Here is a 106,631-nt window from a genome sequence, read left to right on the forward strand (position 1 = left end):
TTTCTTTCTTTCTTTCTTTCTTTCTTTCTTTCTTTCTTTCTTTCTTTTCTTCCTTCCTTCCTTCCTTTTTTTTGCACAGTGTCTTTCCTTTTTATTGTATAACATAGTTTACTTATTTATTTCAGGTAATCTTTGTCCCCCTTGGGAGAAGGTAAGATCCACACAGCCAGAGGTGGGTGTCATTCTATAAACTGAAGAATTCTGAACACTTAGAATAGCATCTTTCACAGGCCCTGGCACAGACCCCCATCCTTAAATAAATGCCTTAGCCAAAGGTCACTGCTGTGCAGAAGAACAAGGGCTCTCAGATTATTCTATTGAACTCAGTGGTTCTCTACAGGACTACCCTCTCTGTCTCATCCTCGTAAGCCTGTGTTTTCTGACCTAAAAAATATGGTTTCCCAGAGTCCACACAAGCACCGAGGTGCCTAGCAGGGGTCGGCTGCAGGGAGAGGGGCCTTTATTTAGCAAATAAATGTCACAGGGTGAGAGTAGGACAGGCAGAGGACCAGCAGGCTTGATTTAGGTGTGAAGCCCACAGAGGAAGGATTTTCCTCTCTCCTCGTGGGAAACTGTTCTGGTTTGAAACCCAGGAGGTTAGAAGTTATTGTGCTCAGCTCTGATCACTCGCACTTGCTGGCAATGGGGCTTCGGTCTTCCCCTCTGTGAAATGGGACGAGAAGGTTTTCTCCATTGGCTTCTGGACTGATTGGAGGGTGGAAATGCTCTGACAACACTTTACGAGTAGTGTGGGGCTCTCTCTGGCGGTAGGGGGCTCCAGCTGACAGCAGGCTCACAAAGCTGCCTTCCTGTTTTGGACAATGTGCTGGCTGCTTGGGCTTAGTCTGCATTCCCTGGAATTCATATGTTGAAGTCCCAACCCATCCCCTACCCCCACCCCAAGACACTCCAGGTGTTTGTAGACAGGGTCATCAAAGAGGCATTAAAGTTACAAATAGGTCGTTAGAAGGCAGGGACGGTAGCACACACTTGTAATCCCAGCCCCCTGGGAGGCAAGGACAGAGGAATCTCTGTGAGTTGGAGGCTGGCCTGGTCTACAAAGTGAGTCCAAGACAGCCAAGGCTACACAGAGAAACCCTGTTTCGAAAAACAAAACAGAACAAGAACAAATAGGTCATTGGGGGAGGATATAATCCAATCCTAATGCCCTCGTTCTAGGAAGGGGAGTTTTGAGATGAAGCTAATATCAAGACAGGGAAGTGAGCATTAATAACCAAAAAGCAAGAGAGACCCCCACTCCCACTCCAAAGAAACCTGCCCTGCCAATGACGCCGTTGCCTTCCAGCCTCAGAATCAGGAAGTGACACATTCCTGAGGCAGAAGCTGTCCAGTATCAACAGCTCCAGGAAAACAATGCAGAGGCTGCTCTCTCTCCTCCCACGCAGACCCCTTTCTACACATAGCTCCAAACATCCTATCTCTACCTGGATTCCAGAGTTGGGGACTTGCGTGCCTGTTCCCGAGAAACCTATTAACTCGAGACTGTCCCTAGGACACTGTGTGTACTTTTCCTTAGCTAGACCCTAGGAACATGGCTTTTGAGGAAGCACTTTTAGAAGGATTTTCATCAATTTTCAAGAGATGGAATGCGGTCTTGGCTCACCTTTTCTCCCACGTCATTCAAGTGAGTCGGATGAGTAAAGTCTAGTCTCTGTAACAAACAGTCACCCAAATCCCAAAGGTCCTGTGTGGACACACAGGGCTGTTAGGATTGGGGGCCATGTCTACATGCAGGACTATATCCTGAGCCAGGGACTCTTGGCTCACCCACGGGACGGGGCAGGGTGCCAGGCAGTTGCCAGGCCTGTCCTGGCTTTTCTACTCAGTAGCCATCCCTGCTGGGACAGCTCATCTGGACACCTTCTGTTCTGATCTGGGCTTTGACTCGGTCACAAAATGTCACAGCGTCCTGTTACCAGGATCACCCCATCCCCCCTTCTGGCCATGAGACCTCGTTCCACTGCTATAGTCAACAATATAGGCCAAAGGCCACAGAAATGAGCTCAGTATATCACTGTTCTGAACATTAATGAAATCCTTTTGGAAGAGTGTCCGAGTCAAAGGGTGGGGCAGAAATAGTATGCAACCTGGTAGAAAGGATCTTATTTTCTCTTCAGAGTAAGGGGGGAAAATAGAAAGAAAATAAGGCCACCCACGTACAGTCTCCTCCAAAATCTAGGCCTGGCAGGAGTGACTCTGAATTTTGGTCCATTGTCGTGTGACTGTCACTCTGTAGCCCATGGTCTGCAGCCGTCTCCTTATTTGACTCACTCTTGATTTAAGAAAGAGGAGCTGCCAGCACCCAAGCTGTCAGCCCCACAGGCTCCACCCTTTAACCCCAGCTCTTCTGGCTTTCCTTGTATAATCTATGACAAGCCCAGGGGTCTGTGGGGAGAGAGAATAAAGTTCTAACCCTACTCACTACCTTGATCCCACATACTTCCGGAGTCTGAGAACCCTAAGGTCAGCCTGAGTGTGGCCAGTGGGCAAGGGAGGCTGTTAGAGGGAATCTTTGGGGAGAGAGGGCAAGCCCCACAGAGCTGGGTGTTGTCCAAATAGCTGCTGCCATTGGATAGTGTGGAGAGCCGCTGGGAGCTCTGTGTGTTGGAGGAACAGGGTTCAGTATCCCCACTTCAGCTCTGAGATGGGTATCCAGTTCACTCAAGTGTTTCTGTGACGTTTTGAAGACTTTCAGTCTGCCTGTGTTATGTCCTGTTTGCCCTGAGGGTGGAAGTTTTCTCGTAGGAGTCAAAGTCTGTGGCCTCTAATCTTTTAGCACAAAAGGTCAGACTGAAATGGGCTTTTCCTGGCAGTTCCAAGAGCAGAGTAGCAGCCTGTGTTTGTTGGTCCCATGGCTGGAGTGACCTGAGTAGTCCATCTTTCATCCTTCTGTCCATGTGGACAGCTCCCAGAAAGAGAGATGATGGAGGTGCTGGCCTCCATCCCCAAGTGACTGAGAACTCCTTGGAGGTCCCTCATGCACATGGCTGTCTCAGCAGTCCAGACTAGAAATGTCAAGGAGAAGCAGCTCAAAATGACTGGACTTGCCCGTGTTTTCTGTGGACGCCATGGCACCCAAGTTCATTGGAATCCATTGCCAGGGACTTTTTCTCCTTGAGTTGCCTCCAGAGACAAAGGAAGGCAGGGAACCAAGCAGGAATGCATGTGTCAAAGATGTCTAGGGAGTTTCCTGGCTGTCACCACACACTAACTCTTTATTTCCTACTTTCACAGCTTGGTCTACTTGGCGTTCAGAATCCCATCCTGAAAATCCTAAAATTCTGGCTAATTTTGTAAGAGGTTCGATTGTGCTGATTAGATGAATCTTACAGAGTCAGGAAGATGCACTGAATAAAGAGCTTCAGTAATGGTCCGGAGGATCAGATAATGGGGCCTGGACACAGCTAAGGTCTCACTTGAGGCAGCTGCTGGCTGATGAGACAGAGGGACTCATCTGGGGAAGGTGTTCTGCTTTTTTTTTTTTTTTTTTTTCTTCAGTGTGGTTCCATGCTGGTTGGATTCTGACTGATCCAAATGGTCCTCCCTCTGGAAGTTTCCAGCCAGGGACTAGCTTAGTTACTTTTCTATTGCTTTGAAAATATATCATAACCAAGGCAACTTATAAGAGAGTGCATTTGGATCGGGCTTATGGTTTCAGAGGGTTGGAGTTTATGGTGGCTGAGCAAAGGCAAGGTGCTAGGAACAGCTGCAAGCTCACACCGAGATCTGAGAGCAAGAACCGGAGAGAACACATTGGGAATGGCAGGAGACTTTCAAAGCCCACCCCCAGTGACACAGCCCTTCCAACAAGGCCACACCTCCTCCTTCCCAAACAGTTCTCCCGAGTGAGAACCAGATACTCAAATATATGAGCCTATGGGGCGGGCCATTCTCCTTCAAACCACCACGGGGACACACAGAATAGAAAACAAAGGGGGTGAGGGGTGTAGATGGAGGGCTGAAAGAGATGTAGAGGAACAAGGAAGTTGTGTCCTAGAGTGCCAGATCACAGATTCCAGCTTAGGGGATGGGGACTCACCTTGGCAGAATCGTTTTCCTGGGCTCTGATAGGTTAGGATTGAATTTCAGCCCTAAACACACTAGCCACAAGACTTGGGGGAAGTCACAAAGTTCTCTAAATCTAGACAAGCTCCTGATAGGGTTGACGGGTGTAGCTTGCTTCCTCAGCTGTGACAGAATGAAAGATGATTCCCATAGAGTCCTTCCTGAAACCCAGGCAAAGGCAGTGTTTGACAAGCCAAAGCTATCATCATTGTTAACCTGGCCTTAGGAGAAACCTCTGACCCCCAAGTCCTGGCTACTGGGCACTGCTGATATCCTGTCCAACTGTCTATGTATGCATCCATTTGTCCAGACACCCATCCATCTGTCTAGTCACCCTTCCCTCTTTTACAATAAACAGCTTTCTTGTGAAGTGACTTGCATGCCTGGGTTTCTTGCATCTTGGAAGAGCCCATTCAGAATGGAAAGACAGGAAGCTTACTGGAGCACTGAGGCCAGGTTACTACATCATTTAACCCACGTGGTCCGTGAAGGAGCTGGGCTTCACAAGGTCTCCAACCCAGCACAAACAGGATAGAATATAATTTTGAGAGCAATGCCCTGGTGGCCATAGTAAGGGACATTTTGAGAAAAGCTTGAGGGGACACATCTAGAGTCTTCAGGCTTTCTGGAGGGAAGGGGGGTTAGGTAGTTTTATACCCGGGGAGGGTATGTGTGCAGTTAGGGAGCTGTGGGTGAGGGCACCTCCTGTGTTGACACACACCTGAGGCTGGGCACAAGCTCACAGGTGCGTGACCCCAACCATAGAGCGTGTTCCCAGCATGTGTGCTATTTCTGTGTATGGCTGGTGGGTGGGAGCTCGATTTTGCCTTCAAGATCTTAGCCTGCCGTAAATCAGGATTGCATGGACTGGGCCACCTGACCTCTGGCTGCGGAGGTCAGATTTTACAGGGCTTATCACACCCCAGGAACCAGACCCATTCAGAAACGTGTGTCAAAGTCCAGAAAAGGGGGCGGGGATGCCAAAGACTCTTCTGGGTTTTCATCTCAAGGGATACAAAATGACCTCTGACTCTTCCAACTAGCCAAGTTCCTGGTCCCTTCCCCCAGGCAGGGAAGAGAGGCCAGGTTCCTAGTCCCTCCCCGCAGCAAGGGACGAGAGAAGGTTTCACTTTTCTTCTTGTCATTTTCGATTTCGGACTCCCTTGCTGAGCCGCACCACCTTTGTGAAGGCCAGGCCTGTGAGCAAGGCTGGGTGGAGATGTCCGCGCCTCAGAGCTGGCCTTGTGATCTGGTAAAGACAGGCTCTGACACCAACTAGCACACCTCGGTAGCTCTCTGTGCTGATAAGAAAGCAGCTTCCGAGAAGAAGTGGATCCATCCATCCATCTGGGGTAACAGTACGGGGGTTATGGTCCAGCGCCCGGCAGTTGTGAGACCGAGTGCTGAGAAAGGACACTGGCTGCTGGCCAGGTGTCAGGCATGTCCTGGCCACTCCCACAGAGCATCTACTCTCTGGTAAATCCCCCTTGTGACACAGGCTATGAAAAACAGAGCCAGCTTTCCCCTCTGCCCACAGATAGCCTCCCTGGAGTCCCAGGCTGCCTGTCCCTCCGGGAGCTGCATCAGATCACAACACCAACACATACACAGGCACAGACACACAACACCCATAGGCATTTCCTATCCTCCAATGCCTCCACTCCCAAACTGCCACCCACTTCTCACAGTCCACCTAAGCTGTTCCTCTCTCTACCCTCCGCCTGAAGTTGGCTCTCCTGTCCTCCGCCCTTTGTTGACAGCCTGTGCCAACAAAACATGTGCTGGTGGACTCTTGCCATTCCTCCGGCTGCGTCCCAGAGAAAATAAGAATGGGCTTAGCTCAGGAGGAATTGAGTGCCTAGCAACATCCACACCTCCTTCTATCAGGCACTTGACATTGCAACTTCAAAGGCAGAAATAATCCAGATTTTGTGTATAGCATCCAGACACAGTCTGTCAACTTTAATCTTCCCACCTGACTTATTGTTAACTCGTCTCCTACAGAAATACTTCATGTGCCTGAGACAAAAATATCAGAACCCTGACATCCCGCCCGTGGAATGAATGAAATATATCTGTTCCCTCAGAGGTCACTTGAGAACAGCTTTACTGTCTTCCGACTATCCAAGATGCTTGGCCACACTGGATGGGTAGCTAGCATCTTGGAGGTGGCTCAGAACAGCCTTTAGTCACTTATAAAAGATTGTCAGGTTTGGTTCTTTTGTTTCCAGGACATTTTGATTTTTGGATCAGTGGATGAGTTTTTAGTATACTCTTGCCTCCAGTATGGAATAACTTTAATGGTCTGCTGTACATATTCACAAAACATGGTTTGTTTGAAATTCAAATTGACCTGGCATCCAGTATCTTATCCAGTGACCCTATAGGATCACTGGCCACTGCAGGCTCCCACATCCACTGTCTGTCCTATCAGATATCAGAGGCTCAGCAAGGGAACCCATTGCCATAGCAACCAATAAGCTTGTCAATAATTTTCACTGAGGACAGGGCCAGGTTCTTCCCAGCAATCACATCCTCTCCAGGGTTCTAGAAAGTAAGCTTGGCCAATACACTGGATGCTTGGCCTTGAGGTCACTCTGGTGTCTTGTTTAGCAATTTCAAGCTGGGTAGTGCTTTGAGGCCATACTTTCATGGGTCCTTCTGTTTTTCTTTCTCTTCTCCCCACAAACAGAAGGAAGAAGGCAAGATCCATTAAGAGAGTGACATCCTGAGTGAGGTACCCCAGAAGCAGAAAGACACACGAGGTATATACTCACTTATAAGTGGATATTAGACATAGAATATAGGATAAACATACTAAAATCTGTTCACCTAAAGAAGCTAATCAAGAAGGAGGACCCTGGGTAAGATGATCAATCCTCACTCAGAAAGGTAAATGGGATAGACATCAGAAGAGGGAGAAAACAGGAAACAGGACAGGAGCCTAGAACAGAAGGCATCTGAAGGAATCTACCCATCAGGGTATCAAAGCAGATGCTGAGGCTCATAACCAAACTTTGGGCAGAGTGCAGGGAAGCTTATGAAAGAAGAGGGAGATGAAAGACCTGGAGGGGACAAGAGGTCCACAAGGAGAGCAACAGAACCAAGAAATCTGGGCACAGGGGTCTTTTCTGAGACTGATACCCCATCCAAGGACCATGCATGGAGATAACCTAGAACCCCTGCACAGATGTAGCCCATGGCTGCTCAGTCTCCAAGTGGGTTCCCTAGTAAGGGGAACAAGGACTGTCTCTGACATGAATTCAGTGGCTGGCTCTTTGATCACCTCTCCCTGAGTGGGGAGCAGCCTCACCAGACCACAGAGGAAGACAATGTATCTCCTCAAGACAAAGTCCTGAGGAGACCTGATAGGCTAGGGTCAGATGGTCAGATAGGGAGGAGGACTTCCCCTATCAGTGGACTTGGAGAGGGGCACGGGAGAAGATAAGAGACAGAGGGTGAGATTGGGAGGGAATGAGGGAGGGGGCTACAGCTGGGATACAAAGTGAATAAACTGTAATTAATATAAAAATAAAAATTAAAATAAAAAAACAAAAAAAGAAAACAAGCAAAAAAAAGAGAGTGATGAAACCAACCGCCCTGGTGACATTGTGTCTCAGCAAGGGCGACCCTTGTGAATACATGGGGCATAGCTTCCACACACAGCACCATTCAGGCTGATGTTCATCTTGGGTTAAATTATAGAGACATATTGTCTTCAACTTCAGCAATGCTTCTAATCCTATCAGTGACACCAACGAAGAGATGTAGCCAGATCAACACTCAAGGAAAGTGTGCAGTATCTGAGCACTTAGTTTGATGCTATTTATCTATCCTGTAAAACACGACACTTCAGGCTGATTTGTTCACTCACGTAATTGTGAAATGCTTTGGCACATGTGTTGCTTCCAAATTCTGCAACTGTGGCAGGTTCCGCTTTGCTTCCCTACACACACAGTGTTTTGGAGACATGCTGACAGCTGGGGTGGACCCGTGAGGGGCTCAGGGCCTGATTGGCACAGAGCATCGCTGAGAGCTCTCCTTTCCACAGCTTTGTGAACCTCGGCAGCCAGATCTCCTTCAACAAGCAAGGCTGTGTGGAGAACACAGGCAGGTTAATGCAGAAACCTGCTGGGAGCTTTCTGTTTCTCCTCATTGTTGTTTTCCTTGACCTAAGTCCACTCTTGAGAGATCTTGTCGGAGGTAGAATGGTTTTAGTATCATTTTCTTAGGCTGGCAAAGGGTCCAGGTGGAAAAGCAATGGACAGCCCCTACTTTGGGGGATTTGGAGCATGCACATCATGCTCACTGTCCTCGCCGTCACTGAAGCACTTTGGAATCTTATCACAGAGAGGCAACCTGGGCTGTAACTTTAGATCACACAGTCCAACTTCAACTCCCATCCCCGCCAGCTAGACTTGAGGGACAATAGTCATTTGGATACAGCTTTATATGGGAAGTCTTCCATGGCCAGATATTGTGGCAATATCTCTCCAAGAAATCCAGTATCACTTAATGTGAGTTTAGGTCTATAAACATTGGTATTTCTCTAGAGGATGGGTTAAGAAAAACTAGAAAAGTGTGGCCCCACTCCAGCATACTGATTTCTTACACCATGGCATGCTGCAGAGCAAATTGTGGGCCATGCTGCTCTGTCCTGTCTCTTAACTGTTTTAAGGAAGATGACTTTATCTCCCAGTCTGTGGAATGTGAGGGCAGTCTGGCTGCCATATCTGTCATGCCGTTGGTTGACAGGGTAGACTTGACTTATCTGGCTGGCTAGGTGGGTGTTGCTTTCCTCTCTCACTGTTCCAGTGTCCATCCTGAAGCCATGTACTTAGCTGAAAAATCACCTTCTCCAAACAGAGGAAGACTGGTCTCCGGTCAAGGGTATAGGAGTATCATTCCCCTGCTAGAACCTCCAAACCTCATGTTGGATTTCTGTGGTGCTCCTTTGGTTGAGCACAGAAAGCCTAAAGAACAAGGTCAACCAAGCATGAAAAGAGACATAGATCCAAGTGACTCTTCCTGACCCTAGGCAAGGCAGCTTGATTAGTACATGTTGATGGCCTAATCGCCCCTTTAAAAACACGCCTCTCTTTTTATTGACCCCTGTAGTCTCTCATGTCTCTGAAGCCCCGGGGAATAATGGGCACCCTTTTTTTTGACTGAGGAATTACAATGGAAAGTGGGAATTCCTTCACAGTAGATAGAGCACAGTCACACCCTTGCAGCTTCCTGTAAAGAGAAGGATGAGAGACCTTGAATGTCTGCAGCCCACTGGGGCCTAGCAGAGGCATCAGTGGAGAAGACTGGCTCCATTCCAGATGGTCCCGAGGCCCACAATGAAGGACTTTTAAATTCATGTATTGCTGATTGACACTGTCTACTGACTCCAAGTGACCCATCCTTTGTTCCTTGGCAGCCGGGCTACAGGATAAAAGAGAATTTGTTTTATGTCCAGTATGGTCCCTTATGAAAGGGAAGGATGAAAAGAGAGAGGAAAAAAAAAAAAACAAAAAAAAACCTCACTGAGTCCAGAGTAGCCAGGATCACCTTGGACCTACTGAAATGGACAGACTGCCAGGATGCGTATGCTCATTTGTCTGCCCTGCAAGTATTCATTGAGCACCTTCAGTCAGCCAGGCGATGATGACCCAGGCCTTGCTGCCCGAGCATTAAAGTATGGCTGTTTTGAATGATTAAATCAGAGCTGGATCTTTGGAAGGAAGCAAGGACCATTTTATTATAGCATTTACCAAAGAAAATAGCAAATACTTTTAGACTTTCTCCAGGGAAACCTGATCCCTGCCCCCGCACTTCACAAAATGTGAGACCCCGTGCCTTCCTTCGGCTCTCTGAGAATCAGCCGCCTTCTTCCTGTGCAGATAGGATCAGCCCCGGGCTGAGGAAAACAGGGCAGGCATTTGGCAAAGCTCTCCGGGCAGAGCCATGCACAGACGAGGGTAAAAAGAAAGGCTCTTGGAGGCTCTAAGGCTATGCCCCTGGGCAGCTCCACTTCCAGTTCTGAGGCTGGCTGTAGGTCACTGGCTGCATCAGCGAACACCTTTATCCGTTTCCTCTCTGGGGCTGGCATCTTTCTGTGTCTTTCTAGGCCTTTCAGCACAGAATCTGGGGGCTGGGCAGAGGGGACTCAGAGGTGCTAAAGAAAAGTGAGAACCTAAGCTGAGGGCAATTCATAACCTGGTGAGCCTCTGTGGAAGTGTGGTTTTGTGTCCTTTTAAAACAGACAAGAATGAGGCCTAGAAAAAAAAAAATGCAACATGAGGAACCAGTGAGATGGCTCAGCGTGTAAGGGCATCTGCTGCCAAGTCTAACAACTTGAGTTCAATCCCTGGGATGCACTTGGTGGAAAGGGAGGACAGACAAATTGTCCCTAAAATACACACACACACACACACACACACACACACACACAGTTGTGAGGACTATAACTCTGGGAGCGTGGACAGGCAGGACGCCCTTCCAATGGCTGTCATCACCACTCATCTATGCCTTGCACATGAGCCACACCCATTCCCTGCTCTTGAGTCACAGCAAGAGTGACCAAGAATGACCAACTGGGAAATGAGGGATGAGTGAATCCAGTCACTGAAGCAAGTCAGTGACGAAGGACTTGCTTCTGTCAGCTGAGTGAGCTGTCCTTCAGGCCTAGGCGGGTAATAGTCCTCGTGTGAGGGTCCCTGCAGTACTCATCCACGGTATTCAAAACAGTGTGCTTTCCTCTAAGATAAGGGTTCTATGACGTGCTCTTTGAGCCCACAGCAGCATCTGCTAACTTGTTGGAGATGCAATTTTGGACCCCCACCTCAGACCTTCTGAGTCAGAGGCTCCAGGCAGGGTGCAGAGATCTAGATTTGAATCATCTCTGGGAGCCCCTGGCACGCTCTGGGAGCTCCTGGTGCACACTCAAGTGCGGAAGCCACTGCCCTCTGTATAACCACCTCCCTCCATGGGTTCTGTAGCCACCTGTGCCAGGCCACACAGCAATGCTGCATCAGCAGATCCCAGGTGCGGCCATTGGCTGAAGGTGGGATGTCCTCTCCACTTCCTTGGCAGAGCGCCCAGCTGCTGCTCTCTACACTTTTCTTTCTCCTTTTCGTTGCGGTGCCACAGTGTGTGGAAGGCAGAGGGGCAGAGATGTCCAGCACCTGGATGAGCTAGAGACCCGACAGGCCATCTTCCCTTGGATTTGTGACTCTTTTTCTATAGAAAAGGAAAGGAGCGCCAAGACTTACGGAGAAGCCCATGAACTTTCACCTGGAACAGCTAAGCGTGGGGTGGGACTTCCATGGACTGAATTCGAAAAAGGCACCAAAGGGATGCAACTAGAGGAATCCAAAGGTTGGGGGTCAGAATGAGCCACCTCCTCTGAGTCCTAATACTCTAGAGGAACGTCACAGTCTGGACATGTCACTTGTACTCGTGACACCTGTCTGTTCTAGCATCATCACTGACACAGTAGCCCCCTTACCTGCAGAGGTTACCTATAAAGTTTGATTTCTAAATTAGGCAAAGGCGACTAACAGTGATGACAATAAAAATGGAACAATTATAACAATTCTAATAAAAGTCACGTGATTATTCCAGGGCAAGAGAGCCCTGGTCAGTTCATTCCTGCTCCTATTTCTGTGATAAAATGCCTGAAGAAAGCAACTTACAGTTCTGTGAATGTTCTCTTTCTCCCTTCCCTCCTGTGCGTTTGTACGATGGTACATCTTCATGAAGAGATGGAGTAAAGAGAGAGATACAGACACTGTGCTAGAGTCTGAGGTGCTGTTAACCTGTTGACCACACATCAGAAGGGGAACCGTTGGGCCAGGATGATGCTGATCGAAGGCAACTTGTGGGAGAAAGGGTTTTGGTTTTTGCTCTGCTCATATTTCAAGTTTACGGTGAATCATGATAGGGAAATTGCAGTAGGAGGAGCTTAAGGAAGCTGCAGTCAGGAAACAGCAGTGAAGGCTGGTGCTCCGCTTGCTTTCTCTTTTCCTGCAGTCAGTCCAGGACCCCAGCCCGGAGACAGCTAACTTCTTGTGTGTTGGATTTTCCCATCTCAATTAACCCAATCACTATAATTCCTCACAAAGGCACGCCCAGAGGCTAACATAGTCCAGATAATTTCCTCCCAGGTGTTCCTGGAGCTTCAACTCCTAGGCAGTTCTAGGTCCTGTCTAGACAGCAATCGACAGTAACCATCGTAAGGTGTAAGGCATGACAGTTGTCTGGGAGTCACTTAGCAGCAGGTGGCAGCTGAGCTCATGGGATATGGAAGGATGAAGGTTCTGAGATTTCTCAGACACGTTTCATTAGAGTTAATGCGATGATATGTTGTGTGTTATAACGTTTATGAGAAGTAGAGGTGGGCCATTATGACCCTGAAAGGGGCTGTGAATGGAAATTGTGGTATACTTTGCATACCGTCTTTGAGATGGTCCTGTGTGCCCAGCCGGGTACGTGCGTTTCCCTTTGTCTGTTCTGAGCTTCTAGGATGGACTTGTGTTCTAGAGTTCCTCCTTGTCTCCTGCATAAACAAGAACCATGTTATGTGCATAGCTGGTGCTCAGCAAATATTTGTGAAGGGAACAAATAAACATGTCGCCCAGGAATGTTCTAGAAGAGAGGTAATGTCACAGTGTGACCAATGATTGGACTTTGGAACAGGCCAGATTGCAGCTTGAGTTCCAACCCTGCCTCCCACTGGCCCCGTGAGGCAGATCAGATCTCGTAGTTAGCCTCTTCCGGCCTCAGGGTTCTCCTGCGTAAAGGACACGAGGCCCATGGCTTCCAATCAGCTTGTTTGAAGGCAGTAAACAACAGAGTAGCTGTGTAGGCAGGATTAGAGAGCATGACCCACACTCCCTGGGAGCTGACAGGAGCAGCAGAGCCCCTGGCTATTTAGTGTATGCTCTAAGAGGGTGGGCTCCTCTGGGATGGCGGAGGACAAACGTTTGAGTTTTGGTAGTCACAGTGGCTGAACTGTTATTAGCTTGGAGGCCAACTATGTGACTTCCCATTGTGTACAGAAGTAACAGAGAGGAGCTGTGAGCCCTCCAAAACCACAGAGGGGCAGTCACCCAGGACAGAACCCAGTGTCCTCCTTGCCCCCACCTGCATATGGGGCTGCTGGTGATGGATTCCCATCCCAAAACTGTGTGGACATAAAACTGCTGCATGTTGGGTGGTTTCTCTTCCTTCTCCTCCTCCTCCTCCTCCTCCATTTCCACTCCTGCTCTATCTCCTCCTCCTCCAAATCCTCCCCATCTTCTTCCGGTTCTTTTTTTCTTTTTAAACAAAGCCTATTACGTTTGCTTCATTATAAAGCAATACTTCTAAAATTCAAAAGATAAAGAAGAATGAAATCATACAAGGACACATGTCCACTAAGTACAATGGTGATCTTTATTAATATTTCAGTGTATGTTCTTTTAATCTTACACTGTATGTAATAGCATATGTGCAGTACGAATACATATGTGTTCATGCGTATGTGGATACGTGAAGGCCAGAGGTCAGTGTTGGGTGTCTCCTTTAATCACTGCATTTTTTTGAGGCAGCCTAGGCTGGCTGGCCAGTGAGCCCCAGGGATCTGCCTGTCTCTTCCTCACTAATGCTGGGATTATGGACACACACACTGCTGCATAGACCTGTGATAGCACTTTACAATCACACACAACTATTATATATGGAATCTATAATTAAAAAAATTTAAATCGCATTTGTTTATTCATTGTGTGCGTGTGTGTGCGTGTGTGTGCGTGTCTGTGTGTCTGTGAGGACAACTTGGAGAAGTTGTTTCTCTCCTTCTGTTGTGGGTTCCCAGGGATCGCACCCAGATCCTCCAGCTTGGTGGCAAACATCTCTACCCAGTGAGCCATCTTGCCCACCCATATTAGCCTTTTTATCTGATGTCATGATATCAATGTTTTCTTTAGTATTATAACTTTTTATGATGACTCTTAGTGCTGCAGATAGCCCATGGAGCTGTGTCTCTGCACACTTTGGAGCCTTCTTCCCCTCTTGCCTCTGCCCTGGAAACCACTTAGGGCTTGAGCCTAGCAGGGCCTAGTGGCTCTGCCATGTGTGAGACTAAGAGGGACAATGTCTGCCCTCAGAAGACCTGAGAGCCAGGTCACACTTACCTCTCATGACACCAGCCCTTGGCCTCTTCTTTGAAATGGGATCAACAACATGTCTCAAAGGGTAGCTGGCAGGAAGGTGAGCTAGCTCAGTCCAAATCTTGGTTTATTGGCGTCACCAGAACCTTCAGAAGCCAGAAGCAGGAAATCCAGCCCAACCAACGAAACTTAAACCATAAAGACGATTTATTAGCTCACAGAATGACAAAGTCCAGATCCAGTGACCTGAGAGGGACACAGAGCCTGAAGGATACGGCCACAGGCCTCGGTGATTGTTGTCATGCCTGCCTACCGTTCTGGTCATGCCTTCCTCGGGAACATTCTTTGCAGAACTTCCAAGACCTTCACAGGAGGGCAGCATACCCTGCTGCTGGCAGGCCCAAGAGAAAGCATGGTGCCCTGACTGCACCAGCAGAGGCCCAAATGGCTAGGCCTGGCCCACATCCTCCTGGTCAGTGAATGCCCACCCACCTATACCTCCTGGCCTGTGAGGGATTGAGGGGGGTGGTCCCAAGAAGGGTCAGGCCTTTCCTCAAAAGAGAGGCGGACTTGGAGGGCAAATAGCAGCCATGTGCTTCATAGAGAACCAATCTCACTGGGGCCAGAGGAAAGTTCTCAGAGCAGGAAGCCCAGCAGTCCCTGTGGGTTTGATGTTCATAATCCTCTGTGATGTGGTCAGAATCTTCTTTGGTCACTTGCTTTTCCTGCCAACCGTGCACTAACACAGTAAGTATTTTTCTTTCAAATGCCCATGCAAAGAGCCACACCCTTGGGCATTCAGTCCTCATGACCATGAACTGGGAGGAGCATGACCTTTGGTGACCTCATCAGGTGACTCACCTCCCCTTCACAGACATGGTCCAAGGGGTATTACAGTCCCAGTTGAAGTGCCCCATGGGAAGAGAAGAGTGGGTGGAAGAGCATGCGGTGGGTGGGGGCAGGACCTGGGTCAGGAAGAGGTTGGGACTGCAGAGCCCACGACAGCTCTAGGTGGGGCTGGAAACCCCTGTCTGGCTGGTCTCAACACCCAGGGCCCTGTCTGTCTTCTGCAGGGAACAAAGATGTGCAGTAAGTATGTTTCCCATCAGCCCTGGCGTCGAGAGGAGAAGAGCCCATTGGATCCACCCAGCTGTGTGCCCTGCCAATGGCATCCTGCTTTCTGCACTTGTGTTTGCAATTGGTCCCTGGCCTGAAAGCTCACAGGCCACCTGGTGGGAGGTCAATCCAAGCAAGGCAGTGAGGATGCGCTAATGGCAAGGCAGGGCTCTGCTTTCTTTCAGAGGTGAGAAAATCAGGACTCAGTACTGTGGGGCTCAAGGGTGCTGCGGGGCGGGGGGGGGGGAAGAGGGTAGACAAGGAGCCTGAGGCTCTTTTGGGAATGGAGGACACCACAGATCTAGACAAACAAGGAGGAAAGACACTGTGGGAGCTAAGGAAAGACTGACGAGCAAAGGTCTGAGGAGAGAGGGGCTCAGACAGAGATCCAGACCAGGGTACAGGGTACATGGCACAGACAGGACACCTGCTTCAGAGAAGTCAGGTGTTGAGTTAGGTGTTTGTGGGAAATCCAGGAAGTGGCAAGTATCCTCAGGCCTTCTCATGAGGACTTCCATGAGTTGACTGGGCTGTGGATGAAGCGCAAAGACATAAGGACAGGTAGGGAAGGCAGGAGTACTGACAGAACTGTGAGGAAGCCTTTTGTGAAGCAGCATGTTTGTGTGTGTGTGTGTGTGTGTGTGTGTGTGTGTGTGTGTGTACTGCAGGCAAGATAGCCCCTAGGCTCCCTAGAAGAGGAATAGAATTTGAGGTTGGTGCAGAGACCCCCAACCTCACCACCTGAATTCGGAGGGAGATTATGCCAGCTGTGGAGAGGACCTGGCCCTCAGTCCTAAGACAGAGTGTCCGAGTAAAAAAAAAAAAAAAAAAAAAAAAAGTACTTTTTATACAATAAGCACCTGGAAGATATTCCTATCATTCAACCCCAGTAGCTGGTTGAATAACTCCTGTTTGCTGGCAAAGCCATTTATGAGATCAGGAAGAAAAGCCCCTATCACGTATAACAATGCATATGGTTAAAAACTTGGGTGCACAAGAGCCCCCAGGTGCTTAGACTCTGTACCTGGCTGCTGTGTTTCTATCTGGGCTCTGTCACCTACCAGTTCTGTGACTGACCAAGCTATCGGACCTCTCTGTGCCTTACTTCTTTTACAAAAATTATTGTTCATTATCTGTATGCGTGTGTGTATTCGCATGTGAGTGCAGTTGTTCATGGAGGCCAGAAGAGGGTGCCAAATCTCCCAGAACTGTAGTTACAGGCAGCTGTGAGCCTGGGAACTGAACTCCAGTCCTCCGCAAAAGCTGCGCTCACACGTAATCACTCAACCATCTCTCCAGTCCTCTTGCCCCAGTTCCTTCAAATGTAAACCAGAACTGATAAAAGCATTATCTTTCATTGGACCACTTAGAGGATTAAATGAATAGTCATTGTTGAACACTGACTGTTGGAAATATGTGTTAAATACAGATATAAAATAGTGTGGGACATCTCCTCATGAGTTGTTTCCCAGGGATGACCCAAGAACCCTCAAAACAATTCAGGTTATTGCCATAGCTTTTGATTGCCTACTAGAACTAGATGATAAGACTATATTGCTGAAGATACCATATACCTTAGGTGCAGGACATAAAGAAATCAACCTGAAACTGGACTGGGAGTGTCTTCCATGTCAGCTAGTCCTCATAGCACTAGAAGGTACTAAGTGCTGTACAGGCAGCCGGAAGAGGAAAACCACTAATGGTCTTATCTAGCTGTCAACCCTGACAGTTACATCACCAATCAGTAGTGGCATGCCTATTGTGGCGGTAACCAACCATTTTCCTGTTGGCTTGTAGGCCTGCTCCAAAGGAAGAATTTGAACCAGGTACTGTAAATCTAGTGAAAAAGCCCATGGCAAATGGGGTCATAGATTCCATAGGAGAACCCGCTACTGTTGTTTTGCTAGATGGAAATGGTGTCAAACTGCCTTCTAAATATTTATATTTTTTACCGTAAACCAGTGCTATTCTCAGCCTCAGTCAGAGAAGCATCTGTTTGCAGTGAATGGTGAGTAATGGAGAGAGTCAAATGGCCACAGTGCTGAAAATAAGTGGCTGTTGATTGCTAAGCACTGAATAGGATGTCTATGTCACTCTGTCCAAGGTTCTAAGAACATTCCAGAAGAGGGGGAGGAAAGGATTTAAGAGTCCGAGGGTGAGAAAGAGTACCTCAAAATGCTGCCTCTGGACAGGACACGGCTTTTGCACCATGAACTCAAAGCAGTAGTGGCTACCTGCGCAAGAATGGGTCCATCAACATTCCATTAATAGACAAGGGCGGAGCTCACAAGACCCCACCCCTCCCTGAGGAACCCTAGGCAATTAATGGTTGCTGAGGCAGAGAGAGTCATATTTCTCAGTGGTCTAGCCACTGGTAGGTTGTTCTTGCTCGAGTAAATAACTCCCCACCCATGCTCACTCAGGGAACCCTAATTAAATGCAGTAGGTCACAGAAAACCAAAACAAAAAAGCAACACCAGAAAGAAAGATGTGAGTGTAGGAGGGGACTTGCTGGGAACAAGAAGGGTTTAGTGAGAGGAGAAAGGAAATAACAGAGGATAATGGGAGGGAGAAATGAGCACAGTGCGTGCGTGCGTGCGTGCGTGCTTGCGTGCGTGTACGCGTCTATGCAGAAGCCAGAGGTCAACCCCAAGTTTTCCCTCAATTGCACCCTACCTTATATTTTGAGGCAAGGTCTTTGATAGAACCTGGAGCTTCTTACCAATTTGGCTAGACTGTCTAGCCAGCAAGCCCCAGTCATTCTGTCTTCACCTTCCAGGGTTGGGATTACACATACATGCTGCTGGGGGAAGCCTTTTAAAAACAGGTTTCAATCAGTGCTTTAAGAATTTCATAGCTGCAGACTATATATGTGTTCAGCTTTCTTACGTGGGTGCTGGGGATCGAATTCAGGCTCTTATGCTTGTATGACAAGCACTTTTTCAAGTAATTAGGTGTTCTGGCCAAGTGGGAGGTACAAAGAGAATTGATACAAAACCTTTGCTCTCAAGGAGCCTGCAGCTGAGCTGGAGGAAGAGCCAGCACCACCAGGCACCACAGCAATGGCCTCAATTGTCTGCCATCTCACGTACTTTATAACAGCCCCGTGGGGCTCGTTAAAGGTTAAGAAAGAGATTGAGGCAACAGAGTTGGTGTGAAGTCAGAGTCTTTGTCCGACGGAAAGAAGTGTACCTTTAGTCATCAGACAGATTGTCTCAGCTGTGACCGGTGATTTAAAAAAATAGAGTCAGGGAGACTGTGTATTTAAACTTTCTCCTTTCCGGGTCTCCTGGACCCATAGAATCTGGCTTTTGACTATAATATCCACTGAAAACAGTCCTGCTTGGGTCCTCAGTGCAGGACCTGGCCAGGTCAATACCTTCCCCCCAGGTCATACCTTGTCCACAGCGTGAACAGGTTCCAGCCTTCCTCTTTGAACATGGTCTCTGGTCTCTACCCACTCTTCTCTTCCTTGCCTTACTGCCCTCCTCTCTGGTTTCATCCTTTGGTCTATTACAGATGTTTCTGTCATCTTTTCTGGACACCCTTCTCCACACACTGTCACTGGGAGACATCATCCTATCCTGGACATTGAGTCTGCATAGCCACCTACCAAAAACATTTATTTTAATTAAACAAAATAAAATAAAATAATATTATTTTCCTTCTTCCCTTTATTCCCATTCAACTCATCCCACATCCTTCTCTGCTTCCTCTAAAATTCATGGCCTCTTTTTGTTTTCACATACACACACATCCCCAAATATGTAAATTCAACCTTCTCAGTCATTTGACGTTACTTGTGAGTATATGATTTCAGGGCTGACCATTTGGTATTGCTGACCAGGTATGAGGCTCATCCTTGGAAAAGACTGTTTCTCCTATCCTCCTAATTCTTTAGGTGCCTAAAGAATGCTTCATCTGTGGGTGGGGCCTGTGAGATTTCCTCTATCTGTGTTAGTATATCTGCTGCTGTCATCCTTGTTTGGGTGTTGGTTAGGCAGCCACATTATTGGGTATCAAGGGTGAAGCTTCCCTTTCATTTCTAGGAGACAGCCTGACAGCAGATTTCCTGGTCCTCTGGCTCTTAGAATCAGCCTCTCCACCACATCTTCCGAAATGTTCCCTGAGCCTTCAGTGCAAGAGTCATGCTGCAGAGGTATCAACTGGGGTTTAACACCCCACGATCACTTGTGTCCTGTACTTTGACCAGTTGTGGGTTTTTTTGTAATGGCATCCATCTGTTGCAAAGGTAAGTTCATTTGATGAGAAATGAGAGCTACAAGGATAAATACAAGGCATAGGGATAAATATTTAGAATCCAGATGCCCATCTTTGCTTATATGTAGTTCAAAGCTGGGTAAACTCATAGAAAACCCATAGGATACCACTGGCTTGTCCCAGTGGCTGCTGGTCCCCTCTGCCGGGGACAAGCGTGGCAAATGCTGTGTGCACAAGCTGAATCGTGGGACTCACCACTAAGTGTCTACCACTGGAGCATGACTGCTGTGTCCTTGCAGCAGTTCCCGAGTTTTTTCTGCCCACCTCTTGTGCAGTCCAAGCTTCTATCCCTGCTCCTGGAACGTTTTTCCATACCTAGTCCCTTTCCTTTCTTATCTGGCTGCCGTCGAGGCTCATGGGAAATGCAATCAGCTCAGAACCCCTGATTCTCAGAAGTCTTCGATGGCTGTCCCTGAGCTCTGGAGATAAGGCCTCCATTCTTGGCATGCCTCTCAAATTTCCAGTCTCAACCTCCCTTTCTTTTCCCTCCTCAACCTCACTTATTCCTGCTGTCCCTGGTTTTGTACCCCAACCAGAATGACACAAGGGAGCAGATGTACCCTCCTTCTTTCTATCCTTTCTCATCCTCCTTATTCTTAGGGTTTTTTTTACAGTCACATCTTCAACAGGCCCTCCTGCTGTCCTGTGTGAATTGGAGCCCCCCTCCTGCATGTTCACGGCTGCTATACACAGTTGCTCTCTGACACACCCAAGTCTTCTCTCTACAATCCCCACCGAGATGAAATGGTTGAGCGGCCTGGCCTTGCTGCTATGCACTGGAGCTGGACTCTTGTGTTTTTTAGCACTAGAAAACATTTCCTGAAATCAAGGGATGGGAAGTCCAGCAGACAGATCTGCCCATGCTCTTTTAAGAATGTGGATAACTCTAAGTGGAGATACTGAATGTTGATGATACGACATCCCTTCTCTTCTTTTTCCTACAGAATTTCAATTCTACGTCCCCCAGGGGGAGCCAGCATCTGTGTGAAGCTTAAGTTTTAGCATCCTTTGCAGAGGGTTACTCCATGGTCCAGCCAGGAAGATTTAAGGCAAAGTGAATGAGAAGTTTGCTTCTCTGCGGTTAGACTGGCCCCTTCCTGTTTTTCCTGCTTCCACTGCTTTCCTGAAATAAAGATAAGGAGGCTGGAGGAGAAGCAGCCATCTTGTGACCATGAGCTAGCCCTAGTCACGGGAGCCACACTAATGTCATGACTCCCTGACTACCAACCAGCAAACCTCTTACGAAAGACTGTCTGGTTTAAAGTGAGTCCACCTCCCCAGATCCTGGTGCTTAGACAAAAGCCAGCTGCTCATTCCACTTATAAACCTGGTGTTTGAGCCATGCTCCCTCTTTTCTGTCCTTCCTTCTCACTCCCTTTGTCTTGCTCTCCTGGTCCCCACCCGGCCTCTCCCTCTCTCTAGGTTTCGCCATCTCCCTGCTCTGCTCCTGCTTCTCTCGTGCATGGGTCCGGTGTGCTGGCCATGTTCCGTCTACTACTTTCTCCCTCTGCTCCAGACTCTTCCAGATGCCTCCGGCTGTTCTCTCCCTCGCACCTGCAATGAAAACCTTCCCCTCAACCGTACCACGGAGTGGTCATGCCATCAGTTCATACACAGACAAGTGAGTCTCACCGGAAGTCACTGTGGTTTGACTCCACTGCATTTAGCCGAACTCTACTGATAGCATTTCTGAATAAACATTTCCTTTGGAGGTGACACACTGGCCCTGATGCTGGGCAGAGGGCAAAGTTAAAGGAGCAGGACAACAGACACAGGAGAGGTGGACTCTCCCTGAGAGTCTACTAGAAGAGCATAGGGAAGTCACATGTTGAGGAAGAAATTCTGATCACCGATGCCCCGGTGTGAAATGAGCTTGCTGTACTAGATAACTTTAACAGCGCTCGAGGCCTGAGAGATAGAGATCAGTAAAGTGCCTACCTTGCAAGCAGGAGGGCCTGAATTCAACCTAAGAAAACAAGTCAGGGCAGCATGCACTTTTATAATCCCAGGCCTGGGAAAGCAGAGACAGGCAGATCCCTCGGTGACCTCCAGGCCAGTGAGGTCCCGTTTCAAAAACAAGATGGATGACCTCTGAGAAACACCTGGGAGCATCCTCTGGCTGCCACCCCCCCTCCACTCCACACACAAGAGCCCTCCATGGCTGGGCTTCCGCGTCTGGCAAAACTGAGTTCACCATCTAGTTCTATCACTTCCTGCGTCGTCCTGGTCGCATTCTAACTGACCCCGTTAGCATCCTCACCTATAGAGTCCAGATCATCAGAGCACCTATCCCTTAGATCTAAACGCTGGTGGGTCGTGAAATCTGCAGAGCATGGGGCCCACCCACCGTGGCTGTGGCCTTCTGTGCCCAGTGTCCACTGAGTGTCAGCTCCAACTCTGGACAGCCATGCCTGTGTTCTTCCTTCCCAGGGACAGGACAGAAATCAAGCTGCCGTAGTTCTGAGAAGTCTGGCTGTATGCACCTCTCCCTGCGGGTGAAGGAAGCAACCAGAAGTTATTCACTGTCCAACAGCCTCTTCATGTTGCTGTGTCCAGGGTCCTTGGCCTGCGGGTGCACAGAAAGACGTCTCCAGACCCCTGGGTCAGACAGGAATTGAAAAGGTATCTACCTGGCCTTGGATAGAAATAAGGCAATGTGCTCCATCTTTCACCCACGCTGGATCTCTGTGGCGTTCCCCAGGGGAAAGGCTCACCTTCTTTCTCTCTCTAAGATCCCAGTCCAGGAGAGGAAAGAATCTTGCTCACCCTAACCTTGCAGAGGTCAGCGCGGGGGCAATCCCGTCCGACCAGCGCTTCCCATTGTCCCAACCCCCCAGCACTCCAGGCCAGACCCGCTGACACTCGACAGCGCCTGCAGTTTACCTTGGCTCGGTTCCAGTGAGTTGGAGCCCAGCCCTGGGGCGGCCCCCACCTCTCCACCTCGTTACGCCTTTCCACCCTCCTCTGCAGCAGCGCAAAGAGCAGTTTAAATATAAATCAGTCCTCAGCACAAACAGAATTTGGTCAGCGAGTCTCAGAGCCATCACCGGAACCGAGGGCCCAGGTTTGCGGACGAGTGCAGACTCGCAGAGCCGGGACCCCAAGAGCCAGTGAGACTCTTCCATTCCCTTCCACCGCCCTGAGACCGGCGCCCCTCTAGTCCCCTCCAGCTCCCCACCCCTTCCTTAGTGCCACGCCCACACTCTGCCCCACTAAGTTCCAGGTCTCTGCACTGGCCTGCAGCCTCCTGTCTCCTCCATCCGCAGCCGCCCCTTGCCACGGGAGCGCGCTGTCTCCCCGGCACGCCACCGCCTAGGCAGCCAGGGTTCACCCGGGTCGAGTCCCAGAGCCTCTGGGCTTCCGCAGCCGAGACGCCACGGCCCAAGACACCTGCCCGAGGAGGCGGCAGCGGCTGGGCGGGGGCTTGCAGCACCTCTGACACCCGAGGAAGAGAGGGAGGAGGGAGAGCGCATTTCATCATCGGCCGCCACTTATAAAAACTTCTGGGCGCTCACTCCCTGGCTCAATCTCCGCGCCACGCTCCTCATCGCCGGGCTATCCACGCCTGCAGCCCCGAAGAGCCAGAGTCCTGCTTATCGCCGCCACGGCCCGGCCAGGGGACAACGCCACTGTCACCATGGGACTCCTGCCCAATCCCGGAGCGCGCCAGGGCAGCGGCACCTCCTCGGTCCCAGCCACAGGCTGCTCTCGCTCGATCTTCAGCAACATTAAGGTGAGTAGAGTTCCCGGGAGTGGCAAGGCTGCAATGCAACCCAAAAGTCGATGAGGACAGTCCGGGAGCTCGGGTGCATACACCAGGCTCCTTTCTCTGTCTGGTGCCACATACTTGGGGCCTAGCTGGGGTGTAAGAGTCAGTCTCTTTCTCTCTCTCAATGTGTGTGTGTGTGTGTGTGTGTGTGTGTGTGTGTGTGTGTACACTCTCGTGGGTACAATAACCGGAATAGATGTACCTTCTCACAGAGGGAGCTGTCCTGTTCTTCCACGGAGAACGAAGACCTCCAGTGAAGTCTTTTGGGTCTCTGCTGTGGGTATGCTCTGTCTTGATGAGTGGATGCAGACGAGCTTGGCTGGCACCCTGTGGGCAACAGGCTGTAGGCTCCCTGAGATGCTGCAAGTCAGAATGCACGCGCGCACGCGCGCAAGCATGCACGCAGGTGGTCCCGGGTGGATGGCAAGAAGCCTGCATTCTGTGGCTGGATTTTCATCTTGACGGTAGTATTGCTATCTGGCCGCAAGGCTCCCACCAGTTTTGAGAATTTCCCCTATTCTCTGGTCTGGAAATGGCCTCAAGGAAACAGCGGTCGCTTGAGGTTTATTAAGAAAGGTCACAGGAGGTACCTGTGCCTTGAGAGTTATGGGTAATTAGGGAAGAAAAAAAAGGGGGTATTGAAAACTGTTAGGATGAGAATGCCTTCTTTGATAAGAGTCAGAAGTGGGGTCCACTTTTCCATGGGTATAGGGGAACCTGGGATGGTTGAATGCTAGCTCACGGCATTTAGGGGAGAGGTTCCTGAAGACGGTACCTCCTGGGAGGGGCTAGATGATTCTGTGGAAAGTAGGAAGCTACAGAGCCTTGAGGTCAGGCAAGAGAATGATGCTGAGAGATTATTTCCCACATTCCTACCTTAGAAGCAACGAGTGCTACAAGTACGGGGTGCCCAGACCTGGCATGAAAGCATTGGGGCAGTGTGGGCAGGTTATCTGCGTCTAACAGAAAGAGAGTCAGAGGTCTGAGAGGATGCCACCTACATGGTTTACTTCAGGTTGTTACTGGTGGAACTGCAGTTCCTTCTGGGGATTCCTGCTTCTCGCATCCCCACCCCCACCCCATCACAGTTTTAAAAGGTTGCGTCTTTCTTCTATTGGAATATTACCAGCACAGAAAATTGGAGATAACTGAAAACAGCCCTCAGATCTCTCCCGCTTTAGCCAGACCTGAATGGAACACCATGGATCACTTTGGTTCTACCAGTTTAGAGGGATCTGGAGAATTGTGGAGATTCCTTTTTAACCTAGGAATTAGAAGGAAAGGGTGTGTGCAAGGGATGGGTGATCTCAAAGGAATGGGTTATGGCAGGATGGGAGGGAGGGCTTTCTTAGGCAGGAGAGGTAGCTGTCCCAGGATTCTTGACAGTAAGGGTGATAAGAATGAAGCGGTACCACATAGAGCTACCTTCAATCTCTAGAAAGAAGTGGATGGCAGCCATTTCTCTAAAAACATATTAAAGTAAGATAAAAACCATGTTCATATGCCCAAGATTCATGCCTGAGACTTGGACCCAGGCCAGCTGGCCTCTGAACGGAGTTTAAGAGCTCTTTTCAGGCAGGAGTTCTTCTTGATTCTTTTAAAGCAGCATCTCGGTTGGTGGATGACAAGTATCAGATGGCGGGCAGTTTGGAGAGACTCCACCTTGGCTCCACTATAAATCAAAGTCAGGTTCCTCCAGGAGACCCCGAGTGGACCTAGAGGGGAGAGTCCTAGCTCCTTCCTGGTGACGAGATGGCCTGGGGCTGTGCTGTTTGAAGGAGATTTCCTCCTCTTGCTAACAGGTTGACTGCCTTACATTTTCCCAGTAGGGGAAAGGTGGCGCAAGTGACATGGGGGAAGGTGACCAGAGCTATCCAGCCCAAGGACTTGTCATTTTGCTAGAATCTTTGTCACCAGGATGGACTATCAAGAGCGGATGTTGCCGTAAACGCATGTTGCTCGTGGTTCAGGGAAGGAGCAAAGTCAGAGGATTCAGGTCCACGGCCCGTCCCAGCTGCTCACTTCCTGGATCATGCAGGAACCCTCCATAAACAGGACTGTGCATTCCTGTGTCACTTAGGAGCTCTTGTTTCAATGCCAGCCCGGCTTACAGAAGGCCCTGGTTCCCTCTGCAGCCCCATAGCTTGCAGGCCAGATGGGGTCCCAGCACGGAGAGGGGGGGGAGTGGGCCAGACTGGCCCCAGACTCAGAGATCTGCCTGTGCCTCTGCCTCTGGAGTTCACCACCACCAACCAGCAAGAGAATATTTTTTATATAGTACGTGTCCTATGTGCGTGTGTGCATGTGTGTGTGTATGTTGCACGTATGTGTGTGTGCTTGCCCGGGGGCACACGTATACACAAGCGGACCCACATACACAGATATGTGGGGACCAGAGGAAAAGCTACAATGTCAGCCTCAGGAACACCTTCCGTCTCCCTTGAGAAAGGGTCTGAACAGACTTGAAGCTCACTGATTAGGCTCGGCTGGCTGGCCAGCAAGCCTCAGGGCCTCCTCCTGTCTACCTAGTGCTAGAATCAAAAGCACTCCGGCCTTAGACAATGCTGTTATTACACAGGTGCCAAGGGTGGACCTGGGATCTTATAAGTTGGGCTATCACCTCATCCCTTGGGAAGGGTTTTGTTTCTGTTTGTTTTGTGGTGCTGAAAGCTGAATCCAGAGCCATGTACAAGAAAGCCTTCTACCACTGAGCTACCGCCCAAAGCTCTTTGGGGTAAATTTTCATACCTCCTGCAGGAGACATCTGGCAAGAAGATTTTTAGGAATCCCAGAACTTGCTCAAACAATCGCTGTCAACTGGCATAGTCCAGCCTCAGGACTCCAAATTAAAAACAGGTTCCCTTGTAGATCCCGGGGTGGGAAGATGTTGGCAGGAGGCTTCTGGTGGCCTCAGATAGATCTGAAGCTCCCTATACTGAAGCACCCTTTTGGGGCTAGATTGAGGTTATTTTATAGTGGGAGGGGTCTGTTGGCGAGCGCTGCCAAACTTGAGGAAAAGCCACATTCAGTGGGGGTGAAGGTGCACCCCAACCCCAGCGAAAGAACTGTGAGAAGAGGGGAAATGAAGGGTCAACCTCATGGTTTGGTTTGAGTGGCCTGGGATCACCAATGGAGGGAAAGTACCTTGCTCTTATCTGAGTCTGTTACTTCAGAGGCCTTTGACCCTAAACCCTGGGGAGGCATCTTGTGTACACATGCACACACATGATTCTGGGTTTCCAGAATCTAAGGCAGCAAGTCCGCAATCTAATCTACCCCCAGGAAAACAGCAAACGAAGGTGCGTCCAGTTCCCTCCAGGGGGCGCATTTCTCTAGCATTCAGAGCAGTGTTCTGTTCTCAGACAGCCATCTTGCCAAGTTTATCAGGTGGAGGAATGGAAAAGGAAAGACCGGGATTGGTGGCTGCTCCGGTAATAGAACGCTGGGATCTTCTCTGGGATGATGAGCTAAGCCCTCCGTAGCTTTTTTCCTCCCAACACAGAACAAATGAGAACAAGTTGCATTTCTGAAGGTGGAGGAGTCCCTTTCATTTTTCCAGATTGTGACATGACTGTTTCTGTTTCCATGCTAGGAGACCCAAGGCTGTGATGTTGGGATGGGTGGGCAGGCTTCTCCTCACCTTCTGAAGGTCAGAAGCCTCTGACTCCACTCTCCTCCTTCTCCCTCTTCCCACCCTTGCATGGCTTTGTCCTGTGCCGTGGTTTTAACCACCTCCTGACAGCCTCTCTGTCTGGCTTCACAGTGCATCTGTTATGTGCACAGTCCCAGGGGTAGGGCTGTGGGAGGGACATCAAGAGGGCAAACCTGGGGAGAATCAGAGGCTAGGGGCATTCCTGGGTTCCCCGGAGAACCCTGTGTCAGGGTAGAGGGTTGCTCTCTATTATTCTTAGACTATCTTTGTACCCTGTTTTCTCAAGGAATACTGTAATGAAATTGTGGGGAGGGCGAGTTTGCCCTTTTTCACACCCACAGGACTTACACAGGTAGCTGTCACTATGAGACTGGGGGGTCCCTCACTGTGGCCTCATGAGAAAGTCTGATGTTGCTAGTACCAGACACAACTTGATTGGTTTAGAATCTTTTTTTTTAATTTATTTAATTTTATGTGCATTAGTGTGAAGGTGTCAGATCCAGCAGAATTGAGCATTACAGACAGTTGTGAGCTGCCATGTGGGTGCTGGGAATTGAACCCAGGTCCTTTGGAAGAGCAGACAGTACTCTTGACCGCTGAGCCATCTCTCCAGCCCCCTGGTTTAGAATCTTTTAGAAAATGGTTTTCGGTTCAAAACGATGGCAGATTCATGGCAAAGCTGGTCTTAGAGATCCTGTGTATCCTTCACCCACTTTCTCTCAGGGTTCCATGTTACATAACGACGGGAATTACAAAGGATATCAAAAGCAGGAAATTGACATTGCTATCTGTGCACATACAGTACAGTCCTGTACTGTTTTTATCACATGTAGATTTGTGGGGACACCGCCCACCTAAGGATATAGAAGTGTTTGCCACCCCACGAAGAATCCCCTTGTGCCAACTTGCTGAGGGTCTCATCCTCTGACCATTGCCCCTAACCCCCAGCGTTGATCTCTTCTCCGTCTCTCTGATTGTATTGCTTCAAGGATGTTCTATGAATGAAGTCATGTAACAGGTGACCTTTTGAAAATCAGCTGTTTTCACTCAGAATAATGCATTTGAGTTCCATTCCATCTAAACTGTTAGATGGGGAGAGAGTTGGTTCCTCTTTACTGCTGAGTACTATGCCAGGATGTTGGTGTAATGTACATCACTTACACATGTTCATTTACTGAAGGGCGTTTGGCTTATTTCCCACTTGGGCCTAGTTCAGATAAACCTGCAAGAGTGATTGTGTGTACAGGCTCTTGTGTGGACATAGCTTTTGCCGGGTGGTGTGGTCGTTGGACGATGATACTTTGAAAAAGGAACTCCCCAACTATTTCCTGAAACGATCCTCTCTCTCTATGCTTAGTCCAGCTGCTCGGCAGGTTGTTGGGCATTTGGTATTGTCGCTCCTTTTTGTAAAACTAACAGCTGTGCAGTGGCGTCTCTCCTGGTCTTGATTTGTGTTTTTCTCGCGGCCGGCGAGATCAAGCTTGAACCTCTTTGCACGTGATTGTTGGCCAAGCTTGTCGTCGGTTGCTTTAGTGTTGTGTGCTTTTGAGAGTTCTGTGTAGGCCAGCTACAAGCCCTTTGTTGGGCATTTGTTCTGCAAATTTTGTCTTTGAATCTGTAGGCTGGCTTTTTAAAAAGCCATTTAAAAGCCAGGGGCAGAGGTACATGCCTGTAATCCCAGCACTCAGGGAGGCAGAGATAAGCGGATTGCTGTGAGGCCAGCCTGGTCTACAAAGCGAATCCAGGACAGCCAGGGACACACAGAGAAGCCCTGTCTTGAAAAACCAAAAACAACAACAAAATCATTTTAAGCGATTTATAGAGAAAATTCTTAATTTTGGTGAATTCCAATGATCAGTCTCCCTATGTGAGTTTCTGTGCATAAATGTGCTCTTGTGTGAACACACAGTAATCAAAGGACCTCAGGTATTGCCTCTCAACTTTTACATTGTTTGAGACGGTTTTTTTTTTTTTTTTTGGTTGTTGTTTGTTCGTTTGTTTATTCCTGTGCACGACCCCAGCCTTGTTGATGAATATTAATAATCAATATTCATTCATATTATTAATAAAGCTTAGTTACTCCTTAAGCAGCAATTTCCCTAAATAACCATACATGGAGACTATGATTTATTCAAAAGCTAAACACAGAGCTGAGCATGAAATTTAACCTACTCCCCTACTATCAACTTATCTTCCAACCGTCCAAAGTCACCAATACTTGCAGTTAGTATCTTCTCTGGAATCCGTCCTTCCTCCTTCCCTCCTGCATCTCTCTCCTCTCTAATCACGTCAAACCTCACACCTTGGTTCCACCTCCCTCTCCCTGCTCAGCCCAGTGTCAGCAATTTTGTTATTTAACCAGGGATAATTTGGGAGGCAGGAGTTTCAAATGTCATTTTGGGTACTTAGGTGTCTGCTTGTAAATGACAGCAAAACAATTAACATTAGAATACATAGCACCAGACCAACCCCCAACATTGCCTTTGTTTGTTTTTGTTAATCTCATGTAAGCCAGGTTGCCCTCTGCTCACTATATAGCTGAGCCTGGCCTGGAACTCCCAACCCTCTTGATTCTGTCTCTGAATCGCTGAAGCAGCAAGTTTGTGCTGCCGTGACCGGCTTACATTAATCGGGCTTTCCGTGTTTTGGATCCTTCTTTTGGTGCTACATCTAAGAACCCTTCATTGAATCATCATTCCTGAGTGTTTTTCCCTCCTATATCTTCTTGCAAAAGTCTTTCAGTTTTGCGATTAAATCTATTCCATTTTGAGAAGTGGCAGTGTCATAATGGATAAGGCCTTTGGCTTCTTAAATCTATTCCGTTTTGTGTAGATGGGAGGCTTGGGTCGAGGTCTTGTTTTCCTCATCTCTCGATGCTCTTACACCACATCTTTCTCTCCTAAATTGTCTCTGCACTCCTGTCAAAAGCGAGTTGGCCATTCTCACGTAGGTCTGTTGGTTCTTCATTCAGTTTCACTGCTATTTCACTGCAGCTCTCCCGCTACCACAGCTTGAGAGTCGTAGCTGTGGAGTGAGGCTTGAAGTGGGTGGGGCTTTGCTGTCACCCTGTAATGGTGTACTCGTCAAGCTTGCTAACTCACAGTGTTTCCCTTGCCCTTTTGCTTTTAGGATGGTTTCAGGGCAGATTTTCAAGTTCCCTTTTGATCACGGGGCTGAGATCTCGTGCACCTGTGTCTTCCAGCTTGCCTTCTGGTCTCAGCTGATTGGCAGGCCTTTCTCCCCTTGGAATTCTAGATCTGTGCTTCTAAACTCTTTTCTGTGGGAGATGTAAGTCTGTAAGGTATTAGCCATGCAAGCACGAGGACCTGAGTTCAGATCCCCAGAACCCATGTAAAAATCTGGGAGCAGTGGCACAGGCTGCCAGGGCTGAGAAGGCAGAGAAAGCACAATTCCTGAGGCTCACTGGCCAGCCAGCCCAGATGAATCTTTAAGTTCCGGATTCAGTGAGAGACCCTGTTTCAAAACTAAGATGGAGACAGAGGCTGCACATGTATAAGCATGTGCCCTTGCACACAGATGTCTGCACACAGACATATACACACATGATTAGTAAGAATTCCTTTCTGATTCTAATGGCATCCCCAAAGAGAGGCGTCAACACAACACCTCCATCTCACAGGCGAGGAAAAAGTGAACCGTGCACGGCCACATGCTGAGTAACTGGCACAGCAGGATTCCCACTCAGCCTCTCCCTTCCCAGGCCTGCTTCTTCCCGTCACCACACAGGGACCCTGACTTCTAGATTCTCTCATCCATGACTGCCAGGCTTGGGCTCAGGGATCTCAGTCTCAAATTCTCATCTCATACTGGCAGTTACTGACTGAGATGAGACTAGGAGCAGGGCCAGTTGGAGCCGCACTGAGCTTGGAGAATGGTTATGGAACCAGTGGAAGCAGTGAGATCCCTTCGTCTCCCCTGCTGCCTTGGCTCAGGGTGCTTTGGTAGCCTGGGTCTGCCTTACTGTTGGAAGTTGATTAAATCTGTTCAGGTGTGGAGGGCGAAACCAAGGCAGACGTCTTGGGCTTCACTGTGGGGGCGATGGGATGGGCTGATGTTGTGGGGGTTGGCAGCCCCCTTGCATTCTGGGTAGTGAAGCTCAGCAGTATTTCCAAGAGGCTCAGGCACAGTCTAAGGGTGAAGCGAGGGAGTCTAAGGGAACCCGAGGGCTTGGGAGGGACCCTTGGGACACTCGATCTGTTCAGTATTTGGTGCTAACTGCCAGCACTGCCCTCCACAACCAGAGATGTGGCAAACTTTCCCCTCTCATCTCAGGGTTTCTGTGGCGGTAATGACCAAAAAGCAAGTTGGGGAGAAAAGTGTTTACTTGGCTTATACTTCCATATTTCTGTACATCATCAAAGGAGGTCAGGACAGGAACTCAAACAGGGCACGAACCTGGAGGCAGGAGCTGATGAGTAGGCTATGGAGGAGTGCCGCTTACTGCCTTGCTCCCCATGGCTTGCTCAGCCTGCTTTCTTATAGAACCCAGGACCACCAGCCCAGGGATGGCACCACCCACACTGGTCTGGGCCCTCCTCCATCAATCACTAAGTAAAGAAATGCCTCTTTTGGAGGCATTGTTTTTTTTCAATTGAGGTTCCCTCCTTTCAGATAACTCTACTGTGTCAGGTTGACATGAGTCTAGCCAGGATACCTCCTTAGAGATTTAATGAGTATCTGGGTCCTGGAGGAACCTGGAAGTCTTCTCGCCAAGCTGCTTGTTTTCAGAGGACTGTTACACCCGATTTCCCTGGGATATGGGCTGGCGGAGAACACCAGGAGGCTTGGTATAGAGGTCTTCAGAAGGGTCCTGAGAGTTAATGTTTGTCAAATGCTCTATCTCAAGGCCCTGGCTTCTAAATGGAGTAAATAGGCTTCCACATCTGGGAAGGACAAAAGGACCAACGTATCTGGGGATTCGGGCCAGAAAAATCAAGTGATCTTTATATTATGTTTTACAGACATCTATTTCTATAAGTTTGTTCTTATTCCCCAAATCTTAGGGTAATCGCTACATCCAGGGACCTGTTTTGTGTCTCTCAAATTCAGGATCCCAGATGAAGCCCACCAAGTTTGGGAAACACCACCCAGATAGACCTCAGGTGAGGGCTACTTTATTTGGTTAGCTCACTCAGCCAGCTTGTGGGCTCAGAGGGAAGGATTCTGGACAGTTTAACTGGGATGGGAATTATGGGAAAATTCCTAAACTGAATCTGGTGGGGCACTCTGGAAAAGAAGCAAGTTACCGAATTTGGTGAGACCCCTGGGTTTGGGGGAAGGGACTTATTGGTAGATCGTTTCTCATACCTATCAGTAGAAATAACAACAGTATTTTCCTGATATCTTTTGGCTGCCAAACAGACCCCTAGAATGATCTCAATCAACCACTTTCTCGGTCAAAAAAAGCTGTTCCCCACTTGTACCTTGACATCCTCCCCAACCTCTTTTTCTTAAACTTTCTGTTTTTCTTTGGCTCACATGGAGATGGAGACAACAGCTGGGATGTGAGCCAGGAGTCTGTAGTTGATTGATTGATTGTGGGTGAGACCTTTTTCTAGCTAGGTACTGCTGTTCTGTCCGGTTCTCCAAGAGGCTCCAAAGTTTCTGAAAACAAATTGCCTGTAAGTTCCCCTGGCTCCCAGGCTCAACAACTGCCCCCATTTGCTCTGGGACACAGGACTTTCCGTTTTAAAACTGGAAATGTTCTAGGGAGATTGAAGTAAGCTAGTGAACTTACAGCCTCCCGTACAAGGATAATTTACAAAAACAAGCTTCTATCCTCTATGGGGTGCCAGAGGCAGCGAGGAGGGTCAGAGATGATGTTCCTGGCTAGAAATGAACCTCCGAAGCTCATGGAAGCTTCCAGAGAGGAGCTGGTGATGGACCAGATCCTGGGTTTTCAGAGTGGCAGTCTCTCCCATATACAGGTAAAAGCCCTTCCCCCCCCCCAGCTTCCCGCATCTGTTGCAGATCATGACGAGTCCATTGTGTAGAGTCTGTACAAATAAGGATGGAATGAGCTATGGAAAGATGATGCTTCCTGGTCTGGGGAATTACTGAATTTCAGTAATTGACTGTGATGTATAAACTGATGGAGAAATCTCAGCCAAGGCTACATAGGAAAATAATGTCTCAACAAACAAACAAAAAGCAGAAATCTGCTGTTGTCCCTGTCTTTGTCCATGTGGTTTCAAGGATGAGGACCTACCTCACTGTATCACCAGCAAGCCCTGCAGATGGTAGCAGGGCTTTTTTGATCCATGTTGAGCTAAACTCTGCATATGCACACACGTGCGCGTGCGCACACACACACACAGCCTTCCATTTCTCTGCCCTGCAGAAGCCCCTCCATTCTTGGCCACTCACCTCTTAGAAAATCAGGACCTCATTTAACCCAGTCTAGCTTGCTTTTCTGATTTAAAAAACAAAACGAAACAAACAAACAAAAAAACCACGCTGACCGGAAGCAACCTGGGGAGGAAAGAGTTTATTTCATCATATGATTTCAGGTCATAACCCATCGGTAAGGGAAGTCAAGGCAGCAACTAAAGGCAGCAGTCACGGAGGGACACTGCTTGCTGGTTTGCTCTCTGGCTCACTCACAGGCTAGCTTTCTTCTACAGCCCAGGCCCACCTGCCTTGGGGTGACAGCACTCACAGTACGTGAGGCCCTCCATATCAATCTTCAGCTAAGACCGTCTCTCGGAGGCCCATCCACAGGCCACTCTGATCTGGGTACTCCTTCAACGGAGATTTTTTCAAATGACACTAGGGTCTATCAGGTTGATAGAGGAAGCTAACTAGGATATACCCTATGTGTATATTTAACGCATAAGAATGTAAAATTTAGAGGGAGTGGGCTGGCATTATTCATACCTGTTTGTCTTATTCGTACTATATTTTAGCCTAATTTAATTTCATTTTTGCTTTTTTTTGGGGGGGAGGGTGGCAGAATCTTGCTCTGTGGTCCAGACTTACCTAGAATTCACTAAATTAACCAGGTGTACCTTGAATTTGCAATAATCCTCCTGCCTCTGCCTTCTAAGTGTGGTGAGGCACTGTGCTTAGTCTTGGTTATTTTTAAATCACAAACATTCTGAATACTGCCCTCAGTTCCAACATGTCCTTAGTAGCAACTACAAACTTCCTTCACGTAATCACACACAAAAATGTATTCATGTAATTAGGACCATGTGCATGGTGAACCATAAAAACTGGACAGATATTCAGCTGTGACTGTAATTATCAATGTATTTGAGCTTCCTGCCTGGGAGCATACACACTGTGTACAAGTTTAGAGAGATAATGTGGACAAAAATAGGTCCTTCCAAAACAATAACTGACGTAGCTCTTTCCCTATGAAGGGCAGACCATTAATTCACATTTTGTCATGGAGGAAATTGGGAGGTAGTCTATAGGGACTGTCACTTACCCAGGTTTGGGGCTGAAACTAGGGCTCTCTGGAGGATACTGTCTTGAGATATTTTTCCCCCTTACAGCTGCACTGCACTTCATAAATCTCTAGTAGTTTAGCCAGAGTTGTACTACAGCCTGGCTTCCTCCGGAGGAGCAGTGAGCCACTGACGACTGTCTAATGCTGTTTTCTAAGTCTGAATTGTCAGCTGTGGTCCTGGAACTCCAGCTTCCTCCTGTCCTTCTCTGGATGTACATCCCCTCTTCTCTAGCCTTGAGCCAAGAGCCACACTCCAGTGCAGTACATCTAGAGCCGGTGTGGACATGGAGCCAGCTCATGGCTTAAAAAAAAAAAACAAAACCCTCACTTGCTTTCTAAATGAAAGAATTAACAGAAACTTAGTTGTGCAGTGTAAACCATCTGCTTAGAAACTCAGGTTGAGGGAAGGGCTAATTAATCTATGCTGTTGGCGAGTCAATAAACAAATGGCAAGCTGCCTGTGGAATATTTACAAGCCTTCTGTGTGGTATTTGCAGTTGAACTACAAATCAGTTTTAAAGTTTTAGGAGTAAATTAAACATTGGGGAGGAGCTTATTCTCTGATGTTAAGTAAAAGGAGGCCGGATGGAAAGAGGGGATGCATATTTTTGAAAGTACACACAGATCAAGGCAGCTCTGAAGACACCCAAACAGCAGTGATTCTCCCCTACCAACAGTTTCACTTTGTTCTTCATGGATTTCTATTGTTCTCTATTGTTCTCCAGCAAATATGCCCTGGTATTTATGGGTAGACGAAACTGTCATCTCCACACCCTGAAGTCTGTGGTGACATCCACTCTCCATTGCCAGGTGCACCCAGACGATACACCAGTGGTATATGAGAAAAAGCAATGGAGGGCAATGCTTTTCCAGGACAGACGGTGTTTTCCAGGGCTCTGAGAATGGACCAAGGATGCACTGCGATTGCTGTGAGAGACATGGGGTTGTCTTGTAGTGTGGTTGCTGTTCCCGTTGCATTTCTACAATGCAATGACCACTGCATTACCATACTCGAGGCTTAGTGATTCCCAGAAATGGAAGTAAAGTCAGATAACAGTGCTTGAAGCCTTGAAGAGTGGCAAGAATGCAAAACATTCTCCTTTCTGGGAAGAGGAGGGGGGGATGGGAACAGGTCTATCCAGGAAGCCCTCTCTACTCTTGGTGCGCACTCCCAGAGCCTGGCTCAAAACTTAGGAATCCAGCCCCGAGGGTTGGCTGGCTGAACTACTTAGAGAGATGGCTATATCTTATCAGCACTCTGTACCGTAGGAAGAGCAGCCCAGGGGTGAGGCAGCAAGGACAGAAGCTGCCATTGGGCTGGGAAGCACTGCCTGGAGGCCTAGTCCTGTGCCTGGGGTTCTAGGCCCGGGAGGATGCGGAAACCATCCCTGAGCAGGCTTTCCCACAGACATTTTGGTGAGCCTGGGTTGCCCCCATATTGTCTGCAAGGCTGCACCCTGCTGCTCTAAGCATCAGCTCTTACCCTCTTAGGGTAAGGGTGATAAGGTTCATTTATTCATGTGTGTGAGGCTCATTTATTTGTGTGTGTGATATGCATGTGTATGTATGTTAGCATGTGTGTTTGCACAAGAATATGTGCACATGTTGGGGGGGGGTCAGAGGACAACTGGGTTTTTGTTGTTTTGTTTTGTTTTTTAAGGCAGGATCTCTCACTGGCCTGGAACTCACCAACTAAACTACCTGGATGATCCGAAAGCCACAGTCACTTCGGTGGAGGATGGGTGGGAAAGGAACACAGGGGCAACTAAGCCAGGAAAGAAAGCCTGAGACTGTCTAAAAAGGATTTGGTGCTGCATTGATGTGCCAGCTAAGTTACAGTAACCACACAATAGACCAGACTTTACACTATGTAAAAATTAACCCAAATGGATCAGAGACTTAATATTTAAGACTAAAAACTATAAAACTCAGGAGACATGGAGGTCACACTTGGCGACACAGGACTGAACAAGGTTTTCTTAGATGTGGTGTCAAAAGTATAGGCAATGTATGTTAAAAAAAATCACATTATTATATGACACTGAAGTTTTTAAAGTCTGTGTGCCAGATGACACAGTCAACAGCATCTTAGAAAAGGCAACCTGCCAGAGAGTCTCAAGTTGGATTTAAAAATAGAGTCAAATTGCTTTTGAAAAGAGTCATCCAAAACAGTGGGATGTGAGGGTCATCTACATCCCTTCTTCCATTTTCTAAATTGCTGGTTTAGCATCTAGAAATCTCTCAGTTCACCCCTTCCCCTCCTTTCTCTTGAAGACTGTTGTGATCAAACCATGCCACCAGGGATCTTGAATAAAATCCCAATTTATCATCCTAATCACACCTTCAAATTTTCTTTTTGCCACCATAAACTAATATATTCAAAGGTCACACTCATAATCCCAGTATTTGGGAGGTGGAAGTAGGAGTATCAGGAGTTCAAGGCCAGCGCTGGCTACACAGCAAGTTGGAGGCAAGCCTGTGCTGCATCTAACCCTGACTCAGAAACCAAACAAACAAATAAAACCAAATTCCATAAAGATAAACGTTAAAACAATGTGAGGCAGAAAGGTCGACAATCTAGGGACAGAAGAAGATTACCAGGAGACCAAGACTTAAGGATGATTCATCACTTTTAACAAGTGCACGTGCCTAAAGTAAAAAGAGTATCAGACTACGGTATATTTGCAATGTCTAAAAATAGGCGGGACTCATATACACAGAACAGATCACAAGAAATCCAGCAAGGAAATACGTGGTAGACCTGAGCAGGTAGACTAGAGTCTCTCTGAATGTCACCATATTTTGTCCTCATAAAGCTCTGTCTTCTGGGTAGACAGTGTCACAGCCAGCAACAGAGCATGCCCACTGCCTTTAATTTGAAAAATCCCAGAGCAGACTCTAATTGGCTCAGCTGGGTCATGTGGCCTTTCCCAGGCAGGACTCCATACTCCAACTGGCAATGTCTCCTTGAATCATTTGGTCCAACAGGAGCCCTTCTAGAACTGTTCTCACAAAGTGGGTGGACAGACAGGGCAATCGAGACTTCCTGTATTAGGAAAGAGAACAAATGAACACACACACACATACACACACACACACACACACACACACACACACAAAAAGTGTGCTCCCTGGTCCGGTGAAACATTCCTTAGGCAGCATGCTAAGCACATTGTTTGAGCAAATGAAAATGGTTCATCCACATGGCAGCTTCGAAGGAGCTACCAACATAACCATGACCTTAGCGGAAAACGGAAGTGAGGCTTAGAAAACTTCTCAGTTGGCCACAGCTCAGTGGCTGGCTACAGCTTAGTTAATTGGTCCAGTGTTGCACTTTTCCTCCCCTCCAAATGTTATTTAACATCTTGCTGCAGAGAAAAGGTCCCTCCAGAATGAGGGTAGTTGAGGCACAGGTGAGGGAGCTTTATGAATTGGATTCATACCTGTTTTTTTTTTTTTTTTTTTTTTTTTTTTTTCGAGACAGGATTTCTCTGTGTAGCCTTGGCTGTCCTGGACTCGCTTTGCAGACCAGGCTGGCCTGGAACCCGCAGAGATCCAACTGCCTCTGCCTTCCTGAGTGCTGGGATTAAAGGCATGTGCCACCGCGCCCGGTTTACACCTGTTTCTTATTACTGTTGTAGCACATGATTCCAGCTGTGGTGCTTAAACAGCATGGACTTACTGTCTCACTATGGATGCCAGGAAAGCTGTATCCTTGGAGGATGTAGTGGCAAGCAGTTTCCTTGCCTTCTCCAGCCTCTAGTGTCACCTACCTTCCTTCATGTCCCGCCCCTTCCTCCATCTTCAAAGGATGCAGCTTAGTGTCTTGAAATCTGTTATAGAGAGATTTCAAACCTCCCCCTTCTCTCTCATAGAGAATCTTGTAATGACATTGTCCACCCTTCTCCATGAATCTTGGATAAGCTCTCAATTTAAAATTGTATTCATACCTTCAAGTTTCCTTTTTGCAGGTAAGCTAATATATTCAAAATTTCTGAGGACTACAGTTCTGCACAGAAGAAGCCATTCTTTTATTCAACTCAAGGTTTACTCAGACTCAAGTCAGTAGAAGGTACTCACACACACATGTTAAGACATAGTGCAAGGAATTGGCAGCCACCCTATTGGGGACAAGCAGATTGAGCTCTTAGAACTCACTGGCCTGAGCCAAAGCTGCTGTCCATGGTGTGTGTGTTGGTGTGTGTGTTTTCACAGCACACGCTTGTTCCACTCATCTTCCTTGCCTAAAGTCAAGTGATTCTGCCTTTTAATTACAGCTGCAGACTTTAATAGCAACACCTGGACTGTGCTAGGTTGAACAGGCGGAGGCAAGCATACGGACACATCCAACACACTGTTACAATTAGGGCCTGTGCAGCGCGGACTGTGGTGGCTCCAGGAGTTGGAGATACGGTGGGAGCATAAGGAATCCCCTGAAAGGTGGGGCCTTCCTGAATCTGTTGGGGTGAGGAATGCATGCTTAGGTGAGCTCCTGTAAGAAGCCTAGGAGGGGGTGCAGCCTGCTCCTTCTCACAGTTTGAGAAAGCTATGACAGGCATCAACTTCCTTCTCCACCAGCTTTTGCCAGGCCACACGATGAGCTTATCACCAGTGTCTACGGATGCCCCTTCCTTGCGTTGCCTTTTCATTGCTAAGTCACAGGGCCCTGGGGCGTAGACGTGAATGGGCGGGCCGTGGAAGGTAGGTGAGCTCACGTCTGCTGCTCCTGGACCGGCAGCTGTAGGCGTCAAGTATTTGCTTAGCTTATCTTTTTCCATCTGAAGATGCTCATTGATGATTTCATCCAGGAGTCTTGAGGTCAGAAGGAGAAAGCCCAGCCAAAACCAGGCACAGACAGAGGACACATGTTCCTCCATACTCCCGAACTTGCCTTCCAGAGGTCTAAGTGAATCACCATGGGGAGGGAGACCCCCACACCCACTGTGCAGCCAGACCCTCGTGAGGACTCCCCATGCCCAGACAGCCAAGAGGGGGGAGAGAAATGCCCTAAGTCTCATCCATTCTCACTCCACAGGAAGAGCTTACGTTTTAGCAGTCCTGTTCGCAGAATATGTTTGTCCAGAGGTTGAGCTTTGTTGCTGGGAATAAAAAGATATCAGGAAGGAAGGACTTAGGCTCGGGAGAATCTCCTTTGACTCAACAGCAGTGGCCAGTGGTGCTCACCCCACGTGGGAGCTTATTGTAAAGGCGCCATCCTAGACTACTGAATGACAAGCTCTCCGGCGGCACTAGATCCACAGTGTTCCACTAAGACCGCTGGGTGCTTCTGATGTGCTCCTATGTTCAAGAGCGTCCTCTGTGAGGCAAGCCCACAGTGAGCCCCTGCCGTGCATGCAGATCGTGCTGTGGCTGTTGTTACGAATGTGACCAAGACGCTCACGGAAGTGACTGGTGGGAAGTGATTGACATTTAACCCCCGTGTTTGCCAGGTAACGAGAACTTCTGATGTGGGATCTTGGCTTCTGGCCTTTCTTCCATTTAGAATGACCAGTGGAGGCCTCCCAGAATTTTCTGGTATGGTTCAGATAAAAGCCAAGGACTGTGATCCACTGGCCCTGAGACCTCTCTGAGCCAGAAGACCAGAGTGGAAAGGTACCAACCAGAGCCTTCTTAGGCAGGAGGGGCAGCCATCCTGGAAACTGCAGGCTCTCTAGGGGCACCCAAGTCATGCAGGCTGGGTTCCATAGCAACCTCACTCAAGCCATTTGGGAAGGACCAATTGTCTGGGAGGCTGAGGTCAGGAGTTCAAGTTAAATACTCAAAGTAAGCTGTGAGTCTGAGAAACAAACTTTCTCTTTGCATCTACCCTTGGCCTTAATCCCAATGACTGGGCATTTTATGGTGCTGAGAATAGTAGTAAGAACACCTGGTGCCCTGGATGACCCATTCCAGAAATTGTGGAGATCCCTGGTTGCCCTTTGGGGCCATGGCATGAATTTGGGTTGGGAAAGCACACCAAAGGGTTGTGGGAACCAGGGCGCCATACTCTGGTGATTATTACTTAAACTCAGGCAGAGGCACACCTTTCCTGCCCTCCTTCCTTGGCTTCTGCATTTGCCCATTTATTTTCTTCTGTCACAACAGCCTAGGACCCGATGAAGCTTTTCTGGGAAAGGACTTGGCATTTCTGTGGTCTGACTGAAGACACACCTCCCCACCCCATTCAGGCAAAAAGCAACCCAACGTGAAGAAAGGGTTCTGTTTGGATGGTGGTTTGTGTATTCAGTCTGGCATGGTAGGGAAGGCATGATGGGACACTCTCCTTTTTGTGTGGTCCGGGACCCCAGGAAACGGGACTGTACCACCTACACCCATGGTGGGCCTTCTCTCTTCAGTTAAACCTCTCAGGAAAGGCAGAAATTCGTCTCCGAGGTGCTTCTAAATCCAGTGGAGTTGCTAGTCGAGATTAAGTACAGCAGGAGGAAGAAGGAGAGCCAGACAGAGCGGAGAGGAAAGAAGATGTTGTGAGACACGCAGGAGAAAGCTCGAGAGTTGAGGTCACAGAACTTGCCTCTGTTGGGCAAAGGCTGGAAAGAAACGACAGAGAGCCCAGTGTCTTCCTATCGTGACGAGTGCAAAGCCAGAACCCAACAAGCAAAAGAGCAGAGAAAGGGTTGATGCTCGTAGCAGGCAAGGAAAGCGTAGAGTTGTTTCTGAGTCTTGTCACTCTTGGAATAGAGTGTAGCAGAGTCTGGGGACTGTATGCATTCTCATATAGGAAAGCACCTTCACTGTGGGGACACCCCTGAGCCTGCTCATTTCAGGAGTACATTCCTGGCTATTCTGTGTGGAAGGTCCACAGAAGGAGAGATGGTAGGCCCATTTTTAGGCATGCTTAGCTCAGTGACTTGTTCAAGGGCTTAAAAGGGCAGGCAAAAAACAAAACAAAACAAAAAAAAACAAAAAACAAAAAACAAACAAACAAAAAAAAAAACCAAAAAAACCTCTTCCCTGACATTCTGGGCCTGCATTATTAAGAGGGCAACAACGCCTCTGGGCATGTTCAACCTGCATCACATACAGAACTAGGACAATGATGCCTCTGGGCATGCTCAGTGGGGCATTAAAGATGGGGGAGAAGAAGTTTATGTCACATAGATGGTGGTCACAAACACCTCTGGGCATGTCTGATCTGTGTCATAAGGATAGTGAACAGGAATGCCTTTGAGTATGTTCAACTTGTTTGTAAAGATGGTGGGCAGGAATGCCCTGGGCATGCTCGCCTTTCTCCAAATGATGTTGGCTAAAATTATTACACACACACACACACACACACACACACACACGTGAAAGGACACATTGAAGGTATTTAATATAAAAGTTTTCCCCTAAAGCTACCTGCCTTGCTTCGCTGCTTTGGGGTGAGAAAGCAGGAGTCTCAGCCCATGTACTGAGTGAGAATGACCTCAGAACAACAGGAGGATAGCTTGCCTCTCTGCCCTCTTGATACAGCCATCAGTGAGAAAGCTTCTACTTCTGGGTAAGACCACATGGGCAGACTTCCACCCATCCAAAGTCTAGATCGGAGACTCAGTTTGGACTAGATCACAGATACTGTTAGAGATCAAGGGGCCCTTGTCTGGCTGCAGATTTGTGACCTCAGAAGTCAGAGTTTGGCTGTGTCAGGGAATCTGCCACACATCTGGGGCTTTGTCCTGGTTTCGTGCATCTTTAGCACTGCGCTGTCAGAAGGTTTCCACAGACTCTGTCAAGTAAGCCTTCTACCTTACTAATAGGGAAAATGGAGTCTGGTAATGAGACCCCTGCCAAAGGCAAACAGGAGTGAAAGGTAGTAGAGATGATGAGATCAGTCTTGGGAGAGAAGACAGCTCAGCCTAGCACTCATAGGCCCCATGGTTTGATCTCAGCATTATCAGAAAACCAATGAAGAAGGAAGAAAGGAGTGAAAAAGAGAATGGAAAAAAAATGTTCTCCAACTAGAATATTGCACAAGGGGCTTTTTTCAAGAACCCAAATGCAGCCCCTTGGCCCCTATTTTCCATTGGACTTGGTGTTTGCAAAGGCTCTCGGGTGAATTGTTCAGACAGTAGAGAAATGACACAAGTAATGTTGCCATACTGTGACCAGTACCTCGGGAGGGCGGAGAACAGGCTCCTGGAGGAATGAGTCGGAACTAGGTGTTTGAGGGTGATATTTTAGGAAGTGGAGAGGGGAAGAGGGGGCATCTCCAGGCCCAGGAGACAAGGAAAGTGGGTTGATTATATCAGGGGAAAGGCCTGCTTACCTGGGGAAAGGTCTGGGTGCATGGCAAGAAGAAAGGAAATTGTAAATGAGAACCGGCCCCCTAGATGGGCCATGGGAGTTCACCTCCACTGGCCATCACTGAAGACTTCTAAGCAGGGAGCTCACAACGGTTGACCTGAATCAGGGATGAAAGCAGACAGGCCTTGTCCTAGCAGCCTTCCTTTCTCTAGCCTATGTGCCTTCATCTTCTGAGCTCCTTACTTCCCTCACATCACTCTGTCCTCTCGTGGCTCTCAGGTGCTCCTGGCTTTCCCTGGGACACCTCAATTCTCAGGACTGTCCTCAATAGAACTCCTCACTTTCAGCTGTTTCCTCGCCGAAGCCATTGTCCAAACAGACAAGGATCTTATCAACAAACTGTTCCCAAAGGGGATCCAGGGCTGTTTGACCCTTGACCTCTTTTGGAATGTACCCAGCCTAGGGAACTAGTCAATAACTATTCGCTTGTGGTCCCAAATGTTTTTTGTTGTTGTTGTTTTGTTTTGTTTTGTTTCCTGGAAGAATCAGCAATTATACACTGTCCCTCTCCCCACAGCCCTAGATTAAGAAAAGCCAATCCTGTCAAAACTGGTAGACCAAGGCAATTATAAAGTGTTCACTGCTGGCGGAGGGAGCCACCATCTTGGCTCTCAAAGGGTGAGCAGTTCCCCAGCAGGGTGACGCTGAGCACTAAGTGCTCTGCAAGTATATCCTATTAGTCTCTGAACAACCCTATAGGACTGTTCATAGTCGCTGCCATTACTATCACTTTAAGGATACAGAGGCTTAAAAATGATGCTGGAACTGGCTTGTCATCTTACCTTTCGTAGCATTTGGAAAAGGTGAGGATCAAATTCAGGTTTCATGTGACACTCAGGCTTCAGCCTTGCCTTGAAACAAAGCCCTGGATTCACTGTATTATAACAGCCTCTGAGAGTTGACAAAACAAAATATCAAATGCTGGAGTGCTTAAAACATCAGGGATTTATTCTCTTTTATGTTCGCAGACCAGAAATTAAAAACAAACAAAACAAGACAACAACAACAAACAACAAACCAAGATGGGTAGGTAGAGTTGGTTTCCTCTGAAGGCTGAAGGCATACAGGGCATACCCCTCTCCTTCCTTCTGTGACAGTCAGAAATCCTGGGTATCCCCTTGCTTGTAGACACACTATCCCAGTTTCTGCCTTTACTGTCACATGTGTCCCTGTCTGGGTGTCTTTCTTTCTTTCTTTTTTTTTTTTTTAACTTAGTTTTTATTCAGAATCATAAATTTAACTCTGCAATCCAGCTATATTGGAGGGGAATGAGGGAAATATGGAACCCTAAAAACTTCAGTGAAGGTAGAGATTACAGGGTACTACAGCAGAGGGGGGGTACTCTCCTGAGCTACAGAAGGAATGGTCTGGTGGGTAAGAGGCCCACAAGTCAGAAGAATTAGACTTGTCCACCATCAGAAATGATGATCTTCTTGCTGGTATGGCCATTCCTGGAACCAAAATGTTTCATAGCTTCTACAACACTCATGCCCTCTTTGACCTTCCCAAAGACCACATCTGCCACCAAGCCACTCTGTCTTGGTAGTTCAGAAACAAAAACAAAACAAAACAAAACAAAAACTGAGAATCATTTGTATTTGGTCCAGCATTTGCCATGGAAAAGATACCAGGACCTATATCCATCAGGATGAAGTTCTCATCCTCAAAGAATGCCCTCTTATGAGCAAAAACCAGTGGATTTGTGCCTCCTCTATTTCAATAACCACCATCTTGATTATAGCTCTAAGGAGCCTATTTTCTAATAAGCCAGGTACCAGGAGTTAGGATGCTAATGTATCTTTCTGGAAAGCATAATTCAACCTGAAATACTCAACAAGGAGGCTGGAGACAGAGAATGTCCTTAATGTTTTGTATGAGTCCTAAAAGGATGGAGGAAGACCATAGCAAAATATACTAGGACCACATGTAAGGCTAGAGAAGAGAGAGGCTACGGAAAAGATGTACAGGCTTGTGACACTGGTAAGAGGTACACATCCTGGCTTCCCCATCATGATCACCCACATATGGGCCTTGAGGTCCACACCTTTGGACCTTTGTTGGTAAAGTCAGAGCACCAGTGGCTGGACCCTCTCGTGATCTACCTGCCGGAGATCATGTGGTAGAATTGTGCTCACAGCCCAAGGCAGAGAGGCATTTCTTTCTCCTGAGGTGTCTGTTGGAATACAGAGATCTGAATGATGTAAGAGCTTTTTTTTTTCTCTTCCTACCATCCTCTTCCTTGCCTCCGGGGGAGAACGGAAAGATGACTGCAAAAGTAGGCTCACTGGTTTTCCTGAGGGAGAGAGGGGTCACTCGGCTCTGCTGTGTGGAGTCTCTTTCTGTTTTACTTTGCCGGAATATTTTATCCTGGCTGGACCTGCTCTGCACAGAAGCAAGCTTTCGGGGAGACCGACATCATGTTTGGAGTTGGGGGGCGTAGGTTACCTGTGAAGACTGCCTGTAGTTCTGTGGGTCCCCTGGCAGGCTGGGAAGGAGACTATGAAGTGAGGATGGAGGGCTGTATGAGTGTTCCCATGGGAGAACTCTACAACTGCTGATTGTAGAAAAGGACCCATTCCATGAGCAGTGACTGCGCATGTGTGGATTCTGGGATGCTGTAACCTGGAGAGGCACTTTTACTTGAGAGCAGCCAGAGGAGATGGTGTTGACAATGAGTTTGGCCAGGGATCCACTTAGGGGAAGGGTACACACACACACACACACACACACACACACACACATACACACACATTCTCCTCAAGTCCTCTCCTCCCGTGTCTCTTACATATCTCTTTGGGGCCCTACCACAGACCAAAACTCTGTTCTCAGACCTCCACTGTAGCCTCCAGCAAGTGTGCTGAGGTTTATCAGAAGGTCTCCTGAGACCCACCGTTGCTGTAGAAGAGTGAATGGCCGGTGGGTAGACACACAGGCTGCCCTGGGCAGGGAGTTCCCTGAATGAAGAAGGTTCTTTCCCATCCTGCCAGGGCACTGACTCATTTCTGATGGAACTTGCTTAGCTCTTTCCTGGGTACCTCAGGGGCACAGCTTAATACTCTGTTTCTCATGCCCAGAAGAAGTTCAACAGCCCATTGTCTGTCTGCCAAAATAAACTCGCAGGAAGGACCAAAAGTAAAAATTGAGTCTATGGCTTGACTTCTCCACATGGAGAGGGGTGTTGTTGGGAGCTCTGAGCTAGAAAATGGCCCCTAGGATTCTGAAGAGAATTAAAAAAAAAAAAATTGTCACACATCTGTATCCCAGCACTCAGAGGCAGAGGTAGGTGGAGCTCTGTGAGTTCAAAGCCAGCCTGGTCTAGAAAGCAAGTCTAGGACAGACAAGGCTACACAGAGAAACCATCTCAAAACAAACAAACAAACAAACAAACAAACAAACAAACAGAAAAAAAAGTAAATTTCTTGTCTCCGGAACATTTAGGGGGAGACAAATGGTTACAATGAAAGAAAAGCATGCAATGAGTTTACAGCCTAATTTCACAATCTTGCATGCACTTAATACGAGCTTTTGGTTGTCTAGGTAACCAGTGAGGTCATCCACTGATGCTTACTCCTCGCCTTCACCCAGTTCACTGGGGTAAAGGGTAGTTCATGAAGGGGATCGTTTCTTCCTCATGCTTACCCTACCTCTGTGGTCACGTAACCTGCTGGTGACAAGTGTGTGCTGGGTGCCTGGGATTGCCGAAGGGCCCTGAACACTCCTAGCGACTGTGATCACACTCTGGGCTCAGTTCCCTGAAGGAACGATGAAGAACTGTAGCTCTTTTGACACTAGGTGGTAAGCAGACATTTAAGGAAAAGAGGCTGGAGGCCAGGAAGGCGGATCAGTCAGTGAAGTGTTTGCCACGTAAGCATGAGGAGCTGAGTTCAATTCCCAGAGTCCACATTTAAAAAACAAACAAAACAGAGTGTGTAATCCAGTGGCTGGGTGGGAGAAAGCGTGGAGACTGGTGGATCCCAGAGGCAGGCTGTTCAGTCAGCTCGACCTCCTTCTCAAGCTCTGGGTCAGTGAAGACCCAGTGGGTGGCAACTGAGGTTGTTCTCTGGCCCCCATACACAGATGTGTGTATGCACACACACACACACACACACACACACACAGAGAGAGAGAGAGAGAGAGAGAGAGAGAGAGAGAGAGAGAGAGGATAAGAATGAAGAGCTGTCTAAGCATTTCTTACCATTTGTTGCCCCCACAAGACTTCACCTGGTATGGGAGGCACTCTTGCGATTTGGCTACACCTTTCAATGCTTATCACCAAGCACTGAACGTGAGTAGGTTGGGACCTGAGAGGTGGGTTATGGCCACTGTGCTGGGAAGCTTAGGGAGGGGCGAAGGTGGATGAGGGTTAGAGTATGGCGGGGATTGAAGGCTGAGTACTGTGCTTGGGTTTTCATCCGAGGTGGTGGGAACCCACAGGCTTGACCCCGCTGCACACGTGGCACGCCCTGGTCTCCATTTTCAGACCATGCTGCTACCTAAAAATGTCCTTTCCCGCAGAGTCCAAGGGCCAAGTGACCCAAGCTCTTGGGAGTCAGAAGAGTCGCTACCTCAGAAGGGAGGCAGGCGTAAGCAAGGGACCCCAGGTTGCTTTGGGAAAGCTGCTAGCCTCGTTTTTATTATGGGCCCTTCATGTGCAGCCAGCTTGGGGGCTTTTTCAAGCTGTACTCTCACAACGTCTGCGTTTTCTATCTGAATGTCATACTCCAATAAAAGACTTCTTAAAAGACTTCTCTGGCTGTTGTTTAAAAACAGATGAGAAGGAGGACAGAGGAGGTATAGGAAATGGGAAGGGAGATGTGACTGAGGGCCAGCTGAGAGCCTCTGGTGCCAGGGACTGGAGGGGACCAAGACAGATGGAAAAAAAAAAAAAAAAGCAACAAATCTGAGATCTGGCTTGAATGCACCAAGAGCAAAAACCAGAATCGAGAAGAGACTGTAGGAAGGCGTGTATGGTGAGCGGCATGGGCTTGATAGAAAATCAGCGGAAATAGGAGGGACACCGTCGAGAGGACTCAGCTTGAGGAGGGTGGGCAACCACGCTCCCATGGGCAGGTGAAGGAGACACCAAAGGCAGGTATGTGTGGTCACACTGACGACAGCCTGGGCACCATCAGCATCAGGCAGAGGGAGAAGTCTCTCTTGCCAAGTTTTTACAGCAGAACAGAATAACTAGACAGTGACAGCACATATTTCTAGTGTGGACCATTGTTGAATTAGCTGGGCGTGGCAGTGCATAACTGTGATCCCAACTCTCGGGAGGTAGGAGTTCAAGGGCAGCCTGGGCTGTCCTGCTAGACCCTATCTCAGAGAGAGGGGGACGGAGGAGGGAGAGAGGAGAGGATAGGGAGTCCTATAGAACTTAGTTAATTTGGGGAGAATCCATTGATGATATGGTCAGGAACTGTCAACTCCAGCAAAAACAAGTTCTGCTGCACCCCTTTCCTCTGAGCTCTCCTAAGAGTAGGCATTGTGGCGAAACGGAAGGGTGGTATGACTCGGTGCCTGTTGACTACTGTCGTTTGCCAACTGCATGAGATTTTGCAACCTTCTTGCTGCCCTAAGCCTTAGTCACCTTCTGCACAGGGTCAGGTGATATTAACTAGCTTTGCAAACATTTACTGAGCATATACTATGTGTTGGCCTGTAGGTATAAAAATGAGAACATGCCAAACCTGAAAAATAGAGAGATGAAAATAAATAATAAAGACAGATGATGTGAAGGCTCCAAGTGCTAACCCTCAGAATTTCCTATGGCCACTTCCCACTTACGGGGCCATAGAACCCCTCCCTGAGGTCGGCTCCAAGGGTCCTGGGGTCTTGTGAGACTGTGTTTTTGTTACAGTTTGCATTTTCTGTGTCTGAAAAACTGGCTGCCCTTTGCTTGAAGGCAGGAAGGGACGGGCTTTATCTTCAAACCCTTCCAGGATGTGAGAAAAAATATTGACATCCCATCTTGTTACCAGAACAAAGATGAGGAAGGATATAAAATAGCAAAGTTTCCATATTCACAGGGTCTGAATGTCCTTTCCCTGCCATAAATGTGTTCAAAGCACGTTGGCTAACTGCAGCTTCGTTTCAACCTGACAGGTGACCGAGAGCCAACTTCCACAAAACACAAGATAGTACTTGTTCTTCATTAAGGAGTGTTTTACTGTCTTTAAAAAAAAAAAAAAAAAAAATATATATATATATATATATATATATATATCAAAAAATCTTTCAGAATCTCTGAAAAAGAATTCAAGCATGTGTTGACATGAACACCAGTGGTAATTTTGTTTTCAAGTGTTTTTTAAAAACATTTCTTCTAGTTAACATGATGAATTCATACACTCTCACGTGCTTGATTTTAGTCCCTTCTAAAACTTTTTTTTTTCCCTCTTCGCAAATCTGTGACTTCGAAAGTACAGAACCTAGATCTCAGGCGGTCTCTCGAAGTTTGCTCTTCCAAGTGACCCTGTCACCACCTCTGTGCAGTGGCCTACCTCATACACTCTTAGTGTGCAGCACCAGGCAGAACCCGTCCCCATGCAGGACCCGGGGAGACCCAAGCATCACAGAGCAGCCAGCACAGGGTGCCTTTAGGGTCCTTGGCGTGGTTTGGGGCTCAGAAGCTCTACTGCTTCTCTCTCTTATACCCAGCTTTAAAGTGAGGGTACAGCATGGAAAGCCACAGGCTTCATTTCCAAAGTGAAATTCTACATTTTCTCTTACTTCAGGGGACATCTGAGGGCCCCGTCTTATCAAAGATCCTTTCTAGTGAGAATATAATACCAAACTCAGCTTCCCAAATTGCCTGCTTTCCCTATGAAAGAACAAGAGATGTGAGATGTCTTATATCTTCTGTATTCTTTTTAGGGTGGTCTGATTTTTTTTTCTTTTTCTTTTTTTCTTTTCTTTCTTTTTTTTTTTTTTTTGACTTCTAAGAGCCAACAGGACACTGTCTCATCAAATGGCTGTTCTACTTCATAACAACACTAATAACCCTGACAATATCTTGGCTTATTTCTCCTCCGAAGGACACTGACTCTGAGCCTGGGCTGGCTATTTTAAATCTGAGTGTTATCTTGTGCAGACATTCTTCCTGCATGGGACTACACTTGATTTCCTGAATCACTTTGTGAAAGGTACACTCTCCCAGGGCCGCAGAAGGTACAGGAGGCGTAAGCCCACAGGCTGCCTGAGGTCTTTCACCCTAGGACGCGTCTGATTCTTTACTTTACCTCCTACTGTCCCTTTGGAAAGACAGTAAGAAGGATTCACCTCCCCGAGGGCCTCTCAAGCGGGTCCCAGAGGCACCAACTCAGCCCTTCTCCTTTTTTTCTGAAACATCTGATGACACTGGAAAACATCTTTGTCTCAGTTGCACTAGGGTGCCTTGAATCTGGGGCTGCACCATTCTGGGCTTAACCACTGGTCGACTGCCAGCCAGCAAGGAGGATGAGCTGGGCAGGGGAGTATAAGTGGAAATGAGCATACATCTAGAGGCAGTGCCACTATCGGGCCAAGTGCCCGCAGAGGCGCACCGCACTCTGTAAGGGCCGGCCAACTAGATAACAGTATCCTAAGCTAAGTGTGCTCGGGGACAGGAAGGATCTGTTTGTACCTGTGGGCTTGACAGTTTAGCCCACTGCCCAGCATATAGTGGATGGCCCCTTAACGATGTTCTTGATGCTGCTGTGGTATGAAAGGACACGCACACCACCGAACCGTCCGTCTTCTGATTTCAGTACAGTGTTCTGGATGAGATAGACAATAGCTTGTGAGGACACAGGCTTTCTCTTAAATGATTCTGCCCCATGACAGACGGTTATAAATGCCTTGTCCTGAAGGCGGGAAGAACCACAGAAGTTGGCTAGAGCTGAGTGTCCCCTGGCCCTTCTGGGCTGCTTGAGGTTTTTTAAGCATTTGCATGTTATTATATCGATTATAAGATGAAGGGGGAGGGACAAAATGTGTAAAGAAACATGAACAAATGTTAATGTCTCAAATGGAATCTGGTTGATGGAGGTCAGGAGTCCCTGTAGGCTGGAAGTGGGAAGTGGGGGCCGGGGCAGGGGGATTAGTGTGACTTGAAACTACTCTGGTCAAGAACTCCATTCCTCTGAGTGGTCAGCTCCAGCTTAGAGAGAAAAGAAGAAGAGAATGGTCTCTGAGGCCAGGTGTGCTTGCATGCTTGTGTGTGTGTGTGTGTGTGTGTGTGTGTGTGTGTGCGCGCGCACACACGCGCGCGCTCACCTATCTGTGTACATGTGTGTATGTGTCCATGCGCATGCATGTGTGTATATTTGTATGTGGGTGTGCCTGTGCATACCTTCGTGTGTGTGTGTGTGTGTGTGAGTGTGTGTGTGTGTGCCTGTGCCTGTGTGGGGGTGTACGCATGCACATATGCATGAGCAGGTGTGCACCCTGCACGTGTGTGTGGTGTGTGTGTGTATGTGTATATTTGGAACACGTGTGTATGAAGAGCACAGTGGGTCAGCTTCAAGTGTTGCTCCTCAGGATAGCCATTTACTTTGTTGTTGTTGTGGAGAAAGCATCTTTCTCTAGGACCTGGCTCTCATCCATTAGGCTAGCTGTCTAGAGAGCAAGCTCCAGGGACTGGAGATCTTTCCATCTCTGCCGTTACAGTACTGGGATTTCAAGTGCACGCCACTATACCCAGCTCTTTGGGGGTTTTCGAATGGGTTCTGGGGATTGATTGGCTGCTGTGCAAACCCTTTACAGTCTGTGCTATCTCTCAAGTTCTCTCTGAGGTCAAAGAAGCTAAAGCAGGCAGCCTGGGCACACCCCAAACCACTCGACGCTGCTCTTGTGGAGTGAGTGGAATGTTTCTCTATGTCTGTTTTTTTTTTTTTTTTTCCTTCCCTCCCTTCTTTGGGAAGGCCTGCTTCTTCTAGTCCACCAAGACAGTCTTTGGGACACAGACAGCTGCCACCTAGGGGTGGAAGTGCTGGGAGGTCAGCAGCTGATGCTCAGTGAGGAAGCCCGAGGGAGGTCTGTGTGCCCAGAATCAGAGCTGGGTGACAACAGGGGCAGCCATTAGCTGGGCATCACATGATGACCTGCCTGGTAGTTTCATAGCTGTTGCTTCTGTGGTCTGATGCCAGTTACCTCAAGGCTCCAATAGTATGGGGGGTGGGGGGGAGCCATGAACATGACAATGAAAACGAAACAAAACATAACTGTGCTGGGGTATCCTCTGACCCTTTCCCATTTTTCCTGAGTTGTCAGGGTTCCCTTATTTTTAGTGCTTTCTGTACAGTCGTCCTCAGCACATCACCGGAACTTGCCTTGAGCCGGGACCCTTCTTTCTATCATCATGGGCATCCTCTCAGCCTTCCAAAGGTCACTAAGACCTTCCAAAGGTCACTAAGACCTTCCAAAGGTCTTTAACGGTCACTCCAGTTTCTCCGCTCTTTTTCTTCTGCACTCTCCCTGCCGTACCCCCCCACACACTTGTTAGGATTGAGGAGTAGGGTTTGTGGAATGGGGCTATGAGCATGACTTTCACAGACTTTGTATGTCTGAGGGCCTCCCTCACATCCAGCCCTGCAAGAAAGGGCCCCAGCACGGGATGTCCTTGCTAACTTCCTCTGTGATATATAAGAGTTCCGTGTTAATCAAACACACACCACACACACGCACGCATGCACTCCCTGTAAACCTAGATATTTGGGTTAGCATACACACACAAATCTAAATATTTACATGAGTTTTGAACCTTTCAGCATAGGCCCCTTGAATAAACAAACATGCCCACGACGTTGTCAATGCTCATTCTTTCAAACAAATACAAAAACAGAAAACTGTTTGTGGAATGTCCTTCAAAGCGTCAGAATATTATTTTGAAAACCTTCATGCTTATGACTCTGTCTTCAAAGGAATTTTCCTTTAGTCAATTTTATTTGACGTCTAGTTTGCCTATAATAAAATGCACAGACTTTAAACATAAACTCTACCTGTATAAATATCACTGCCGTAAAAATGTAGACAATTTTGACCACATCAGAAAGTCCCTGTATACACAGTTGCAAATCTTTAACTTTTGTAGTTTGGGTTTCAAATACGTAAGAGCGACTCTTTGTGAATAAGGTGACAGCTGAACCATGCTTACAAATCATAGCCACGTCAGAGGGGAATTTTGCAAATGATCAAGACTGGCCATTGTGATGAACCTGCAGCCCACTGAGGGCCGAACATTCCAGGCCATAGGTCACTTCGGCATTTTACAAACGTGATACTCACTTGCCAGCTCTGAACCAGGCATTGCTTCAAGCACTGGGAGACTGTTTGTTCTGAAAATCTCCAGCCATCTTTTCCCCTGGGAGTCTAAAGCCTGTTGGGGAACTATCGATGAACAAGAGATCATATGTGCCATACAATCTAAGGAAGCAAGGCGTGCCTAGAAATGAATGAAAGTGTAGCAAGGAGATGGAAAGCCATTGATAGTAGTAATCTTTGTGGTTCAAATTTTCTTTTCTTTATCTTTTTGTGGAGCATTTTGGAGAGTTTTTGCGTTTGTTAAGTGGAGTGGAGCGGAGCATCTAGCTTTTTATAGACGCTGGGTCAGGGTTCTGCCTAAAGAACTTGCCTTTAAAAGCAGAAGGGCCCAAACCTTCAAAAACCAAGATGGCTGCCCTAAGCAAAGTTAGAGGGAGGCTGTAACCCAGCTCAGCAAGGCCTCCCTACTCCACTGTCGTCCACATGTACCCTCAAACCATGTCCCCTTCAAGACATGGCTTACACTATTTTGTACTGGCTGGTGATCATTTCTTCCTCTCCTTCTGGCTATGAGTGGGTATTTGGTAAGTCTGAGCAGATGAGGACAAGGTCTCCCGGTTCTGTCCTCATGAAACAGTATGCAGTGCCAGGTGTCTGGGACCCTGGAAGTGGCTCTTCCAGCAAGCTTTGTCAAACCCATCCTCCTCCCATTTTCTCCTCCCATTATAGCCACACATCTCGTCTGTCTCCAACTGCTGTATCCCCTGGGACATCGGGCTCAGACCCATATCAGCACCTCTGCAGGGCATCCACAAAATACCCAGGCTAGCCATAGCTGCAGTGGCCAACGCTGGTGTGAGCTTGGTGAGGCCAGAGGCCCTCACTATGGCCCAGGGCTGAAGATGCAGAATTCCAGGACTTACTGGAAATAGCAAAGGCATATCTTTCAGGAAAGGCTTTGAGGAGGTTTCTCTCCCACCATCCTCATCTTCCTCCCTGGAGACAGCAGAGGAAGCTGGTAGGGATTACTCACTCCTGCACATTATATGTTACTAATTAAAATAAAGTCTTCTGTAAATGCTCAGAAACTAAAGTATACTAACCCTGAACCCACTGTCCTTCCTTCCCACACCATGCTTCTCTTGGGCTCCCCTTTTCACCCATGGCCTTGCCTCCTTGGCTTCTGGCCTTTCTTCCATTTAGAGTCAATGACAGCTGAATTTCTGTGAGAGTCTCTGATCTGGTCTCTTCTCATATATCCTGTGAGACTTCCCTGGCCTGGCCTAAGTTCAGCCCTAATGGCTTTCCTCCTTCTTCTGCTAGATGCTATCATCACTAGCGTGTAACAAGCCTTTAAGGTACCTCTGTGTGAAAGTCATCAATAAGGTTCTGGGATTTGAGGAAGCAACCTTGAACTTGACATACATCCGAGCCTCACCCCAGTAAGAGGGTACTGACGGTCAGGAGCAAAGCTCTAGATAACGAACCAGAAGGTTCCACGGAGACCGTGAGCAAAGGTGGGGATGCTGATCACCTGTAAGAGGTGACCTTGGTGTTTGAGGAGCAAGATGTACTGCAGCAGGGTTTGGAGGTGCACCTGCACCCCCAGCTGTGGACCAAGCATTCAAAGACATGAGCCAATGGGGAGTGGGGTGGGGTGGGGTGGGAATTCTCATTCAAACCACCATTCTCCTCCCACCATACTCCTACTCCCTCTGTCATTGCTTTGAATGACAGAGCAAACCCAAACTCAGTGCTTCAAACAATAGCAACTTCAGTTTGCTGTCACATAGGCTATCTGCACAGGGCTCTTCAGGGGACAGTTGCTCATTTCTGGTTTATTGAAGGCTGGGACTAGAATGATCTAAGGGAATGCTCAGTAGCCTGCCTGGCAGTCGACACCAGCAGAGGACTGAGCAGTCTAGGCGGATAACCCACTCGTATTTAGGCGCTGGCCTCAGACGCCACAGCTGCATGGTGGCTCTGCTTCCACTGGAAGCAAGCACCTTGCTGACCCATATTCAAGTGGCGAGAACACGTACCCACCCCTTGATGGCATCGTTGTCACACTGCAAGAGGTGTGCGTGGGTGGGAGATGCCGATGTGGCTATCTTTGTGAAATGTGATCAACCTCATCAGCGTCTCCTACCCACACACCTCTTCTCCAGCTCAGGGGCTTCCCTTCCATTCCCCCAACTTCCCTTTTCTATATAAACCTGACATTTCAGGCACATGCTGTCTTGGTCCTCAGCTTTTCTCTTGGTCTGCTTACCTTCTTCTTCTCCTCCTCCTTTCTCTTCTTCCTCCTCTTCTTTTTCCTCTTCCTCCTCCTTTATCCCACCTCTTCTCCTCCTCCTTCTCATTATTATTATTATCTTTTCTTCATCTCTTGCTGCTCCCTCCTCCTCTCGTGGCCTGGTTCAAGCTGAACCCTTCCAGATGCCTTTGGCTGAACTCTCCCTCATATCTACAATAAAATCCTTCTCCTCGACCATACCCTGGAGTGTCATGTCCTCATTTTCACTCAGGCAGCAGTTTGGGCTTAGATGATATTTCTGTATAGCAGACTTGCCTTCATTTGCATTTGAAAAGTTCTCCTTGGGGTAGTAAGATGGAAGATTTGGAGAGGAAGACAAGAGACCCGAGAGACTTTATTATAGTATTCCAGGGTAGAAATAGTTACGGCCCGAGCTGAGGTATACATCTGAAGATGATGAAGAGACTCAGGTATAAGAGACACCAACAAGAGATCACAGGGTCTGGCAATAGAGTTGAACATAGGTAAGGGGTCATGTAGGAAGAATCCTGGTTTCTTACTTGGGAAACTAAAAGTGGTAGGAGTATGATGGTTTGAATGAGAATTTCCACCCCACCCCACTCCCCATTGGCTCATGTCTTTGAATGCTTGGTCCACAGCTGGTGGAACTGTTTGGGAAGGATTAGGAGGCATGGCCTTGTTGGAGTGGGTGTGTCACTGAGAGTGGCTTTGAGGTCTCCAAAGTTCCTAATTAGTTCCCTATCTCTCCCTGCCTCAGGCTTTTGGATCAGATGTAAACTTTCAGCTACTGCTCTAGTGTCATGCCTAACCGCGTGCTGTTCTTCGTCTCACCATAATGTTCATGAACTCTACCACCCTCTAGAACCATGAGCCCCAAATCAAATGCTTTCTTTTAGAGTTGCCTCACTCATGGTGTCTCTTCACAGTAATAGAAAAGTAACTAAGGCAGGGTCTGAAAGAAAAAAAGAAGTCTGTGGGAAAGACAGTATGTCACAGTTGGGGAAGTGACTAGCATGAGGAGTCTGGGATATACAGGTGGACATGCTCAATAGACAGTACAATAAACCTGAGTGCAGGGTTTCAGGAAAACGTTCTTGAAGAGGGACCAAGATTTGACTGCCACAGGATTGTCAAGAGAATGCACGAAACAGAATGAATGTCCAGAAAAAGACCTCAGGCAATTTTAGGGGGCATTAACCTTCCAGAGATGATCAGAGAAGGATGTTCTAGTGAGGCATTACATATTAGATTGTGTCTTCTCTCCTGAATCTGGCCTGACCCAGGGGAGAGTCCAAGATTAAGTGCGGTTTTGGTGTCTTGTATTCGTGAACAATGCCCAAACTGTCTAATCCCAATATCCTCGGTACCATCTCCTTCACCAACCCCTTCACTTTACTCTCACCTTTGCCAGCAGCATTACCTGTATTTCTGTCAATACTTTCACCATCAGCAATATCAATACCATCTTTCTTAAATTTTTTTATTTAACTTTTATTAATTACACTTTATTCATTTTGTATGCCCCCCCCATAAGCTCCTCCCTTCTCCCCTCCCGATCCCACCCTCCCTCTCCTTTCTGCATGCATGCCCCTCCCCAAGTCCACTGATAGGGGAGGTCCTCCTCTCCTTCTTTCTGATCTTAGTCTATCAGTTCTCATCAGAAGTGGCTGCATTGTCCTCTTCTGTGGCCTGGTAAGGCTGCTCCCCCCTCAGGGGGAGGTGATCAAAGAGCAGGCCAATCAGATTATGTCAGAGGCAGTCCCTCTTCCCATTACTATGTAACCCACTTGGACACTGAACTGCCATGGGCTACATCTGTGCAGGGGTTGTAGGTTATCTCCATGAATAGTCCTTGGTTGGAGTATGAGTCTCTGGGAAGTTCCCTGTGTTCAAATTTTCTTGTTCTGTTGCTCTCCTTGTGGAGTTCCTGTCCTCTCCAGCTCTTGCTATTTCCCACTTCTTACCTAAACAATACCATCTTTTTTTTATCCCATCTTCACTAATAGTTTCTGTCCTAATTAGCATCAACTTGACATAGCCTAGACTCGTCCCTTGAAAAAAAGAGTCTCGGTTGAGTAAGTGTCTTGATGGAGTTCATCTGTGGGCATGACTATGAGGGATTGTCTTGATTGTGAATTAGTATTGGAGATCTCAGTCCACCCTGGGAAGGTCGTCCTGGGCTGTGTAAGAAAACTAGATCTAAGAGTCTGAGAAGCCCAGCAAGCAATGTTCCTCATGATTTCTGCTTCAAATCCCTATTTGAGCTTCTGCAATGGCCTCAATTTCTCCATCTTAGAAAAGAAACCGGGACAAAAATAATTCTCAAAAAATATTTTATCATGAAATATTAAGAAGAGTCCAGCTAATGAAAGGAAACACAGGAGGGACTTTCTAGAAGATGGGACTGGAGAGGTGTCTCTGTCACCAGGTAGCCTCTCTGCTGCCTCTGGTGAGGAGGAAGCTGGTTGCTGGGGCTCAGAGACAGGCAGCAGTTTGGAGAGGTGTCTGGTTTCTTGAGAACTATGGCCTTCTTGGATTTGGAGGCCATGAATGCAGATGGGCATCTATACAGAGTACACATGGACATACAGTGAGTTCCAGACTCTTTTGCAGAAGCCTCAAGCTGGCCTTGCCAAGGCTCTGTTCTAACATCTGGGAAATTCCATGGGTTGGAGCGAGAGCCCAGCAGAGAGGCTGGCTTAGTTTTGGAGGGAAATTAAAATGAAGACGAAGTCTCGTTTGCTTCTCTCAGACACCAGCCTTTCAATTCAGGGGTGTTGAAAGGACCCTGCTGTTTGAGGTTGCAGTCCTCCCTGTCCGGATAGCCATTCTAAACTCGGCCTTAAGGTGCAGGACTCCCTCTCCCCAGCAGGGCCTCCTACTCTGCTTGACTTCATCTGGAGAGTGTCTTTAGACATAGATGCCCCTAAACCACAATTGACATGTGGCCTTTGACACAGCTCCCTGCTAGCTCTCCCCTAATGATAATTAGATACTGCACTATATGATAATTAGGTACTGTGTTCCTAATTGCTGTTTAATGCAAATCAAGCATCCTTAAAGTGCCTAGTTTTAACCAATTATGTACACCTATCTTTGGAGTCCCCCACCCACTCCCCAAGGAGTATGTAGCCTTTGTTCTCTGGAATTAAAGTTGAACTATTTCCATGAAGTGGTTCCCAGAGTGTTTGATCTCCATCCTGCTCATGGCCTTCCAAGCTCTGTGCCTCAACTTCTGCTCCTCCTGCCTTCACAGGCTGGTGGCTAACAGCACCTGACCCCCCACCCCCACCCCAGGAAGAAGAAGACCACATCAGAGAATAATTTTGGCAGAGTATGAAACATCATCTACCCTACCCTTCCCTGGAGGGAAAACATGACCCAACAGAAACCTTCCAAACACTGCTTAAGGATGTGGGACTTGTGGCTTGGTACCTGTTCGTGCAACAGCTGAAATGGCAGGAGGGCTCAGCCTGGAGCTGAGGACACCATCAAATTCTTCTTTCACATTCCATGACGTTATTTGTCTACCCCTGTCAAGTATGGAACTCACATTTACTCAGTACACACAGGACAAAGCATGTGAGGTCAGGTGGGACTCAGTGACAGGTAACCCTTGGGCCTTTCTCCAAGGCTTTGACCATCTATCTAGAGCGGAACATGTCCAGTCACAAATGTTCTTGGTGAGAGGTCAAGATAGCCCTGATAGAAGCTTGGTATGACAGAATCAGCATATTCATTTGATTAGGTTGTTGGAGGACTCTGTCAGACCACCTTTCTGGAGACACAAGAGGTGGGCCTTGGAGGATGGAGGACAGGACAAGTGGAGCACCCCAAACTGAAGTTTCCCTGGTATCACTGAGAATAGTCCAGATGGAATAGCGGATGACCTGTAGCCCTCTCGGGACACAGGAGGAAGCCCAAAGAGCAGTCCATGGTATGCTGTGATATGGTTAGGGAGCAACCAAAGGTGGCAAAGGCCCTTGCTGCTTGTTCAAGTCAGGACTTTTCTTGGGAATGGCATTCTCCATGGTTTTAATGAGCTCTGTGAGACAACAGAGGTAGCTCATTAGGTGGAGTGCTTGCCTGCTATGCACAAAACCTTGAAAACAAAGTGCGGTAGCGCTGGCCTGTGAGCTCAGCACAGACTAAAGGCAGGAGGATCAGAAGTTCATCCTCAGCCTCACATTGAGTTTGAAGCCAACTTGGGAGACCTGAGACAGGGTCTCAAAAAAAAAAAAAATCTGGTAAACCTAGGAACGATTAGCGCTTTTGAACTGTTTTCCAAGGAAGAGAACCTGTGGCACCTGATAGAGTTTTACCCTCAGAACCATCCAGTGATGTGTTTTTTGTGGGGAGACAGTCCCAGCTGCCCCAGACGCCCTGGATGGAAGGCCAGGCAGGCACCTGGGCCACAGTACAGAGAGCTCACGGGGCTGTCATCTGTTACCAGGTGTTCGTGCTGTGCCATGGCCTCCTGCAGCTCTGCCAGCTGCTTTACAGCGCCTACTTCAAGAGCAGCCTCACCACAATCGAGAAGCGCTTTGGGCTCTCCAGTTCTTCCTCGGGTCTCATTTCCAGCTTGAATGAGGTGAGCGGGGTGGGAGGTGGTGTGGGGGAGTCTTTATTTTTTAAAACAAAATTGATTACATTTGTTTATTTTATGTGCAAGTGTTTTGCCTGCCTATATGTACATATACTGTGTGCATGCTTGGTGCCTGAGGAAGCCTGGAGAGGGCACTGGATCTCCTGGAACTGGAGTTGTGGATGGCTGCGAACCACTAGGCTGGGAACTGGACCTAGGTCTTCTGCAAGAGCAACAAGCGATCTTAAATGCTGAGCCGTCATTCCAGCCCTGGGCGGGAGGCTCTTGACCATCCTTCAATGTGTGCATTATCCTAACCACGGGCTCCGAGAGGAACATAACAGGGACTGGGCTTACATCCTAGTGCAGAATAGCTCCCCTAAATTTTTTGTCTTTGACTTGTTATTGTCCTCACAGACAACAGACAGTAAGGAAACAAACCTTTGGCATTCATGTCACTGTGGCCTTGTCCTGGCCCTTGTATGAATCAAAAGTCACCCTAGTTCTTGATGAGTCCAGACACATCCTCTGGATTCTTTTCACATGTGTCCTAGGCCCCTCTACTAAACAGATGAGATCTGGCATGTCAGGTAGATCCTCTCTTACAGCACTCAAGAGAATCCAAAGCTATGACCTCCCGCATCTGAACTTTGATCTGCATCACTGAATGCTTAAAATAAAACTGTGGTTCAGGAACAAATAAAGTTTGTACACTGCTACTAGTAGTGTGTGAATGTGTGTATGGGGCCAGAGGTGTGTAAAGAGAGCCCAGCCTTATGCAGGAGTGGGTGAGGCCATCTGAGTGTGTGGTGTGTACAGACCTTCAGACAGAAGCTCCAATCTCAAAGCCTTCCTGGGCCCAGGTGGTATGAAAGGGCACAGGCCGCCTATGGCAGTTCAAGGGCAGGTGGAGGTGCTCAAACAAGTGTCTTGGCCTTGGAAAGCAGCTGTCCTATTGTCCATTCTGACGTGACATTGAGGGATAAACAGGCAAGGTGGGTTGGAGCCCTAGAGCCCTGTCCTACGTGTCCAACTCCAGCCCTGAGGCCCCTTTGGTTTTGAGACGTGAAAGAGCAGCGTGTGCTGTTAATGGGCTTTATGTCAGATTCCAAATGTTCACCACCACCAAGAAGATGCGGCTGTTCTCGGGCACTCTGAGGGTGATAGGTGAGGCCTGAAGTCCGCTTCTTGGCTAGAACAACTACAGTTTTGAGGTCTGCTGAAAAAAAAAAAAAGCAATACCCAAGCAAGTTCAGGGACACCACCAATGACGGACAGTCCCTTCCCTGTCTATTCTCCCTGGGTGAAATACGGTCTTCTCTGGCCTAGGGGAGGGTAGGACCTGGGTCTCATTTGATCCCTTGTTTCCCTTTACAGATCAGCAATGCTACCCTCATCATCTTTGTCAGCTACTTTGGCAGCCGGGTGAACCGCCCCCGGATGATCGGCATAGGGGGCCTCCTCCTGGCTGTAGGCGCCTTCGTCCTCACCCTCCCACACTTCCTGTCAGAGCCCTATCAGTACACCTCGACCAATACTGGTGAGTGACCCCGGCTCCTGCCCTGAGGAACTGAGGCAGGGCGAGCATGGCACAGGGTTGATGGCAGTGCTCACGAGCTCGGGGTTTCCGCTCTGGGTCATGCTTCTCTCCTCTCCCTTTAGAGGCCACCCTTGGATTTAGCGGTTCAGTTGCCCTCCAGACCACATCTGAAGTGCAGAACCTGTTGAAACACACAGAAGTGTGAAGTAGCCTAGCCACTTGGTTCCCGGTTTGTTGAGGATGTGCTTGCCAGCCTCTCCCCATGACCCCTTGTGCTTTGTGCCAGGATCAGTATAAACTCCACCTGCCTGGAACCAGAGCCCACAGAGGCTTAGCAGAAAGACGAGCAAAATGTGGAATGTGATGGCATTTGGGGGTTTTCTTGATGTTCTGTGGCCGTTACGCCTGTCAATTTTACATTAAATCACATAGTGTTTAATGTTTTACATTAAATCACATAGTCGTTGATGTCCAGACATTAACTAGTAGTGTGCAAAGAAAAGTCATAATTTGAGAACTTATGTAACTTCTCCTGGAAACATGAACAAATGCCTGTCCACTCCACATAAGACACTATGGTAACCTAAAGAGATGACTCTGTTCAACACTTGCTTTAGTGAGCCAATAAGTTTATTTGGGTTACCTACAGGAGCTTGGGTAAGGGATTATAAGAGCATAGGTAACCCAAAGGCAGCCATGTCATTAAAAGGCACAGTCCATCATGGGTGAAGACTCAGAAAAACTTATCCTTAGAGCCTCTTTACAACTTGCAGGCAATTCCATCAGATCTCTCCTCTTCCCCTACTACTGATTCCTGCTTTGTACGACCTTGGGGAAAGCTTTGTAAATCTTGTAATTTTTATGAACTTCTGAGCCTTACAAGTTTCTGTAACTCTCTTAGTTTTAAGAGCTCCTGCTCTTTCTTCCTCTAACCTGAAGGGAATGTTTCAGTTGCCAGGAAATGGCTACATAGTAGGTCTTCACACTTGAAGCTGTTCAGATACTGTTTCTTGGTCCAAGTAGCTAAGCAGGAAGGGGTTCCTCTCTCCTGACCCTCAAATAAGGGCTCTTTCTGTGACCCAAACTTCTGCTTTTTTTTATTGGGAGGTCTGGTGACAGGATGAAATAGACATGTATGTGGTTAAATGTGGTAATAATTAGTGCTGAAGTATCTAGAAAAAGGTAACTTTTCCTTTTTACTTTTTAATTATTCTAATTAGCATATATTAGTTATGCATAATAGGTCTCGTTATGACATTTTATACATGTACATGATTATTTTGGTTATATTCACTTTATTTCTCCCACTCTTGCTCTTCCTCTTCCTTTTCTCAACTAGTTCCCCCTTCTGTTTTCATTTGTGTGTATGTGTGTATGTGTGAGCGTATTTTGTTAGAGCTGATTAAAAGAGTGTGAGGGTTTATTTATAAGCACATAGGCACCTTACACGTGGCTTCACCACTGAAGAAAATGCTCCTCTCCCCTATCAACCCATTAACTAATTATAAATTGTTATTGTTTTAAATTGTTGAGATTTCATACAAATTCCAGACAGTTCTTCATTGAGTATAAACTTCACACATATTCCCTCCCAGTCTCTAGATCATCACACATACTCTTTTAACAGAATACATGTCACTTCCAAAACAAAAACAGATTTTAATTTTGACAAAATCCATTTTTTTCCCCTTATTTTTCTCTTCCATGACTCATTCTTCTGGTACCGCACTTAAGACCTCTGCTTGATCCCAGGAGAGACAGGGAGATTTTCTACGCACGTTCTCAGGGTGTTTCTGTTTTTTATAGTTACATGTAGACTTCTGGTCTGTTTTGAGTTAACCGTTTATAAGTGCTCAAGTTTTTCCTTTTGTGCAGGAATGTCATTTTTTTTTTCAGCCCAATTTGTTACAAAAAAAAAAAAAAGTCTTTTCACCATATGATAATTTGTACCATTCTAACAGATAAATTGTCTTGGGCTAAGGCTGCAGCTCAGTGGTAGAGAGTTGGCCCCAAATGCACAAGAGCCAGAGCTCTGCCACCAGCACAGAGAAGAAAGTCAGGCCCTGTCTGTGGCTTCATCTCTGGACTTCCTTTCCCACCCCACTGATCTGGGTGTCACTGCTGCCGCTACTGCAGTCCCTCCCTCCCTAGTGTTCTAGTCAATTTTGTTCTTTTTTTTTTTTTCTATATAAACTTCGAAATCTAGTTGTTTATATTCAAAAGAAAAATACCCTTCTGGAATTTTAAGTGGGATCGCATTAAATCCATAGACCCATTTGCACGCCTGTTGTGGGCGATCCTCTCAAAACCCTTAAACAGTGTGGCTCACCACTGCCCTTGCGTTTCACATTGATTTATGACTGAAAAAGCTCTCAGCTGCTAAGGGTCTTTATTCTCCAGGAGAGCGTAGCCCCTGAATGCCTTAATACCCGTTGTCCACCATGGCTGCCCAGTGCTGTGGACACACCTGGCTAACTTTCCTGCAGTGCTCAGCGCCTACTGATATTTACCAACAAGGTGTTCATCGTTGTTTGGGGGGTCTTTCACCTGCTTTGTTGTTCCCCTTTTCCTAATCTATATCCTCTGTTGTTACTTTGATGAGCCCTGGGGTGATAAAATCTCTGTCAGAAAAGAGCTTAATTCCACCCTTGCTCTTGAATTATTTAGCTGCAAATAACTATTAATAGTTATTCCTGCTCAGAGCTTTGTAGACAACACACCTTTGTCTTTTGGCATTTCTTGCTGGACCTTCTCCGTCTGTCTAATTATCAGCCCTCATTTTTAGGCATCCTGGTTTGATTCTCTCTAGTGCACTTACAATTTCTTTGTGTGTGTGTGTGTGTGTGTGTGTGTTGCTACCATAATATCTTTGAATGTGGGCTAATCTGTGTCTGTATGGGAGTTCAGGTATGGGTTTTTGTTTTTTTGTTTTGTCGGGGTTTTTTTTTTTTGTTTTTGTTTTTGTTTTTTAATAAGACCAAAATTTTTATTTAATTCTAAAAACTTGTCAGCCAAAAATGCTCCTGATTTTCTTCATCCTTCCCTCTGGAACTTTCATGTAAATATGCATGTCAGTCATCTGCCATCTCTTAACCTCACTTTAGTTTTCAACTCGTTGTCCTTCTATACCGTATTCTTAGTGGTTTCCTTAAGGCATGCCTTCCCATTCTGTGAGTCTCTCTCTAGCTTTTTAAATCAGAATCATTGTGAGTCCTCTCTTTGTATGCTCTATAATGTGACTGTGGAGCAAACCGTGGTGGGATTTATCCCCCCTGTGTAAATTATGTGTGGTCAGATTGAGGGTAGATCTGTTGTAGTGTAGTATTTTACATCCTCCTGTGGACTCAGCACTCCAGGATCATCACTGCTTTGGAGATAACTTCAGCTCAGGATGAATTTGCCCTTGTCTTGGGAGGAGCAGGACGTGATCATGGCCTCATGATGAGCAGCATGGAGGGGCCCCATCTGCAAATGCTCATCCTTAGTTCTTGGCAGGCAGTAAAGCTGTATATTGTCTCCGGAGGGTAAATGGGCCATCCAGGAACATGCTGGGCAAGTAACTGATTCGTGTTTGCATGACTCTCAGGCTCTTCTAAAAGTAGACTTAAGTTCCAGAGAGAATCATTCAGAATGGCAGCAGAAATTCCTCTGTGGGTTGTAAGGCTTGTGCTGGAGATAGGTAGTTGGGAGAGGGATAGTTTGGGGGAGGGAGAGTGGGGTACCAGGGAGAATTAGGAGCAGGGAGGTCTACCGATGAAGTGTCTGCAACACTCTTTCTGTCACTCACTGTCGCTCTTTCCAGGTGCTCTGGTCATTTTCATAGGCGTGTGGCAGTCCTGGACTGCTCAAAGGTTAAGCCTTGCCTCAGGAGAGCCAAGGATGAAGACAGATCCAAGCCCATGGCTTCTGCCCTGTCCTTTCTTCCCTCCATCTAGACGAGGCATTGGAGTCCAGCTCTCGTGGAGAGTCAGGACTTGACCTCTTTGATGCATGAAGACAGGGCTAATGAGATCAGCAAAGGAGCCAGGAGCACTGGGGCCAGGCTGAGGGGAGGGCACCTTGCCAGACACCACACACCATGGCCTACTCAGTCAGGCTGGTCGGCTCCCTGCGGCCTGGGCCCACAGCCCGTGGCATTTGCCTTGCACAATGTAGCCATGGGAGGGGAGCCACTCCACTCCTTATTAGGGATGGCTGTTCCGATTGAGTTGGGATTTACCACAAAGCCCCCAGATTACAGGGAGCCCAATCTTAACCCTGGCTCATATCATCTGAGGGACAGTGGGAAGGGTTTCTAGAAAGACCACAGCTTGCCTGACAGGGCCACCGTGTGCACAGGCTGGGAGAATGGACTGGTTTGTTGTTGCGCGTCCTGTCTGTGCAAACTCTGCAACAATAGAATGACGTCTGCTTTGACTGGGAGTCAAGCAACAGCTGGAAGTGTTCAAGGATAGACTGACTACCTTCGGGCAGCTTTCTGGTGCCAGACAATAAAAGAAGGAGGACCTTGGCCTAGGAATCTCATCTGTGCGCTTTAGTTGGGCTGTATACCAGGTGCCAAGGCAGTGTTGAAGTATGCTGCGTTAGTATGTTCAGAGAAAAATATTCACTGGGTCTCACTTCATGGGGGAAAAAAGGCTGATTGTGAGTCCACTTCAAATAGATTCCTGTGGGAACTTCAGCTTTGAATTATGTAAGATCGTGGGGTGGGGAGTGGGAGGGGAACATATTTCATTAGATGTGACCCCCAAATGGCGGTGTGTCTGAGCTGTCTTCTGGAGCCAGGCAGTCCTCCGGCTGAGACTGGATGTTGAGGCTCTCTGATGGCGTGGCCTTGGGCCATTTCCTCCCTGCCTTGAGTCTCAGTACCTCAGGAGGGTCTAAAAGAGAGACACCTCCCCAATAAGGCTCTGATGGCTTGCAGAGGCACGCGTCCTTGCATTTAGCCCAGTGGCTGGCACAGGCGGCGATTGTGACGTGGTGGCTGTTGTTCATGCGGAAAGGACTTATAGGACTCTGAGAAAATGGGTAGGTAGCCCCTTGGAATCCCCAGTGAGAACACACATGAGTACTTGGCGAGCACTTTGCTGTGGGCTGGATAGCGTGGGAGAACCCGCAGGGGATCTCTAGTCCTCGCCCTAGGTCCTCCATGGCACCCTCATTCGGGCATGGGCCCCTCTGGGTGAGAGCTCGGGCTGCTGTTCTGACAAGTTCCCAGAGCATACCGAATGGTGTTTGATGTGGACCCTCTTAAAGTCACGGTGTAGGGAAGGAGAGATCCTCACACTGGTAGACGGAGCATGGGCTTTGACGCTCAAATCCCACCTCAGCGGCTCCCTTGCCAACTCTCCTTAGGGGAGGTACTCTGCTGCTCTGAACTTTATATGTAAAGTGGGAGCAACAATCCCTTCTCACTCAGCGTGTTCTCAGAGTAAAATCTATCGTGGACGTAAAGAGCGTGGCTCGCGGTGGCTGCTGGGGACATTTCTGTTTGCTTCCCCTCGCTGTCGCATTTGGAATCTGTTATTGATCACTATCCACTCTTCTCTTCGTGAGTATTTGCTGATTTCTCCCCCCCCCCCCGCCTTGGAACAGAGCTGCTCCAGAAATGACCATGGAAAATGAAGAGGAACTATGATTTTCAGAGGGGGAAAAAAATTAAAGAAAGGCTGACCTTTGTGGGAAATCACGAAGACTTTCAACAACTAATTGCCAATTTAAAAGAGTCCACGCAGACATTTATGGATGTTTAGATTTTCCAAATGTCAGTGGGGTCCGGAAATGTGCCTTGGAGCCTTTAGAGACTAGCTACCCAGCCAAAGCCTCCATCCAAGCCCATGTCTAGAAGGTGCAGAGAAGCTTTTGTAGATGGGAAACAGGCCCGCATGAAAGCAGCTCTCCCAGGAGAGAGAAAAGGAGTTTTTTGAAACCAGTGCTTTGAGGAACTAGGTGTAACCCCGTGAAAAATTCAGTTTGTCCATTCAGAAGTCATTCTGGCAGATAATGGAGCTGGGAGTGTGGGGGGAGGCAGGAAGTTTCTTGGAGGCTAAGCAGGAAATGGGGATCGGAAGTTGTATTTTGGGAGCAATCAAGAAAACAAAGGGAAGAGTCCCTTCCTATTCCTTTCTGGCTGAGGCTGCTGGTCCCTATCCTCTGCTCTCTATGGTGTCCTTAGGAAGGCGAGAACAGCAAAGCATGGAAAGTAGAGCTTCAGGATGCAGTGAGACTTCAACCCTTTCTTGTGCAACTCAAGCAACCTCCAGAGCCAAATCCATCTCCTAAACCCATAAGCCACGAAGGGCCAGGCCACAGAATCACCCTAGAACGTGAGCTCAGGTGGCTCTGTGGTAAAAACCCAGCTGTGGCGTGAAATGGAGATGATGCCAGAGGCCATCGGGGAAATGAGGGGTGCACAGCGTGTGGGTGGCCCGAGTGTGCCTGTAACACATAGGTACGTGCAGGGCAGACCATCTCTACACACAGGAAGTTGAATGAGGTAGGGGAGACGCTGAGCATGAGGAGGCTGGTATATGTGGAGATGGGTATTGGAGGCAGCAGCATGTGGGCACAGGGGTGAAGGTATGGAGGTGGGGAGATTGTGAGGAGGTGGGAATATACAGGAAGGAGGAAGTACGGTGAAATGGAGAACTCATATATAGGAGGAATCCTGTGGGCAGGGATACAGGCTGAGCATGCATGTGAGGGGAAGTAGGTGGGTGGAAATTGGCTGGAGGGTTGAGGTAGGGTATATGTAAAGGATGGAGGGGAAGCGTGTACTGGGGTGAATGCGTGGGTAGTTGGGGTGAAAGTTGCTCAGGCTGGCTAATTGGAACTGTTTAACCCGTTTAATTTGGAGGAAAAAAAAAAGGAAGAAAAAAACTAAGCAAACACAAAACACATGGCCACTATTAATTCAACTAAAAGTAAAACATCCCTGAACAGATGAGCAGAACAAAACCGGATGAGGGTTGATGCGGACCCTCTTAAAGTCATGGCGTAGGAAAGCATAGAAGTGAACCTGGAGAAATGACAGCCTGCTCCTGGCTGTTGTGTCGAGTATCAGGGGAGGGTCAGAACGTCAAAGGTTGTGGAGCAAGCGTTTCCACTGCAGCAGAATGATAGGCAGCCCCTCTCAAGGCAGCAGCTGTCAGCCGTCGACCTAGTCCGCTCTCTGGTTCTTTGAGCGTGTGTTTTGTGGGCAAGTCAGGTGAATTGAATACATGACTCATTCTCCTAGGCCTCCAGCAAGAGGCTGAGTGTGGCTCCCCTCCACCTCTGGCCCTTGGGAACTGCGCTGTCATTTTTCTTGTTCAGCAATGAGGCCAGGGGGCAGACCTGCTACAAGCGTCTGGGAGACAAGCTCCTTCCTGCTCCTCCATCGACTCACTCTTCCTGGATGGTTGGTGGACTCTGTCTAAGTCCTAACCGGGGCAGGGGGAAAGGTCTTCTTAAGAGTCGTCATTCATGGCGGATAAGAAAGGCTTCTTGCTATTCTAGTGGCTTTGGACATCCTAGGAAGCAGTCCCTATCCCCTTGTGGAATGTGGTTTTAAGAAACCATTGTCCATCACTATAGGAGACAGTGGGCTCCTGAGGACCCAGGGAATCAGGAAGGCGCTATCTAGTTTTCTTGCTGCCGTTGGTGAGAATGGGGCTGCTGACTGTACCCAGACAGCCTCCTATGACCCAAAGACTTGACACAGACTCCCCAGGAACACCTAGGCAGTGGATGCCCTGAGAATTGGGGGTCAACTTTTCTTTCTCCCATGACCAGGGGACTTTTAAGAGCTCCAAGCTTGTGCTGTCCATAATCAGGGACGATGGGAACTCAGGCATTGAAAGAGGGAAAAGATCACAACAGGCAACTAACTGACTCACATACAAGGACCTAGCAAATATCCCCTTCCTGTCTTTTTCCTAGTCTGGGGTAGGAGTAAGAAGAAAGATGAACAGGAGAAACCCCCTCTCCTCCCAGATACCCACCCTTCAAGAGCTCTGCTCATGTCTAGTTTGAGCTTTGTGTCTCTGGAGCTTTGATTGTTGAAAGTTTTAGTGGCTGAAGTGTTTGAAAACCATGTCAGGCCGAGGGCAGACATTTTTGTTCAAGAACCAGGTAGCAAATATTTCTGGCTTGCCAACCCTTGAGTCTCTATGAAGCTGTTCAGCATGTTACAGGGACACCGGGGGAGAAGAGACAAGTGTCGAGGTGTCTGCTAAAATCCTCTTTGGCACAAACAGGATGGAGATCAAATCTTACCCTACTTAGTAGTTTCCCAAGCCCTACACTGTAAAAGGAACTTTTATTTGCCTGTTCCAGTTGTCGTCTTGGAGGCTTACTGCCTCCTTCTGCTAACCTAGGCCTAGTCCCGGAAGCTTCTAGCCTCTGTACAATCTAACCTAGGTCTAGAATGTTTTCAGCCTCTGAGACTTACTGCTTAGTAGGTGCACACTTTCTTGTTCTTACTGAGCTCTGGCATGGCTGGTTCAGCTCAGCTGTTCTGGCTCCAACTCCTCTCCCAGCCGACTTATTCAGTCAGGTCCTGAATTGCTCCGCTTGACCTCAAACTAATACCAGCAACCTGCTCTAATCTCCTGGCTCCTTCTCATTCCCTGGCTCATTCGGCCTTCACTATGCTAGATGGTTCTCCTGCCCTTAGAGCTGAACTCCCAGGGTATGAATTCCGCCAGGTTGCCCCGATGTGCTGCTCATGAATCATGAGGACAGGCCTTTCTCTCCCAAGTGACTCTTTCCTTAGATCTCCCAGTAATTCTGTGGGTTCTAGTCTGCCTCCTAGAATCATCCAGCCCAAGCCTGTTAGTCCCCAGCTGCAGGAACAGCTGTCCCAGAGCTGGGCTAAGCTTCTTCAGTGGCAGGATCCTCACACAACCTCAGAAAATAAGGCAGCCGGACTTCAGGGTATCCCCAGGAAAGAGACAGAGAAGCCTCCACTCTGGACCTGAAGGTACTAAAGCAAGCTTAAGTTGTGAGTGTATGATCAAAAAAGCCAGAAACTCAACCCCGCAGATTTTTATTTTTATTTTTTTGAGACAGGCTTTCTCTATGTACTTTTGGCTGTCCTGGAACTCACTCTGTAGACCAGGCTGGCCCCAGACTCAGAGATCTACTTCCCTCTGCCTCCTAAGTGCTAGGCCTTACCTTTCCCCTATTTGCTGTCTAGGGGAGGCCAAGCCCTGTATTTTACCCCCATAAGATTTACTTTCTTTGGTTGGAGTCCTTCTTTTTATCCTTGGGTCTAACTTTTTTTTTTTTTTTTTAATTTTCAGCCTTCAGAATATTCTGTCTTCCCTTCTCCTGGCTCTACAGCATTCCTGTCATTCTTAGACTTGCCAGCTGTGTCCCAGAGGACACAGCACACAGAGCGATAGACCCATGGCCCTTTTCCCTCAGGTGTGCAGTAGCTGATTCCCCAAGAGGACTCTCCAGATATGGTTCCCCAGCTTGCCTAGCAGATATGACAGACTCTGTCAACAGGCTGCCTCCAGCCGAGCCAGGCCATGGCTTCTGCTGGCTAAAGAGCTCCCACTAAGAAGGAAAATGTGGGGTGGGGTGGGGGATGCATGAATGCCTTTTGATGAACTGGTATTGGCTCTTCTAACAGTTCTGGGTTTTCTTCAAAGAGCTCCCAGCAGGCTAGGGGATAAATCTGTGAGCAATAAGTTCTATTTCACAACCAGTGAAAGGTGCTAGCGGAAGGCCCATCCCTTTAAAATAGTACATGCAGTGCTGCAAGCTGTCATCTTTTTTTTTTTTTTCCTCTCCTAGCCACGAAAGAAATGAGTCTGATACTCGGGGTACCAGCTCCTATGCACTGGCAAAGGGCAATGAGGAGGTAGGAGAGGGGAGTCCCAGGCCAGCCGCAGTGTGGCTCGTAATTTTGTTAAGTCCTGCACACAGCAAGCCTGTTGTCTTGTGCCCAGTAGAAGTAGCATTGTCTAGGTCTCTGGTAGGACAAAGGAAGAGTGTTACAGTTTCAGTACACACACACACACACACACACACACACACACACACACCACCACCACCACCACAACCACCACCAGCACACTCTTTCCCTGTGCAGGTATAAACCCATCCCAGCACACACATCACTTCCGCCTGTGATCTCTGTGTTGGAATCTGCTGTTGCTGGAAACCACCACTGGTCTTGTCTCTCATTACTGGCCCCTGGCCCCACGTTTCTAAAAGCCTGAGTAACATTGCCTGTCAGTGGGCTTTTCCCTTATCCATTTGACTTTCTCCAAGTGATTCGTCATTTTGAATGGAAAGTGGTGTTATTGGAAGACCTTTTTGTCCCAGATTATGTTATACTAATTATTTTTTTTTATAACATAAAGTTTTCTGAATAAAGAGAACACAAAGAGTTGGCGGATGGAATAAGAGTGAATATAATAAAAACATGGTATGAAGTTCTCAAAAACTCAACACGAGAGTGTGTTAAAATATGTTTTTGTTTGTGATGGCACACAGTACCTGCATATACTTACACAGTATGTGGCATTTCACACCTGCGTGCGCACTGATCGGATCAGAATGACTGACATACCTCCATCATGTTAGCCACTTATGATTTCTTTATGTTGGGAACACATCAGCCCTGCCTCACCCCTGCCTGGGTCACATCCTAGGAAAGTTGATTTCCTGACACAAAAATCTCCTGAACTGCAAAACCACTGAGGGGTCCAGAAAATCAGAACTGGAGTTTTGCAGATATTAAAACTCAGGGTGAGTCAGAAGGTTGACTCCTGTGCTGCCGGAGTGGGGCTGGGTGACCCCAGGAGAGGTGAGGCCAGCCTGTTTTCAGTTAGCATTGCCCGGTCCTGTAAGAATTAATGGAACCAGGCCTCCTGTGTCCTACTGGGGTTAAAGAATGTGCTGTGATGAACTTGTGCCTTCCAGGAGCCTGCGCTGGAGAAGGCAGGAAATAGGCTAGCATCCTGTTAATGAAGATTTTCCTCCCCACTAAGGGCCCCTGCAGTGTGGGGACAGACAGTCTTGGGTGGGCAGATGGATTTCAGAGAAGCTCTGTAGTGGCCTCAGAGAATGCTATTTTTCTGGTCTCACTATAGGACTTTCATTATTTTTAAAACTTTTTTTGGGGCAGATATAGCGACACACACCTTCAATCCCGGCACTCAGGAGGCAGAGGCAGGCAGATCTCTGTGAGTTTGAAGCTGGCCTGGTCTACACAGTGAGTTCCAGGACAGCCAGAGCTATATAGTGAGGCTCTGACCCCCCATCCCCCAAATGTGGGACTGGAGAGATGGCTCAGTGATTGAGAGGGCTTGTTCTTGTAGAGGATCAAGTTTCAGTTCCCACCACCTACATGGTGGCTCATAACCATTCATAACTCCAGTTTCAGGGAATCTTCTGATTCCCAAGGGTACCAGACACACACATGGTTAATACACACATACACGCAGGCAGAACATAAATATATACATACAATAAATACAATAAAAATAAAGTACGTACACGTGAAACAAATAGATTTATAAAACATTTTTTAATTTGTGTGTGAGGTGAACGCATATAAGTGTGTTTGTATGTACTGGAACTCACTGGCAAACAGCCTCGTCAAATAGGTGAGCTCTGGGTTCAGTGAGAGAGGCTGTCAGTCAATGTTAGGTGTTCTCTCCATCGCTCTTAACTGTATGTCTTTTTAGACAGCCTCTCTCACTGAACCCAGAGCTCACCTATTTGACGAGGCTGTTTGCCAGTGAGTTCCAGGAATTGGCCTGCTTCTGCCTCCTCAGTGGTTGGATTTCCTGCTGTGGGTGCATGCTGCCCTGCCTGACATCCTCTCTCTGTGTGCTGACTGAGGTCTGCATGCCTGCATGGCCATCACTTTAAGGACATGACTGGGCCATGTCCTTAATCACAGTGAGCAGCCAGGGAAGGCTCTGAAAGTCCCCAGTGACTTGAGACATGATGACATAATGTTGATCCTGTACATGGGCTCAAACCTCTGGGGAAAAAAAGCTGAGAACTCTGCTGCAGGAGGAAAGGGGGGGGGGTGTCTCCAGCCCAGAAAACCAACGACATACTCTGTCACTGTCTCTGTTGAGAACCTGCCCGTAAGGATGGTTCCCTCCAAAGCCTGTGCTTTGCCTCTTTAGTACGCTATCTGTAACGCCCCTCCTTCACGCTGTTTTGTTTTGGTTTTGAAGAAAAGAGCTTAATGGTCTAAAAATCTAAGACCCTATTCTCACCCAGGGTGTGATGGTCAGAGATACCCACTTACATGGGCTCCCTGGCTTGTTCCCAAGTCCCCACATAAGGATCCAACTGATGTCAACTGTCCCATAGGGCAGGGAGTAACAGATTTTCTCAGCACATCCTACCCACTCCTTTCCTCTGTCCCTCCAGGCTCCACAGCTCAGTGCTTACCACCTCCAAGGTATCCAGCTGCTGCTCCTCTGAGCTGTGGGGGGAGGGAACCTGTCCTAAGGGGCTTCATGTAACTACTGTTGTATGTGTCTGTGTGTAGGCATGTACGTGTATATGTTTGTGCATGTGTGTGTATTTGTGTGTGCTTGTGTGTGTGTGTGTGTGTGTGTGTGTGTGTGTGTGTGTGTGTAGGGGGTACATTTGGAGGCCAGAGGTCATCTTGGGTTATGTTCCTCAGGATAGTCATCCACCATGTTTTTTTGAGACATGCTCTGTCACTGGGACTCGGGCTTTGTCAATTAGACTAGGCTCGGGAGCCATATCCCCTGCCATCCCCACCTTTCCTGCACTGGCATCGAAAGCATGTGCCATCACGCTGAGCCCCTCACATTGGTTCTGGAGATCAAATTCAGGTCTTCATGTTTATGAGGTCAAGCACTTTATGAACTGAGCCGTTTCCTCAGCTCTAACTACCGTCCCCTTTCATAAGGGTCACAGCTGGAACAGGCTTGAGCCCCATTCAGGGCTGGCATCGGGAAAGGCACGTTCTCCAGGGAGATCCTGAATCAATGTGGGAAACAGAATGAAGCCACTGAGCATTTGGAGACTTGAATGTCATTGGAGCCAACTGATATTTTTTTTTTTCAAACATATTTTGAGTAAGAGGCATTTCTGACTGGCACACTGACATTTTTAAACTTAATAATAGTGAAACAATCCTCAGAGACTTGGGCTGCTGAACACTTCATTAGGTGAAACTTCATGGGGATTTTTGTGGCTTTGGCACACCATGCAATATGCCACATGAAGACTTAATAAGGCAGTCGATGTTTTTATGATCTTTGATGACCGTAAAATGTCTCACAAAAAAGTGCTTTTGCCAGCCAAGGCAGCAACAATGTTCTCATAAATGTGAGTTTAGTCGAATAATGAGGAGGAACAAAATCAGGAAGTAGAATAAACTCTGTTCTCTGGTCCTTTTGTTTCCCCCAGAGAGTTCCTCAAGTCATTGTCATCGGCCCCCTCCCATCCCCACCTCTAATTCCCTTCATCCTCCTACTGCAGTCCAACCCTGGGTATGTTTTCAACCACGGAGCCCTGCAAGCCCTGACGCTCCTTTGACAGCAGCAGCCTCGCCTGTTTGAGCTCTAGGCAGTTCTGGCTGAGGGACTTCCTACCTCTCCATCAGAGCTTTTGGAACCCGGGCCTTAGTTCACTCAGCAAATTTATTGCATTGGCCTGTCAGGGTCTTCGCCCATCTGGGAGTGTCCTTGGGGTACAATGCAGGCCCCTTCCCAAGGCACTCTAGGCCATATGCATCGCATACCTACTGAGTGCCGAGCTACACCCTGACTTCCCACTCTGCTGCCTTCTTGGTTCAGAGGCTTCTTTCTCCAGGAAACTTGTTCCAAGCCCCTCCCCACCCCTAACTCTGAGTTTTCTGACTTCACCATTTACCCTCCCTTTGCCCCCTTGTCCTAGTGTGTGCTTGACAGTATTTTTTTTTTTCAATTGTGGTGAAATACGTAACATGAAATTTACCATTCTACCGTTGTAAGATGCATGCGTGTTGGTAAGACGCTAAGTGCGGCCATCACGGGCCATCACCTCCAGAACATTCTTATCTGAATTCATTATGCACAGTGGCTTCATTCCTTTCTTCCCCAGCCTTTGGCAAACCCCATTGTACCCTCTGTCTTTATGAGTTTGACTGCTTTAGAAGCCTCCTATCAATGGAGTCAGATGGGACTTGCCATTTTGTATTTGGCTTCTTTCACTTAGCACAGTGTCCTCAAGGCTCATCTGTATTAGCATATAGCAGAATTTGCTTCCTTTTTAGGCTGAATAATATCCTATTGAATAAACCATGGGTGGCTTATTTGCTGGGTTGTTTCTTTGTCTTGGTTTTCACCAAAAATGGTACCACAAATATGGGAACATGAAGATCTCTTCCAGGGCAGTGGTGGCTCATGCCTTTGATCCCAGCACTGGGGAGAGACAGAGGCAGGCAGTTCTCTGAGTTCAAGGCCAGCTTTGTTTATAGAGTGGGTTTCAGAACAGCCAGGGCTACACAAAGAGACCCTGTCTTGAAAACAAAAGCAAAACAAAACAAAATAGCAACAACAACAAAATTCTCTGCTTCTAATTATTTTGATTCTTACGGGAATTATTGGATCATATGGTGATGCTGTTTTTGATTTTAGAACCCGTCTTGCAGACTGGCTGTACCATTTCACATGCTTCACCGGCCGTGCACAAGGGTCTCTCTGCCTCTGTGTCCTCGCCAGCATTTGCTGTTTTCCTGCTTTTTGATGACAGCCATCCTGTGGGATGTTAAGTGATATCTCATCTTGGTTCTGATTTGGTGAAGCAATACCGTGATTGCCTTTTTAACAACCCTGGGGGCCAAGGCGGGTTGAAAAATGTGTAAGGGCCAGGCCTGTGTCCTTCTGTCACTTGCACAGAGAGGGCCCTTTCATGGTCACTACCAAATGACAGAGAGACTAAAGAGGAAGAGGCAGGTGCCACCTACACTGCTGTCCTGAAGATGGCCTCCCCGATCACGATGTGGGTCTCCAGTGGCCAAGCTGGGCATGGGGGACAACTCTTCACATCTCTTTTGTGACATTATCATTGGATTTCAGATGACCTTTAAACTATTCTTGAATAGGCAATGGACACAGAAAGACACTCACTAAAGGTGGCCAAGGAAAGAGTCCCTTTGCTGGAAGTTTGCAAATGGGTCTCATATAGACCCTGCACTGAGAATAGGCAGTGATAGGGTGAGGCCAGATGAGGCCTGCATGGAAAAGGAATAGGGGCAGCAGGGATGGCAGAGCTGCTGTCCCATCCCCACCATCTATTCCACAGCCCTCACTTTTCCTCTCCTGGGGACTCTGGGGCCCCTAGCTCAGGGCCATACATCTGGGAACATCATGAGTAGGAATTAAACCGATTCCATTAGTGTTAGTGAAAAACCCCACAGAAGGAGATTGGTGACATCAGTGATTTCCATTGGCCAGAATGAGGCAGGAATAAAAGGAAACTGGAAAAGGTCCCTCTAACCCCTCAAGGCCTTGGAAAGCTGACAATACTGATTGTTTGGTCCGGGCCAAATTGAAAACAGAGGCATGGAAGCAGCTGCCAGGCTTGGCACGGGCTACAGCCACAAGAACCACAGCGTCCAAAGGCCATCCTGGGATGGCTAGAGCCCTCCAAGAAAGACCTCCAGGTGCAGTCTAGCTCCCTGATCTGTAATAGAAGAGGGTCTCCAAATCCCCTTGTTTTCAGAGCCTGTGACTCTTCATATGATCCCAGCCAAATGCGGAGAAGCTTAAGAGTCTACGATTCTGGGGAGCTGCCCAGGTGTGGTCAGGTCACTAATACTTTGGCAGCAAGTCCTTCGATGTGATGTGGTCCTGGGGTTGTGCAGAAGTTAAGGACCAGGGGGGTCAAGACTTAGGGTGGACCAGAGCAAGTCCTCAAAAGACCAGGGGTCTGGTGGAGACATATATGGTCTTTTGAGGAGAAGAACTCAGCATTTGACTGGATCCCCTCTTCCAGATGGGTGAGCGCTTTCTTCCAGTGCTCAGCCTGTTGCCAGCACCAGCAGAGGAAGAGAAACGTGCTCCTTTTCCTTCCTGGGCAGAGCTGCTCCTGTTGCAGGGACTGCAGCCTGCCTTACTCTCACCTTGGTCTCCGGCCCCTTCTGCCAACCAAGGAGAGGACTATTCCTCAAGGGCCATACCCTCTTTTCCTATCCCCTAGCCCTCCTTCCCTCCTGCTGGGATTGGGAGAAAGGACGGGAGACCCGGTGGTGGTGACCAGTGTGCATGCTCATTGCAGGAAACAGCAGCCACTCCCCAACCAACCTCTGTCAGAAGCACTTGCCCAACCTGCTCCCCAGTAAGTGCCACAGCACTGTGCCAGACACGCAAAAGGAGACCAGCAGCATGTGGGGCCTGATGGTGATTGCTCAGCTGCTGGCCGGTGTGGGGACAGTGCCCATTCAGCCATTTGGGATCTCCTATGTGGACGACTTTGCAGAGCCCACCAACTCGCCTCTGTATATCTGTGAGTCCTGAGCTTCTGCAGGGCTGTGAGGGGTGGAGAGCCAGCGCCTGATAGGGCACCTGCTGGAGCTCTTGGGGCTGAAATTGGGTCTTATGTTCGTCATGGTCAATGTTGAAGACCTGTTGTGAATGCCAGCTCAGCGTCCTTCCAATTGTATGGACCTCAAGTGGCTAACCTAGATCCCCAGGCTCTTACTGGAGGACAGAACTAAGGTTCTTTGTGTGTGCATGTACACACACAGAGGTTATGTGAGCTGATGTAGATCACCATTCAGCCCTGTTTTGAGCCTTTGACATCATGGCAGGACATTGTGTTCTACCAAGTTCACAACAAAAATCATGTAACGCTTTAGGTAAGCTTGAATTTTGTATGAGCCACATTCACAGCTATCCTGGATCCCCTGTGGCCTATGAGCCGTGGGTTAGACACTCTGTCGATCCCCAACAGATTAGCCAGTTCTCCAGGCTCCTGCTGGGTGGTACACCAATTCTCTGAGCTGTGGACATGCTGGCATGTGTGAAGCAGGTAGCAGATGGTCACCTGGTACCCAATGCCTTCCCTTATAAAAAGCCACATGGAGCTTTCTCACGTCACAGACTGCATCTGTGACTCCACAAGCATTTGCCAGAGCCGCCAGCACCATACCCGTAGGGAGCTCCATCCGTAACACACCCTGGACTGGCATTCTTAAACATACTGTGGAGGCAGGTTCGTTCCAGGCCAGCAGATCTCTCTGGCAGGTGCTAGAGCAGCAGTCTTGGCTCTGCAAGCCTTGGCGTCTGGCCCTTATCCACAGAAGATGTAACAGGCGTGGGCTTCAGGGGGTGTCATAGGCATGGGCTCCTCATTCCCAGGGGACAGTTTGGGAATCTCCCTCGGTTTGGAAGACTAGGGCTGCTGAACTTCTACATTGCCCCCAACCTTTCATCCCTTGCTTCAATTTCCAGCCATCTTATTTGCCATCGCTGTGTTTGGACCGGCTTTTGGGTACCTGCTGGGCTCAGTCATGCTGAGAATCTTCGTGGACTTTGGCAGAGTGGACACTGGTGGGTATGCGGAGGACACTAATTCTTATCACCCTTTTCCTGGTGTGTCTGACTTATCTTCTCCCTCTTGGATGCCTGAAAAGACCAGCAATGGAGCTATCAGTCCACATGGGACAATGCCCAGGGGTGCCAGTCACTGAGTGACTGGAAACCATTCTGCCACTTTCTTCCTCCTTCTGTGTCCATGTTTGATGTCAAGGAACACAATGGAGGCTTCTAGATAGAGTGTGGGGCAAATTTTCAGAGGAACATTTCTTTTTTGGAGGCCAGGCAACCTGCCTTGTTGATGGCTATATCTTCGGGTTCCTAAGAATCATGGGACCTCCTTTCTTAGGAACCCTGAAAAGTAGGATACGATAGAGCTCAGTGGTTAAGGGTACAAGTTAGGGTTTGAAAAGAGGAAAACAAGGCAGACAATCCTGATGAGACCTGATAGGCTAGGGTCAGCTGGAAGGGGAGGAGGACCTCCCCTATCAGTGGACTAGGGGAAGGGGCATGGAAGGAGAAGAGGGAGGGAGGAAACAGTTGGGAAGGGTTGAGGGAGGGGGCTACAGCCAGGATACAAAGTGAATAAATTGTAATACATTTTAAAAATTAAAAAAGAAAATGACTAATGAAAAGGGATTTGGTATCCTGGTTGTTAGAGGAAGTCAGATGTGTGTAACTCCTATTCCACAGACACACTAGAGGAGCCAGTAGGATAATGGAGGTAAAGTGTATAGTGCATGAACCATGTCAGCCCTCTGGTTCATTTCAGACCAGATCATTTCACCCATTATTGCTGCCAAGAGCTAGAGAGGAAACACAGTGAGGGGAGGTCTGGGGATTTTTCTAGTGTTTGCCTCTCTGTGAAGTGGCTGGGGTGCTCTGGGAAGACCAGAAAGGCCTAGAGAGGGAGTGCTGTACTGATTCAGGGTCCTACATCATGACGTGTCTTGTCACCATTGTGGGAAGAAAGTCAGTGAAACACCCCCTGAACCAGACTAGATCACGCATTCAACCAACAGATACTTTGACCCTTTGTCTTCTTTTCAGCCTCAGTGAACTTGAGCCCAGGGGACCCTCGATGGATCGGAGCCTGGTGGCTGGGCCTGCTCATTTCCTCAGGCCTCTTGATTGTCACTTCTTTGCCCTTTTTTTTCTTTCCTCAAACAATGCCCAGAGGAGCAGAGGTGAGTTTCCGAGAGCCACAATGCTGTGGATGTAGCCACTTAAGCAAAAGACACAGGGCTGGAAAATAGCAACCCTGTGAAACTCAGCAAACTGAGAGAAATGAAAACAAGTCTCAGGGATTATCAGAGACTGCAGTGTTCTCTTACCATGCTGTCATCTCAAAGACCAGAAGGGTTTCAGAGAACACAGTTTGGAAATCCTTGAGTTGACCTAAGCTGGGCTAAAAGAGTTGTGAAACAATCTAAAATGAACAATGGGATGGGGAGATAGGGAAATAACTCAGTCCATAAAGGGCCTGCCGTGCGAACATGAGGGCCTGAGCTTGATTCTCACAACCTCATTGAAAGAAAGAAAGAAAGAGAGAGAGAGAGAGAAAGGAAGGAAGAAAGGAAGGAAGGAAGGAAAGAAAAAAAAGAAAAGAGAAAAGGAAAGGAAAGCCAAGCATGGTGATGTGTAATTGCAATTCCAGTGCTGGGGAAACAGAAATGAAAGTATTCCCTGGTGCTTACTAGTCAGCCAGTCAATGTGAAGAGCTCCCGGTCACATAAAAACCTCAAAAAAAAAAAAAAAATCAGGATGAATGGTGCCAGAAGGCTGACACCCAAGGTTTCCTTCTAGCTTCCACATGTACACACACACACACACACACACACAAGCTGAGCAGGTGGCGAGGCATAACTGATTTGTACATTCAGTGGAGCTTACTAAGGATTGAGCCTGAAAGCCTGGGTGAGAAGTGGAGTCTACTCGAAGCGTGAGGGCATGGTGCAAGCAAGGGCTGAGTGGAGCATTGTCGGGCAGGGTTGTATTGTAATTGGTCTTTTACTATTTTGCGTGTTCTTTTTCAAACGCTTTATCCCCATGGGTTCACCCCTATCCCTAGAAAGGATAGGAGAGAAAAGATAGAGGAGACAGAGAGACAGAGATCCTTGAATCTAATTTCTTTCTTCTTGCTTCTTCTTTGAGCATGACTAACAAACCGCCAATCAACCCTTGAACTACCAACAAGCACTGACCCTGCCTAGCGGGGCTCTAGCGTTTATCTACCCTCCGAAAAGTTCCCAGAATTCCAATTGTCACACAATCACAGAAACTATCTGCAGCAGGCAAAACCACACCTCTGCTAGAGCCCGAGGCAAATTGTAGTCAGCTGCTTCGGACAGTCTGAAACAGCCCCACATCCCCCACACCTGGGATTAAAAACGAAAACATATTCTTATAGTATTTCTTTTCTTTTCTCTTCTCTTTTCTTTTCTTTTCTTTTCTTTTCTCTTTTTTTAAGAGACCAGCATTTCAGACTCCTTGCTACATAATATCTGATGGGGAAAGGAACCAGGAAAATGAGAAGGGGAAGCAGCAAAGAGGAGTCTGGGTGGAGCCTTGATGTGGGATCAAAAGTCCAAACATTTTCTCCTGTGAGTGAGTTCCAGGCACTGTGGTGACTGTGTCGCCACCTAGTGAAATATGGCAGTTGGCTGAGACTGAGATCATGAAAGAATGAGACGTTGGAGATCTGAGAGGCTCAGGAGAAAGATGGAAAACACGGCTGAGGGCCAGGGCAATGGCCATCAGAGGGGTAAAGGCCTAGCTGGTTGTCCCTGGAGTGATGACGCAGACATGGCTGTGAATTGGGTTGGAGCTCATGTTTTGTGTCTATGAGTTGAGTCAGAACTAGGCTCCACTGTAGGAAATGGGGGTGTGGGTAGAGATCCAGAAAAGCAGTTAAGAGGTTATAGCATATTTTGATGAGGCTAAGAGTTAGAGAGATCTGAGCTTGAAGGGTGTTCTGCTCATAAACTAGTTGAATGACATTAGGCAAGTTGCTTTGTTTCTAAGCTTCCTCCCTTATAAATTTTTGGGGGTAATTAAAGAATCTGTCTGGGAAGGAAGCTGTGAGGAAGGAGGCAATCCACGGGGAATGATGGGCATGTTGCCCAGGGCAGAGCAAGTGCTCGGTTAATGGGAGCACTAAAGGATGCTAATGGTGGAGCCCAAGCCTGTGCCTATGTGGTGGCTCATAGTGATCTGGGCCCTCCAGCTGGAGCTGCAGACTTCAGAGATTGGCAAGAGCACTGAGGTAATATTGTCAGAAGGCACAAGTAAGGGTTAGGACAGATCCTGGAGTAGGACTCACCTTTAGACTGAGGAGAAATCAGGGACTCCAGAGAAGACACAGAAAGGGCAGAAGACACTGAAAACAGAAGACATTGTAGACACCTGTATCCTAGAAGCCAGCCATCCCTGGAACCCGCATACAGGACACAGTATGATCATGACATACAGGCAAGGGAGAGGATCCAGGATGATGCTTTTGGCATCAGTCATGGGGAAGTCAAATGAAATAATAGGCCCGGAGGTACGGTGGGAGGCATTGGCATAGATTTGCTCTGGGCTCCAGCCAAGGCAGCAGGCTCTTGAAAACACAGGTGGTATTTGCTTCAAGAGTGCCTTCTCAAGATGCCCTCCCACACGTACATGTGCTCTGTGAATCACTGAATCCAGAGAGTCAAGGGCTCAAGGATGGGCCATTAACATCACCATGTTTGTTGTCTTCAGAGGTCTGCTATGGCAGATGAAACAATGACGATGGAGGAGGACAAGTCAAGAGGCTCCCTGATGGATTTCATTAAACGTAACTGACTGCCCCAGCAGCCTGGGGTGGGCTGGTTCTGGGCGGCAGGAGGCCAGGTACAGGGTAAAGGGCAACAAGAAACAATAAGGTCTGTGACCGCCTTACCGCCCAGGTGCACCCTCGGTTTAGGGGCCACCTGCCAAGGATCCTGGTGACTGGTTCTTTACAGGGACCAGTAGACCCCAATTCAGGCCAAGCCAGTCACCACCCCAAGTCTCCACTTCCTTCTTTTTTCTTCCCTTCCTGTAGAGGTGGCAGTTGTGGGAGGAGACCTTTCCCAGTGTGAGTCCCGTTTCTGTTCCCCCACCACCAGCAGCATCTTAGTCAGACCACAAGTGTGGTGAGTGGGAATCCAAGGACTGTGTACCCCCCCCCCCCGGGGCTGACTGCTGGGAGTCTGGGTGTCTCCGATTCTGCCCGAGAAGGAGAGGAAGCTGACCTCGAGGAGGATGAGTCAGGGTGGCGGCAAGGCTCTAGGAAGCCTGTGATGTGCTCGCCAAGGCCTGTCCCCTGACAGCCACCTGCCTACAGGGTTCCCTCGTATCTTCCTGAGGCTGCTGATGAACCCACTCTTCATTCTGGTGGTCCTGAGCCAGTGTAACTTCTCCTCTGTCATTGCTGGCCTCTCTACGTTCCTCAACAAGTTCCTGGAGAAGCAGTATGGCACCACAGCAGCCTATGCCAACTTGCTTATCGGTACGTAGGGGGTGCTGCATGGCCTGGGTGGTGCTACCTTGGGGAGGAACTGGGTACTGTACAGTCCATCCAGGGATAACCGAGGGCCAGGTCAGATACAGACTGAAGACAGCAGGGCTTGTCCGAGAGAAAGAATTTTAAGGACATTTTTCCTAGTTGGCAATCTGGAATGTTTTTGGCAGGTTTCTGAGGTTCCTATTCTTGTATTCAGGAGTGGGTGGAGACTGGGGGCTGCTTTCCTTCCCATCAAGAGAGTGATTATCTGATATCCTCCCAAATGACCTTATCAGGGGCAACAGAGGAGAGAGGGTACACGGAGCTTGAACCTCTTAGGGGTTTCCTTCTCCAGGAACTTGAGTCCCAACCCTGTGACTCATCAGGCTCCTTTATACAATGACAGTACATATGTGTGGCCCCATCCAGATTAGTGAACCCAGAATCTATTGCAGGGGTGCTCATACTTCTTCCAGTAGACACCAAGAACCACTGATGGGGATTCCACCAAGTGCCTAGGTGAATAGCTAGGCCCAATCCACAGGCGAATTTGACCAAAGATTTGATAAGATAATCAGGGCATGAGATCTGAGGGTAACTCCTTATACTCACTGAACTCCTGCATGGCCTCATATGTGACATCATTTCTCTAGCCTTGAGCTCACATCAGGGATTACCACCTGTGAATAATCTGCTCCTTTACTCTGTTGTTGTCATCTTGTTTTCAATTCTGTTTTTTTGGGACAAGTCCTAGAATAGCCCAGTCTCCTACCGGACTTGCTAGGTAGCTGAGGATGACCTTGAACTCCTGATCCCCCTGCCTCTGCCTCGAAAGTGCTGGGATTATAGGTGTCAGGAGTTGACTGCCTCTTTATTCCTTGATCTGGCAAGCCAACCCTCAAGTGAAGCAAATTCTCGGGGTGTACCCAGCCAACACTCAGTAGTTAACAATACGCAGTACTCAGCCACTACTCTTATAACTAAGTATATCTTCGAGAAGCCATGCTCCCTCCTGGTGGGGTGGCTCAAGGCTCCCAGGGCTGTGCATCCCAGCCTCTCTCCTTCTCACCTAGGTGCTGTAAACCTTCCTGCTGCAGCCTTGGGGATGCTGTTTGGGGGAATCCTCATGAAGCGCTTTGTTTTGCCTCTGCAAACCATCCCCCGAGTGGCTGCCACCATCATGACCATCTCCATGATCCTCTGCGCCCCTCTCTTCTTTATGGGATGTTCCACTCCAGCAGTGGCTGAGGTCTACCCGCCCAGGTAATGGAATAAGGCAGAGACACCCCTTGTAACTACAGCCTGAACCCACCTTTCTTCTCTGACTTTTTATCTCCTCTGTCTTGTTCACTTTGATCTGAACTCTCATATGGCAACACAGGAAACCAGGTCTCAAATAGTATGTTCCATTATGAGACGAGATCGGCCGGCGGTCAGGGTCAGGGTTCTGTTCTGTAAGAAACATCACAAACTAATCGGATTGGATTCTGAATGAGCCTGAGCCCTAGGAACCAGGAAGTAAGCGATGGTAGTGTCAGCTATGGGCCAGTTAGAATTAGAGTCTCACTGAGCTGTCAAAAAAAGATGAGAGGAGACTTGAAGAGATTTCAAGATGAGCAATGGAAGTGGTGACAAACCATAAAAAAAAAAAAAAATTCTAGGGCAGGAGAGGCGGAGGGCAGGTCAGAGTACTAGTTTGTTTGTATAAAGCCAACAAAGTCAAGCTTTATCTTCAAAACGGGCATGGCAGTTTGTGAGCAAAGAACAGGCCCACCCTCCATCCTCACTTCCCCACCTCCTGTAACCACCCTGCAGCCTTTTTAGGATATTGCTAAGGAGTCTGCAAGATTTGGAGACTCAGAGCCTTTTAGCCTGAGTGTGTTCTCTTTCTCATAAAGGGCAAAATCTCCAAATATGGCAACAGCATCAGGCAAAAGCCAAAAGAATAGTTTGAGATGACCTCCTCTGTATCTGATAGGTGAAGGAGGACAGGGGAACAAAGGAAGGGAACATTGCCTAGCACGGGGAACTCACTGCTGTTCTGCAGGCTGACCGTGGACCCAGAGAAGCCCGGAAGCTTTGGGGCCTTTGGGTGGTTTTCACTGGGAGTTTGGTCCCAGCTCTGGTCATCTTCCCGGCCTTACTTCTAGGTGTGATGCTGTCTGTTGCTATGAGGAAGTTATCCGTACGTGAGGAGCCCCTTCTGTTGTGACATCCCATAAATACCAAGTCACTAGTATTGTTTCATCAATGTGCTACTCAGTTGCCATGGCTTCGAAAAGAAAGTCAATAAGATCAGCCACTGAAATCCATTTTGATGAAGTTCCGGCCATAGTAGGGAGGTGGAGAGACCCAGATCCAAGAGTCCATATTGACTCAGATGAGCTGTCAGTGAGAACCTCAGACGCCTCCAAAGGTTCCAGCCACTGCCTTTAGCCAAAACCTAGCTGGAAGACGAGACAAGGCAAGTGTTACCGATGGCTTTGCTGCGGCATCAGCCATTTCTGTCAACAGAGTCTCAGTCAGTTGGTCATTTTGACTCTGACAGCGGCATTGGGGTTTGCTGACTAGACCTTTCCAACTGAGTAATTAGTGGTTCCAAGCGCCGGGAGAAACGGAGAGGGCCGTGATTTCCTTACAGTGGCAGATCTGTGACTGGCTCCCATGGGCTCAGTTCAGATCCTAGAGTGGCACTGGCCCAAGACAAACAGAGACATGCAAGCACATCGGCCAGGCCGGGAACTCGTGCCGAGCTGGAGTGTAGCGCCGATTCTTGGTCTCGCTTTGTTTGATTCCTCGCTTCCTGTTTTGCTGGCAGCACATCAAGTTCTATACATCCGCAGCCTCCTGCCTGCCGCAGGGACTGCTTGTGCCCGGATTCCATCTTCCACCCGGTCTGCGGAGACAATGGAGTGGAGTACCTCTCCCCTTGCCACGCCGGCTGCAGCAGCGTCAACGTGAGCTCAGCAGCTTCCAAGCAAACAGTAAGGACGAGGGGGAGTCACGGGGGCAGACAGAGCCACGTGGAGCTCTGGGGCTCGGTGTGTAACCTCCGAAAACTGTTCCTTGGCCCTGATGCTGAGTATCAGCCTCCTCGCCTCCTCATTTTCCCTGCTCCTGGGTCGTGACCAGGTGCCTGCAGCCCAGTCAATTAAAGGTTGGCGGAAGACCAACAAGTTCATTCTTGGGGACTTGGCGAGACAATGGAAACAAGTCCGGGCATTTGCCCTCGGTGGAGACTTGTGACTGATACTGATGGCTCCCCAAGGGGGAAGGGGGGACAGAATTTTGGGTTCTGGGCTCAGGCCATGTTACAGAGTCACATGGCCTGGGAGCAGCGGGGGTGCGGGGAAGGGGGTGCGGCGGCTGTAACATGGACCTTAACGGTGGTAGGATCAAGGCCATGTGTCTCTTGGACAATGGATTCTTGGACAATCTCTTGGAGCCTTTGAGGACAGTGGCCACAGGCCTTCTGGGATCAGCCAACAGCAAAGGACTAGTCAGCAAACAGTAAACACCGGTGCAGCCACCAGGCTCACTGTGAGGTTGATGAGCCCGGGACACAAAGCCCTGGGCTCACAGTTTATATTCAGTCCCATAAATGCACAAGATATATGCAGGGGTGGAAGCAGAGACACATAAAGGCCCAGAGAGTATCTAGGGGACTTCTTGAGGTGACTTACACCTGAGCAAACAGCAGAGGAATACTGTGGAAACCTGGAAGGCCATTGCAGGTAAGGGAAGAGAAGGTACAAAGCCCAGGTATGAATCCCCACAGGAGCCAAGGAAAGGCCTCCGTGAGGGCTAAGTGACAAATGTCACAACTAGAGGGGGCCAGGGCCAGGCAGGGCCAGGGCTGGGCAGGACCAGGCAAGCGTAGGAGGTAAGCTCCTCTCCCCGCCCCCGTGAGAGCAATGGAAAGTCCATGCTGTTATCATAGGATGCCCCAATTGTGAAGGCTATGGGCCAAGCTAGCCCCCACTTACCACCTCTTCCGAGAAATCTGCTTCCCCAACCGTCTCTCATGGCTCTCAGGCAGAGAGGGGTAAGGAGCTGAGACAAGATGGTCCCTTAGTTTACCATCCAACTGGAAGAATGGTGGCTTCTGTGGTTTTCTTATCTTTATTTACTTACCTGTGACTCATCTACTTCCAGAAATAATCTTGACAAGCTTCCAATAATAGCACAAGTACATCAAAATAAAATCCATTACTACAATATCAAGGAAAAAAAAATTATGAGGGGGGAGGAAACTCTTGATATTTTAAAATCCAGACCGAGGGAGCTAATAGCAGTATTGTGTATTACAAACTTCTGAGCCCGAGAGTCGAGGTAGAGTGGGAGCGCGGGTCCTACTGTCTGACCAAGGGAAGCATCCCAGCTCCTAAGTTGGCATGGCTCCATAGCTATGACACCAGCTGTGACACTCACATCATCATGGGCTGGCCCATCAGCCACTGCAAGGAGGAAGGCAGAGATGACCAGATGAGCAGTGGCCGACAGATGAGTTGTACAACAGCACTGAGCCATGCAGAATTATGACCAGGCAGGGGTCCCCTCTTAAAGCGAAGAACACCTCCTAGGTGGGAAATGCTGCAGAAGGTTCAGGTGACCCCACTGCTGTTCCCTCTGCTCTCTAAGTAAACCTTTTCCTATACCAACTTGTACAACCACCACAGCTAGCTGGGCCCAGAGGAGAGATCTCCGAGGCTCCAGGTGCTTTGCCTGGTGGTGGGATCTTGGACATCCAGATTTGGGGGAGACTGCAGGAATTTAGCCCATGCTGGACTCTTAGAGATCGTTTCTAATGCCCAAACAATGTGAGAGGTGGGACCCCTCCCCCACACCTTAAATCCTTCATCTGACCTCTCCAGTCTTCAGATCCAGGCTTTTCCTCTTTCCCTGGAGGGCTGGAGAGAGGGCAAAGGGATTCCTATTGGTGGGAGTCGGTGGCAAGAACCGGTGTGGTGGTGTGAACCATCCGGAGGCGAAATCATGACCTACCCCCTCCTGTTCTCCAAGATCTATTCGAGCTGCAGCTGTGTGACTGGGGGATCTGCGTCAGCAAAGACAGGGTCGTGCCCCGTGTCCTGTGCACACTTCCTGCTCCCATCCATGTTCCTCATCTCCTTCGTGGCGCTCATCGCCTGCGTCTCCCACAACCCGCTCTACATGATGGTTCTTCGGTGAGTCGGACCTCCGAGACTCTGGTTGCTGCTCTCTGGCCCTCCTCTGTCATTACATCCTGTCTCCACTTATAGTCTCCTTTTCTTGGGGCCCTGGGGGACTTAAGAGCAACCTGCAAGAGTCCCGTGGTGCGAAGACAGCAGGTACACTAATGGCAGGTGTTCCCAGGCCCAGGAGGAGCTCCTTGTAAGGTGGCCTCAGTAAGAACCCTAGCACCCACGAAATGCAGGCCCTGTTGGCACCCCCATTTTTTGCGCGTGATGACAGAACTGTCAAAAGGCTGAGCCACAGGTTAAAGACGGGCTATATGTATAGACGCACTTATTTATCAATCTTAAGAGAACTGGGACCAAAGAGATTCAGCTGGATGAAAGAGCAAGTCGGAAACATGGAGGAAGGTCCCGGAAGCAGCACGAAAGCTGTTGGAAAGGGCTGAAAATGAGAAAACTTCAGGAGGCTAGTGCTCAGGTTGGGAGGGGCGAGCTGGCCAGGGTGGCGACAGGAGAGGTGTCTAGTTACAGTGGACACTCAAGTGCCTCTAAGGTTTTTGTAGGGAGTGCTTCTCCCTTCCTCATTCTATCAAGGAATTTTTTTTTTAAAGAAGGAAATCTCACCCAAGTTCACCTAACCCCCTCCTGCGTGCCTCCCAGCACTCACTCCCACCCATTCCCACCTGCTTACTTGGAAGGCAAAGAGGAAGAAACACAGAGATTGAAAACTCCCTGTCAGATTAGAAGTCTCTGCCTGCATGGTACTTCCTGAGTGTCTTGAGTGTTGCCTGACCTGAGGAGCCTCAGTTTCCTTGATTATAACAGGAAGATACCCACCTCTAAGTGTTAGTGTCTGTAGGGTCAATTGCTCTGTAAATAGAAGGTCCTCCTCTGATGGGTGTGCTGCTGTCTCCTATAAACCCAGCACTTAGGAGGTACAAGCAGGAGCATCAAGAGTTCAAGGCCACCTTTGCCTATATAGTAAGTTATAGACCAGCCTAAATGACATGAGGCCCCACCTCAGTGATTCTCAATCTATGGGTCATGATCCCCTTGGGGATTGAATGATTGTTTCACAGGAGTCATCTAAGACCATCAGAAACCACAGAATTAACATTACAACTCATAACAGTTACAAGATGGCAACGAAAATGATTCTACAATTGGGATCATCACAGCACAAGGGAATATATTAAAGGGTCGCAGCATTAGGAAGGTTGAGAACCACTGCCCTACCTCAAAAAGGAGGTGAGGGATGGTCTTCTCCATATTGTCAAAGACCTTTTTCCCCCAAAAGGTTAAGGGATGAAGGAAGGTCCAGATGCTATGTCAAGAATGTGATTGCCTTTGTGCACAGGAGACTAATTTTTGTTGAAGGGAAGACATGGCTTAAGGTAACTTGGCCAATGGCCCCAAGTGTTAGTTATTCGTTGTGGCCCAGAGATCAGCTGACAATGTAGAAGGAGAGAGTGGTCAGAAACCCAGGATTAATTCAGGGATAGATGGGGGCAACAGCCAGAAGGGGCCTAGGAGCTTGGTCAGTAGCCAAATTGGGGTGCCCAAGCCTTACTAAGTTAAAACATGTGGGAGTTAGTCTGCCCAGGTGAAGGACAATGATGGGGGGGGCACTACTTATTTTTCTTGTTCCTGGGACAAAATGCCTGGCAAAAGCAACTTAATGAGGGAAGGACTTACTTTGGTTCAGTCCAAGGACACAGCCCATCAGGGCAGCGGAGGCATGACAGCAAAAGCAGTTCTAGCTGTGGGGTAGGAGCAGGAGGCCACCTCCATAGTCAGAAGCAGAAAGATGGGTATTGATGCTCAGCTCACCTTCTCTGCTCCCTTCATCCCGGGACCCCAAACTATTAAATGGTACCAAGGTCCTCCCAATTTAATCCAACCTCTCGGGATACATCCTCATGGATTCACCACAAGGTTTGTCTCCTGGGTGATTTCAGATCCCTAAGTAGGCCTTGGAGATTAGCCATCACGGGTGCCCACTATGGACTGGACCATTGCAGGGAAGCTGTAGACAGAGAGGGAAAGAACATTCAACTGGGATTCCAGGCACTGTCTGCTGGGAGATCCCAGGGGGGCCTCTCTCTCCTACTTGAACCCCAAAGAACATCCCTTCACTGGGTCATCCCCTGAAGATGTCTCCCATTTGCCGGCTGACTGCTTATAATTGTAAAACGACGTGCAGTGATCTGGAAGGTTACTTTTGAGTCTTCTTCCTCACTGTCCCCTTAGCTCTGAATTCTTTTTCAAATGATAATCACCCACCCAGGAGTATGGGTGCTGAAAGCACGTAGGAGTCTGGTCACACAGCAGGCACTTCCACCTCGGCTCTGAGCTCCCCACCCTGTGTCTGAGATGCCCACCTCTCTTTCCACTTTCCAGTTGAGGTGGCAGTTCCCTAGGGAGAGCTGAACCTCTTTACCTGGCCTTGCCTCCCCTCAGGAAAAGCAGGGAAAAGCAGGACCATTGGCAGAATCCACAGGAACCCGATGCCAATGGAACTGCAAAGCCTTTGACTTGTGAATCATTAAGAATTTCAAGTCATACATAAACCAAAGCTGGGCCTTTCCGGGCATGGCATCCTATGCAGCTGTTCAATTCATGCCTCACAACGCTAGCCCAGGGCAAGGAATTGTTTCAGACCTGCACAGAAGCTGACAGCCCCGGGTCCTCTTTTCCTGGTACAAGATGTTGCTCAGATGTGGATGTTGTTCAGACCTGCTGCCTAAGCCTCCAGCCAGAAATTCCTTTCTGCTCTTTGTCTCTCCTGCCTGCTTTCTCTCCGAGTAGTCTCTGGACAGAACCTTTCCTGGAATATCCATATTTTTAATACATGCAGGCTGAGAATCTGTTTTTTTGAAGACCCGTTAGCCTAGGTGATGCCTCTGGTCTAGCAATGGTGCTTGGAGAACCATGAGCATAACAGAAGGATTCATCAGATGACTCTCATCAGCCATGTGCCTGGTCAGATGCACGAGGACTGGTTCTGACCTGCTCTGAGTCTGTCTACCCCCTCTCGCCTACCCCCTCCAGGTGATGCTGCAGCCCAGAACCTTCCCAATGCTAATTTTCCGTTTTCCCTTTCAGTGTGGTGAACCAGGATGAAAAGTCATTTGCCATTGGAGTGCAATTCTTGTTGATGCGTTTGCTGGGTAGGTAACTAAGAGCCTTCTTTCTGGAGTAGAGGCCCTGGACCCCGAGCATCTAAAAGCTATGGGGGGTGAGGAAGGTTGGGGGAAGCCCTGTCTCATCTTGGCTGCAGAGAGGAGCTGTATATACCTCACAGCAGGTACCAAACCCTGACAGGGACAGTTTGCCTGATTGCTTGAGATCAGGAAAGATTCTGTCTACAGCATTCACGCCAAATTAAATTATGCGAGAGAAAGAAAAGGGCATGAGAATGCTGAACACAGAGTTGAAAGCAGGTATTTTTAAATATTTCTCCAAGAATCCGCCCTAGGAATCAAAACCTTGCATTCCTGCCCCAGACAGAGCTTCAGAGCTGAGCCCTGGCTTCCTTCCCATTTTCCAGACTTCTCTCCTCTGCCATGGTTCAGCAAATGTCTCTTCCGTCAGGGGATCCTCTGCCTATGAACCCTGTCTGTCCTCAAGTAGCACGGAGCTCCCCATCTCAACACTCAAGCTGTGCATACATGTGGTCAGCAGAGACCAGCAGGGAGAGAGCATTCCCATGGGAACAGGTGGCATCTGGCTTCCCTGAATGCAGTGAGCGAGCACATAGCAGGTGCCTTCCCAGATTGCCAGCCCTGGGCTGCCCTTTGAAAACCGTGATGCACCCGTGCATTAGACTGAGCACGGGTCTTGCTATGGAGGTCTTGCTATGATGGGTGAACAGCAGTAAAGAGACTGGATTCAACAGAGAATCTTTGCTCTAAGGACGGCAGGAGTGGGGATTTGGAGATTCTGAGCAGAAGGACTTCAGTTACTATCGATGTGCACCTTCTCACTGAAACCTGTATGGAGCCTGCTCTGCATTATCATAGAGGGACACAGGACACATCTTGTCCTGCCATGGCTTCCATTATCCTTCCAGCATGTGCCATCATTCCTATTGAGGTCACCTGGGCAGGAGCCAGCATTTTCAATGGAGTTTCTTGGACTCAAGCCATCTATCCTGTGACGAAGCCTCTTTAAGTTCCGAAGGATCCTTAACCCTCTAAGTAACGGTCACATTCCTGGGCCACACAGGGGACACAGGGGACACAGGGTATCTTGTCTGGGTAGAGGCTGGCTTGTCAGCACAGCTCCCTGTGTTTATTTATGACTTATCATCCATAGCTAGTTTATAGCTTACTCTAATGCCCTGGCAGGGAAAGAGACCTGGCATTCCTCCCAGAGGACCTCCTGCCCTGCTTCTTCTATTGGTGACCTAGAGAAAGGCCTCTCTGTCCTGCAGCTCCAAGCACTTGCTGCTTCTGATTTTCCACCTGAGCTCAGATAACTCAATGTGGGGCCACAGTTAGAAAATCTAGGCCTGGAGGAATTCCACTCATGGCTTAAGAACACAGCTGCACTCTGGGGTAGATGAAAAGATTGCCTATTTATAAACTCCAGCAGGTTTACAGTTACCCACTGAGATGTGCTTGAAAACTCTCCTTGGCTTCTTTTCTATTTAGGGATGTGTCTCTAGGGCCAAGTTCCAGCCACTGTTCACCTGGACACCGGAAAGAGAGCAGGGGCTGAGGGGCTGCTCCTGGGAGTTTCTCAAGTATGGGTAGGGCCACAGGGCTAGATTGCTTCTTTCTTCCAGAAACAGCAACTCACGGGGTGCTAGATAATCAGGTGTTTTCAGCACCATGTTTCTGAGAATGGGATGGCCCGTCCCCATTGTAAATCCTGGACAAGTCCACCCTGACCCACTGGCTGCCCACAGCTTAGCTAGCAACACAAGAGCGTGATGGGGTTGGGTGGTATTTAGAACATTCAGCACCAAGTAAAGTATGGTGCCTGATGGACTACACCTTACCACTCAGGTACATTTTGGGAGCCTAGGTCTCCAAAGGGTGTTGTCTAATCTAGTGGGGCAGTTTGGAGTGAGAGAAGAGCCTGGGATTTGAACTTCAGTAAAATGGGGTTTGGTGCTTCCGGTGCCTCCTTGGGCCCTCTTGCTCACTTGCTCTTCATTACAATGAAACCCTCGTCAATGGAGGCCATGTGAGGACTTGGGGATGCTAGTACTCTCAAGATGAACTCTCTACTTGGGGCCAACCTTGAACATGAGAACTGTGTGGTGTGTCTGAGCTGGCATCTGGCTGACCTCATGATTCATTCTGTCCTGAAATGATTCCTTCTTTATCTCCTAAGCCTTCTGGTGAAAGGAGAATTCAAGCTTCACTGGCAGTTTTCTGTTCTCCCATGTCACTGTGATTCCAAGGATGAGGTAGAGTTGGCTTCAGATGTGTGGACCATTTCATTGGCGCGGGGGGGCTCAGGCACATTGTGGCTCCACATCACTCAAACACTCTGAAATCTCTTTCCCATTGTTGCCAGCCTGGCTGCCAGCTCCAGCCCTATATGGCCTCATCATCGACTCCTCCTGTATCCGGTGGAACTACCTATGCTCAGGGAGACGAGGGGCCTGTGCATATTATGACAATGACAGTCTCCGAAACAGGTGAGGGCTCCTACACACAGGGGTGTCTAGGAGATTGGGCCTGTGGTCCCATCAGGGAATTTTAAAAAGATTTATTTATTTATTTATTTATTCAGCCTTATGGCTGTGGTGGGGGCTGTCAGGCTTCTAAGGGACAAGATAAGAGAGATGTCTTTGAAGACTCTGCCATGGACAAAGAGCAGAGGTCACTATGGCAGGCATCTGGGGGACCATTCAGGTGAGGGGACACCTGCATTGAAGTGGTCCCCTCATGAGCCCACGAGAGACTCATAGCAGAAAAAAAAAAGTTCACCAAAGGTAAACTGGAGACTGAGACAGATTATGGATGTGGAAAGATACCAGGCAGTCTCCATTGCTTGGAGAGAGGAGAATCCAGCATGGTCCCCAGCAGAGGTCTCTGGAAGAGAGTCTAAACTATGTCAGCGAGCCAAATCCAGCCATCTCTCCATCATCTAGAAATGGTGGAGAAGGTGGGCTTGCAGGAGTTACTCAAGGGCTAGAAATACTGGGGACAAACAGTGAAGGCTAGCAGCAGAAAGACAGCTGGGGCAGTAGAATCATTTCTGGAGAGCAGAGGACCACTAGTGTCATGTGTCTGTCCAAAGTGACCCCCACCTGGGAGGTGACACCGAGTAACGCTCTTCACAGCTCCTAGGCCACTTAGAAAACAGCGTTCATCTTCCTGCTGTCCCTGGTCCAAGGACATGAGCTGAGGAGCCCTCCTCCCTCACCGTTCCTGTCTCCTCCTGCCTCACAGGTACCTGGGCCTACAAGTGGCCTACAAGGCCCTGGGCACACTGCTGCTCTTTGTCATCAGCTGGAGGGTGAAGAAGAACAGGGAATATAGCCTGCAGGAGAATGCCGTGGCTCTCATCTGACCTGCAGCAGCGGCTGCTGCCCTGCCCCAGAGACTGCCCCACCCCGCCACACCTGATTGTACTAATGTTAACATGCCTTTTGCTCTCCTTCCTTTCTTCCTTTTCCTTCCTTCCTTCCTTCCTTCCTTCCTTCCTTCCTTCCTTCCTTCCTTCCTTCCTTTTCCTTCCTTCCTTTCCTTTCTTCCTTCCTTCTTTCCTTTCTTTCATTCATTCTTAAGACAGTCCCATTCACCCTTTGTCTCCCTGCCTCCTTCTCTTCCTCCTCCTCCTCCCTCCTAAAGTCTCCCCCATGGTTCTGAAGCCCTGAAGTGTACTGAACGGAATGAGCACTGATATGGAGAGTCCAGAAAGGGTCTCACACAGGCAGGCTCTCCTCAGCACTGGGTCCTCCAACAAGACGCCCATCATCAGGCAGCCTCTGTTCTCACCAGTCTCTCAGGAATACTTAAGAAGAGTGAGAAAAGGGGGCCGTGCCTTCCATGCCAGGCAGCCCAGCTCTCCTGTGGCTCCACCCACAACCTGCAGAGGGGCAGAAGAAGAGGGGATGGTTGGTTTCTTAACAGAGAGAACTGGGCTACAGGAGCTGGCTGTGGCCACTTTTCATCTGGATTCGGTCTATAGTGGACCCCAGAATGGAATGGCTCCCCTTGCCTCCTACTGTCTGCCCTTGAGGCTGATTTGGAAGCTACCATTTGGGAAGTACAGCCCTCTCTCTAACCTCCACCCTGGTATCAGAGCAGGCACTAAGGAACGAGAGGCTAGGTCATCCAAACACTGTTCATGGGAACCCGAAGCCTCTCTACCCTCCTATCAGCATATGCTTCTCTCTGCCTTTCAACCTGAGGAAGCCGCAAGAAGCCCACCTAAGGAGGGCCCAGTCTCTCGCCCTCACAGTGGAGATCAGACCCTTCCTCCTCAGGGACATGAGATGGTGTCCCTACCATTCCCCAGAAAGCAGAAGAGTGGCCTCTCATGGACTTCACCATCCCGACTTCAGCTCACGGGCAGAGGAGGAAAGGGGAACGACCCGAGACACAGCCAGAGCGAGGGATGGAGCAGAATGCAAGCCATCTGCCACTGTGCTAGACACAAGCTGCAGCCCACAAAGAGGGCAGCCAGGCTGACTTGCTTGCAAACATGATGTATTCGTCAGCATTTTCTCAGCTTCTTCTCACTACCTCTGGGTGGAGGTGGGCATCTTCTGTGAACCTGGCTTAGAGGGAGGTGGGCGGGGGGCACCACTCTTATAACAGAGAGCCAAAGGCAGAGGCCCAGGGAGGAAGCCTTTTACCAACAGTTTTGCATATTGGAGACTGACTCGGGGCTGAGCAGTGATCTTCGTGTTTCCCTAAGAACTCCGTGTAAGTCTCACCTCCATTTACACTAGGACCTCCTCCCACAGAGCGCTTAGTGGGCAGCAGGGGCACACTCATGTGCTTGTCATGCTCCTCAAGGGCCCAAAGATTGGCAGAGAAGATCCTGACCTGAGCAGCCATGCCATTTAGGGGCTCTACCAGACCGACTCAGCTTCTGACCCTGTGTGAGATGGAGAGCTGGTTCCCTGTGCCGCCGAAGTGGCTAGGCAATTGTCATTGCCCCATGTGACATTTCAGTGCCCTCCAGAAACACCTTCTGTGGTGAGAAGCTAACAGGTTTGGGTCAGTGCAGCCAAGCTACTACTGCGAGACTGAAGTCTTCATGGAAGCCAGCATTACCAACAGCATTCTCTCAGAAGCCTCCCCAGGCTCATTTCCCCAGATCTTGCGAAGGAGGAGGCGCCAAACAATCTCTTGAGCCAGTTTCAGCATGCACAACGGTTCTGCTTGGAACATGATTCTCCACAACTAACCCTGGGCTTCCTCACTGCAACTTAGCCGGATTCTGAAGGCACGGCCTTCAGCAAACCTCACAAACAATGAATGCCATCCTTCAGGTTCTGAAAGATTGGTTGCCCCCCCCCAAGCCTTTATTATATTGCTATTAATATATTATAATTTTGTTATGGGTGTAAGTTGGTTATGAGTTTGTGCTGTTGTGGGTCTATTAGAGAGCAGGCAGAATTTGTACCTTCTAGACAAAGAAATGCCCATGCTTCAACCTTTAGAGGCCTGTATCCAAGGAGGCTATGTCACTATCAATGCCATCTGCCTGGTGCTAAGCAGGCTGCAAACATTGCTGGTTGTTGCATGGGCCTTTGGCTTGCTTTCCACGCAGGCCAGTGTCATCGACTCATGGGAATGGGCTCTCGGGAGGCCCTTGAGTTCATATTCCGCAATGAATGAGCTTGGTCACAAACACTATATCTGTGAATAACATAATCTTAATTGATCGTTTACTACCAGCCAGCAAATCTTGCCTCCCAAATGCCAGAGGGGCTATAAAGAGCTCACTTTCTTTTCAATTAGAGAACAAAGCGCCGCAGACTTCCTTGAGTGTATCCTGCTCGAGATTCCCATTAAAACGCAGAAACACCCTGCACAAAGCCGAAGTCCATGTCTGCGATTGTAAAAGGGATCCAGAAATTCCATCTTCCAGGCAGATGAAGTTAGCCCTCGAGCCCTGGGTGGTGGGTCACTGGTGCATTAGATTCAAATCCAGTCAAATTGACCATGGGGATTATCCACCAGGGGTGCCTTTATGTTTCATGTACGAAGGCCATAGTATGTCTTTGGTCTCTTTTCCTTGCTTCTCCATGGAGTTCAGAGACCCTGTAGAGTAGGACTCAGGATCCCAGCCCCCGACCTGGGCACAACCACAGCTATATCTTTTCCTGCCACCCCACCCAGCCCCAGGAAACCCTTCCCTTTTCACCATCTTTACCCATATTTCTTGTACCATCCAGCCTCCATGGGAGGAACCAGAGAACCAGGAAATGAAGGGTTTGCCATCCTTTGGCTCTTCCTGGAAGATGAGAGGGAGATCTCTATTAAGTATCTTTTGGTCCAAAGCCTTCTGCCAGGTTCCTCGAGACAGTACATGATGAAGGCCACACTAGTCTCTGGGTTCTATTTGAAAATAAAGACTCTTAGTCAGGCACAGTGGAGTGTACCTTTAATCCCAGCACCTGGGAGGCAGAGACAGGCAGATCTCTGTGATTTCAAGGCCACCTTTATCTATATTTTGAGTTCAAGATAGTCAGAGCTATATAGGGAGACCCAGTCTCAGGAAAAGAGAGAGAGAGAGAAAGGAAGGAAAGAAGGAAAGGAAAGGAAAGGAAAGGAAAGGAAAGGAAAGGAAAGGAAAGGAAAGGAAAGGAAAGGAAAGGAAGAAAATGAGAAATCCAAAGTCAAGGAAGCAGTTAGCAAGGCTCACATCATACAAATAACTAGCCAGGCTGCCCAGCTCTTTCCATTTGCCCCAACCCCCTCTCTCCTTCTGAGGTGAGGGGGAGTCTTGGGTAGTGAGAAGGCCTCCTTTTTTCTAAGTTCATTGACTCGTGAGATGGACGTGGAGGAATCTCTTTAAAGTCATGTAAGTTGGATGTTCATTTACCCACCTAAGTATTCTAAGAATTCCATAACTACTCATCAGACAAGATCCAGTGATCCCTATGGGTACTGCAAGGTAAAGAACAGACATAGAGGAAAGGGCCAAAGAGCAGAGGGCTTTGACATGCAGAGCTGTGAGAGTGAGGTACACAGACAGGCCTTTTGGGGCCCATGCTCATCTGGGAACTGGTTGGCATGTTCTTGCTTAAGAAACAAAGGCATGTTGTATTTGCCTTCAACACTTCCAGAGATGGAGAGGCGCAGCTAAACAGGTCCTGAATTAGTATCAGCTTGACATTAAAACACTGTGTTGCAGCCTCCCAGAGAGACTGGCAGAGGCATGTGTGAGAGGAGGAGAGAGGGGGGCTGGGAATCTTTGCAGATCCAGGAGAAAAATCCCATCTTTCCCAGCCACAGGAACCAAACGTCAGAGGGAAACTGTCCATCCCCTGCCAACAGGGCCAAATTCGTTAACCTTTCATCGGTGATTAAATATGTAAACAGGTTCCAGGCAGGCCCTTGGCAAATCATTAATGAGACAGAGCTTTTCTCTCATGGCATGCCCTGCCCATTTATCAGTCTCCACACCCATTTCCAGCTCTGTACAGTGGCCACAGGACACAGGGCTCACTACCTTGCTAAACTCCCTGTTCCCTAGGTACCTGCTACACTTTGATAACAATAATAAAATGTGCTAGATCATTACAGTTTGCCAAGCCATGCATTCATTTAACAAACTCCTCAAATCACCCAGAATAGGCTTGGCTAGGCTTCAGTCACATGACACAACACACATTTATCTCTTGTTTGCACAAAGCCCACGGCTTGTTTGGGTGGCCTCTCTAGGGCGGTGGCTTCCAAGGCGGGCTCAGTATGCCAGCTATTTGGACTTGAGGTACCTCTGTTTCATCAATCCACAGTTAATGAGGCAGGGAAGAAAGCTGAGAAGGTCTCGCATTGGTAAGCAAATGTTTTAGGCAGAAGAAGCACAGAGTCCTTCTGTTCCCAGGCTCGTGGCCAGAACTAGTCTCGGGGCGCTACCTAACTGCTGTACAGGTACAGCTCTGTGCTCAGAAGAGGGAGCAGACTTAGACAAATGCTAGACTGGAATCTTCCACCACAGGGAGTGAGTCTAGCATATCTACCAATATGCTCACTGAGACCCTTCGATTAGCCTCGCCAGGCTGTTGCAAGAGGGATGAGGAGAGCCAGAGAGGTAGGAAGCACCCACAACTGGTCCTCAGAGGTGAAAAGATGATACCTAGGCAAGGCCAAGGCTGACCTGGTGATGGGAACGTGGGGAAGAAGATGGGCTCAGAAGAGGCAAAAACGATGGAGCAAAGGCTGAGAGAGATCACGGTTCTAATCTTTAGCTGGCAGGGATTTGGGCAAAGGCTGAGCAGGCTGAGGAGCTGGGGGGAGGACAGCTGGTTAAGCATGCCCTCCAAGGGGAGGAGCTTATCTCCAGGGGAAGGGTCTCACCCGAGCTTCTTCTTGAACTGTGAGGCCAGTACAACCGACCGTCACATCCCACAGATAGATAAGGGAGGTCCCTTCCAGCTGTCAATAACACTTTGTTTAGTACCTGGTATGTACAAGGAGCAGACACGGCACATTCCCTCACTTTGCAGGGTGTATACCCTGAGCAAGGGTAGGAATTGGGCAAAGACCCAAATGCTGTGAGGTCAGCTGAGAAATCAGAGAATGGGCTAGGGCTGATTTCAAGGGTCAAAAGTGTAGGCGGAGGGGCCAACAAAGTTGTGAACAGAGGTAGGAAGGCGAGCAAACGTGTGCACATTCTGAGAGCTCATTGATCGGGGAACCTGAAGGAGCGCAGAGGAGGCCAGGAGAGGGGTAGGGTCTAGGTTTAGCAGCCCCTTTGAAGTCCTTCAAGGTTAGCTTAGACCAAGTCATGAAACTGGAGTCAGAGCGGTTCTCTGCCCACCAAATGCCTCGAGAATGGCCTTCGAGGCTAGCCAACCAGTCCCAGGAAAGCATTTCTACTTCAAAATACTGCCCCGGGGCCCTGGAAGGGACACCCCAGAGAGCAGAAGAGCCATCCTCCCAAGGAGCTTCCTCCTGGGGCAGCCTCCCTCCCTTGCTTCAGCAGAAGCTGGCTCCCCACCCTCCCTCCCACCTTCTCTCTCCCCAGCTGGAGCCCCAGCGCTGTAATCAGAGCCAAGTGGGGCAGCTTATTCTAAAAGGTCTTCTGTTCAGGCTCCCCTAAACTTCCCTTTGGATCTCCCAGTAGTACATCATTTAAAACGTACCCTGTCCCCAAATCTCCGTGTCCTCCTCAGAGGTCTCAGATAGGGACAAGCATTAGACTGTACCTTCTTAAACAGAAGCCTACGGAAGAGCAACGCGGGGAGTGGCGGGGGGAGAGGGGGGTTGCTCTCGAAATGACAAGAGCGCCCTCCCCTGGGCTAGTACTGGGAAAAGGCAACTGGAATTCCAGAAGGGCTCCCAAAGTCGGGAGGGGTTTGAAAGATCAGAGAAAGACGGGCCCTTCGTGCTTTCGCACTTAGAATCGCGAGATGGGGAGATGGGATGCAGCTGGTCTGACTTCCAGGCAAAGAGCGGTGTCCGGCCCTGTTCTTGCAGCGTGACCAGCGTTCGCCAGCGCCGCTGTCGCGGTCCGCCACCAGGGGGCGCCGCTCACCCGGGCCGCAATGAGGCAGCGCCACCGCGGGGGTCACCGCATTCAGCCTGCAGAGAAGGTGTCCCTGAGGCCAGGAAGAGCACCCCTCAAACGCACCGCCACCCTCTGACACTGCAGACTTCCCACCCAAGCACCCTCAGCCCTGCGGACTCGCATGCCCTGCCACCCGGCATGGACAGGGTGGTCACTTGGCGGCATCGCGGGGGCCCTCACCAAGGTGGGGTCAGCCTCCCCTCAATCTTACAGGCCACAGTATTCAGCGGCTGCAGGGCGCGCAGTCAGCTTCCACCTCCACCTTCTAGGTCTCCGGTGTTTACCGGTGTAGCTCTTGGGCCTCAGGACCTGGCCTCTGAAACAGATCCTAACCGCAGGCACATCCCACCTCCAGAAAAGGTCCCTATGCTCCCCGTCACCTTCTAGGGCATCCTGAAAAGGACTGAGCTCCAGGCCTAGGGGCAGGGTGAACAAGACTAGCAACTGCCTCTTGCTCCTGGGAAGCAAAGGCAGACCCAGCCAGGAAAGCACACAGACTGGGCGGGCCCCTGTGATTGGCAGATCAGTTGAAGGCGCGGTGCTGCTTGAAGGAGACTCGCAGTCACCTACATCCTGACGCAGGGGAAACTGAATTACCCACCTTTTGCCTCAAGTCTCCCTTCCTTGACTTCCGCCCCTCGCGACTTCTGCCTCTCGAATATCGGCATTTCAGCCCTAAGCTATTAAACCAAAAATTTACAAACAACACGAAAACATATTTTTAAAAGCCTTTCCTGGCAATGCACAAATTAAAATCATTTCGGGTCTGCTTAATTTCCGGTGCATTTTGATAAATGTATATGACACAACCGCCATTGTCATTTAGGGGTAGAGCAAGGGGACTCTTAGATCTATGTTGATACTGCTTTGTGTAGTCTGTGCCCACTTTCCCACCCTGCCCTCCTGTGGGGAGGAGCCCTCCCTCACTATGGATTAGCCTAACTTATTCCAAAGCTTCATAAAGATGGGATTGTGCAAGTCATTCTAATGTTTTTGAGATCTGTTGCTGTGGCTGTGGTTGTTCGTTCTTACGTGGCATGTAAGAATGGTTGACTACGCCATGATTTCTGTATCTATTCATCGGGTTATTTAGATGCCTTGTCATTTCCCATTATTATGAATAAAATTGCTATGAAAATTTCTGAGTCAGTGTTTTTGTGGACATGTGTCTTCATTTCTGTTGGAGAAATGTCCAAAAGTAAAAACCCTTAGGTCATAGGCTAAGTATATGCTTAGCTTTCTAAGAGATTAACTCTTTACAGTTGAACAATTTAACATTTAACTAACAATGTAGAAGTCTCTGGAAACTTCGGTGTTTCAAAAAAAAAACAAAAACAAACAAAAACCAGCTCTATCGCTATTTAATTGGTTTAGTTCCGTCAACTTGAATGCATTAATATGGCTACCGTGTTGCCCTGAATGGGCTCATGTTTTTGAGTACTTGGTTCCCAGTTCGTGGTGCTGTTAGGGAGGGTGTGGGGAGGTGTGGGAGCCTTGCTGGAAGAAGTGACCTGAGGCTAACTGAGAGTTTGAAGCCTCACCTTTCCTTCTACTTCTGGCTGCCATTAAAGATGTGATTTCTACCCAAAGTTCGGTTAAGAGTCTCAGCATCTGCTTTGATACACTGCTGGGTAGAGTCTTCCAGAGGCCCTCTGTGGTAGGCTCCTGTCCTGTTTCCTGTTGTCTCCTTCTTCCAATGTCCATCCTGTTTGTCTTTCTGAGTGAGGATTGATCATCTTACCCAGGGAGGGGGAGATAGTGGGACCTGGAGAGGACAGGAGCTCCACAAGAAGAACAACAGAACCAAAAACTCTGGGCCCAGGGGTTTTATCTGAGACTGATACTCCAACCAAGGACCATTCATGGAGATAACCTAGAACCCCTGCACAGATGTAGCCCATGGCAGCTCAGTATACAAGTGGGTTCCCTAGTAAGGGGAACAGGGACTGTTTCTGACATGAACTCAGTGGCAGGCTCTTGACCACCCCCCGCCAAGGGGGAAGCAGCCTTACCAGGCTGTAGAGGAAGGCAATGCATCCAGCCCTGATGAGACCTGATAGGCTAGGGTCAGAGGGAAGGGGAGGAGGACCTTCCCTATCAGTGGACTTGGAGAGGGGAATGGGAGGAGATGAAGGAGGGATGGAGGTACAGTGAGATTGGGAGGGAATGAGAAAATGGGCTACAGCTGGGATACAAAGTGAATAAACTATAATTAATATTTTTAAAAAAGAATTAATTCATCCTTTAAAAAAAAAAAAAGATGTGCTCTCTAAGCTTTCTGCTCCAGCCCCCATGCCTCCCCTCCACAACAGCCTCTCCCTGGGGAGAGCAAATTGCACTTGCTAAGCTAACTAGTATATCTTAAATGGTTTTGCAATTCATCTTTTAGACTCTTTCAGAACTCAACTACTGTGGATGATATGAGCCTTTCTGCATGTCCTTGTTGGTTTTCCTTCACCTTTTTGTTTGTTTGTTTGTTGTTTTGGTTTTTTTATCTTGCTGATCCCCAGCTTACATTTTTATCGAGTTGTCTTCCAGTTTATTGAGTTTTCTTCTGCATCCTAAAAACATACTCTTGTAACCATCAAGATATATTTTAACTTTAGTTTCATGTTTATCAGTTCTAAAAATACTGTTTCTTTTTTATCACTTGCATAATTTCTGTGCTAGGAGTCCTTGTTTACCAATTAAGATGGGCTTTTCCTTTAGCTATGGATGGGGCCTTTGAACTGTTTATAATAGCTGCTTTAAACTCTTTGCTAGGTGAGACATGTGGGCCATCTCATACCTTGACTGCTCTGGTTTCCAGATGTTGGCCACATTTCCCTTCTTTTCAATATACACTGGACGTTATGAGTGATGCTTTGTAGCCACTCCAGATTCCACTGTTGTCTTTTTATCCCTGGTGCTAAGGATTGAACACAAGGCCTTGCATGTATGAGACAAATGACCAGCCATTGACCTCCACCCCCAATCCTCTGCTATCACCTCCTAAAGAATCATGATTCTCATTTGAGTAAACAGTCCTTTACTGACCGATCACCTGGTGCAGAGTTTCTCATCCCGTGGGTCGTCACCCCTTTGGCAAACCTCTATCTCCAAAAATATTCACATTACGACCCATAACAAAATTACAGTTGTAAAGTGGCAACAAAAATAATTTTATGGCTGGGGGTTGCAGCATTGGGAGGGTTGAGAACTGGTGACTTAGGGGATGCTTAGCTTTGTCACCAAGAGTCTACGCACCCTAAGATGGATGACACTTCGTCTAATTCAATGAGGCTCAGCCTTCAAATTCTGTCTCCCTTTAGAGTCTCCTGCAGGCTTGAATGTGGAGATTTTGAGGGAGGTCTAGGCTAGACTCTCAGACACATTCTTGTCCTCCTATATGAAGGGAAGGCTCTGGTGTCCATTCTAGCACCTTGAGATTTTGAGGTTGTGTAACACAAGGGCCTGGGGAAATAGATGGTGTTGCAGTCACAACTGACCTATGGCATTTTCTCTGGTTTCATGTGCATCTTGTCTTTCTCAAGGGCAGCCACGGGACACCCATGAAGACTATTTCAGGGTCTCATGCACGATCCACCAGAGTCTAATTCCTCTACACAGACATGGAGATGGGCTGGCCCAAATGCTCAAATTCATCCTTCAGTTGCTTATTAAAGTTGGGCTGATATTGTGCTTGTTCTGGTTTGGGTTTGTTTGCCCAGCTACATGATAATCTACCAAAGGTGAATGCGTCACACAGACATGCAGCCTTGTGTCTCCTCGGTGGTTTTGTAATCATAGTGTCTGAAGGACTCGTAGCGTCTCTTGATTGCTTGTCTGGGTTTCCTGCTGTCTTAGAATGGGAAGAATGTTCTCTTACAGCTTTTTATTTGTTGGGTAAAATCTATGGCCTCAGAAATAGTCTCTGACACAGAGCGAAGTAGCACTGGCCGTAAAGTGATCTATCCATTGAACCATATTGTCTTAGCTCGAGTTTCTGCAGCTGTGGTAGAACACTGGGGCCAAAAGCAACTAGAAGAGGAAAGGGTTTGTTTCCATCTTACAATTCTTAGCGCGCTCCATCACTGGAGGGAAATCAGGGCGGGAGCCTGGAGGCAGGAGCTGATGCAGAGGCCATGGAGGGGTGCTGCTTACTGGCTTGCTCCCACTGCTCGCTCTGCTTGATTTCTCATAGCACCAGGTCCACCAACCCAGGGGTGGACTAGGCCTTCCTACTTACACTAATGCACAAACACGAAGCATCACACATAAGCCTTGCAAATGTTTTGTTGAGTGAAAACTGAACACAGAAGAACACAAACTTGAAGACTCCAAAAACGAGCAGCAAAAGAAGAGGTTAAATTTGGAGGAAGAAATGTTAGTGGCTTGTAGAAGGGGAAAGAGGCATTGATTGTAGCAACGTCCAATTTCTTGAACTCATGGTGGGAATGTGTTGTCATAATTCATTTGCTTGTGCCTTTTACTTCTTCTACTTCTGTGTATTTAACTCCCCAGTATAAAATACTACAATGCCATGCCCATGCCTCAGTTGGACACTATAATAATTATCCCATCATCCCAGGAATTAGACAAAGAATCATTTTTGAAGTCAGATTCATACCTAACATTTTCTGCAGGTTTATTTAATTAGAGGTTTTGAGGGATTTCAGATAATAGTCAGCACTCATGGTTCTATTATATTAATAATATGCTACAGACTTTGGAAAGAAATGTTTTCATGTTAAAATGTCCTGATGGGAAAGCACTTTCCATTGTGGAATTTGTACCCATATGCCTCTCCCTTTGTGAAGTGGTTCAAATGAGGGTTGATGTGACTGCTCTCCAAGGAACTGCCTGCTCTCAAATTCATTTTCCCTAGACATGGCCTCAAGCCAAAAGTCAGATTTTTTTTTTCCCTTACTAAAATCTAAGGGAAAGGTGACATTTCTTCCTTGCTTTCTCAGTCTGCAGTCATAGGGGAGAAAACAAATTATGTGGGAAGAAATGGGACCATCAATTGTAGCACTTGGCATAATTTATAATAACAGACTAGCCTGTTATTATAGCTTGAAACTCGTTTGGAACTGAAAATATTGCAATTAGTAGGTTTTTAGCCCCAACCATCTTCATCTGTTTGTTCCCCCTCAACAGAGTGCAGCATTTATTTATTAGATGAAAGCTTAATTATTACTATATGGCTTAATTTAACACTCACAGAGTACTTATTCCAAAAACTTTTTTTTTTTTTTTTTTTTTTTTTTTT

The 106,631-nt window shown here is 48.3% G+C and overlaps 1 protein-coding gene across 1 annotated transcript; it reads left to right on the plus strand.

The window, feature by feature from the left end:
- The first annotated feature begins 23,032 nt into the window (after positions 1-23,032).
- Slco2a1 (solute carrier organic anion transporter family member 2A1) lies at positions 23,033-97,208 on the plus strand. The gene is made up of 14 exons (XM_055629846.1): positions 23,033-23,355; positions 59,795-59,932; positions 61,304-61,466; positions 77,721-77,948; positions 78,896-78,994; positions 80,030-80,166; positions 82,724-82,799; positions 83,331-83,495; positions 84,563-84,752; positions 86,308-86,473; positions 88,512-88,675; positions 91,772-91,836; positions 94,196-94,319; positions 95,077-97,208. Exons 1-14 carry the CDS (start codon positions 23,260-23,262, stop codon positions 95,195-95,197), a joined length of 1,932 nt encoding a protein of 643 aa, XP_055485821.1. The 5' UTR covers positions 23,033-23,259; the 3' UTR covers positions 95,198-97,208.
- The last annotated feature ends 9,423 nt before the right edge of the window (positions 97,209-106,631 follow it).

The sequence above is a fragment of the Psammomys obesus genome, unplaced genomic scaffold (genome assembly GCF_907164565.1).
Source record: "Psammomys obesus unplaced genomic scaffold, mPsaObe1.curated_primary_1811, whole genome shotgun sequence".
Lineage (NCBI taxonomy): Eukaryota > Metazoa > Chordata > Mammalia > Rodentia > Muridae > Psammomys > Psammomys obesus.

Bases quoted from the DNA above. Each gene is read 5' to 3' on its own strand.
- Slco2a1 (XM_055629846.1), top strand. From the start codon at position 23,260: ATGGGACTCCTGCCCAATCCCGGAGCGCGCCAGGGCAGCGGCACCTCC. The intron at 84,753-86,307 runs GTAATGGAATAA...TTTTGCTGGCAG, and splicing joins GCTGAGGTCTACCCGCCCAG to CACATCAAGTTCTATACATC. The intron at 91,837-94,195 runs GTAGGTAACTAA...CATTGTTGCCAG, and splicing joins CTTGTTGATGCGTTTGCTGG to CCTGGCTGCCAGCTCCAGCC.